This window comes from Seriola aureovittata, chromosome 2 (genome assembly GCF_021018895.1).
Source record: "Seriola aureovittata isolate HTS-2021-v1 ecotype China chromosome 2, ASM2101889v1, whole genome shotgun sequence".
NCBI classification, from domain to species: Eukaryota; Metazoa; Chordata; class Actinopteri; order Carangiformes; family Carangidae; genus Seriola; species Seriola aureovittata.
The window spans coordinates 14,972,560-15,094,455 of NC_079365.1; the positions used below are offsets into that span (position 1 = coordinate 14,972,560).

The 121,896-nt window shown below is 40.0% G+C and overlaps 3 protein-coding genes and 1 long non-coding RNA gene across 6 annotated transcripts; 1 reads left to right on the plus strand and 3 right to left on the minus strand.

Annotated features, from left to right (window-relative positions):
• Positions 1-6,658: 6,658 nt before the first annotated feature.
• LOC130161522 (PAK4-inhibitor inka2-like) lies at positions 6,659-9,679 on the minus strand. Its single transcript, XM_056364876.1, has 3 exons — positions 9,522-9,679; positions 9,390-9,423; positions 6,659-7,788 (listed from the first exon to the last, which is right to left on the minus strand). Exons 2-3 carry the CDS (start codon positions 9,405-9,407, stop codon positions 6,790-6,792), a joined length of 1,017 nt encoding a protein of 338 aa, XP_056220851.1. The 5' UTR covers positions 9,408-9,423; positions 9,522-9,679; the 3' UTR covers positions 6,659-6,789.
• Positions 9,680-14,284: 4,605 nt separating this feature from the next.
• LOC130180996 (guanine nucleotide-binding protein G(i) subunit alpha-2-like) lies at positions 14,285-74,178 on the minus strand. The gene is made up of 9 exons (XM_056394717.1): positions 73,342-74,178; positions 35,004-35,046; positions 25,087-25,228; positions 22,137-22,297; positions 18,585-18,713; positions 16,554-16,683; positions 16,211-16,364; positions 15,348-15,562; positions 14,285-15,208 (listed from the first exon to the last, which is right to left on the minus strand). Exons 1-8 carry the CDS (start codon positions 73,457-73,459, stop codon positions 15,372-15,374), a joined length of 1,068 nt encoding a protein of 355 aa, XP_056250692.1. The 5' UTR covers positions 73,460-74,178; the 3' UTR covers positions 14,285-15,208; positions 15,348-15,371.
• Positions 74,179-75,687: 1,509 nt separating this feature from the next.
• LOC130183763 (sodium-coupled neutral amino acid transporter 3-like) lies at positions 75,688-117,652 on the minus strand. Of its 2 annotated transcripts, XM_056399434.1 has the most exons (17): positions 116,998-117,652; positions 99,810-100,067; positions 98,615-98,647; positions 98,305-98,398; positions 98,062-98,177; positions 92,804-92,877; positions 92,495-92,587; positions 92,255-92,336; positions 85,815-85,897; positions 84,337-84,395; positions 83,764-83,913; positions 82,834-82,913; positions 82,213-82,313; positions 81,454-81,578; positions 81,173-81,317; positions 80,620-80,723; positions 75,688-79,087 (listed from the first exon to the last, which is right to left on the minus strand). In XM_056399434.1, exons 2-17 carry the CDS (start codon positions 99,944-99,946, stop codon positions 78,983-78,985), a joined length of 1,581 nt encoding a protein of 526 aa, XP_056255409.1. In that variant the 5' UTR covers positions 99,947-100,067; positions 116,998-117,652; the 3' UTR covers positions 75,688-78,982. The 2 variants fall into 2 exon arrangements, with proteins under 2 accessions (XP_056255409.1, XP_056255419.1); XM_056399444.1 differs by lacking the exon at positions 98,615-98,647 and having other exon boundaries at positions 116,998-117,650.
• LOC130183772 (uncharacterized) lies at positions 87,136-89,476 on the plus strand. Of its 2 annotated transcripts, XR_008829879.1 has the most exons (5): positions 87,136-87,619; positions 87,840-87,919; positions 88,187-88,308; positions 88,441-88,515; positions 88,811-89,476. It is a non-coding gene; the product is annotated as an uncharacterized LOC130183772 (long non-coding RNA). The 2 variants fall into 2 exon arrangements; XR_008829878.1 differs by lacking the exon at positions 87,840-87,919.
• Positions 117,653-121,896: the final 4,244 nt, after the last annotated feature.

Here is a 121,896-nt window from a genome sequence, read left to right on the forward strand (position 1 = left end):
CAGGATTTATGTCTCTTCTTTCCACTTCTTCTTATCTCTCCACACTTTGAGTTCACCCGACCACGAGCCAGGAAAGCCCGCTCTCCCACACTGCTCAAGTCTATGATGCTTCCTGTGTCTGCAAAATTTGGGCAAGAAAGAGGTTACCTTGCTTTTCCCATGCTTTGAAACGCCATTCACATGAAATACTGTCGGCCAAGAAAGATGGAGTATAGGTGAGGGCAAAAAAGGGCAACTTTCTATCAGTCATTTGACGCAGTTTTATAGAAGGTCACATACAGGGCACTCTGGGTAAAAAGGCTTCATTATGCCCTAAAATCAAAGGACCCTGTGCATATGTGTTGTTGTGCATTTCTGTATATAGGGCCATACATCACATGCCAGGGTTGAACTAATGTTTTTACCAAAAAAAAAAAAAAAAGTCTGGATTGTATCCAATCAACAATAGTTGAGTGTGAGAACAGTTTTGGAGACAGTGATTTTTTTTCACTAAAGATACAGCAACTGCTTTTTGGTTTCTGGGTTTCCCAGAGGAGATTCTGGTTTATTGACTGTATCCTTCTGTGTCTATTGTATCAAGGCAAACTGTGTGACAATGTTTGTGAATATTTGAGTGTGAATATTTGTGTTTAGCAGTGAAAGTGTGTGTTTGACTTAATCAGGCTGTTGGAAGTGAGGCCTTTCCAGTGTGACTATAAACACACACTGGGCCATGTGGTTGTTGAAGGACTCTGAATGGCCAAAGACACTCTCACACTTGCATCCTCAAACAGCAGAAGCATTATGTGGAGAGTTTGTCACCGTATGTGGCTTTGGTTTTCCACAGTCTTTGTTTGTCAAGCTTTCTTTGTGGTAGCTGTGACAGAGTGACAGAGAGCTCCATGAAGATTAAACTTTATCCTTAAATAAAAGCCTGTTGCATTGTCTCAAACAGTTGCCCCTTCCAAGTAGATCTTGTGGGTTCTTTCTTTTTTTAGACAGAGAGGGAAATTGCTGTTTTATGGGAGTGCTGGAAAACGAGGCTCTGCAAAAAATAGAAAAACCATTGATTGTCTCCAGAGAAGCTAATGTTTTTTCCGTTCCCTTTACTGCTGTGTTTTCTCTGTTTTTCCAAGGCACAGTGTGGAGACGTCACGTTGTCAGCGGGCTGCAGGCTCTGCAGAAGCTTGCGGTTGTTTCTGAGCCAAATGTGGGTGAATTGGGACATGAAGTGACACAGGTTCAGGCAGGTCCTGAGGTACAGCAGAGACAGAGTAAGAATAGATGGCAGAGAATACTTCTGCATTCCAGAAACGGCGGTTGTTTATTCAAGCTTAAAGATCTGCAGCACAGCAGAAGATTTCTCTTTCTACAGAAATTGAGAAACAGCTTCACTGGAAGAAAAAGCTTATGGAAACACTAATACTATCATGCAAATGGTGGATTGGTAACACAGGCAGCAATGCCATTATTATCATTACGATACATATAATCATTATTGATTTTTCTGCGGAGAGGAAAACCAAATTGATGCTGAAGCTTTGCTGCTTTTGCAGAAAGCCAATATGATGTTTTCTGCATTGGTGTTCTGCTTTTTTCTTGTAACAAATTACTGTATAAGCAAAGATTTAAAACCATTTTCTTCTTGTGTAGGAACATTTAGAAAAATAGAGCCAATATTGATAAAGTGTTAAAATACCAATTCATGACATCAGCACAAAACATTCTGCAATTTTAGCCTCTAATGAGGCAGTTTTATTTATGCGATGGGATTCTGGGTTTGCTTGTAAAGCTGTGTGTTGTACTGAGCAGAGGAAGTAGGGTCTGACCTAAGAGGCCCTGTTTGGCCATGAGAACCAAAGCAAAGTCTTCTGGGATATTTCGCCATCATGTCATCTCATCTGTTATGATTCCCATGAACCCCCTGTTCCGGTTTATAGTAAGCAGAAGAGGAAAGCAGCTGTGTGGCTTCTAAATAAAGTTTTTGTGATGATTCCCTGATTCCCTGTTCAAAGAATCTCCGGTCACAGCAAAGAAGAGGATATTCAGATGTTTAGGTGGATGTGAATTGCATGAAGCACACTATAAAAGGTCATTAACATTGTGAGGGGGTTCAAATAATGATAGATTTGTTATTATTATTGGTCTTGAGAGGTCCAAATTGTTTAAGAATAACTAAATAACTGAAGAAAGTGAAACTCAACTATTTTAATTCAGGAAATTTTACTGTGGGGGTCCACTGGCAGATGTTTCTATATTTCTAGGATATAAGTATCAGCACAGGAACACTTGTGAATTAATTACTCCGGAAATTATATTTTAATCCTGGCCAGGTTATAGTGGGGGAGTTGTGTGTGCTGACTGAGAGCAGGATCTCTGTATGAGAAGGGAAGGTCTGATATTAAATGTTATTTCTGGTTTTCTTTAGCTAATCATGTCATAGCCAACAAAAAAAAAGAAAGAAAGAAAACAAAAAAAGACATTAATCACATTCATGCTTTGCCAGACTGCAGGCTAAACACCCCCCACACTTCACTTCCTGCCCCACTCTCTGCTAGTGGATAGGTTTATAGGAATAGTCTGCGTGTGTGTGTGTCTGAATGTGTGTGTGTATGTCTCAGCAGTCATCAGAGGAGTCCCTCTCCAGTAAAGACAACATAAAGTGATAAGTTGATCCTCTCTATCTGTGATGTGCAGCAGACAGGCTTTAACCACTGTCTGCTTATGGGACAGATCTGGAAGCCGAATGCCGAAAGCTTTTAAGTCAACTATTTTAAACTCAACACAGCTCCATAGACATTTTGTCCTGAAAAAAACCTTTCCCAAATATCATTATAGAATTTAACTCTCCCATTGCCTTCAGGGCATATCTCAATATGATGCTTCACGTTTGGTTTCTGTGGAACACAGAGCTCTGAGTTACGTAAGCATCACAGTGAATCAGCACGATGAAATTCATCCAGAACCCAGAGTAAATCATGTATAGTCATTTTGTTATCTCATATCAATATCACCACCTTGCTTCCAACAAATTGTCCTATGATGTAATTTACCTCTAACTTTGCAGTGACTGTGTTTCGTAATGTGTAGAGTCACCTGCAGATCTATGTGATCAGGATCAGCAGCAAAGAACTTCTTCTCAACAAGATCAGAAGAAAAACACAAAGACTTGAAGCAAAAGCTTTTTTTTTTCTGACAGAAAAAAAGCATTTAGGCTTTCAAGATATTCGTCATTTTTCTATCATCAAAAACAAGCAATGACAAGTGCAGAAGGGGAGGTAATCATTGTCTCAGTGTGATTACTTGGCAGAACGCTACACATCTCACTGTCATCGATCCACCTCTGAGCGATGGAGCTCATTAACCTCTAGGCACAGTAACTCAGTTCCAATATTTTGCCTGAGCACTTGTTCCTCATTCATATTTATTCACATAAGTGCAGTGAAGTAATATGATGTTCATGAGGCCAGTGCGATGAGAATAAAAACATCACGTAAAACCTCATGTAGCAGTGAGGTAATTATGTGACATCTCAATAGCCCTACATTGAAAATTACAGGAAACAGTTAGTACAACGTTCAATAATCCTGAATATGACTTCCTGTGACAGTTAAAGCAAGGATTCATACGTAGAAGCTCTAATTAGCGCTTCAACACACAAGAATCACAGAAAGAGGACTTTCCCAAACTTAAGCACATGACCCATCTTCTACTTCTGTTTACAGAGGGGATAATTACAAGATGGGTGGCAGGAGTGGGGGATCCGTGAACATGAGTTCGTGCTCACAGTGGCAACCAGGACTATCAGCGTGGACAAGAAATAAAATCCCCAGCAACAGTTTTAATTAACAGGAGATTTGTTGTGTGTCCACGGTGTTAGAGTTGGCCACCCTGTAAGTTTGTTATGCCTCATCAGATCTGCTTTAGATCATCCTGTGTGCCAGAGTCAGGGATACTGTTTATGGCAACTGGTACTGAGAGAGTCTAACTCACTACATGCAGAGTGTGGGTGGCAGCCATCATTAATACTTTATAGTTTGAAAAGTAAGTGATTTTAAAAATATCCTGTACTGGTGGACAGACTGAGCGATCCTCCTGGAGCAGCCGTATCTCTGAGCCCGGTGACAGTATCCCTCTGAAGGCAGTTTAAGATTCATTAACGCTGCAGAGCTGACAGCCTCACAGAATAATGCAGCAGTGATTGGTGCCTCATTTTAACAATAATAACTCAGTTTTAACATTAAGATATATGTGCATTTTAAATATAAGGCATCTAGTGGCACCACAGGTAGACCATCATTCCTCATAAATGAAGATGCTTCTCAGGTAAAGATTCTGGAGGTCAGCTCTGAAGCACGTCCAGACCATTTTTAGACTTTTGTCATGTTGGTGAATAGAGCAGGTGAGCAAAGAGTGAAAGAAAAAGGAGGTGGAGAAGAAAGAAAAAGTCAAACCGAAATTATCTGTAGGTAGGAAACGAGTCATCAGAAAGTTTCCAGGGATTGCCATCTCCAAGGAAGTGAACCAGGAAGTCATCTGATAAAATCTGGAGTTTAAATGTTATGAAATAGTGTAGGTGGTCATGTGAAGTTGAAGTGATAAAAGACAGTACACATGGTCAGATATGGAGATTTCTATAATAACCTGTTTGATAAATTGAGCAACTGTGGGCTGCCTCCACCACAACCACAAGAGAGAAAGAAAGTAAACTGCTAGAAAATTCAACAGGTGCACAGTGGCCTATAGACACAGGTATGTACAGTGTACAGACGTGTTTGCCAGGATATTCATGTTGGCAAGAAAAGCCAGTTACATTTTCAGTCATGTCACACATCCCAACGTTTTTACAACATGGACTTACAGCACGGAGATATGTCTGATTCCTGGGGTCGACGGCCTATCACGTTTGGAGCTACCATGAACTGACTGACTGCAATTTTAACTCAGTGCAAAATACATGATTACCTCAGGGCGAACAGCATGTTGATGCTGTTTAGTCATTTCATGGCTCTTGGCTCCTGTTCCTCTGCAGCTGTTGCTCAAAGGCTTTATGGTTCAACAAGTTGCATGTGAACTGATCTGTTATTTGCCAGGAAACAACTTGCATTTCACATTTTCTCCCACTGGATCACAGCTAACCCAATATTTTATCATAAATTATCTTGTCTCTGGAAATATGGCAATAAGTTGTAGCCTCTGCAGTGAAACACAGCATGATGAGGATTTTTTTTTCAACACATCATTCTGCACCAATAAGTTGATGGTTGCATTCACTGAAACACTGTATTTTGCAATTGCATTTTTTTTTTGTCTTTTATAGCTGAGTATGGTTTTGTCATATCACAGTAGTGAGAAATTAATTTCCCACCATTAATCACGCTTTACTACACTCCATATTTGTGCTTACACACACACACACAGAATAGTAGACAATGATCCGGAGACTGTGTGTCGTGATAAGTTTGAATAATGTGTTGGATCCTTTGCTTCCTCTTTCCTCTCCTCTCATTCCTCAAATGATCCCAGTCAGCTGGGGAGGGTGATGTATTGATGCACTTATCCAGCTGCAAACCTCTGGGAACCATGCTTGCTCACCAGTGTGCCGCAGTGACATATACCTCTATGAGACCTAGATAAACAGGCTAAGACAAACGGCACCCAGTAAGAACCATCTCTCTTCTCTAGCCTCCCATGTCCTTGATATCAGACATGATTGGTGAGAGTGGCTGCAGCGGGGTGCATGGGAAATCCCTTTTGGGGAAAAGTCTTTATCTTTACAATGTCTGGTGCTATTTCTCCTCTGAATTGATGAACAAAGCGAATAGGCAAAGGTGAAGTGATCATTACCTTATCTTGGTGCATATGTCACTCCTTTGTATCAGTGTGTTTTTACTCCCCTCAGTGAGCGCACAACTAATAGCGCCATTAACTGATGTGTGTGGATGAGTTGGTACCACCTGTGAGGCTAGTCGACAGTAGGTTAAATGAGGCAAGGGTCTCTTAGTGAGGTGCTATGCTTCATAAAGCAAAGGCGGAGAGTAAACTTGTGCTCCATCTGCAACCAGCTGCTTCGCCTCACCTCACCCCTCTCTGCACGGACACATGGGGAATTACCTCATCAGGCACACAACGCTCTGTGTTGACACAGCCTCTGTTTCTGGCCTGTAAATAGCTTCGTTGTCCTGTTTAAAGCCTCTCCAAAGGAGGATTCCACTTTTTGTTGAGTAAGAGCAGAACTTTTTTTCTAGACCACCGAGTCCCTTGGTATCTAAGGAGTGTGCTTCAAAATGTCTACTAAAATGGACTTTAGCACCTCAAATGCCCTTATTAGTCCTGGAATGACAACAAGTCTGCACATCTCAGATATTATCGTGTTTTCAATTTATCTTTCTCATTATAAATCAATTACATTAAACCATGCATCCTCAAGCTCCATCATTTATGCCCGGAGTATTACATTTCTAATGAAAACAAATGAACACACATTCATTTGCTTTACTGCAGAGACAGTAAAAGCCTCCTTTGACTAATCCGGCAGCGAGGAGTCACTGTCTGACTGTAATGAGCTGTAATGAAACTCAGATGACTATGGCAGAGGCTTCGTTCAAATAAAAATTATATCAGTCTGCGTCACATGCAAGACATGAGAAATTACAAATAAGAGTTCGTACAGTTTAAATTATGGGAACATTTTTTATTTCCAATAGCTTAATCACAGCATATAAAAGGTGAAAAAAAGTGATATAAAAATAAAGTGACTCTGAAGATTGTCCATCTGTCTGTACATGGCTTTACATTGAAACTGGTGTGTCAGATGTAGCCAATAATGTCTTTGCAGATAATGGGCTGTCGGCTGCCTGACTTCATGAGGGCGGCGAAGTGGTAAAAGTCTGAGTCCAGCTCGTTAATGCCTGAGTGTGATTGGTGGAAAAACGGGACTTTGGGCTGCGATGCCACAACTGGGCAGGACAGACGTTTTGGAGCATTTGCTGTTCTGTTAGCGTGAGCAGAGTCTGTGGATCTCATCCTCACTCTGTCCTCTACACTCTTGGAAAACCCAGCTAGTTTCCTTCTCATGTTGACAAGGAACCCTCTTCCCAGTCTGCGTCTCGAGCTCGGCTTCAGGTCAGCGGGCTCAGGGCAATCTGGCAAGTCCATCCAGTTCTGTATGAGGTCTGCAAAGCTGTTGTCTCCCAGAACCAGAGGTTGGCGGTTGCGTCCCCTGGTCAGTAAAGAGTTTGTCCAGTCCTCTGGGTCGCTGACCTCAAATGATGTCCACCTCTCTAGACAGGCGTCAGAGGTGGATTTAGGTCGGATGCGTCCACTCGGTGCTCTGTTTGTACGGAGGCAGGCTGAGGAGGACACGCGCACATTCCTCGTCCTCCTAAGAACCACAGCTTCATCCTGCCATGACGCCTCAGAGTAGCCTGAGTCAAACTCCAGACTCTTCTGACTGCTGGGAGAGCCCAGGCCCAGTCTGAGGCTCAGGCCCAGTTGACTAGCTGAGTCGTCATCCTCCACCTCCTCCTCCTCCAGAGGACTCGCCAGGCAGCAGGCAGAGTCGTAGGTACTGGCTGTGCTGGCGTCAGATATCCGCAGACGTGTGCGCTGTTCTCTTTGCAGTGCTCGCTGCTGACATGCACGTGCCACTGCAGAGTGGCGCGCTAACTCTGGCAGTTGGGTGCTGATGGGGGCAAGGGGGCGTCTGGCTGCAGGGCAGGTCCTCCGCAGTTGTTTGAGGTCTTGCAGGGACCTCATCATGTACTGCATGTGCTCCCGTAAGCAGTCGCTTGAGTCGCGTAGGCAAAGCTGGGGAGACAAAAGGGAAAGAGTCAGACAAGAGTTGGTAGTAAATCACACACCATGGTGCATCAATGGATACGTGGGCAAATGCAGGTGACTGGAAAATTCAAAGCCTGTCGAATGAACTGTTGCTGAATGGTTCTAATAATAACAAGAGTTGACTAAATGCAGAGTGCCTCATGGGCACGTTCAGGCTTGCTCGCAGTGAGCGTCAACCAATGAGAGAACACCTTTTCTCTTATTGTAATCTTACAGGCCAGTCAACCTACTGTTCAAAGGTTTGTCAATAGATTTAAACACAATGCAAAATCATCTGTTCGTTAATTTATTTGACCACACCAACAACTTGAGTGAACGCCCTGTTTTCATTGACTCAGAAGTGATTCAACCGAACACCCAGACAGTTGTTATTACAGAGATCTGCATGGCTGCCTAACCTCAACTATTTATCTACATAGTGGGACAAAGTAAAAACATCTGCAGTGTGTCAAGGAAAACCTGGGGTCTTGTGGATAACGATTTAGTTACCGGGGTCCTGCCTCTTTAAGGGTGCAGCTCGCTTGCCTATGAAATTCACCAGTGACATACTATGGAATATAATACTCCTGTTTCCTCTCCGTCTCTCACTGGCTGATTCTGATTGGTCAGAATCAGCCAGTGAGAGACAGTGGCTCACTCTCAAACTCAAACTGGGCATAAGAGATCATGTGACAGTGTGTGTGTGTGTGTGTGAGAGAGTTTAAGAGTAGAGAGGAAGCAAAAAGAAAAAGAAAAGAAAGACGAGACTTCATATTCTTTGTTAACATGGACAGTGAGATGATTAACATATCCTATGCACTTTAGATGAAAGTAAGCTTTACTATATGAGTTTTGTTTGCTTCATTTCAATCATATTAACAGAGTTGGGAACAATGCTGTGACTTCTAGATGGTGCAAAAATCCTCAAGCCAAGTGTGATGCTGTATTTGAAAAAATAAGAGACGGAGCTGACAAAGAGGTGAGATTTATGTGGCCACATCCAACACGAGCCAACATAACAGCACACTTCTTTTCTCCGCTGATGCCACTACACTCACCTTTGAACCTGTATGACCTCTCTCCTCTGAGTCTATGCTGTCCATTAAAGTATTCGACCCTGCCGAGGGACCTTCTGCCCCCATTTTGTTTTCCTCATAACTCTGCTAGATGTTGCAAGAACTTGAGAAAGTACCCAAGAGGCACATGATCATGAACAAAGCAGGAAATGTGATTCATATATGAAAATATATAATGAGCACAAACTGTTCATAATTAGTGCATGCCTGCTTAACAGTTAGATATAACCATATGATGCATAAACGAACAGAATCAACTGTCATTATTTACTCCAGCAAATGTGTAAAACTCATGAATTCACTATATAGAGGCATCTGAGCATCACTGACGGTTCAGCCTTCTGCTGCAGTGATGCATTGACATCTGTTGCCTGCATATGTTGGAACTGCCGGACTAATCTTGCATACAGATCAACTACTACTCTTCACTTTGTTTGTAGAAACACACGAGCAAATAGTAGCCACAGTCTGAAATAAAGAGAAGAGATATAAGAGTCAAAAAAGTGAACTCACCATTTCTTTTCCTCTCATCTGTAAAATTCAGTCCCTGCAAGAAAAATTACACACCAGTTTTAAAACAAGATCACACAGACATAACGCCGCTGTAAGAGATCACAACAAAATATTAAAGCAGTCAACACTCACTTCTGATGTGTCAGCTTCCGTCCAAAGGAAATAATTCTGCCCATGAAGAAGAAAATGTCCCGGTTCGTGGTTGAGTTGTGTTTCGGGGCAGCGGTCTACACAGGCAGATGTGCTGAGTGAAGATCTCAGCCCTGTTGCGTTCGCCTCCTTTTACAGCTCCGCGGTCAGCAGCCACTTACAGCGACCTGAGTCTGAACGAGCCAATCAGAGCGCAGGAAACTCAGAGGGCTCATTTGCAAACCCAGCAGCAGCAGCAGCAGCAGCAGCAGCTCTGTGTGCAGCTGCAAGACTTGCAAAGAGCGCCTTATATAAATGATGATCTTAGACTTTATTAAAAAAAAAAAAAAAAAAATGTATATACAGCCAGTTTTTGACCAGCACAGGATAAAAATATATAATTTTTATAAGCTGTTTGTATTAAAGAAGGGAAATAAAGTGACTGCCAGGGTCAAACTTCTCATGTGAACATGCTCTTCCTCTCTTTCAGCTTCATAGCTCCACTGACATTCAGAGCTCAAGGAGGCTCTATATAGCCACTTCTTGAGTCTTTCTCCTATAAAATATTTGACTTCTGGTTTATTTCACTTCATGTCTTTTATAAAATTGAATGAAAACCCAAATTTTAAGATTACCAGCTTCTTGAGTTGGTTTTTTCTGCCTTGAAGCATAAGTCTTTATATCAGTGAATTTAAGGCATTTTTGCACATTAAATGAACAATTAAGTGATTGTTAAAACAGTTGATGATTAACTTTCGTTCCATCAACTAATCAATTGATATACTAATTGTATCATCTCTTGTCATGATGCCTTTGCGAAAATGCAGGCAAGATACGTCTCTTAACTACTAGCACTTCCAAACCTTTGCTCATCTTCCTCTAGCTGCTTCTAATTTCAGTAGTCTTGTCCTACTGTCTGCTCATCTGTAAATCACTGAACCAGAGTGTAAACAAAATGGCTAAATGTAAATGCAGTAATCTGCACTCTAATTGGGCATTGAGCCTGTAGCCCTGACATTCGTGGAGCACTCAGCTTTCCATTCACACCCTTCAGTGAATGGATGTTTATGCAAATGATGGGCTAGCAGGATTGTTCGTATGTTCATTATACAGCTGGGGACTAATCCAAATCTGATAGCCCCACTGTTCAAGTGCAGATTTATCTCCTCAGCAAGTTCAACATTAACATAGGGGTACTTCTGGCATGTCCTAACCTGCTTTACCAACAAGACCCAGTAACAAAGCTGTAATGTGAGCAACCTTAGACATTATGATAATATGATTAACTTGAGTCCCACAGTCCTGGGTGCATCTTTAAACACTTCAAATTTGACCCTCATTTGATTTTGAGCACAAAAAATAGTCCTGTGATTTTTTTGCCCTGTTGAATTCTCTGTATAATCCTTGCACATATTTTCACATAAAGCTTCAATATACAGCATAAGCTCCAGTACAGGTATTAGAGAAAGAAAATAGTAATTTGTCAGAGTGCAGTCTGCAGGTTCCTCAGTACTCCAGGCTTTCACTTGTACAGACATCGTGTTTCTAAAAAAAACAAACAAAAAAAACATTAAGGATGGTGCCTCCCAAAGCCTTCCACTCCAACATCCACCAGCCCATACACTCTACACTATGCATTAAGTAATTACACTGGGCTGCTAATGGAGTTGTGATTATTTCAATTTTCCACTCAGGCTGACCTTTATCCTGAGCATCTCCGCTTTTCCAAATGCCTAATGGATTTAATCATTGTACCAGTTTGTGAGCACAGTCCACGTCCATTAAGGTCATTGATGAACTGTTTGCTCGCCTTCTTCACAGTACTTGATTTTATAATCACAGTGATGTTTTAACATCAGTTTTCTCTGGACATCACAGTTATGAATACTGCAGTGGTGATGGTCAGTTTTGAAATAACAGATTTTGTGTTTGTATGTCACTATGACTCACAGAGTCTCACAGACACGGATCTTAGCCATGATTCATAGCTTCAGTGCATTCCCAATTAATTTAAGCCAAAGTTGTATCAGAAACACCAAACCTTCAGTGTGCAGAAAAACCTTTGAAAGCTTTAAAAAAAATCCTTTGAAGATTTGACCAAATTGAACTCAGCAGAACATAAGAGAACATCTTCTTTCACTGTTGAGTGCACAAAAACTAAAAAAAAGATATTTTGTGCCTCTGAGCAGCTGGATGAAAGAGCGGGACTGGTGGAGTCTTCATATGTAGAACTGCAGTGCCCTCTAGAGAAAGTACTGCTGACGGGTTGAGGAATGTACAGGATTATAGTGGTGTTTCTATTTTTTTTTTTTTACAGATATATTTATATAGTTATTTTTCTATATATGCTGTCATCAGTTTCTGTGACCCGTGTGTTATTATTATAATTGGCTGAAGAAGCATCACTGATTTTTAATGTACAGTTAAGAATAACTAAAAACACAGCTGGTTGTCAGCTGCTAAGGTTTATTCATAATAACACAACTGGTGGATATAAATCTCCTAAGGCTTTTATTTTTAACGCAAAACTGCCTCATGTTCTGGCTGCAGCAGCAAGACCTCTGTCATCAATGTATTTCTTCTCTTTAGTGGGTCAAACAGTGCACAAACACCACATCTACTTGGTGAGATTACAAAACTGTATGTCAGAAGTGAGGAAGTTGACTTTATCTCATTATAGACACACATGACATATATGTATAGTATATAGTGTATATATGTATAGTTTTTCATCCATGTTCTTTTCATTGTAATCTGTCACTGTTTTCTTTTACAGTATATTCATGCAGTAAACTGCAACATCATGTGCCTACACTTATTTATTCATGTCTTGGCTTCTTCCGAGGCTCAGGCCTTTTTATTTTTATTTATTTATTTTGACACTTGTGCCTTTATTTAAAGATAGACAGTAGAGTGGAGACAGAAAATTGTGAGAGAGGGGTAACAACACACAACACTGGTGAGTACAACGGCCAGCAGCTAAATGTACTTATTTAAGGAGATAATGAGAGAAAGAATAGATAAGTGATAAAATGTTGGAGCAAACTGTTAATAGATAACTAGATTTGTCTGTAGATAACATGAGATTTCTCTTTGAGAGGGTTGGATTATTCAGTGTACATTTGGTGTGGTAACAGTAGATCACACAGGTGTATGACGACATAAATGAACCACCAGTGAAAACCTTTACTTCAATTGACCAGTAACGTGACATGTCAGCTGATTTTGCACTTTTTACCATCAGTGATTTCGTGTTCAAAACTATGTATTTTTACTTGCAGAACCTCTGAGCTCTGCAGACATAGTCTGCACTGACACCCTTTCTGTAACATTTCACATTGTATGAATGCATAAAAATAATATAATGCTGCCAGTTTACCTGTATTATGTCTTTACAGCTCTATAGTTCACCATCCCTCTCTCTCAGTATGAGTTTTACTATTCTGGATGGCATCTGGAGAAGACTGGCAGGGTGAGTCTGGGGGTCAGTGCACTGGCAGACTGTCATAAAGCTGATACAAGCATCATTAATTAGCCCTCTTATCTGTGTGATGTGCATTAAACCGTGAACAACCTCTCACCTACTTTACATGCTCCTGCATCAGACCTACAGGTTGAATCATAACACTGGGTCTAGTAGAATGAGAGAATTTCCCATTTCTTTCTTTGTTGCTCGGCATGTCTAATGTACTGATGTTCTCCTTCTCTCTTTGTACCTCACCACCAGGTCGGTGAGAATCCGGTAACAGCTGCACTGACTTAAGTGACTGACAATTTGTCCCTCAGCCTCACTGACAGCAGCGTTTATTCAACAGACTCCACAGCAGCAATAGACAACTACAGGTACAGCAGCAGAAAAGATCCAGGTGTTTTGGGAAAATCAGTTGTTGCTTACCTTCCTAGCGTTGTGCTTTGGTCACAGTGTTTAAATTAACTGAGCTGAGTGAAGCTGACCAAGTAATTGAACAATCACTTGAGGTGCATGGCATGCACTTCGAGTGTCCACTTGATGGCGCTCCCAGCTCATCTACAAACTAGACTATGGATGGGAAGTTGTGGTTTAGGTTGACCTGTGTGCACCATGGGCATGAAACTGAATCATCACAAGAAAGATTTGAGCAATTCCTGATGGCTAAAGTCCAGCTATACTCGTTTGGCTCTGGTAAAATGTAAAACATTTCACAAAAGTCAGGAATATCAACAACAGAGTGGAGTGCTTGAACCTACAGTGAATATAAATGTATAAATGTTCCTGTGCAGGTTCCTACTGATCGGAAAAAATTGAATAGAAAAGCTTCACCTGAGTAGAGTTTGAGAGGAGGAGCATATCACACTGTACCTTAGCTGTGTGTAGGAACTTCCACTAAACCACAGGCAACTGACATCCAAGAGTTTTACTCTTTTTTTTTTAAATTTTATTTATTTATTTTTTTTTTTTTTTACTGCAATCCAATACTACAGCAGTTTGTTGGATAGATGTGTTGCCCCCTCCTGGTCGAGGATGTGATGGATGAAATCATCTACTCCAGCAAAATCTGCTCCCTCTCCAGCCTCCATGGTTGAAAGATCCACTGTTAGAACGTCTATTCTATCACTCCGATGGTCCAAAACTGTCAGACTCCTTTTCAGCACATTAATCCATTGTATTTATGTTTGCAATCTAATTCTCCTGTCATGTCACAACAGTGAAGCTGTCACAAATACTAAAACAATGTCACAATACAACATAGAAGTAACAAAACAGAGAGGAAAAACAATGTGCAAGATTCAGGTGATCTCTACTTTTATTTAAATTAAATCATATAGGACTTTTAAAGCATTTTAATATTTACCAAAAACACTAACCTTTTTCTGAATTAGATTTTCGTCTCTCATTAATAATCACTATATATTCATAGTTGCTAGGCAGAAGAACGGAAGAAAATATAGGCGCACAGTAGGTCAGACAGTACTGAAAGCATATCTAGGAATTGGTTGTAAACAGAAGTCAAGGCACAAACATACTGCAACAGACATGGTAAAGGTACTATAAAACGTGATAGAATGTTAGGTACACACATACTTTAAATATCAGTTAGAATTTAATTTCTGCCTGCATGTGAAGCCATTTTTTTTTCTTTTTTAACCTTTTAATATTTTTTTTTTTATTTTGTAGGAATGTTAGATAATTTGTGCAGATTACAGAGCTAATATTTGCCATGTTGAGTCATGCAGAACAATATGCGGTTTGGCTATGAATGATGAACTTATGTAAACATTATAAAAAAAGCACTTTCCTTAATCAATCATATTTTCTGTCCATGCCTGTGCTTCATCTCTTAAAAAACAAGCTTCATGTGATTAAAAGTTTAATAATTTGCACATCAGAATCTCTAAAAGTAAAATGAATGCATTTATATAAAAAAGTTTTCCTTTGCCTCCTCTAGGAATTGAAAATAAACATGAAATAATGAACAAAAATACAAAATAATTGTTGATATTTTTTTTTCCGTGGTCATAGCCCAAAGAGTTAACAATACGAGCAACTGAATCAGCAATCGTTGAAATTCTGCAGGGCTCGTTGAGTTTTCTGTCTCTTAGGTGTCTTTATAAAAAGCAGATCAAAGCAGAAATTGTGGTTGGCCAGTGCAGTCATTCATGATGTGTGTATATTCCCCCATCTTTATGGTCATCAGAACTGTTCAAGTAATCTAATGAAGCAAAAAAAAAAAAAAGAACAAAGAAAAGAAAAAAAGAAAAAACATACATCAGTCATTTCATACGGACTCTATATTTTGTGACTTGTTAGAACTAAATCACGCTTTAGTCAATTTCTCTAAAAAAACGCACCTTGACTCTTTCTCAGATGTGATTTTAGAAGAGGCCACAGTCCTTCAGGTTGTTCTTGATGATGACATCGGTGACAGCATCAAACACAAACTGCACGTTCTTGGTGTCGGTGGCGCAGGTGAAGTGGGTGTAGATTTCCTTGGTGTCCTTCTTCTTGTTCAGATCCTCGAATTTGGTCTGGATGTAAGCCTGGGCCTCCTCGTACTTGTTAGGGCCTGAGGAAGAAAATGGGCTTTAAACAATCGGCTGAAGTGGTGAGGCAGTTTCCTTTGTTTGTGATCCATATTGACTTATTTCAAAATTTCATGGAATCAAGTTCCATTTTCTTCATAATGTTGGATTCATTCTGCATCATTTTGCCCAGGCCCAGTTTCAGCCTCTTGTATATTTGAGCCATGGAGATCACTGAATGAAGCATTATTTTCTCTGAACAAAATTACCCAGCAATGTTAGAAAAACCCAGGATTGTTTAACAACACCCTAAAATCATTTTCAAAATCCTATGGATGAAAAAATATTCTGTTTGCTGCACAGTAAAAAAAATTTCAAACCTGTAACACAAGCTTAGCTCTGCGACTTCAATATAATGCTAATACAAAAGAGGCTCAAAGTGGGACTAGACTCTGCCTGGTTTTATGATTTTGTTTGAGGAGGAAAGAAGTGCAACTCGCAGCCTATTAATAGAATATTTTACTTGTTCAAAAAATTATCTTGAGGTTTAATTTGCGATTTCTAAGACTAACCTTTGCATTTTTATCAATCAAGTTGCTGTAAAAATAACATAAAATACAAACATAAAACACTGAAGCTTTACAAATCAGACAGCCCTGGCCAGGGTTTGTGTTGAGACGTTCATACTGTACCAGTGTACTCAGGGAAGCAGATGGTCAGAGGGCTGTGGGCGATCTTCTCCTCGAACAGATCCTTCTTGTTGAGGAAGAGGATGATGGACGTCTCTGTGAACCACTTGTTGTTGCAGATGGAGTCAAACAGCTTCATGCTCTCATGCATCCGGTTCTGGGTGGGACAGGCACAAATGTGGAGATAAAGAGATTATTAGAGAGCACAACTAGGACACATAAAGGAAATGAGTTCACTGAAACCCCAACCTCCCTCCCCATTTTGAATTATCCTGGGAATGGGCTCTGTTGTGAAATGAATGTGAAGCTATTGTTTTCAAATCGAAGGAGTAGGAGCTTTACTCACCATCTCCTCGTCCTCAGCCAGGACCAGGTCGTAAGCGCTCATGGCTACACAGAAGATGATGGCTGTGACTCCCTCGAAGCAGTGGATCCACTTCTTCCTCTCTGACCGCTGGCCGCCAACATCAAACATCCTGCACAGACACACACAGTGTAAACAAGCTGTTTTTATGAGAGCGGATGGGACTGTGCGCAGGAGGCACAACACTTTTTCAATGTGACAGACACGCCAAGCAGCTTTAAGGTCTTTTCTCCCTCTTTCCTGTGAATACTCATGTGCCTCTTCTTCTCTTCTGGGCGGGGTGTGCGCTGCACAGGCCTTGTCATTTTCTTTGGCATTTGTTAGCATTTTAGTACAGTGCAGTTGCTGTGGTAACAGACGGCCTTAAGACAGGTGGAGGTGTGGCAGCGGTAGGTTTTTCACTCAGATCCTGTATGTCTTATTCATAAAGATGGAGTTTACCTAGATGGATGAGAGGATGCTCATATGGTCAGAGCCAGATTGAACATTTTCGTCAACTAACATTGTGAAGAAGCGTTTCAGCTGGCAGATAAAGGTGGAGTTAAACCATCTGTAGCTTCTCAGAGTGACATTTTTTCACGACACTTCATTCTTCCTACTAAGCAGTTTTCACTTTGCAGAATTTTGTTCATTACAGACGAACCTTGACTCTCACAGAGAGCCAGCTTTGGGCTGAGTAAGCAGAGCTCATTATAACAGTGACACACTTTAGACTGTTTACCTCATCTCCCCCACTGCTTACATAAGCTCAATATGTCACAGCAGCACAGCTCTGAGGAGACTGCTGTAGGTAAACATATGCTGGTTGGATTTGGTTTATGTCTTCCACAAAGAAATAAAATATATCAAGACATAAATATGAGACTTAAATATTACACAGACACACAGCAGACACAGAAGCAGAGGCACACACACACCCCTTCATTTTGACTGCTTGGATAATGTAGTTAGTGAAGTCTGATCTGATTGATAGCATTTTTTGATATATATGTTTCACATTTTACAAACATTTTCCTCTGTTTTCAAAGCCTTGGTAGTGACTAATGTCTCCATCAGATATGTCTGTGTGTATGTGTGTGTGGCTGGAGCGATTTTATTTTAACAATGAAGAAATACCATTACCAGTAATACCATTACCAGTACCCATAAACACAATGAAAAAACATTTACATTGTAAAAAGAAGCCAACTTCTAAGAAACATGAAAGGAAACTGACATTCAAAGTAACCAACTAAAGGGGGTAATAATGACTTTGTATACCCTCATACATTTTTTTCCATTACTGATGTGTGTCATTCTGCTGTGATAACTATTCAGTTACAAAATAATACTACCCACACATATGCGTATTGTTTGTGAGATAACAGAAAAAAAAAATAGTTTATGCGTTTTCACTCATGGAGTCCCCATTGAAAAATTATGGGTAGGATGATCTGTTTCAGGTAAAGACAGCTAATAAGGTCAGTTGCTGAAATGAAACAAATTTCACAATAACTCCATTAATCATAAAACAAACGGCTTCTTTTCTGTGAATTTTATTTTGACTTTCCAAAAGAAGGAAATTGTGCGCTGGCAAACACATGCAACAACTTAAATAAAAACATAAATGACTCATATGTGCACATTTTTCCACAAGAAGTGCATTTTTGATTGCATTCACATAAAGTTTAAAGTCTGATATCTTCTGAAATGACAGTGATTCATAGAGAAAATCTTTGAAGACAAAATGCTTTTCTCTCTGATGCATTCATTAACATGCTCATTGTGTGAATCTTCACATGCAACATGTTCCAGTCAGAACTAGATGATGGTCTAAACAATTATAGCCCACTATGTGAAGCAGCTCCACTGCTTCTTTCTAATTCATATAAGTCTATTAGCAGAGGTGGTTGCTAATGCAGTGAAGGTGACCCACCTTGGCTATTACATATAGCAGATGCAGGTGAAATGAAATGTCAGCTGCACAAGTGTTTCACAAAATTGATTAAAAACTGTAATAAAGAGAAGTCTTACTTGAAGTGCAGGTCCTTGAAGGTGAAATGTGTCTCCACAATGCCTGTGGTCTTGACTCGAGTCCGCAGCACATCTTGCTGTGTGGGGATGTAATCTGGCTTGGCTATCCTCTCCAGGTCATTTAAGTAGCTGACAGGAAGACAAAAACATATTGCATAAACATAAAATTAAGACTGCTGTCCTCTACACTCACAAAGGGAAAGGATCCCAAGCTGTTGTCGTTAGGACGAGGTGTGAGGGAGGGTTGTTTCAGGTTAAAAGTCTCATCTGTTCCTTCACACAGACATGACAAAAACAGGAGAGCCTCATGACGGCCCTGTAACAGCACTGGCAGCACTGTGTCGTCTCAACAGTCAGGTTCAAATTTATAATCACATTACATGAGTAGTCAGTGTGCTGTCATAGAACAAAACAAGACTGACTCTATGACAGTAAACACAGCCACCCGTCGTTAAAGATAACCTCCTCACCTTTTTAAACACTTCACAAACCTCATTTAAAAAAATTTAAGGAGTCAGGAATAATTACGTAATGTTAACGCAAGTTATTACTCAGTCTATGTGTTGTAAGATCAGGCAACATTTACATCTACTGCCAGCTGCAACACGTAAAGCATGGCAAGGGACATCTGTAGTATTTAAACTTTCTTAGTGATCCTCCTAATAATTATAAAATTATGTTGTATGGTCAGTGATGTAAACACAGATTCCTGCTTTGCTGTTAGTTCAAATGCTAACACACAAAAGACAGTGAATTTAAATCAGCTTTAGGGACAGCAAACAATTCAGTTGTAAAATATTATTGTTAGATTGCTTCTATTTTACGATTTTTTCCTAGATTAAAAAGTAGAAGGATAGCTTTGATATACTTTAATCAATTTCAGTTTGACAATACTGTTTCCATATTTTGTATTGGTTTTAATCTATATAGAAGATTATAAGATGTGGTGTGTGTGTGTGTGTGTGTGTGTGTGTGTGTGTGTGTGTGTGTGTGTGTGTGTGTGTGTGTGTGTGTGTGTGTGTGTGTGTGCGTGCGTGCGTGCGCGAGTATGCAAACAACACAGAATAAAGCAATCTATCTTACTGACTTTCGGGCCAGCATGCCTAATGCCAGATAAAAGCACTAAATACAAGGCCACAATCAACTGCTACGCATATAATATTACACAAAAGATACAAAAGGCTAGAGGGCAACCATATTTTCTGTCGATCTTTAAACATAATATTCAACTGCGTAAAAAGACTATGTTGTATAATAAAGTGTTGGTGCTGGATGAAATCCTATACAAGCCACAGCCTGGGTGTAGACATTAGAGCCTTTGCACCAATACTTCATGCCACGTGTCACACAGAGAGGTTTAGGTTGCTTTTGTAGTCCACACATCTGATACTGTAATACCGCTTGATTTGGCCATTGGGTTTATAAGCCTTTGAGATTAACTGAATTTAGTCAGCTAACACTCTATCAAGAAAAGGTACTCAAGTGTAGTGCGACAGAGACTTGTCAGTTGCAAAATGATGGACATTTTAAGGGTAGAGAGAAACCACAGTAGACTTGTAGAGCCCAAATGCAGCAAATATAGTTGCACCCACAACAATTAAAGTGCAAGCTGAGACCGTTTCATTGTCATTCACGCAGACATGTGAAAAGGTTAGGCTTGTTTCCTCAAATAATGACAGATGGAGCCATTATTTTCAGAGTGTACAGTACACGTCCCTTTCTAATAAACCTAGAGAGTGAAAAGAGAGAGATCTCTGTTAATGTGAGCTGTGCCTTCCCTCTCTCTTTATCTTTACCTTCCCTTCTTTGGCTCTCAGCTTGTGCTCAGACATGGATTATTGTCTAGTAGCAGACTGATTTAGTCTCTCTTATAGGAACCGACTCACCCAGCGCTCTACAAAGCCTCCATGAAACACTGCAGGTCGTCTATTCTCCCAGCTTCTAAATGTGAATCCAGGTCCCCATGGCTTTAACAAGAGCAGTGAAGCACATACGCAGAAGTTATGATTACACTGGCCAACACAAATAGAGAACAACATTGCTCCCCTTGGAGGTTAAATACCACCTTGACTGCAAGGCAATCATTTGTGAAACACTTAACACTCCCCTGACAGTTTACTGCACAATCTGGAGGTGTCATAGTATTGTCAAAGGCTAGCCTGGTGTATTAAACAGAAATTAGTGCAGTGAATTCCTGCTGCTGCTTGCGGGCAGCTGGTGGTGGACCAGGCTGAGGCCGTTTTCTCTGGATTTCCATCCCAGAGCAGCAGTGCATCCCTAAGGGTCGGAGTGATAACCACCTCTCACCTCTTCCAAGCAGCCTCTCACAATTACCTCTGGCTCTTGCTGCTATTATACTGGTGCATTACAACAATACGGTCAACAAATGGAGCACTCAGAGATGAGGGTCATTGAGGCAATTAAGACCTGCAGAGAGAGGCTGAGGTCGGCTCTGTTGCTGCAGATTAGCAACACAACAGGTCTTAAAAGTAAAAGCCTCTGGTTAAACAAAACAGTAACGTCCTCTTTATTAATAACTGTGGCTGCTCTCTGTGGAATCTCAGTGGTTAATGTGATGATGCAGAGTAAATGTAGAAATGTGTTGACATATTAACAATGTGAAAAATAACAGGATAAATAGAATCCAGCACAGAGAAAACTGAGAGTAAAGTGTTGGTGAGACAGCAAGGATATTCTGGAGCTGGTTGTAGGTATATTAAAGCTAAACTTCAGCTCTAAACGCAGCTCAAGGGACACAATGGTTTTACAGTCCTTCCCCTCAAACTAATGTATAAACATAATCAAAAGACAAACCAAATTACTCCTGTACTAGGAAAATTAACATTAACTGCAACTCAATCATATGATAATGATGATTTAGTTTTAATCAATCAATGCAATGGGTCAAATTGTGTTTGAACAATGCATTTGTTAAAATTGCTTGCTGAATGCGTACTGTCATTTAAAGCTGTGTAGGATTTTCCTAGTGAAAACGCATAATCTTTTCAGCTTTACTCATGAAGTAAAACTGCAATAAATACACCTTTCACTACCTGTGCTGGCTGGAAATGTTTTCCACAAACAAGAGAGTAGAAGTGCAGTGACACTACTCTGCTGCAGTACATCTCCAGTTAGCAGGAAAAACATGGCTCTGAATAATATTTTAGCATGCTACTGTTAGTGTTGGACTGATGCATGTGTTTATGAATGTGTTTGGCTCCAAACTGACACTGTCAGTCCACTCAGAGCAGTCACTTGTTGAGCAGCAATGAATATCTTATCCAAAGTTATATCCCTATTTCATCGTCATTTTCCTTAAATACAACATTATCAGTGAGATTTGACAATGACTGCTGTCTTTATTTTCAATATTGACATCACATTGCACGTCACGTTCATCTCGCAAAGGTGATGTGTCATGTAATTTGAAATTACTTCAAACTGAAAGTCCAGTAACTATGTTTTCAGAGCCCAACTATGTGCAGTTTTATGTCGAGACACAATAGTCCACACCATAATCTTGATGTTAATTTGTGTTACTAAAGCACTCACTAGGCTGCAGAGTCGTTGAGCTGGTACTCTCGGGCCCGTGTGAAGCAGCTCTGGACGCCGCTGTCGGCCCACAGTCGTTGGATGACGTTGGACAGGTCCTCTGGCAGGATGCCCTGCTCCTCTGCTGCTGCTGACAGAGCAAACAGTTGGCGGGCATCATCCTGACAAGTAAAGAAACACACAGACACAGACACAGAGACACAGACACAGACACACACACAGAGTTAGACAGAGTATGTCTCTTAAAAAAAAGAAAGATTTCTTCACTAGGAAAAGCTGATGAGCACTGCAGGGCTTTATTTAGAATACAACATTTAGAAAATTTCCACAGGGCCGATATTGTATTTGCTTCTGACGATGCCCACTGACAGTTGCCCTGAATGTATGTGTAAAATACTAAGAATTCACAATTGTGGCAAAAGAACTGAAAAATACTTTGTTGATTGTGATTTAAATTAAAAAAATTTTTTTGAGATGTGACCAGCAGTGACAAAGAAAAAACAGTACAGAGATTCATGGAGCTGATAATATTCTGGATTAACTTGCTTTGCCAACATGAATCATATCAATCATGTTTGATAAGTGGTTGTCAGCACACTGCCATGCCAACATATTGTAGCCGGTATCCTGTGTGTGCATGTGGTAACTGGTGCTTTTAAAAACCATCTAGACCTACTCGACAAAGGAACTGCAAATAAGAATTACAACAACTGGAAAACTGATGGTTCCATGATTAAATGAAAAAACAGCATTTTCTTTCCATGTTATGTGGTCAGATGTTTCTGCAGCCCTACACAATTCATACAAGTCTAATTTGACACATATTAGAGCCAACTGTAAGGAGATATGCTCTCGTGACCAATTAGATTGCACAAGAGAGAAGTGAAGAAACAGAAGTAAATCAAAGTGTGAGAAATGTTACTTTAGTGTTAATTTAAGCTCACAGATGACTGTTGATGGAGCAAACATGGTGTGGTCAAGTTATGAGAAAGTTTCTTTAACGACAAGGACTGTCCTCTTATTCTATCCATTTCAAGATGACTGTTACACACATACCTGTACATACAAACAACTTAACCTATACAAAGCTAGAGTTGCAGCTATATGCACTAGCAGCATGAAAAGGGAATCCTACATAGATAATGTCACCTTCATTGCACAACTCTGACACTGGACAAGGGTTTACATAAACTTTTGATGTTAACCATTGAGAGCAGACTTCCGTGTATAAGTTAACCATTGTTCTACCCTCCAATCCATCTCAGCTGTAAGTGAAATCAGTTGATAATGAAGAAATTAGTGCAACATGACTCATCTAAACAAGTGCAATGTGCCTTACAAACAATGAAAGCAGATTGTTCCTTATGTACAAATGAAGAGAGCATACAAACCAGCTCAGCCACACATCGACCTAGGGGCATTGCTGAATATTGACTGCTTCCCTTCTGGCTGTGAGACAAATATTACCTTTTTAATTCAATTCTGTCAAATATTCCAGGATATACAACGCTCTCTGTAGGCCACTGCAGTGGGGGAAGGTGTGTCTCAAATAGACTAATTCATGAAACACTGCAATCTGTCCAACAGAACCTGTCATGCAGAGCTAGCTACCTTTGCCGAGCCAACCCTGACATACACCCGGCAGTTCAAGAGCTCTTTCCACATAAAACCATGTTTATACAACTCCTGTGGAATGCAGGTCACCTGGGAGACTGAAATTTGTAAAGACGACAAGTATCAAAAATGTGAAGACACTGCAAAATAGGGAATATTTTTCAAAAAAATCTGAATTTCATTTTTGAGATTGTGGAGCACACGTTTTATCACGTCACTTCACATGACAATGTTTTATTACTTATTGCAATTCAGCAAATTTGAGAGTGTGAGGATGATGTAGGTCAGATTTCCCTATGTATTATTTACACACTCGTAGAAACACGGAGATGAGTTAATAGTGAAGAAATATAAGATGAGCAGAAATGCAGTGTGTGGCTTTATGCTGAATTGTTGGATTGTGTAAAAGGCATACCAACACAGCTGTCTCCTCCTCTGCATTTCATTAAGTCAAATCTTCTCAAATTTACTTTGGTATGGATGCTGACAAGACTCCTCCAACATCTATTAACTAAGAATGCTAATTTAGAAATTATCTTTCAGATGATCTGTGAGAACAAAATATATGAATCACATCTGAAAGATGATGGGTCCGTGGACAAAAGGAGTGAATTTCTCTTCTCATGAGTAATGCAGAGTTTTTGTTTCTGTGATCTCATTATCTCCCTGGGTGGTGCCTTGACGAAAGACAGCTCTTTACAGTTTTTTGTTCTTTACAAACACACACGCAGGGACAAAAATACGCGACGCTGCAGGAGACCATCTTAAGCATCTGCTACCCAGAGTTGAAGTAGAATCTGTCACACTGCACCCGAGAGAAATTCATGAGCTGCATAAGCTCTGCTGCCTCAAATCGTCACAGCTAGATATGGGTGGTTGGGATGGAGGCAGAGTGGAGGCTCGGTGGTGATTAGTAGAGATGATATCACTCAGCCGCATACAGCTATATTACACTAACCTTTAATGGGTTTCCTGAAGGTGACTACCTTTAACAGCTTTCTATTCCGAAATGACAGGTTAGTTTCAAATTGCTTGAGGACAATATGAATCACACTAAAGCTCCTCAAACTGCATCTGTATTTAAAAGTATCTGCAGTTACGTTAGGCTAATATACTGCTCATATATCCACACGTAGAGCACTGTAAAACATAAAAACAGGTATACTTAGCATGGGCGGAGATGCTCTCTAGCTGGCTTGTCTTTTAAGTTTTGCAGTGGCTGATGTAAACAGTCACACAATCTTCTAAAACATTTATTTTTTTCCCCAAATTTAGTTTTTGCAGAGGTAAACGGTTTTGAATTACAGGGTTAATTTAATTACTGTCAGAGACCTACCGCTCTAGCAGTTTCTTCATAGTCAATCTTCAGGTTGGCCATGGCTTTGATGATGGCCATAATGGACTGGATTGTGTTGCTGTAGACAACTGCTCTGTACTGTTTACACTCATCTTCTGAGTATCCATCCTCATGGATAATCCTGAAAGCAGAACAGATGGAGAGAATGTGTTAAAAACAAAAAAAAACAAAACGATGCATAGTCTGCGCTGAAATCTCAACTTGCCAATAAAACATAATAGTCACCTCTGACAGAGAATTTACAGAATATGTGTGTTGGGTCTGAGCTCTATTAGTAACTGGAAATCATTAGTACTCGGCCTCACACGGGCGGCACCATTATGTTAACAGTACTCTACCTCATGAGCTGGACACCAAATGTGTTAGATTTCGGTTGTTTATCAATTTATTAGCTATCATAAATTAAGGAAATATTAATATTAAAAATATTAATATTAAATAATATCTTTAAAATGAATTAAAGTTCACGGGGCACCAGCCTAAACTAATAGGCAAAATAGCCAATATGGTTTTAGTCTCAATTTATTACCATTAATCTGGAACTCTGATTAACCATTAGCTTACTAACTATAACCAAATTACCAAATCAATAGTAAGTTACAGTTGAAGGATTGGAATTCTACCGAGTAGAGGTTGGCAATATTCACGCTTGTGCAACATTAAAGACACCAGTGGTTATACTTAAAAGGCATTTATTTACAATGGAGCAGAGTAAAGTACAATGTCTAATCTAGCATATACAGGTGTGTGTGTGTGTGTGTGTGTGTGTGTGTGTGTGTGTGTGTGTGTGTGTGTGTGTGTCTGTGGGGACACAGACAAAGGCAAGATGGCCGACTCAAAGTGGTCACTGTGACCACATGACCTGAACAAAGAAGACTACAAAGATGGCGGTAAACAAAGAAACTACTAAAATGGCCGCTGAGACCACCTAGTGTGTGTGAGAGGGGAGGTGTGAGTTTCTTTGTTAGCCTAGCTCATGTAATCTAAAGGTACCAGGTTAGAGGGGGAAGGTTAGCTTCATGCAGGTTCTAGGACTGAGACGTACTGCTATGTGTGTGAACATACGAGTACTCGATTAACTGTATGACTGACCACAACCTAAGCAAACATTACAACAACAAGACATCAATCAACAAGTACATTAACAAGTTAAGGCTTCTGCTGATTAGCTATGCTGTGCTGTGCTATGCTGTGCTGGGAGAGGTTAGGCCCAGTCCGTTAACGTTACCCGATCCTTGGAACAAGCAAAAAGGTCCTTTCCAGTGGTTTGTAAAATCCAGTGAGTTTGGGGGGTTTCCTGGTGGAATAAAGTCCTGTCTGGCTGTGTTGCTTGCTGGTATCTCCTTTGTTCTCCTCACAGAGTTAGCTGTTCCATGCTAACTCTGCTACGACTCCTGTTGCTTGGAAAATCAGCTGGCCTTGTGTTGTAGCCGCTGATTCTGAAGAGGATTTGGTTCACTCACAGTTAATCCGAAGCAGGTCGCTGTTGTGGAGGAGAAGAGTGTTTGCAGGCTGCTGGTTGCAGGCCGGCGAGAGAGCTAGTTTCTCAGGTAGCAGAGCTGACCTGGGCTGGGGCCTTGTTGCCCTTTGAAGAACCGAGAGGAGAGGGCTGGAGCTGCTCTCCAGAGCAAGCCAAGAAGGGAAGAGAGAGAGAAGGGGTCTAGAAGACTGGTTTTGTTTGTGACACCTTAGGGGGTCACATGTCACACGCTGGCCCACACTGGCTGGCCAGTGGGGTCCATGGGGGGAAGGGTCATCCCCAGGTGTGAACCGTGAGGAACTGTGGGGTGTGAATTCCTTTGTCCAGTGGAGCAAAGAAACATTTGGTCTATAGAATGACTGAGTCCCAACAGTCCCCCCTTTGTTGTCAGGATGCCACCTGACGTGTCATCCTGAGAGCATAATGTATAGTCCATTTGTCATTTCATTCAACAGGTAACATCCGGGCATTTGTCAGCACTATCTATCTTGGCTAAGCAAGAACAATCAGGTTACAAAGCAGAGTTCAGATAATAACCACAATGATCGAATAGTGTAAAACAACTAACATGTTTCCTAGTTACTCATGGTGTTAGTGAGGACAGGAAAGTCAGTGATGTTAGTTTGTTAAGGTGAGATATAGAGGGTGGCACCTAGAATGACAAGATTTGGAGTGTCTGGGTGAGTGTGCCATGTATATGCAGTGTCCTAAACTTGTATCTGATTTGATTCAGAATTTAGTTTGCTGCTGCTGCTGCTGACAAACCCATTGTGTCCATCTGGAAGAGTGTAGGGTACCCTGAGCCTACTTACTGTCAGTACTCAGTGCGGCGAACTCTGGAGCGCCGGAGCTTTAAGTTTTCCTTAACTTGTGGCACAAAGCTGTAGCACTTTGAGTAGCTGAAGGAAGAACATTCAGAGGCATTGTCACTGTCTGAGTTAACGTGGTCAGAGATGACGTGGTCATTGTCTGATCCATGTGTTGACTGGTCCTGTGTCTGAGCCAGAATTTCTGCGTAAGGCCGTCTCCTGCTCCTATTGTGGGAGTGCCTATCTCTACGCACTTGGTGGGCGTGGCGGTTACGCTCAGCACCCATATGTGGCCTTTTATCACCCCCCTTCGATCTGTTCTGAGGGTGATCTTTTGAGGTTACATGTCTGTGTGACGCTAAGGTGTTTGAGTTGCTAGGCTCAGTTGTTTTCCCCCTTGCCTTGGAATTGACCATGGTTTCCCAAGCCATTTTTGTCATTTTCTTTATTTCCTGCATGGTGGGCTTACCTTGATGCGTCATCAGTGTAACATGAGTGCGTACACAGGGATGGAGGTTTCGTAGGAACAAAGACTTGAAGGTGGAGTTCTCCTCTAAGCCTGGTGTGTTCCTACCCTGAAAATATGCATGCCTCAAACGTTGGTAAAAGTCATTGGGATGTTCATGGCGGGAGTGTTTGATTTGTGAGGCTGCAACCAAAGATTCTATCTCATCCGCAGCAGGAGAGAATTCTTCTGTCAGTGCTTGACAGAGCTCTTTGTAGTCATCTCTGACACTGGGAGGCAGTGATTGCATAAACTTGTGGACTGCTTTTGAGCTGGTCTTCCACACAAGTTTAGTTTTCTCCCTTTGGGTTGCATGGGGCAAATCAATTAAGTTGTGTTCTAACTCCCTAAAGTAGTTTTCAATATGTTGATCAGAGCTGTCTGGATCAAAATGTTCAATGTCCTTTGCTAATAACTCAAGCGCTTCGAGGCGGGGGCACTGTGAGGTCCCTACTGATGAAGGCGAGACTATGCTAGCTGGACTAGAGGAAGGAGCTGAACAGCAGTCATCACTCTTATGGAGGTGCAGAGAGGAGGCTGAACAGTCCGGAAAAGTTTTGGTCCTTCTGTTGGAGGGGTGAGCACAGGTGAAAGTGTTATGCATCAGTGGCTGATGGGAACATGAATATCCTCTACCGGATAAACTACCTGTCTCTTCAGTGTCAGTTTCAGGAAGATGGGAAGTCAGGTGGGTGTAACCTCTGTCTCTCAGTGGAGGTTGAGGAGCTGACTTCATTTCCCAGGACTTAGGGTCAGTTGGGAATTTGTCCCATCCTCTGAGTGGAGGCGGAGTTAACCTGTCATTAAGGGAAGAGTGTGAAGCAGAGAAACCAGAATCACAAGCACTGACCGATCGTGGTGGAGCAAAGCATTCTGATTTAACCCTTAACAATTCTTCCTTGTGTGAACAGAGGTCTACCTCTGCTGCATGCAGGTCTCCTAAGTAGCGCATGGCTTTCTTGTTAGCTTCCTTAACTTCCTGGAGGAGAAAAGCATTTTGAGCTCTAAGCGATTTTACCTCCTCCTCTAGGGCTGCTTGGCTCTGAAGTGAAATGCTGGTTTGCCTGTGGAAGTTCAACAGTACACATCTTAACAATGGGCCTTTGGATGCAGTCTGAGCATCACCTTTGTCACTGAGTAGCAAGTCTATTTCTTTACTGCACTCACTGGAATTTAACTTGCTGATAAATTCTAGGTAGCCAGGCTTCAGGCTCTGTGCTAGGGAAGAAATAAACTGCTCTACACAGGAGTTCTCCATTGTTGTGTCTGGGAAAGAGGGAGGTTAAACAAGTTTTTTTTTTTTCAGAAAAAACAAGAAGTCAATGTAGTTGGCTGTGGTGTTGCGCTGGCAGACACCTTGTAGTGTAGTTTGGTAGTACACTAGCCTAACTAAACAATGCAGTGGCCTACACTATGGGGGGTAGCTTCCTGTGGAGGAGGGGCAGCTACACTAGTGGGCATAAAGATTAAGGACAGTAAAGGCAAGTGCAGGTTTACTGTCTGCTTAAGAAATGTTTCAAAAAGCAATGACTGAGATGCAAGGCAGTAACAGTCCAAAGATTATCTCTTCAAGTTGACTCAGGCTGTAATGCAAGGCAGTAACAGCTAGGTGCAGAACTTGGGTTTCACAGGGCTGGTAGCACGCTGTGGCTCTATCTCAGGCTCTATTTCTTACTCAGGCTGAAATGCTTGGCAGTAACAGCCAGGTATAAGCTCTCTGTGTTACACAGGGCTGTCGGCACACAGTGTTTAATGTTAAAGGGAGCAGCAATTCTGACAGCTTTACTAGATAGCATTGAACACGTGGTATTCAAATGCTGGACTGAGGTTCTTACATTTCCTACAGAATAAACTCAACTGGAATTGTTAGCAACAATAGCAGGCTCTTGATACTAAGGCTTAAGTGTTAGCTATTAATAACTGGAGGCCGTCTAATATTACTTAAGGTAAAATTAGTAAACCAATTCTCACCACAGTGCACTTGTTTGTAAGTACACCTGGACGTTTACTCCTGTGGTGGACTAAAAAAATTTTTTCAACCTTTGCGGTTTTGGCCAAATTATGAATTTAATATTGCACAATTATGAATATTTGCCAACAGTACTCGGCCTCACACGGGGGCACCATTATGTTGGGTCTGAGCTCTATTAGTAACTGGAAATCATTAGTACTCGGCCTCACACGGGCGGCACCATTATGTTAACAGTACTCTACCTCATGAGCTGGACACCAAATGTGTTAGATTTCGGTTGTTTATCAATTTATTAGCTATCATAAATTAAGGAAATATTAATATTAAAAATATTAATATTAAATAATATCTTTAAAATGAATTAAAGTTCACGGGGCACCAGCCTAAACTAATAGGCAAAATAGCCAATATGGTTTTAGTCTCAATTTATTACCATTAATCTGGAACTCTGATTAACCATTAGCTTACTAACTATAACCAAATTACCAAATCAATAGTAAGTTACAGTTGAAGGATTGGAATTCTACCGAGTAGAGGTTGGCAATATTCACGCTTGTGCAACATTAAAGACACCAGTGGTTATACTTAAAAGGCATTTATTTACAATGGAGCAGAGTAAAGTACAATGTCTAATCTAGCATATACAGGTGTGTGTGTGTGTGTGTGTGTGTGTGTGTGTGTGTGTGTGTGTGTGTGTGTGTGTGTCTGTGGGGACACAGACAAAGGCAAGATGGCCGACTCAAAGTGGTCACTGTGACCACATGACCTGAACAAAGAAGACTACAAAGATGGCGGTAAACAAAGAAACTACTAAAATGGCCGCTGAGACCACCTAGTGTGTGTGAGAGGGGAGGTGTGAGTTTCTTTGTTAGCCTAGCTCATGTAATCTAAAGGTACCAGGTTAGAGGGGGAAGGTTAGCTTCATGCAGGTTCTAGGACTGAGACGTACTGCTATGTGTGTGAACATACGAGTACTCGATTAACTGTATGACTGACCACAACCTAAGCAAACATTACAACAACAAGACATCAATCAACAAGTACATTAACAAGTTAAGGCTTCTGCTGATTAGCTATGCTGTGCTGTGCTATGCTGTGCTGGGAGAGGTTAGGCCCAGTCCGTTAACGTTACCCGATCCTTGGAACAAGCAAAAAGGTCCTTTCCAGTGGTTTGTAAAATCCAGTGAGTTTGGGGGGTTTCCTGGTGGAATAAAGTCCTGTCTGGCTGTGTTGCTTGCTGGTATCTCCTTTGTTCTCCTCACAGAGTTAGCTGTTCCATGCTAACTCTGCTACGACTCCTGTTGCTTGGAAAATCAGCTGGCCTTGTGTTGTAGCCGCTGATTCTGAAGAGGATTTGGTTCACTCACAGTTAATCCGAAGCAGGTCGCTGTTGTGGAGGAGAAGAGTGTTTGCAGGCTGCTGGTTGCAGGCCGGCGAGAGAGCTAGTTTCTCAGGTAGCAGAGCTGACCTGGGCTGGGGCCTTGTTGCCCTTTGAAGAACCGAGAGGAGAGGGCTGGAGCTGCTCTCCAGAGCAAGCCAAGAAGGGAAGAGAGAGAGAAGGGGTCTAGAAGACTGGTTTTGTTTGTGACACCTTAGGGGGTCACATGTCACACGCTGGCCCACACTGGCTGGCCAGTGGGGTCCATGGGGGGGAAGGGTCATCCCCAGGTGTGAACCGTGAGGAACTGTGGGGTGTGAATTCCTTTGTCCAGTGGAGCAAAGAAACATTTGGTCTATAGAATGACTGAGTCCCAACATGTGTCTTGTGTATCTAGTCAAATAATTTCTCTGGTTGTTAAAACTGTCCATCTGTGATCACAAATCAGAACACTGCTGGGTTGAGGTGCTGGGAAAATTCAGGCGTTTTTGTATCTCTCAGCTAGAGGACACTAAAACAAATATTTACTTGCTTTTGGAGCAGTGGAGAGAGAAACGAAGAGAAAGAGGCATGTGGTTGAAAAACCATGGGGCTGAGACAGAAGCTGCTGGACTGAAAACCAAACAGAATCACCTCCCCTGGCCTCTTCACAACCCAGAGACCAGAGTCACACAGCCAGGATGCTCATTGGTAGTGTGATGTGCTGAATAGGACCTTATTAAAATGCAAGTGAGCCCACTGTGAAACACAGTGAGGCCCAGCCAAAAGGACCAATAACCCACACTCTCACCCCCTCATACAAACTATACTTTGAATATTTTAATAAAATAATTTCTGGTTGACCGGATTGTGACTTTTGCAAACTTTGTTTTAGAAAGTTCTAATCAGATTTGATCTAAACTTAACATTAGGCTGGCACATGTGGAAAAGGTAGAGCGGGACACCACGAGCCACCTAGCTCTTTGCATAACATGACCAGAAATTTGACATAACACAGATGAAATTTGAGGGACTACTCAACAGTAGTGCAGTTTTGCATAAAAATAAACTTTGTGTTGGTGAAGACAGTGAAGAACCAAAGAGAAGAATTTTGCTTCTAGACTTCACCATCTACACCTTGTTGAGTTCTAATAAGAAGAAAAAGGCAAAGAGCTTTTTATATGGCCAGATTAATCTTTGATCACATTTACCGAAGTCTATAGTAGTAGTACTGAGTAGTCAAACAACTGAACTGCAAAGTTGGTGATGGTAGTTATATCAGAATCAGAAAAACTTTAATGATCCCTGCAGAGAAATTGTTTTGTTACAATTGCTGAATGAGTAAGTAAAGTAAAAACTACTATTAAACTACAATAAAGCAGTGATAATAATAAATACACAGTAAGCGAAGAGAAAAATATGCAAGTGCAAATGCGCATAAAGTAAAAACTAATGTGTGTGTGAGGTACAAACACAGAGAGGACATATTTTATTATATGAAATTTGTGAGCTGCTTCCTTCTCATTTAAATATTTTATTACTGCTATGCTAAAAATAACTTGTAAGTCTAGTGTCAACGAGGAGTAATTTTCAATACAAGTCTAAAACTGGATTAAACTGAAATCCCATCATTAATGCTGTCATATCCTGTGGCTGTCACAGGACAGGAAGTTCATCCTCCTTTTTTGTCAAAACCTATTAGTCTAGAAGAACTTCAAAACTAGATTAGTTTCGTGTGACACTCACACACTTTTGTATTGTTATACATGAGTCAGAATTATGAATAGGAAAATCTCTCACATAGTATATGAAATCTATTATTTGTCCATTTTACAAAAGAAGAAGAGAGGGTTACATTCAAGGTCCATTACAGCAAGTTACGTTTGTTATCTAGTTTTAAGGATTTTAAAGTAGCTCAAACTATTCACTCCTTCTCCCATAAGAGCAAAGACACTGGTGTTGTGTTTTTTATGAACAGGTTGAATAGTTTGTTCATAATTGACATGTCATAGTAAGAAAACTACAGGCGTCAGTAACTGCTGCAGTCTGTTAAGATTAACCAGATCCAGCGCTCTGTAATGTCCTCTAAGGCAAGTCAAAATGTCTTTAGGCAGATTTATGAGTCTGTAAGGTAATGACATATCAACAGCAAAAGCATCAAACATATAGGTACTCACTGATGTGCACATGAGTGAATTGTAGAGAACTGCATCTGAGTAATATGTGAAATTGATGCAGTGATTCCAGCAACACTGAAGGATACAAGAAACCTAATAATGTTCATATTTATTCTTCTATTCATGCTGTGGAATTGCACATTTAGCACCAACTTCTGAACCCTTGTTTTAAAGACAAGTAGGGAGTGTCTAAGAGAGACTGGCAGGAGTGAAATTACACAGCCAGGAAATCAGCAGTTTCATTTATGCTTCAGTGCACAGTAATCAAAGCCCAGGCTATACAGAACACAACGAAAACAAGTGATTTTACTCCTCTCTCTTTCATGTTTTTTATCATATCTTTTGTGACTGTTTGTAAACCGACTCATTAGAAAATATTGCAACCTCACCAGTTGTCACTGACAATGCCAGCTCACGCACAAGTAAGCCACTTTTTAATCTAAGGCATATAGTCAAAATCTAGTGATGGGTGTAGGAAAAGTTCATGCTGTTGTTTCAGTGTAGAACGGCATTGTCAAGGATCTTCTGTACAGTCTGACTAAAATGATATTGGTCCTATGCTTTGTTATTACATTCAGCACAGCAGTAATGGTGGGTTGTCTTTACCAGGACAATTCTGAATTGCATAAATGTAAAAACAAGTCTGGAGGCATTTTCACAGAATTATCTGTAGCCAAGGTACCAAGATGGACCCTGGTACCTGTTGAGAGTGCTGCTCCTTCATAAGGCTGATGATAAATGTTCATGGTACATGAGGCTTTTTACAGTCAGTTGGTTCTGAGGCAAGGAGTGCCAACCTCACCATTCATTAGTCACCATATCAGCTCGATAGAAGTTTGCAATTATCAGAAGAGGAACATCCCTGTGTACAATATAAGCTTCAGTGTAGAGGAAGGTGTGCATGTGTGCGTGTCTGAAAGAGTAGAAAAGGATATTTTATGATAGAAACTTTCCCATCTAAATTTAGTGTTTATTTTAAACAAAAAAATCAGAACCAAAATTGTTTCCATCCAATATTAGAATTTGGGCGCATCAGGGTGCCATTAAACCAAGGTTGTGCATCACAATGATGCAACATGTAGGAAACACACTATTTATGTTTCATGTCTGTTTCACGTATTAATTTGAGAAGGGTTAAGTCTCCTCAATGCTCCACACAGATATGATTATTCTTATCTGTTCAGCGCAGCTGAAGCTTCAATGAACATTGAAGTTGACGATTCATTCAGTCATGTCACTAAAACTTCATCCTCACTGCATTTTGTCACATTTGTTTTATTGACAAATCAACTTTTCCAACTCAAACGAGTGTAAACTCCTTATATCTTAAGAAAGGACCAGAGCTAAGATTCAAACCCAGGAAAGATATTTTGTTGCTGGGTAACATCTGTGCTACACATTTGCTTTAATATCCACAAATTATTGTGCTGCTGTAATTCTTCCATTTATGTTTATGCAGTACATACTGATCCTCAAATAAATGTTGAAACACCATCTATGGTTAAATTTCCTTGAACATTTACTAGAGATGTTAAAAAATATATTATTTCGTCAGACATGTTGGGAGGAAAAGCAAAACAATTAGCAGTCACTCACTTCATCTGCTTCACAATGGTGCTCTTTCCCGACTCTCCAGCACCTGCAGAGAGAACAAAAACAGGCAGAGGTTAAAAATACGCTCCTGTTAGCTGAGAAATGTAAACATGCAGCCAGCGTGGCTGCCTCACATCTGGACCCTTGTCTTACTCCCTTCCTTTTTACCTTGCAGCCTTGGCAATAGCTCTGCAACAGATCTCATCTCTCAATTTCATTCTGGACCAGTCTACTGATCTCTCTCACTGCATATCTGCAGGGATTCTGCCTCTTTAGCTCGAGCCAGTTCTATCTGTAGTCTGAATTCAAATGGTAATAAAGCGATGTCTTAATTTCCCAGTGGAAACATCCCAGACACTCTCAACCTCTGAAGGAACAAAAACCACCTGTCATCTTATTCCCCTCTTTTTATTTCAAGACAAGTCACTTTATGATGGTTAGCATTTTAATGGAAATGTCTCGCACTGACAGGATATGGGCTTTTCTTATCCAGTGCTATGTTTATTCTAACTGCCTGAGGCGACCAGAAAGAGCTCATCTGCCACAAGGAATCTAACACTACACACACACAGAGACACACACACCCAGGGGTGCCCGTCAGTGCACTCTCCATTCGAACTCGCCCAGGGTGAAGCCTTTCTGGGATGACCCTTAAAATACACTACTACACAGCATGCTGCACGCACATGCACAGTGTAGCCCCTGGGTAGGAATAGGCCAAGATAGTTTCCACAGACAGCTGTCAGCTCCTACTCCTCCATGGTGTATGAGCTCAGACTGGCTAATCGAGCAGAACTTGAAATAAAGACTGTTTTAACAGACATCCAACAGATTTTGACAGCCTGAAGGTGTCATTAGGTGTGTATAAAGGCTGAATATATGGTCAAAAATATAATAAAACCAGTGTGCCTGGACACCAGGGTGAAAATGAAAATGGGACAATCTAAGATACAGGTTGATTCAGTGGAAATGGGCAGTGTGCTCAATATTAATGTAGTAATTATGATAGAATGTAGATAGAATACTTGAATTAATCATATGTGCCACACAAGCATTATTCTACTTGAGCTGGTTTTCACTACTATATTGGCTCAAAGCCAAAATGCCATCAAAACAGTCTTCTCTTAAACCTCCACACTCTGAGTCTGTATAATTATTTTAACTACCTCTTATGTTTAAGAACTATTAAGTAAATCAATAATTTATCATCAGGGCCAAGGTAGCAAGCCATGCCCCCCCCCCCCCCCCCCCCCTCCCCACACACACACACACACACACACACACACACCTGAAAGTAGTAAACATGCCCTTTGGAGTTTGTCCACTGAACCTGAAGCTGCTAACAGTTAGAAAAGAGCGGTGAGGTTTGGCACATACCTTGGTGCTATTGCTGCTTTGATTAACAAATAGGTAGCGGGTCTTTTTACTGTACAATACAAATATACTTTAGCTCCTGACAGACTCTGTGTACTCTCAGCTTTCAAGGATGTGCATGTGGAATCTGCCTGTAACAATTTTCCTGCAAAAGCAGACTGTTCCTCTTTACACAACAGTGAATTCAATGTGACCAAACAAAATTAACTCAACTCACAGTAACTTGGAGGTTAAACTTGGGTTTTATGTACACCTCAATGTGAACAATGTACTGCTGCTGCAGTTATCCTGAGTATTAGCGCTTCAGCAACAACAATGTACATACACATAGGAAGTCCTGCACTGCGCTATTTCACTTTAATATTTCATACTTGCCAGCTGGCAATAAAAGGCTGCCAACAACTGTACAAGCACATCTACTTTAATAAAGATGTTTGCAGAATCCCTACAGGACTGGACGTTCTTTGTTTCTGTTAACAAAACCTTAACTGAATGAAACACACACAGACATTTAGTATGACAGCTGGGACTGCTGAGGGATCATAGAGGATTCTTTTGTCATGGTCACTGATGTAATACAAGTGACAATCAGTCTCAAGATTGGGGCAATAAGCATATGTTGCTGGTGGTTCTGTGGGGAAAAGCTGTGGCAGGAACTCCGGGCCTAATGACAGTCAGACTGATACCACTGATCCTGTCGCTATTACACAACATACTTTGTCTGATCTGTGATCTAATACTGCATTATCGGCATATCTCCCTTTGGACCATGGAGGCTCAGGACTGCAGCTGCAGGAACAGACACACACACTGACCATTTTCACATGCCCTATTGATACTAGTATTTTCCAAAGATTGTTTGGAAAAAATTTTGTATGACTCAGCACTGAACAAGCAGAGCTTCCCTCTACAGTAAATTCTAACTGTTGGCCTTGGTGACTGAATAGACTATAGTCACCATCAGATCTCACACAATCCCTAAGTAGAACAAACCAATCGACAGACTTAGCTTCTTTGCTTTGTTTTTATGTGTTTCTGAAGAATAAACTGAAGATATAGTAAAAGACACGCTACTGCATTTAACTAAACTATTTGACAAACACACTGTGACTGCTTGTACAGAGCAGGAGATGACAAAAAGCTGCGTTTGCAGGAAAATAAATACTGTCCACTGCCTAGCAACTGGGCAACATGTTAGACAGTTGTGGTCATCTTTGACTCATGGTTGAAAATTAGGAGAAAAAATGGGCAGAGGTGGAAAAGAGAGGCCAATTCTGTCTCTAAGTCTGTATGTCGCTCACAATTACCTTACTCTCACGTAAAACATGTAGAAAAAGAACGAAATGAGGAAGAATCTCAGTGTGTGTGCATGCTTACATATCATCTTTCTGCATGCTTGTTGTGGGAGAAGGGAGTATTAGCATGAAGATATGTGGCACTAGGGAAAAGCAGCAGGGAATTTGTAAATCTCCCAGCAAGACTCAGGAAATTGCCTGATTACCGATGGGTTACAATGTGACTGGCAGACAGCAAGGGAGATGGGTGCCAGGGGGAACCAGTGCAAGGATTAACTGGGGTCCAGCTGCAGCAGGACAGAGTCGGGCGCCTGACCCATGATGGATAGACTGTATTCACAGGTGGTGAGTGTCATTATCAGTGACACAATCAGGTCAGTTGACAGTTACATTGAGTGAGTTAAGGTCTCCTTTTTTGGTTGCATTCCCTCTGCATATTTCAACAGCACATACAAACGGAAACATGAACAGCTTTAATCAAGTCCTAGATGGCCACAGACTAAAGCAAACCTCCGCTAATTGCAAAAAAGGAAAGAATACAGTGGTCCCTTTGGGTTCAGGTAGGATATCAAAAACAAAGTGTATTGTTGCCCTGGTGTACCTGTCGGTTTCATTAATTTAATTGTTAGAGAGCTCATAAAGGAAATTACTCTTGTTGTATTTATAGACAACATAGGACCCATTGATTCTGTGTTCGGTACTTCATTTGGACTCATATGAGTACGCCTGTAATTGGGTATCTATCCTTCTTTGGGGATGAGCAGATTAGATGCTTAGGGGCACTTGGGCATGGAAAACAATTATCATTATTATGCCAAGGGAATCTGTCTGTTCCCACTGTGCAAACAGGTGGTTTTAGGGTCGGGTACAATTATCTGGTATTGGTGTGAAGCTACAAGCTGAGAAAACTATAAATCCAGCAGTAAACCACATGTGTGAACATTACAGCCATGGACAACAGCTTGTCTTTCAATGCCACATTGCTTGCTGAACTCTAGCTTGCTAACACAGACAAATGACCTGCTTGAGTCTTCTACATTGTATCAGCAGTCTTTGAGCTACCTGAAACTGAATTTGTCTTGGTAGGTAAGTGTGATAAAATGGCACACTGCACTACCTGTCATTGCCCAAAGTGGAGGAATTTCTGAGGTGGCCCAGTTTTTTCTCTGTGCTTTATCAGACATAGATGACCTTGATGAGTGGTCTTTAGGTGTAATATGGTCTAGACTGGGCAGTAGCTACCAGCACTACGAAGCTTTCTTGTCAATCTTGGGATCACAAAATTGAAACAAAACCCAACAGAAGATCTGCTGATGGCTGGTTCAACAAGCCTGGAGATCAGGACCATCAATTTCAATAAGCACTAATTTTCTTTTTAACTGTGAAAACATAAGTCCTAATAAGGAATTTCAGTTTTCTTTTACAGAAATAGTATCTGAGAGAAGAACTGACAGAGATTTATCTACTCTCACATTTGACCAATGATGAAACTCAATGAGAGGAAGAAGTGTGCCAGCCAGCTTGTCTGTGAGAATTCCTGGCATGCTCGCTCCGTCTCTAGAGTTTGGTTATTCAGTGAAGCATGATGAAAATGACAAGTCCAGACATAAAAGGAAGAAAGTATAAAGGCTACTTCCCACTGCTCTGTGTCAAGACTGAGGATCAACAGCTTAAAACAATCATCATATTTCTTCATCTCCTTGCAGTGGCCACATATTGCATCAGCACCTTGCAACCACATCTTCATCAAATTTAAAATGTAACCGATTCAAATGCCGACCTCCAATGGCATTAAGGTTTTCACTGTGTGTGTGAATAAATGTGCATGTGTTTAGAGCAAGTGTGACCCATCCTGGTGGGACTGGGAGCAGGGCACAAAGGCGGCAGTGTGGGCCCCTGCTAGCTGAGAACACAGGCCTGCTGTTGATGTTTAGGCAAGATCCATTCCAATCAGCGCTACAGCTCACACAAGTTACTCACACTGCTCCGCCTCCTTTCAGTCAGTGTGACAACTGCCTTCGCCACCCACAGCAAATCGCTTTAGGGCCACTAGTGAGAGAAAATGCTTGACGGGACATGACTGAAGAAGTTAAATTTCACTGCTGATGAGAGAACATTTGTTGAACTGTGAAATGAGTTCAGACAATAAGCACTTAGAACCAAACAATATTGACAGGCCTCTCTGTGCTGATGAGCCTGACTAACTCAGTTTCACAGCATTAGCCCAATGATTATGTTATGAAAGGAGACCTCTGGAGGAAATTCATCGACAGTGATCTCAGAGGAAACTTTGAGGATGCTTTTAGGCAATATAACAATATCAAAGCCTGTACCTGACTGGAATTTTCATTAATGGGGAAGAAGTATTGAGAAAGACAAAATACATTTTGGTGTGAATTACAAAAACACACTTAAAGGTTAAATGTAAATATAATTGAAATAAGCATGTCCCATTTAGGCTTTTTCTCCCTTCCTAGCTGACACCAAAAGCTCAGTAACAGCTTAGCCTAATGAGAGTCACAATGGCCTTAAACTGAGTGTGGGCATAATAACCCAAAGACCAGTACAAGACAATATAATCCATTTTAACATTTTAAAGTCTCACAAAGGCATTTTTTCTCGCAAAGCTATTGTCCTGCATTGCAGTAACTGCCTACTGTAGGTGGTCATGATATTGTGTACACATTCTGTAGGAGTGGGCTGTTTGATACTACTCCCTCTGTATGTTCATGAACTCTTCTTTTAAAACAGGCTTTTACAAGCTGCTCACAATATCCAACATAGACTGCTTTTGAGTAATTACTGTGGTGCTGCGTTGCAATTGTGGTAGCCATTTGTATTGAACTCTTAGGCATGCAGACGATTTATTGAAAAATTAATAAAGCACTGGCTGTGATGTGTGAAAAATGAATGTAACATGCTTTAATGAGACAGTTATTCAAGTGATTCTTACGCTGCCCCTGAGAAAGCTACAAAGAGAAAGTTGAATGAAACATTGCAAAGAGCACAAGAATATTTTTTTTAATGCTCAGCCGTCTACTAAATCTATAATGGGATGGCCTCCTGGTCCTTCCTGTCCCCACTTTAGAGCAGATCTGTTAAATAAATCAATGTCTGACGCCTTGGTTACCCATGAATATCAAGTATGCACAGGCTAACTCTGAAGACAGTAGAGGCAAACACTGCATGTCATGAGGTTTCAAATCAATATCCACTTAGAGAAACTGAGACTTAATGCCATTTAGTCAACTTTAATGTGATTTTTCCTGCTTCCTTAGAGTGCTGGTAAATATTGGTTGCAGTGCACGCAAAGCTCGTCCCAATGTTAGACATCGCTTCTCACCCACTTGAGACTTCTCACAGTCTCTTTTCTCACCCTCAGCAGCTTGAGACTCAAGTATAACACAATGAATTCTCACAACCTCTCCGCTAATATAGAGGGGATAAGTGATGAGGCAGCTTGTGTCAATGCAAAGATGAGTAACTAAAGTGATAACGGAAGCCATGGGAATTGAGGGGAAACAAAAGGTAGAGAAGATGGGGACAGGGTTAGAGGGGAAAAAAACAACAATCAATGTGCTGAGCTGGCAACTCTAGCTGCAGCAGGATCCAGTGAGACAAGACAGCCTCACTATGCTGAACTTTCTGGCACACTATCTCTTACGCAACAAAATGGCCTTTATCACTTCTCCATCTCCCCATGGCTTAACTCTCTCTTTATTCTAAAATTTAAGTAATTTCGGCTTTCATCATTTCTCAAAGTCTTCCTCCAACTGCCTTTGGCCGCCTACACACCAACCGTGAGTGGCCCGATGCCGCCTGTTCTTCTCAGCTACATGTTGAGAAATGTGCCAATCCAGACTCAAGACCAGAGGCCCTCTTGAGAGACACATGTGCCACTTCCTATTCTCACATCCAATCAAGGAGGAAATGGAAGCAGCTTGCATGAACATGTGTACACTTGTGAATGCAAAAACATGTGCACACACATACACACAGATATATCTGTCTGTTTGAAAGACAGGGATGGAGAGATTCAGTCTCCTCCAACAGATGGTAACCATGCCTCGGGCAAAGAGCAAGTCTGGACAGCACAGTCACAACTGCTGCCAAAGCAGAGAGGGATAAGAGGCGAGAAGACCAAGTCTGCTTCCTCTATGTATATTGAGTGAATGTGAGGGTAGACTGACGAAGGTGGCAGGAAAAAAAAAAACTATTTATGCAAATTACTTTGACTAGTTACTGGTACAGCAACAATCAATAATCCATTAATCATTAAAAGTGTCTGAAAGGACCAGTTTGGTTGAACTAAGACCTCCAACATGTTAAGCTGCAACATGTTTAACGGTTTTACTGTAAACTCTCACTGGCTCTGATCATGGTTATAATTTATTAATCATTAACTTCACCGATTCTGGAATCATAAAAGGGAAAGGAAAACTTATATGTATTGCATTTAATTGTAGGACCATAAACATACAGAAAAGGAAACAGTGGAGCTTGAAGCATGTGGTAGTTGTGTGACTCCTGCAGAGTTTATTAGTCACAAGAGAACCTCATGGACAATATAACTCTCGAGCAATTAAGGTTATAAAGATTAACTGATGTATATGAGAAAACAAAGACAGGATGTGGACCAATTAAAAAGACATTCAAAAAAACAAACAAACAAAAGAAAAAGACAGACATGTTCAAACTAAATTTTGTGAAAAATTTGTTAAAAATCAACACAATTTTCAAGTAGGTACTCTATGTGAACTGCAGTGTATATCTATCATGTATTTGTATCAAATTAAAGGCCATTGATTTATTGAACAGTCATAGGGGTCAGACACAAATGCCTATTGGCAGTACACCATCTTCACTGAAAGCAAGGATGCTGCACAGACATCCTCCTTCCGTCAATAGAAGCTTGAAATGTAGTAGGCTGCTGAAAGAGGAAATGCAACTAAAAGACAGGGTAATAACACTTCAGATATGTTGAAATGTGTCTGAGAAACGTTCAATTGATAATGGAGCTCACAGGAACTCCATATTCTGTCAGACTTGAAAGTGTACGAGAGGTACAATGTTCTCACAGGCTACTGGGACCTCTGGAACAAAATGTCTCTGTCTCCTTACTCCCTTTGAGAGATGTGGTGAGCAAAGCACAAAGAAGAAAACAGCAGCTGGTTTTACGAGAGACTGACAACTCCCTGCTAACATTCTCGATACTTCTACCCCTCTGCTGTGCTATATTACCTTTCCAGACCTTGATAGTTGATCAAACAGCTAATTAAGTGCCACATTACATGACAAACCTCTAACTGTTTATCTGATAGTCCAAGATAAAGAAAATCTAATTTTCTCATTTCAGTTGCTCAGCTATAATGGCAAAAAATCCTTCACTGTGTTCCTTAGCAAGATATAATTGTGACGTGAAGAATTTCAGAGGTGTAAAGTTGGTGTCAGCAGTTTTGATGGGACTTAGATGAAAGCAGAAGAGAAATGTGACATAATTTTACACCACAAAACACTTGTGGTCAGTTTTTACCCTCTAAGGTACCTCCATGTCTTGCCTTTTTTCACCAATCTCTGTCTAAAAGCAACTTTCTCAACTCCCATGGCAACAGTTTCTCTCTTCAAGGTCTTTTATATGCATGCAAATGCGCGCACACACACACACACACACACACACACACACACACACACACACACACACACACACACACACACACACACACACACACACACACACACACAAGTAATTAGGAAATTATATGTTTCACTAATTGGATAGATGGGAAAGGGATGTAGAGCAGGTAATATCTCTAAACCACCTGCTTTCCAGCCCACAGGGAGAGAAGGCTGGGGCCAAGGTGAAGTGGAGAGGGGGTTAGAAAAACAGAAGTGGTAGGGTTTGAAAGACAATGTTGGGAGACTGAGAAGAGCGGGACAGCAAACGATTAATCGTAGCAGACAGGAGAGAGGATCAGCTGGGGCGAGTGAAAGGGGAACAGAGGAGAGGAGGAGGAAAGATCGAGAGAGGCAGCCTTTAGAGACCCTGATGACACACATGAGTGAAGTCCCACTGTGAGGGTGCCAACTTAACTGCTCCGTCCCTGGCCTTAACTGCCGATGATTGAAACAACCTTGACCTCCACTCAGAAGAAGACGAGTGTACAGAAATCTAACATGGAAGCTCCAGTCGATTTGGCACCAATTTGAATCAGCCAATATGTGTTACAAATGGCTCGATTGTGCTCCTTAAATTTGCTGATAAGGAAAAATAAGTAGGTGAGGCCTCTTCTGCTCTCATTTCTTCCATGGCTTTGATCCAAGTGTCTCCTGCCTCATTTCATTAGCTAGGAACTCTTGTAGTGAAACCATTTGACAGAGCAGTGAGCAGGAGTGACTATCAGGCACACTACAGCGCCAGGAGCAGTAATCACAGCCCACCAGATGGAGGGAATTCATAATTGATGCTGATTTTCGAACTGTTTGCAGGGATGAAGGAGCGTCAAACAGAAGGGTGCTGAAAGTCTGCAGCCCTCACAGCTTTTTGTAATGTACTGTAACATCTGGAGTGGACTTCCTCTGCCATGACGCTACTACAAAGCAAATGAGCAAGCCAATCTTTTTTTCCCCAATAGAGAATACCCTTCAAACACACTACTGCTAACAGGTTCTCCAAAGGTGCTTAACATACTGTAGTAGCTGGTATTCACTGATTAAAGTGAGTGCAAAAATGGGTGTATAACTTACTAACCAATGGAATTGGACAGCTGCAATACAGGACAAACCCAGCTGTTATATTGAACAAAATGTTCAAGGTTTTTGCATTTGACATCATGTATGTGAGAGCTGATACTGCTTAAGACTTTTGTGAGGTTAAATGACATAGAGACATGAGTGTCCATTTTTTATTTGTTTTCTCCATCTGCTTTCCTAACACAGCTGTACTGTCCTGGTAGCTGTGTGTAGTTTTTACTTATATCACACAGACATCTTTAGAAACAGCAAGAATTACTCGATTTACCTATTTTCTGGAAGCCATGATGCTTGTGTGTGTATGTGTGTCTCTTTGTCCAAGCATCCTCACTCTTTGATGCCTACTTTCTTATAATTTAATCAGAGTTTACAATGTTGCAGGCATCTGGTGAGGTCAGGCTTAGGATTGTGTTACATGACCTCTGACACAGTGCTGCTGCCCTAGCTAGGGACAAAGACCTGGGCTAGCATGAAGGGTCCTGAAAGACAATCCCTCTGCATACACACACACACATGCACACACACAAATTCCCGCAGTAACTACAGGCATATTCTCCATCATCTAAAGCACCCGGGTCAGGCACTGATTTAATACCTCATGCAGATGTTCAATCTGCTAAGATGAAGAGAAAATAGACAACATTTCTTTAGAAGGATAAAGCACACAAATATATCTTTGCTACTAAACAATGTGACATGTGCTTTTTACTACAGGCTCTGATTTATTTCCATTGTTTTATATCACATTCATCCTCCCTTTTAGTTTTTGTGTTGCGCGTGTGTGTACAAATCAACAAATATCTTGAATAGCTGGTATATTTCAAGCCCCTAGTCCAGCCGTTGGCCCTCACAATCATTCAGGTTCAGGTCCGCCTCCCTTAGAGACACCAGTGAATTCAGAGTGAGCATTTAAAAATTTGAAGCATTGAACGTGACAGCCCTGTGACAGCAATTCAGTTTTGCATAAGTTAGGATTTATGCCTTAGGTTTGATGCATTAACACCGAGAACTGGTGAACAGTCCTACCTCATACCGTACCGTTGTGTGTCACCCAGGAAGCCAAGCTCCACACTACACTACAGCCTCAGTCTCACTTCAAGCAGTGAAACAAAGCCAGGAACTCATCGTCTTTCACTGGCTTTAGCAATCCACAGTCACAATAAAAAACAACTTCATAGCATGAATTTCTTCTACTGATCCCTCACATTGGCATTTTATTGTAGGAAAACCCCTCTTCAACTGGCATACAGCGACACACAGTGTGGTGGTCCTGAGCTCACTGGAGACATCTGCTGCATCATGGGATATGGAAGACTAGGAAATGTACTGCTGATGCATTATACATATATCCATTACCAGCCCCCCTCCTGCACTAACCTTTGTACTAAGACACACATTCACATGTAGAGGCACACAGAGATGGAGGGAAAAGGGTTCAATGAATTATGGATTGCTGCATCAAAATATAAGCAATGAGCTGTGGGAGAAGCACGGTATAAACATTTGCTCAGTAACAAAAGCTAGACAGCGAGGCAACAGTAAAACTAGACGCTTCTTGAATATTGTTCCAATAGATGATCATATTTCAGGTGAAGAATTGGAGTTAAACCAGTTTTTAAAAAATGTAAAATAGAATAATAAATCCCAAAAATCAGAAGTCAAATCAAGCTGAGGTGAATATGTAACTATCTTTTTTGCAGTCCGTCTTGCCTTTTATAAAGCCTCCCAATGTGAAATCACTTTTTTTTTCTAAAGTTGAAATTAAAAACCAAATTTAAATGTGATTTATTCAAGCATATTTACGTAATAATTATTTGAGAATACTGAGCAGCATACTCAACAGCAAATAACTCTAAACAGGTCACAAACCAAATAAATTTTTCTCCACCAAAAGCAAGAACCCATGACAATCCAGAAAATTACCACTTTAGCGTCTTTAAAGGGCACAAAAACAATATTGTATTTTAAGAGTCCGACAAAAAGCATATTGCTCTGCCTCAACACACTTACAATGCATATTGTACACATACTGTATGGATAAGAAGGGGCACACACAGGCGGACACTCTTATACACACACTGAGGCCTTATCTATACTATGCCCTAATTTTCTATGTTTTGGCCATCCATCCAGGTTCTCCATAACTTTTCAAACTTTTCAAAAATGCTCTTCATCATTTTAAAATCTAAAAAGGGACAATCTTGTGCTGTAGTGTTGACCCGGCAAAACCTTTCTAAAATGCTGATGTCTGCTAACAGTTGCAGATGTGCACCTGTAATATTAATACAACTTTCAGTTGCCTCCAGCTTTCTTTAAGTTATTTAAAATGGCAAGAGTCAATCACTGTAATTATGTTAACAGTATCCTGTCAGACAAGTTCATAACCATAATACTGTGATTTATTGCTGCGATCAAATCCCCATTTTATACTTGTACAGATTCTGACAAATGAACCATATCAATTAAAATGTTTGACTACCGTGAAAACACAACATAAACAAGCATAGAAAGTAGGAGGTGAAAACTAAACTTGCTGAGACAGATCAGAGTCCTTACCAGATGACACTGTAGACATTCATTTGGCATTTCAGTCAAGACAGTGAACCTTTTGAAAAATAATGTGAAACCTCTGCTGTGGATACAAGTAATTTCGACATTTAGTCCCGAATTTTTAGCTTTATGCACCTTTGTTTGGACATGGCAGCCTAAGAAGCCACCAGCCTCCTAGTCTGGCCTGGCATAATTACTCCACACTGAAAGGTCATCGATCAAAGAGCAGACGAGGCAGCCAAGGCTGCCTGTGACGACTGGCCTTCTCACAGCCATAAAAATCAGAGGCTGCCCTGGCCTTGAAGCCTGCAGACATGAAAGGCGGGACCAGACCAATGCACCTGATATGGCCAGAGCAAACATCGTCTCTCAGCATTTCAACTCAAGTTTAAATTAGACGCTGTGACTTTGAATCCAGTTTTAACTTGAAGATAAAACCTGTTCTCTCTCAAGATTAGACTTTAAAGCCACATAGTAAATGAAGCAATTATAAAAAATATTTACACATTTTACAATTATATTTTAGTCTCATTACACTATGACATGAGCAAATCCCAGGACAAGGTGTTTGTCGAGTTAAGCATTTAGAATGAAGGCTCTGAAAATGTTTTTTACTCATCAAGCAAAACGATATCTAATATGTAAGTTGTAATTATGTAGATGAAAAGATGAAGAGAGGGTGAAATCAAATCTGAAATGATTTTGTAAATGAGATTTTAAAGGAGGGAAAAAAAGAAAGAGTCAAAAGAGGCTGCAATTAAGCACAGGAAACAGACAGGAAGTTTATTCCTTCTCTACATCACTATGGCAACCTCAACTTGCAAGATGAAAAAAAGGCACAGGAAATGAAAAGAGGAGGGGTGAGATGGGAGGTTTCTCAACGGTTCACCCAATTTCCCCAGCGCACACAGGCTGAAACTTGCTTTGCTGACACCTTTCACTGAATGAAAGAATTTAAGTTATCTTGTCACATCATGAAGGTGTATGTAAATGCTATTATTCGTCTCAACTTTCACACAGATCTGATTTTGAATATGCTGTACCAAAGAAAAGTTAATATATTTCAATCATGATTGAAGCTTTGTGTAGAGTGCTGCTGATATTTTAGGTTTTGACCGGGAGGCTAAATAGGCACATTACCAGTGCAGCAAAAAATTCTTAACCTACATTTGCAAAGTATTGTATTTTATAAATCTACAGTAATTTTGTCCAAACATTATTCCATGCGTTTTTCTGGTGTGGGTCCCGCATATGGAGATGCTCTTGGATGAAAGAGAGGTGGCAAACTTGAAAAAACCTGAAAATCTCTCATTCGCATACAGCCCTGAACTTACCAATGAGCAGCTGCCTCCTGTCCCCAGTGGAGGCGGCAACATATGAGCACTGAGAGCAGTGGAATAAATGTCTGCAAGCACCTTGAGACTGTACTGTATATGAACATGACAAAAGTTTAGTAAAAGTTCTGAATCAAACTAAAAGTTGGAGGAAATCAGGAAATGATGATAAAGAACTGTGGGTGTTAACAGAGATTACATCCAGCACATGATGCAAGATAAAAAAGTTATCCCTGTACTGGTTTCTGCTAAAGATGAGACTCACTGTGCAGTTTCAGGCACCAGAACGAAACCCTGACATGGTTCAGTCATACCTGAGTTTAGTCCAGTACAGGAGTTTAAAAAAAAAAAAAAAAATCAGAAATCTGCAAGTGAAGGTAAAGGACTTAATGGTTGTTAAAATGGATGTAACACAGGACTTCTCACGTTTGCGGATGACACCATCTTGGTTTGAGCCTCTTCACTGATAATGTGTTCTTGCACAGGAGAGGGACGGTCTGTTCTATGCTACCGTTGTAAGCAGGGAACTGGAACCACACATGCATGCAAGGATATTACATTGTTAACGTGACATTGGCCTCAATAAAACTACCAGCAAATGAAAATTTATACCTGATTTCTCACAAAACCCATCAGTGGTCCAAGAACAGACTTGAGTTGTCACTGGGCCATTAACTGTCAGCAACCCACTATCAAGACGCTGCATCACACCATGAAAGACGAGACAAAATAGCAGGGAAGATAGCTGGTGACACTGTCTGTACAGGCCCCCAACCAGTTTCGCTCCTCTGCAGATTCATTAAAGGTGCTTTGCTCTTTAAATCATTCAGATGTGGTAGGTGATAAGCAGTTGCACTTTACTTCTACCAGCTCTCTTTGACAATGTGACTGTGATATTTCTGTTTGAAATGTCAAACAGACACTTGCTATCATCTATAATTCGATCACACTTGCTTCCACATTCTGTGTCAAAAGTTGATTTCGAAACAAACAGTGCCATTTAACTTTCAAATAAAAGTGCATTGCTTGTATTTGAGGTTCATACTGCACAGTTTCTGGTGAGCTTTAATTCACAAGATCTCCAAACATTTCCTCTTCAATGGGAGGCTTTTACTGTGAAAAGTAGAGGATGAATTGAATTAGCATTGCTGTACTGTAGGCAAGAGAAAAAAACTGAAAGAAACGAGTTTGAACTTGCCTAAATATGTCTCACTTGCTAAAGACCACATGCATCTACAATAATGAAATATGAATGAGCAAAACACTGAAACTGTGTCAGCTCCAGGGGTGTTGCCCTGTTGATAAATTTAATTCTGTTGATATTTTTAAGATGGACCAACAATAAGTTGTTTACAACCATGTTACTAGGCTGAGAGGGGCAAAGATAAAATGGTAAGCAGAAGTTTACCTCATTGGTTCAGCAAAAAGTGTTTTTAGTAAGTATAAAGTCAAGTCAGTGTCGAGCAAAAACAACTTTGGTATAGTCCCAGTACCACAGATTCCTGGAGCTCGGCACTTTATTTCGCTGCTAAAGTTGCCTATGAGATTCCAGACAAGTTATCAGTTTAAATATTGTTAATGGTAGCCTTATGCTGCAATCACTGCCAGAAGAGGGGATATACAGCTGCAGTAAGCAGATCAAAATCAGATTAAAAACATGAAAAAGGACCAACATTGCCATGGTCATCAGAGGATTTAAAAGGTTTAATTTTTCTTCCACAAGGGCTGAGAGAACTGTTGATGGAGATAGGCCTCTAAAGCTTCCTGACATGTTGGCAAATTAACCTCCAATATTGACTTTCCTAGGTATCTATTAAAGCAGGGAGTTTCTTTGAATATTTTTGACATTTACACAACAGTTATGTAACTGCTAACCCAGACAGAGTGAGCACATCAATGTGGCTTTATTTGGCATGACTCTTAAATTCAAATTACGACTAGTATCCATAAAGAACATGATTGGCACTGCCTGTTTCTAAAAACCCAGACGTAGTAATTCTATTTTCAAATCAATGAGTCTTTACAGCAGCTTGAATTTCACTAAGGAGTATGCACTGGTAGTGAGCCATAAAAACCATGTGTACTAAAATATTAAACTTTAACAATCATGTCAACTTATCCGTGCACTAAACTGTGTATGTGATTTCTATTAGAGTATGTGTGTGTGTGTGTGTGTGTGTGTGTGTGTGTGTGTGTGCGTGTGCATACGCGCGTGTGACTGAGTGAGTACTCCACAAGAATACGGAGCACTACCACTCTCACAGAGAGCTCTTTGTGTGCACACATTGCCCCTGAACCAGCAAGTCTACCAAAGCCTCATTGCAGCTTTGTTTAGCTTGCTTTCCTTTTGTTTATTCCACTTCCTTTCAGGCTCCCCTCTCTGCAGCTGACCAGAGAGATGGCCCTGGACTCCGAAAGAGCGGGTGAAAGAGACTCAACTAGAGAAAGTGAGAGACCAACACACAGGCAAAGAGACAGACAGACAAATGCTCTGTCGGGAGACTCTGGTTTAGAATGGGACTGGGGTAACTGACATATTACAAGACATTCAATTACCAAATTTATGATTGAAATGGCACTGAACACCTATCATATAAAACAACAGTACTCCTGTCGTTTTGCACGTGGCAAACAACCTATTCAGTTCTTTGTCACTGGAAAAATTAAGAATATTAGCAAAGGGATTTCTTCGGAAGTCTTGTATGTAATCCATGAACTCTTTGCCAACAAGTACAAACATGTTTTTTTTGTCCACTCTTTGCTTAATTGTCTATTTTTGGCTCAGGGTTTGTGGCTCGATAGCTATCAGCAGGACATCAGCAGCATGTTGATTTCTTGACTTCAACATTAGCGTAACAGTTAATGACCAGACTCTACAGTGACAGCGGCCACTCATATTGTCTGTGGGACAAAATACGTAACCAGGATTTAAAATAGACAAAAGTTTTTGCACACATGCAGGTTCATGTTTTGTCGTTATGTAAAAAACAAATAAAAAATCTGTTGAGATACTCTGACTGCCATCTGATTAGGCCAGCCATAGCATAAATATTCATTTGTGCTTCTATCCCACCCTAATGACACACATGGAAATGTAGGTCTTAGTGAGCCAAGTGAATGTGTTCGGTCTCATTAGTATTTTAAAGTCTGCAAAGTTTGTGAAACTAGTGGGAAAACTAAAAGTTATCATCATAAATCCGATACCATAATTTATGTCACAGCTCTACATTATTATTACCCAGGGCAGAAATTTTCTTTTAAAAGAAACACATGCAGGCACACACAGTCACCTTCATTGCTGACAGTGACATCCTCCCAGCTGGTTATAGTGCCAAAACAGAGCCGTTTGCTTTCAAAACACACTCTGCTCCAGTGATAATCACCATAGTAACCACAGAGCTGAAACCCTATGCTAGCTGGACCTTTCCACACATTAACAATTACAGTTCACTGAGGCTGACATGCAGAAAACTGTCATCAAACATTGGGTCAAAGATGACCAGACAAAGCAGTTTAATTCATTAACACTGTTACACTGAGAGTAATACCCCAACAAAAACATTTACTTGACAACGCAGCCTGGCAACAGAAGCCTTTGGCTTCATCCAGGAGATGCCATGAGATAATGTGTTGTTGCTGAGTGCATATACAGTATCTGGTGTCCTTTTCCCCCATTTTTGACCCTTATTTATCCAGGGTAGATTCATTAAGCCTGAACCCTCCTTTGCAGCAACATTGCACTCCACGCTCACACTAGAAGCTGCACAATACAACCAGTCTGATCTACTGGCCACTGAACCTGTAGAGGAGTCAGAATTAAATGTCTTGCCCAAGGTCACCTCCATGGTGGTAATAAGTTAAATCCAATTGCTACTTCTTCCTTTCCCTGCCCAGATCTGTTACAAGTTTTCAGTCACAACCTCTCTTTAGGCCAGTGCTACTTTTATATAATTTACACTTACAAATTCAATATTCTTCATCCTTAAGGAGGACAAAAATATTGGTGTCTCACTGATTATGTGGAAGTTGATGTCAAAGGAAATAAAATAAACAGAAAAGACATCCTTGCAATGACTGAACATGCTAATACCTCTTTCTGACACTGTCTACAGGGAGTTGGAGAAAATTACAGAAGTTGCCAATGTAAAGGTCAAACTGGTAACACAGTGGCATGAGTGGCACAGTGCTTCGAGTCTTCACATTCCACCAAATCCCCAAGTAAACCTCTTATCATGTATGATTTTAAATATTTGATAACCCTAACCGCCATGAAACTCTGCGCAAAATTTCTGTCTAAGTGAGGAACCTCAGAACTGCGTTAAAAGATCATTTCAATTGAAGACAGATATCAGGAAAATATCATAATTTTGATTATGGGAACATTTTCAGGTTTGTCTGTACCATCCCAAAAAGATTTCCTTCATTATTCCCAGAGTTGTTTCTTTGATTATGACTGTTCTAATTTATGTTACTTCCTCCAAAGCTTTTCTTTCATCATGTTCCACCTTTGTCTCAATCACTCACATTAAATATGGTTTTGATTTTTGGTTCCTTTCTCTCAAGTGCATATAGTGTCAAGTGGTGTAATACTGTCATGCCAAAAGTTGATGCAACAGTTCTACTTGCTAATGCAAATACATCATAACTGTCAAGTGAGAAGGCAAGAGTCAAAATTACATTCTTATAATGAAATTCTACAGCCGTGTTCACTGGGCCTCTGAGGTTTATGGGCTCAGCACATGGTAGGCAGTGAACAAAGATATAGAGTGGACCACAGGTCCAGCTTTAGCCTCTTTTACACAGCCTGCACAAGGTGGGAAGATTTCGCTTTTTTCCACCTCACTGTTCTGTAGAAAAGGTAGAAACACAGAATGGGGGACATCTTTGTTCCACCTTTAAGCCTGCAGCAGAAGGAGGGCTGCCATGGCGGACAACACCTACACTGTTGTGTTGTATGTCACACCTGTGATTTCAGAATGCCGGCATGCTATCTAAATAAATGCCGGAAATATGCCGGCTTTGTTTGTTTCAGTGTAAACAAGCAAAGCCAGCATAATGGAGGGTTTTCTTAAAGACAATATAGTGGGATCTCAACAACTTCAGTGCAGAAGTAGGAAATATCTTAGCACCAAGTACACATACCCAAGTTAAAAATGTATTTAAATATATTAAGTCATCATATTTACCCCAAGCTAACTTAAATAAAGAAATAAAAACGCCATTTCCATAATCCTCTCAAGGGTTGTCATAAAACCATAATAGACAAGCCAACAAATGTGAAAATACATCTGTGTACGTGTGGGAGTGAAGAGCATTTTTAGTAATGCCAGTAACCACTCATAACGACATGCAATTTACTGTTGAGCATCTGCTGTGAAAATATTATATACAATAAATTTACAGTCAGTCATGTGCCTTACGTGGACTTTCTCTTCATTCTCACAGTGAAGCAGAAAAATAAAATGTACCAGCAAAAAAAAGAAAAAAAAAGAAAAAGAAAAAAGCTGAGTTTTGGGGTCCATTTGCTCACTTCCCATCTTAGGAGTTGGAGCTTATAAGGAGCACTTTCAGGAAGAAACTGGGGCAGAGTGAACCCATATGTCATACAGTTGCACATCCCAATATGGACACTTTGGCTGCCAAATAACGAGGTTCTGCTGATTCAAGAGCAGAAGAAGGATGATAAGTTATCTTTTTTTCACATGGTGTATTTTGTTTGTTGTTTGGTAGCAATTGTATTGAAATATGACAGAATATATATATATGCACTACATAGTTGCAAATAAACAATTTGTGCTTGTTTCTTTCTTCTCTCTGCTGGAAACTAACAGCAGACCTTACAGAAGAGGAAGGTGATGTTTCTCCTTTATTTCCAGGGAGTCAGTCCATCTTTCACTGTCTTCATGATGCATTTATCTTAGTAAATGAATAATAAAGTCACAAAATTTGTTGCACAATAGAATTAATTACTTGATGTGTATATAGTTGTGGATATCCAATATCCAATCCAGTAGTTAATGTCAGCGTAAACAGACTACAGCCAAACAGCTGAGTCATCCATTTCTCACTCCTTTAATACTCTTCTCTTTTCATGTAAAAGATCACGGTTTGATCCTCAGACGGATGTCGGGTTCCTATCCTCCCTCATGCTGCATGACTGATAGTATTGGCCCTTTTCTACTGCAAAGTAACCTTCAGGGAACCCTAAGAAAGTGTAAATGTCTGAGGAGACTAAAAGACAATGATATAAGGCTTCATGCAGACAACAGGCATTAGTGGCTGTGCTGACTGGCTAGTAAGACAAAACTGAATGAAGTAGTCTAATCATAATCAAGTACAAAATCAGAGGGAAGAGTGAGGCACCAATGGATTGTTTATTTTGGATTTTGGCAGCAGCAGCTCAGAGCAATAACTCATAGTGCTTCTGTGGTCTGACCCTGCTCACTTCCTGCTTTACAGGAAACACGCTGAACAGCCCCAGCCCTGCCCTTCCTGTTCCCTGTGCCTGTATTCAGACACACACACACGGCCTGCCCTGGTTGAAATACGCTTCTTCTTCTCTTTAAGGAAATTCAAACATCACCAACTCATCCGAGTTGCTTTTATGTCCATTAAGTGAACACCAAACTCCACTGCAACATTTTATCTTACAGTGTGTCTGGCATCTGCAAAATTAGCTTTAAAGCTATAGTTAGAAAAGCACTGGAAATGGAGACTTTACAGCTCATAACAAGCGCTGGTCCACCCTGCACTTCCCAGACTGCAAACCCAAACTACCTTTTCTTTGCTCCTGAACCACAACATGAACTCGGGCCAAAGAAAACGCTGAGACACAGAGCTTGGAAAACATCAGGATTAAACATGTGCCTGGGCTGAGCTGTGCTGTAATTGAGAAGTGACAATCTTAACAAAACAGTTCTCCTGTAAAGACGAGAAAAGTAGTATTTAGGGTGCACTGGAGAAAGCAGGGAGGCCCTCCCCCAGGCTGCTGCAGCCCAGAATCCTCTATTGTCTCGATGCCTCATTTCCCCACAGTCTTTAATCAAGCTGGAGTGGGAAGGCCATTTCCACCAAAGGCCTGGGCCTACCATAGAAATTGCTGAAGAATGGAGATCTACTAAGACAATGTGTCAATCTAAGAAAACAGAGGCAAATGGAACTTAAGTATGCACTGGTAGTATGGAGAGCTAAATTGAACCTACTTTTATCTCTTGAATCTGATCTGATATTTCTTTGTGTGTGGATGCACTAAGAGTTGCAGGCCTAAATGTGTGCAGTGTTTAATGACGGCAAAAAAAAGAGAAAAAAAAGAAAAAAAAAGCAGAAAAACAGGAAATCAACCTGCCGCAACTGGCAGCCTTTGTGGGCATGTTTGAGTCAATGCATGGTCCTCTGTCTCTGGCTCAGTCTGCTTTCAGGGCGGACTCCGAGAACAGTGATCAATAAGCAGATACACAGAAAAGCTCTGAATCACTGGCTATACACAGCATGTTTGACTTAAAACTAACAAACTACAAAAAAGTGCTTTAAAAGGATTTACTGTTCAACATTCAGTCTTACCAAACTCAGATCAATATAAAAAAAAAAAAATCACAACAAAAATCACAGGCTATTTCAGAAATGCAGCCTATGGTAATAAATGTCACAGGCACTGTAATTAAAAGGGCATGTAGGTATAATACAGAATAGAGAGACTTCTGATGAAGCCTCCTGCCCTGTTTTCAAACTCATCTTAGTACAGCTGTCTGCTCTCTTCAACTTAACTGGCACAGCTCAGCCACTGACTGACAGCAAAACATACAGCACAGCAATTTAACACTCCAACACTTTGTTATCACTTCTCCTCTCTCCTAAAGCTCCTTCCTTTACCGTCCTGTCCATCATTCCCTTCATTTCTATTCATGTTCAGTCAGGAGATGCCTAAATTTGTGACTTCCCTTCTCTTTTTCCATCTTTGTTTTTTTTTTTTCCACTCCCTGCAGCCCATTTGTCCCTTCTACCACATTTAAATAAAGGGATCCTCTGTCAGTCTCCAGAGGCTGCCAGGAATAAAGATTCAGGTCTCAATCAGCACACGACTAGGGAAAGCTGAGCCGCTAGCAGACCACCATTACTCAAGCAAAAATACATAACTGAGTGACAGCTTTCCAATCTCCACAAGCTTGCTGTAATAATAATTAAAAAAAACATGAATGAAGATATTTGCATAAAGGTCTGCCCACCATAATTTACACTGACTTGTGTTTATATTGCACAGTGTTATGGTGCACACAGACCAATGGTAAAAAGATCCCCTTGAAAGAATAAATGTGTAAAAAGAAAGCTAACTGTCACTGTGGGAAGCCATGCCAACCCACAGACACCAATGATGTAACCCACTGTGAACAAAAATAACATTATGACCTTTTCAAAAAAATTACCAATGATCATATTTATCACCTGCTCTCATTTTACTGCAGTGTTTTAAAATAAATGAGCCAGCTGTTAATGAGTACACAGCTTCAGAAACCTGTGGACTATATGTGGTTATAGCTGTGCCCATTTTTACCCATACCTTGTTTATATTCAGCTCATCTAGTCATGCACATTTTTCAGTGATTCTACAAATGTACAGTTGTCCATTTTAAACATCATACTAACCACACACATACTGATCCCAAAAAGGAAATGGCAAGGAAAAGGAAAGCAGTCTTTTTTTCCGGCATGTTAAGTCTGCATTTAACTATAAATCTGACTGTCACAGCTTCTTCATGGCTCCAGTTCAACACTCCAGTGGAGCTCCAGCCATGTCTGCTCATTCTTGGTTTAACAGAAATAGTTAACAGTGACCCCGGCCCCACCCTCCCTCTGTTCTCCTACTCAGTATTCCCTTGCTAAAAAGAGCCTCAGTGTGGGAGCGCACCAAACTGAGGCCCCACAGAAGACCACATAATTACAAATCACAATAAAGCCCTCAGTGCTGTGTCCCTGCCAGAGGCTCAGCTGCACTCTGGTCTGCTCCAACTTGAAGCCTTTGCTTACAGCTACAAGCCCACCCCCCCACCCCCACCCCTTCCTTAATCACTTTCTTTCAGTCTGGTAACCCATGCCCTTGCCCTCCATCACCCCTCTCTTTCTCTTGTCACTGCTGTAAATCTTTCTCTTTCTCCCCCAACTTCCTCACCCATCTCTCTCTGCAACAACTCACCTTAAAAAAATCCACACTCTGGTCATCACTTCTCTCTAGCAAAGAGACACATGAAGGGAAAAGAATCTGTTCAACTTATCATTAGAGATGGTCCAACGCAATTTTTTCCTTCCCGATACCTGAACTTGTGTATGAGTCAATAGTAAGCACCAATCTGATACCTTTGCATAAAAAAAAAAAAAAATAATAATTAAAAAAAAGATTTAACAGCTGTGTACTAATAAACCTGTGTGGATGTGATATGATTGCTATCACTGTTGTTTGGCACGGCTCAAGGTTAAACCCTTTGTAAAACATGAATAATATGACTGTCAATAATAATAAAAATAAATGTTGTACTAACACTAGTGCCACCCTCGAAATTAAAGCCTTGCATACTGTACAAACTGTTCACTACTACTGTACACTATTTAAGAGAATCAATTCATCTTCACTGCTCTAAAACAGTTGCCAGTGGCTGCACAGAGCAACTTTCTGTTAAGGCTACAGTTTTAGAGTGTACCTGGATAAAACAGGGTGAAACTATAAAGTTTATTAATAAATTATGCATTAACTGATCAGGGCATAGACTCACATACCCACTAATACTGATACAGTATTTTAGGCAGTATCAGAGAAATCTATATGCTTAACTTCATTAGGGTGGTTAACAATATAATTAAATTATTGTATTTTATGTTTTATGTTTCGGGTATAAGCAATGCTGCCACTAAATAGCAGTTCAAAGTTTTGTCTCATGACAAGGTACAATGTACAGAAAAGCAGAGCAGACAAAAAAAGTAGCAAAGAAAAAAAAGATTATGAGAAATAGTGCTTATGGCGATATTGGATATTATTGAATATTGGTCAAAGCCTAGTCCCTCTCACTGACCAATGAAATTCAGAATAGTAATCAAATACTCATCATACTGTTGTTTTCTCAGTGACATAAGTGTCAACACTGGCATCGGAAAGAAGACGAAAAAAAAAAAATCACTAAACATCCCAGGACACCATTGCAAACCAGCATTGTCCAGATCATTTGCTGAGATCTGCACTGTTAAGCAGTTTATTTATGCATGAAGTAGAACTCAGGTCTTGACTGAAGAAAATATCTGCAGTTATCAGTTTTTAATTGCGATAACTCCACCACAGTTAAATACGACCTCATACAAAAATACAAGTAAATAAGCTATGATATCAATGTACAGTGCCAGCCATACTAAAAAGGGCAAAACATTTCTGAGTGAACACCAAATACAAACACAAAAATTTGCTTTTATTAGCCAAGGATTGGTGCCAGAGCAATAAAGACCTAATACAGTCTAATACAGGGCTAAAGCTCCAGCTTTTAGCAAACAAAACTAAGCCAATCATTAGGCTGTATTCAAGTGAAAGGGGTAAATCTCTCCAGTGAGTTAAAAGGTAATTATAGTTCAATTATTCCTCCAGGGCATCAGTGGTGGTCTGACATTAGGGTCACCTTAAAAGAGTCACTTGTTTAAAACTGGCATGCTCATTAATGTGAGATAAAGGCAAGGGCAGGATAATCATTGCTCCAAATGATAAAGTGTAAATGACTTCAACCTCTATACTTGATGCACACAAACATCAATAAGAGAAGCTGAAGGGAAACACAAAGGAAAACTACAAATTTAAATATATGCCGAAATGTCCTGTAACTAAGTTCCAGAAAGAGGTTTGTCTCCTGAAGTTTGTTTCATTTCTTTGTTGATTCAACTGAATGTGAAAACACAATCCTACAACATGAACTTAAACAGGCAGCTAAAGTCAGTTTCTTTGACCGTCACCTGTACTACCTTGCCACTGATCAATATCATTATCTAGCCATTCTGTACCTGGCAGCTAAAGCTACAGGTCTTGCCCCAGAGGTTCAAAGGTTGAAGATGAAAGGACAGGGTCATAAAAAGGGCTTGTGCATCAGGCCATACAAGGCCTCAGAGCTATCTCAAATATTCCTGATTAATTAGCCATTGTAGCTGTTTATGTTGGCAGCTGGGAGAAGTGAGGAGTCATCAAGCACTGTTTCTATTGCTCATTTTCTCTCTCTTGCTCTTTTCAACGCAGCATTGAGCACTCGCCAAACGATGGACATACGCTCACTGTTATATCTCCTTGGATGATGTTATTATTTTCCTTTTGTCAGAATGTAATCACTGCGATTACACCGATACAAGTATCATTTGAACCACCATGATCTCCCCTGTCTGTGGGAAGGAATTCTTAATAATGTGGATGAGACCATCATATGCTCTACTTATTAGTTTTCCTAACCTCCGGCTCACTAACATTTGACAACTGCGCTAGGAATGGAAGGCACACAGCTCCTCGAGCCATTGGCACAGTTGTTGCAATTTGAGTTATTTAAGTGGAAAGTGCAAAAGAAGTGTAATACCCAGAGCTGACATTAAAATAGAATTTTAGGTGAGAATTGAGGTGCAGTTTGGTATTTATAAGGGATTTAAAGTCCAAAGCAAATAATCTAGTTATTGTATACAAATTCTTAAAATCCTATGAAAACAGTCTATGTGACTTGTTGCATGCTGGAATATCAGAAGTGTTTCAGTTGGCATGTTAACACAGTGTTTCACATTATTGGTGAGATCATTTCATGGAAACTAACTCTGTTTGAAGGGAACCAATAAACTAATTCCCCTGGGAATTTCCCACAGTTATGAACTCTTCAGTTTGGTTTTCAGCTGAAAATTGAACAGAACATAATACGCAGGGAAACAGGGGACAAATCCTTAGAATTATGTTGTTTTCACTATGAGCATTATAAGGTGCTTTCCTTCCCATACACACACACACAGTATATGCACACATACAAGCCCTACACACTACACCTACACTTCTGTGACCAGCTATAACGAAGATGAGCTGTGGTTCTGGCATCATGAGACTCACTACACAGTCAACACGTACGCGTGCACACACACACACGCAAGCCCGACACACACACATACAGCCAAACAATCACACACCTCGCAGCAGCAAAGTGAAAGCAGCTTTCAGGTTGCCAACAGGTCTGATTAAAACCTTCTAGGAGGACATAATCTCTGTCAATGTGAGAGTCACTGCAAGGCAGGAGCTGAGTCAGCGTTTTCTCCCCATTCCCTTACAAATGAAAACTCAGGTGATAAAACTTTTTTTAACTGCCTTTTTTCTCAAAGCCTCGCCCTATCTAACTCACTTCAAAATTAGCCATTCAAACGCAGGTGTTGCGTGTTCCTGCGGAAATAAATACTTCTGTTTCTGAGACACCAAAGATCATACAAGGTTTCAAAGGAAACCAATATTCCGTTCACAAAACAATTGTTGCCTGTAAGGAATAAGTGACTTTCCTGATTCTGGGCTTCTTTTCAAACATGTGTTTGAAGAAGCTTTTCCCCTACATTTACACACTGTATGTTATTTGTTGTTTTCATAGTCTTGTACAAGACATTAGAATATTCCGCAGCTTATTTTACTTTGGGTTTCTTGCAGAATGTTTTTTAAACAAACATTTTAACCATAAGTTTTTAATAGATATACTACTAACTGTTTTATTTGTACAATGTTTCCACATGCAGTGTCTTTGTTGGGGAGACACGCAGCAGCATGCTTTGACATGCAAAACTAATAAATCACCTTTTCATCACTCAAAGTGTCACAGCTACAGAGAGCATACTCTAAAAGGCTGTGCTATTAAGTGGTAAAATGTTCTACTGCTGTTGTCTGATCACTGTGCTTTTTTTAAACTCTCTGCCTAGTAATCATGGAAAAGTTTTTGAACTGATTTTCAAGTTGAATACTAGCTGGTGTGTCATATTCGTGGGCAGGTCAGCCTGCCTCCCACATGTCAAATTATATACCACACAAACGCCCTCCATAACATACACCCGTACACACAAGTTACAAGTGACAATACCCATGATGCACTGGCAGAATCTTTTTTTTTCTTTTTTTAGTGGAAAGGGGTCTCACCAACATTTCTTCATTGGGCCTTGCTGCTTAAGAGTTGTTTTTTTAATGGGGTGGAAAACAAAACAACACAGCAAAGTACAAACATATTTTATGGCTCCACAACATTCTTTCCAAAAATCTCTCTTAGCTTGAGGGGTGTGTTCAATGGTACCAGTGGTGACTGAGTATTATGTGTAAAAGATGAGTTATAACAGTCTGCAAGTATCACAACTAGCACTTTTCAAAACTCTTGTCATTGTAAGCAGAGACACTGTGCTATTGGCCAATTAAGGAGTGTGTGCAGCATATGTCATTTTCGTGCTTTCCTCCTTACTGTTAAGTCTGCCACCGTCATTGTGACATTCACACACTGACACATGAGTGTTATTCATACTGCTGTCCTTTTACAACACATAACAGTAAAAAAAAAAAAAAAAGGAGGAGGGTTGCTTCTTTTCTTTTTAGAAGTACATTTAGACTTGTTAAAGGGCTTCACTGTTGCATGTGTAAGACAGAGGTGCCTATAGTCTGAGGATCAGAACCCAGCAACTGACACAGGATGGGTGTGCTGGTTTCCTCAACCAGCTGAACAAAAAGACACAAACGTACTTCTCTTTTACATGCAGCCAGCTGAAAGAGGAAGTGACAGTGGGGAGGGGGGGAGGGAGTGTGTGTGCGTGGGGGGGGGGCAGTTGAAACAGGAAATGACATCAGTTCCATCTGCAACACTGTTAGCAACCACGATCAAAAATGGAGAGAGAGAGAGAGAGAGAGAGAGAGAGAGAGAGAGAGAGAGAGAAAGAGAGAGACTCTAATCTATTTGATATGGGACATAATCTGGGCATAAGTGTTTACTTTAGTATGTGTGAAGTACCACAAACAAACCTTATTAACTAATTTTAAAAATCCATCGATGAAAATGAGCTAAAAAGGGAGTGTGGTCTCAATGTCCTCTCCATGTGTGCCTTCCTTATTTCAACACCGTGAAATCACTTGCACCCATGGAGGATCATAATTTGTAGAATAGAGGGAAGCTCTGGGTGGTTTTGGAAGGTGAACACAGTGTTTTTGATGTACCAAGTAATTCGTCAAAAATAAATCCTATATTTCCTTCAAAGCCCATGTCTAATTTCTTGGCATAAATCGATTTCGCAGCACAAACACAAAATTTTTGTGCCATTAATATTGCAGGGGTCATTCAGCTGTGCGTGTGGCTGGAGCAATAAGAAAAATTAGATTTGGAAAGTACACCAGGCTCCACAGCACCAACAACTGCCTGTTCGTGTGCTCTGAAAAGGGCATAAATGTGATAGAAGGTGCAGCTACAGGGAGAGGTGCAACAATACACTGCTCCTTATCATTACATTCATTGTAAAAGGTTATAATGTTATGAGTGATCCAGTGAGCATATGACCAATATTGTGAAGCTGACATAGTTTAGACAAATATGTCCTTCCTTTTTGCAAACCCAAACCACATGGGTATGTGCAACAGTAGTTTCATCTAAAATATCTCCTGTTAACCACGTTGAGTTTGACTATTTACATTTTTTTTCTAAAATTTCAAAAACATCCACGAATCCCAAATTGACCTTACAACTGAAATAATATTAGATTAAAGTTAAGTTTAGGCTTCATAGAGAGAATATAACCAGAGAATACACATCTAGTTACAGACAAAAGGTCAGAGTAAGAAAAAAACCCATTTTAGCGATTCCAGTGAAATGTATGGATTATATTTGTCCAGTTGTCACATAGTGGAGAGCTACAGAGAGCATACTCTAAAAGGCTGTGCTATTAAGTGGTAAAATGTTCTACTGCTGTTGTCTGATCACTGTGCTTTTTTTAAACTCTCTGCCTAGTAATCATATATCCCTCATGGAAAAGTTTTTGAACTGATTTTCAAGTTGAATACTAGCTGGTGTGTCATATTCGTGGGCAGGTCAGCCTGCCTCCCACATGTCAAATTATATACCACACAAACGCCCTCCATAACATACACCCGTACACACAAGTTACAAGTGACAATACCCATGATGCACTGGCAGAATCTTTTTTTTTCTTTTTTTAGTGGAAAGGGGTCTCACCAACATTTCTTCATTGGGCCTTGCTGCTTAAGAGTTGTTTTTTTAATGGGGTGGAAAACAAAACAACACAGCAAAGTACAAACATATTTTATGGCTCCACAACATTCTTTCCAAAAATCTCTCTTAGCTTGAGGGGTGTGTTCAATGGTACCAGTGGTGACTGAGTATTATGTGTAAAAGATGAGTTATAACAGTCTGCAAGTATCACAACTAGCACTTTTCAAAACTCTTGTCATTGTAAGCAGAGACACTGTGCTATTGGCCAATTAAGGAGTGTGTGCAGCATATGTCATTTTCGTGCTTTCCTCCTTACTGTTAAGTCTGCCACCGTCATTGTGACATTCACACACTGACACATGAGTGTTATTCATACTGCTGTCCTTTTACAACACATAACAGTAAAAAAAAAAAAAAAAGGAGGAGGGTTGCTTCTTTTCTTTTTAGAAGTACATTTAGACTTGTTAAAGGGCTTCACTGTTGCATGTGTAAGACAGAGGTGCCTATAGTCTGAGGATCAGAACCCAGCAACTGACACAGGATGGGTGTGCTGGTTTCCTCAACCAGCTGAACAAAAAGACACAAACGTACTTCTCTTTTACATGCAGCCAGCTGAAAGAGGAAGTGACAGTGGGGAGGGGGGGAGGGAGTGTGTGTGCGTGGGGGGGGGCAGTTGAAACAGGAAATGACATCAGTTCCATCTGCAACACTGTTAGCAACCACGATCAAAAATGGAGAGAGAGAGAGAGAGAGAGAGAGAGAGAGAGAGAGAAAGAGAGAGACTCTAATCTATTTGATATGGGACATAATCTGGGCATAAGTGTTTACTTTAGTATGTGTGAAGTACCACAAACAAACCTTATTAACTAATTTTAAAAATCCATCGATGAAAATGAGCTAAAAAGGGAGTGTGGTCTCAATGTCCTCTCCATGTGTGCCTTCCTTATTTCAACACCGTGAAATCACTTGCACCCATGGAGGATCATAATTTGTAGAATAGAGGGAAGCTCTGGGTGGTTTTGGAAGGTGAACACAGTGTTTTTGATGTACCAAGTAATTCGTCAAAAATAAATCCTATATTTCCTTCAAAGCCCATGTCTAATTTCTTGGCATAAATCGATTTCGCAGCACAAACACAAAATTTTTGTGCCATTAATATTGCAGGGGTCATTCAGCTGTGCGTGTGGCTGGAGCAATAAGAAAAATTAGATTTGGAAAGTACACCAGGCTCCACAGCACCAACAACTGCCTGTTCGTGTGCTCTGAAAAGGGCATAAATGTGATAGAAGGTGCAGCTACAGGGAGAGGTGCAACAATACACTGCTCCTTATCATTACATTCATTGTAAAAGGTTATAATGTTATGAGTGATCCAGTGAGCATATGACCAATATTGTGAAGCTGACATAGTTTAGACAAATATGTCCTTCCTTTTTGCAAACCCAAACCACATGGGTATGTGCAACAGTAGTTTCATCTAAAATATCTCCTGTTAACCACGTTGAGTTTGACTATTTACATTTTTTTTCTAAAATTTCAAAAACATCCACGAATCCCAAATTGACCTTACAACTGAAATAATATTAGATTAAAGTTAAGTTTAGGCTTCATAGAGAGAATATAACCAGAGAATACACATCTAGTTACAGACAAAAGGTCAGAGTAAGAAAAAAACCCATTTTAGCGATTCCAGTGAAATGTATGGATTATATTTGTCCAGTTGTCACATAGTGGAGAGCTGAGGACAGGCAATACTACTGAAATAAATTGACCTTCCAGTTACAGTCTTGACAGCACAGCTGTCACAACATTATCACACTGAGCCCTCCGGGAAAAAAACATACCCTCACCCAGTGTGACATCTAAACTATTCCCACCATCTATCACCTTAACACGGGCCCCTGCTGCTCGTTATGTTAGGCACCTCACCTGATGCACTTTCTCCACAGCTCACAACTCAGAAGAACCCTAACAGAGGCAGGCAGCAGCTGAAAGCAGATAGTGTGATAGAACAAGTGAGCTCCCACGTAAATCTATCATCTGATACTGGAAAACTTTGGAGAAAAGTGAAGGACACAGAGGAAAGAGATCAAAAGCATTTTCATCCCATACTTCTAGGAGAGTGACAGCTCCCCTTTCCTCTGCCATCTCCTGTCTACATCACCATTTCACATCGCAGCAGCACACTGTCACTCAGTACAAAACACAGATAGTCATATCATCTGTTGACGACATTTTGCAAGATTAAATCTCTGATGTAGCTCACCTTCTCATCAGCTTTTTTCCTTTGTGCACTGCTTTTATTCATATTTCACCCAAAATTTCTGTAAAACTCAGAACACATTTGAACACAAACTGAAGGAGTGATGAAAAGATTGGGAGGGTCAAACCATGCTGTGCACTGTGACCATGGGCAGCAGTGATAGCTGTGGCTAAGGACATGCTTCCATTTTGTTAAATATGAACTGTGGCTCACCCTCAGCTTCCGCCCTTACATATTATCTCTTGAGCTCTTGTACTATGATTTTGTGCCACATTAAACTCATCCTCTTTCTTTTCTTTTCATTCCCACCTCACCACCCACCCAATTGCTGCCCACTTCCCTTCAACAGTAGTTAGGGTAGGGTGTATCAAAGAGTCACAGCCTCCACTGAAAACTAAATCTATTTTCTTTAGGTGCCTAACATTGCTGGTTTAAACATATATACAGACTCAAAGCTGAGAGTGCAAGATGGACCCCAGGGGAGCTCCAGACCTTCCAGTGCAGAAAAATGACAGGATGACCTGATGAGGATGGAGGGGAAGTGAAGTGAGCTCATTTCCTACAATGGCAATAAGAAGGAAATGGATTGTGGGAGGAGAGAGAGAGGGGATAATGGTTTACTGTATGTGTATTTAACGACATGGTCAGACAAAGAAAGCCCCCACCCCTGGCTCCCCACTCCCCAAAGGCCCTTGAAAATGTAAGCAATATAAGAGGGGAACTTTGACATTTCTGGTGATTCTATTGGGTTGAGGGGGGGCCTAGCAAAAATAAACAGCATTACAGGGAGCATTGTATGAGTTATACAGAATGATGTCAATCACATTTGGGCTGAAACTGGAACATACTATATACTACTCACTGATGGGTCAGTTGATTCAAATAACATTGGATATATATCAAAGTCAGTTCACCAATTACAAAAAAACAAGAACACAACACAGTATGTATGTATGTATATATATATATATATATATATATATATATATATATATATACACACACACACAGTGGCATCAAAAGGTAATTTTGACATTGTTTGTGTTTTCCTTTTGTACTTGGTAAACTGACTTGTGTGTATATATATATATATATATATATATATATATATATATATATATATATATATATATATATGTGTGTGTGTGTATAAATCCTCATTTACAAATTCCTCATCTTAGCTTATATCCTTCTCTGTCTCACTCAGACATTTTGCAACAGTTCCTGTGTCTGTGCAGGGCTGTCTGCAAGTCTGCAAGCTGTAGTATCTACTTCCCCTCCTACACATAATATCAGAGGTAAAGGGTGTTCACACTGATTTATGCTCATGATCTGGCCTTGTGTCTTCAACCTCTGTAGAAAGAGAGAGAGAGACCTGGGGGGGCGCACTCATAACACACACACACACACACACACACACACACACACACACACACACACACACACACACACACACACACACACACACACACACAGCCCCATACTACCTTTCCACTCTAAAATATTGATCTCTATGCTGCTGTAGTGTTTTTAATGAAGCAGCGGGAATAGTGTAAGAGTAAAGCAAAGATATTAGCTTGGTGAAAAGGTGGGGATTGAGGCAGTGGTGGAGGATATTCTAAGCTATCAGTATTTCCAGAGCAGAGAGGATAGTGCAGCCTGGTCCCTGTGGACTCACACTGAGACACACAGTCTGCAGGAGCAGGCTTTATCTTCAGAGCTCTCCCTGTAATTGCAGGATATTCAGACCGTTCACATACACACTCATAGATCTGCTATCCAGTGAGTCACACAGCTAATTGGGCAGCACTGTGGTGCAGACTGTTGAGTAAACAAGGTCAAGTCACCTAGAAACATAGGGCAGTAGCTTATTTGATAAATTTCATACAACTGGCACATTTTTGCCAATCATGCTTGTTGTAAATATCGGTTACAGCTGCTAAGTATCTGATGCTCAGATGAGACTTTTTGGGGAGCTGTGAAAGTGTAGAGCTGTGTGGAACAGGTTAGTATGACTTGGTTTCTCCAGAGAAATCGAGGTCTCTATGATCAGCCTACTGTAATTGCACCTGACACCCAATAAAAGTCTTGTGACGGACTTTAATAAGAGAGAGGAACTCAATGTCTATGCAGTGCTGACCACATGGGTTGACCAGCAGTAGAGCGTGTCACCTTGTGTCGTCATTAAACATGACTATCAACAGTAAATAGGTGACTGTACTGGAGACTTAAGTTTGGGCTACAATGTGCTGCTGAAACTTAACCCTTCCATTCAGCACAAGATGCACTATATCATATGAGAAATGTTCTGTATTATCAACAGAGGTAATTCTTCAGGCTCATTTCTGGATTTTGGTGTTTTTGGACAAATATGTTAAAAATATTTAACTCCTGCTAGGTGTACTTCTTCTCTGTTTTTCTGATCAAAAAGGAATTGGGATCTGACAGGATCATCTCTCAACCATTTTGCCCTCGAATCACCAACTGGGCAAAGCAATATTAACAGGATCAGAGATCAGATCAGAGAGAGGGCCGAGCTCTCTGCTTCTCTTACCATACTATCACAGTAGCTGTAGCTCAGGTTTCCCAGCTCAACTCGGCTAAGATTGATGGCTTTCACAAACGGTAGCAGTAGCTATGCTAGTTGATAGAGGCCCTCTCTGTCTCTGGTCAATACTGTGTCTGCAGTGCCACACTTTGAGAAAGTTACCTAATCAAAGCATTTAAGAGAAATGAAGGTAACTGTTTGTTCTCCAAGAGCCCACAGGAGGAAACTGCCTTTGAAGATGTGTGATAGAGGTTACAACCTAATTAAATTAGATGAGCTAAAATCTTACACTGATATGCTCTGTACTCTGAACAGTTTGTGTGTGTTTGTGTTTATATTCACAAGCTTATTCTGTTTTTTAAGGATACATCTTCCTTAATGTACCTCTGTCAAATGACTGCCTAAAAATATGATTAAAAAGAAGGAATTATGAATTACTTTACTGTCTGAGCCTTTAAAAGACCATTATTAGAAGATAGCCAATTATTTTCATACCAGAATTTTATCTGATGGGCACTGTGGTCAAACTTAGGGCTAGGTGATGTGACACTACAATACAAGATAAACACTTCCAGGAAAATCCATTTCTGACATGAACGGACAAGTTCTAATTTCACAACACTGTTATGTCCGTCATACTAAAGAGTCTAGGACAGGCAAGTTGGGCAAGATTTGAACAAAAACACATTGAGATTTTATTTCATGCGGATAGGATAACTTTGCAAAAATTGTAATTGGCACATTATAATGTTCACTATGCAACTTGCCACTGGTTTGAGCGTTAATGCCAAGGATTATAAAAATACCAGAGAAAAGTATTATTTCCCAGCAGGAAGTGATATCTGTCAGTGGACCTTAAGTGAAGCTGTTTATAAGCAACACTGTGTGGGTAGATTAGCAGAGGTGTTGACAATAGTCAACGGTGGCAGAAGTCAGATTGAACCAGAAAACTGTCTACCTGGCTCATCGACTGTCAATTGACACTTTTTGATCTTTTTGGAATTTGTATCGCAGTAGATATTAGATAGTACTCAGTGTTTTAAAAAATGTCATAATATAATATCCACTAAGTATATTTACCCTTTTTTTTTCTTTGGAGACCATATCCTCCAATAACTGTTCCTGTGTTCAATGGAAGTCCATTTCCTTACTGACCATGGCTTTAGCTAAGAGGGCAAATTAATGAGTGAGCATCCTTTAGCACACAGCAGAACTCAGATGTAAAAGAGGAAGAGAATATGACTGGTTTCATACCATGTGCTTTTTTCTTTTGTCTGTGGTTAAAAAAAAGTCAATGTTGGTTCATAATAATGACCACTGTTTGGAAAAAACTGTCAAGGTGACCTTAGAGTTATACAAGCTTCTCTTTACATTCTCTCTCCACACATAGATAATATATTCTTAGCCTGAAAACATTAACAGCACATTTCCCATCCCATGGCATGAGCGACGTAATGTGGCTGCCACCTTCATTTTAGGTTAACCATCTCATGCTTTGATCATGAATAAAACCAGCTGCAGGCAGAACAGTATGTCAGCCTTGCATTGTTACATGAGGCAGCCTCACTGCAGTAACCACGAGGAGCTATGTAATGGAATCCAAGCCAATTCAACACTGCAGCAACGACCAAGTCATAAAGAAGTGCAGTGCAGACTTTATATATCATGTCATAAAAAAACAACACGTCTACTATCCTCAATGGAAATGAATAACAGTGCTGCCATATAAGCCTCTCAAAATAGACCAAGCTGTTTCTCTTCTAAGAACATGATAAGCATTTTTTAGCCACAACCGGATAAAACTTGCATATATGTTTTTCAGTAAAACATCTATATAATTTTGTAAGAAGTAGATGTCCCTTTCTACTGTGCCCTAGGCTGCATGCATGCATGCATGCATGCATGCATTCAGTATGCCAACGTATTTACATAACAGAATTGCCTGTCAAGCATCTGAGCAAATGTGTTTATGTACAATTAATACTGAAGTGTGTTTGTGTGTGTGTGTGTGAGCGTGCGTGCGTGTTAACAGCAAATCATGCAGAGATATTTCCTACTACCAGACTGCTGTTCTCACAGTTTAAGGAAAGCATGCTGCCAAAAGGAACTTTCATTTGTGCTGAGCTGAAAAAAGAAAAGGTTGGTGAGCCAAATAACTGAGAAAATCAACTGAAGTGAGCAGCAAAATTTTTGTTGTCGACGAGGAGAAGATTAAATGTCAGTCAAAGACCAGAATCGGCAGAGAAGCCTGTGAATGAGTGCTTCCTGTTAATGAAAGCTTAAGCCTCAACAGTATGAAGTCCTCTCTGCTACATTAACTAATGGCTTTCTCTAGGGACAACTAACAAGACAAAACAATCTAATACAGCCTTCTTTTTGGTAAGGCGTAATTAGAGAAAAGCAGTTACCATGGAAATTCCTAATTGCATTTGTTAGTTTACACCAGGTAAGAGATGAAGCTTTGATTAAGCTTTTTGTGGTTAGACTTCCTCAGCTTGCTGAAGAAGCCAGTGATTCAGATTTAATTCAAATAGAGAGCCATCATTTCTGTCTCAGCCAGTAAGTAGAAACAAGGCTCTTCCTTCAGCCTGAACCCCACATCTCATCTCAGAGTCTCTTGAGTTTGTTTTGAAAGGACATGGGACTATAGTTCACAAGTTAGGCTTCATTGGACAGACAGGACAGACTGCTTACTGGTGTGTCATGAAGGAAGCAATGTGACTTTTCTCAGCTGTTCCAACAGATACTATGGTAGCAGATGTGAGTGCTGAAAAGCATACCTGGAGGTGTGATGTAGCACCTCCGGAAGGATGTCACACCTCTCTCACATATATTGCTGCTATGACTGCAAAATACTAAAATAATGCTATATGGTACCTTTTATTCAACAGATAGCCTCTTCCAATGCAATTAAACTGAAGCACTGTCATTAACTAAAATCTATTAAGCAGATAACAGGCTGGCACTGTAAGAGAGAACCAAAATCAGTGTCAAAATGAGTTTTGTGTAATCACGAAGGCACAATGAATGCACAACTGCATTTACCATTGAGTTGATTTAACACTGAAATGTAAATATCACTTTTCAGAGACTAGAAAACCATCACAAGACACTCCAGCTTTATATCCAGGTGCAGCCTTCACATGTGACATGTTTTTCAAATAGCACAAGTAAAGGGAAAACTCTTACTTGCATGAAGTAAGACTTAACGTGAACCTACGGTTCAGATTCAGACCTCTCCTATAATTCCTCTCAACCCTCACACACTGCACCGGATGGTAATTACTGATATGAAACCTCCCGTACAGAGCAGAGTATGCAATTAGCCTTCTAACCAGGGGCAGAACTTAACAACCAGCCGTCTCTTCAAAGACCAAGGAGAGAAAAAACACATTATGTGTTCCCGACCAATTTAAGCAGAATTTTCTGTTTTCCATCAGGAAAATCAGTGTTGTGATTCTGTCATCACCAAGCTGCTACTAAATCGATGGGCTTCACTTCACTACATTAAATTCCCCAAATTATTTCAGATTTAAACATGCTATAGAAAGGAAAAGGAGTATATTTGGCAGTGGTGCAAAATTAAACAAAAGAAAAAAATGCAACACTAACACTAACAAGTATTGATGGTTGTGTTTAGTTAAAGGCTCCATACAGGATCCTCTAAGATTATGTTCTTGGGTGTAAATTGCTCCAACACATCATACTAGAAAAAGTATCTCTAGTTCCTTGTTTCCTCTGTTCAAAAAGATCAATATCACTTTAAACCTGAGCATATGTTCAGAAAGGTGCCCTCAATAAAAATCACTGCATATCCTAACAAAATGACTCACTATTAGAAAATTGGATTGATTCCCTTGAGGCAATGACCGGAGCAACTTCTGGAGAGTAAATCAATGACGTGAAACATATCACTGGAATTTTGAAGTCATATGAATTACTGGTTAAGCAGGCGTTAAGAATTGCTGCTTCCTTTCTTTCTGTATCTCTAAGCTACATGTCAGGTAAGGTTTTGAAACTTAAAGGATCTCTGTTCCATAAAAAAGCAGCCATAAAAATAAAATGGTAGCTCCATCTAAAATGGATAAGAAGGTGGGAAGTAAACTTAACATGCAAGTTGTCAGTATGGCTTCAATATCAAGACTTTGATAAAAAAAAAAGTTAAACAGCAATGTGTCCTGTAATTGTATGTAGCAAAGCCTGGGAAAGAGTAATCATCTCTTGCTACCGAGCATTGCCTTGTATGTATGGATGTATGTATGTATGTATGTGTATGCATGTGTATGCATGTGAATGCTCTGGCCAGTGCTGGGAACAGTCAGGGCTGTTCACCCTCTATCCAAACAGCAGCCCACTCATTATTAACCAGACTCTGCCGTGTCTGACCCGTAAGTCCAGTCCTACTGGGAGGAAACCACTCCAAATGTAAGCATAAGACTGGCAATTTTGACTGTCCTGCCAAAGTAAATAAATAAAAAAATCTGGCGGGGGCATGTGCTCCATGGTGCTGTTTCAGCTCCAAACTTTCCAAAACATCCCAAATAAAGCCCATATGTTTATGTAAAAGCAGATCCAAGGATGAAGGCAAAGTACACAAGGACATGCTACTTTTTAAACATGTGAACTGGGGCAGTGGCAGGTGAAGTTCACAGGGCTGCTGCTGCACTCACACAAACACATGCATGTCTGGTGGCATTTACTGCTGCCACGTTTGTCTCTTCAGGAGGCGGGTGAAGGAAACACTCAGCCCAAACAATTCAGAGGTGTTGTTGGTGTAACAGTTGATGAGTGTGAAGGACAGTACCGAAGGCCTAGTTTTTAAGGGAAATACAAATGTTACTTTTAATAGAATTACCTAAAAAATATTGTACTTGCTCAGTGACTTTGTCTGTTATATTCCTGTGTCATATTGGTACAAATGTTCAAATCTTTCGCACTGTTACATAATTCGTTTGTGACCATTAAATATGGCACATTTGCAACACAGTGTCGGTGTTGTGACAGACAACTCACCCAGCAGCAGCAGTTTCACTTCTCTCGCCGCCTTCTCTCCATCTTCTCTCAGGTTTTTATCAATCATTTTAGACCTCTCGGCCGCGGCTTTATCTTCCTGACTAACTGTACAACCCATGGTTCCTAGTGCACGCTTCAGGTCTGCTGCTTAGTGGGAAAATATCACCTGGGGTAAAAAAAAAAATTTACGGCTGAGTCCCAAAACCCCTTATTAAAAAAACAAGGGTTGAAGTTGAGTAAGACGACTTCCCTTTTTTCTCAAGAGTGGAGACAAACGTGACGGAATCCGTTCATCCGCGAGACGGAACGACAATCATAAAAGCAAGATTTCTTTCTGCGAGGTGAACTTGGATATCTAATGTACGAAACTCCCAAAGACTCGCTGGTTGTTCAGTAAGTAATGTTGGTCAGCATCGGTGGTTTCTTGTGAGCGTGGAGAAGTTGTCCAGCGACCGAAAAAAACAGCTTAAGCAACTTTTTGAGGACGGTTGGCTTTTAGCTAATGCGGTATTTCCTACAACAGACCATCAGAGCAGGCTAAACACGAAAACGGGCCACGAAGTTCAGCAAAAAGAAACAGAAAAAGAAAACAAAAACAAAAAGTATTCCAGCTGTTGAAAACCGAGCACACGGGTTCCTGCTGCCAGTTAGGCTACCAGACACACTCACTACTTTTCAGAGGATATTTATCTTTGCTGTTTTATATGTTTTTTAAATTCCAATTGCCGTTACGCATTCTTTCCCCACGTTGAGATTTATCACGTTTGAAGCCACACCCGTAGCCGCCGTGAAGTTCTCCTCCACCCGACAAACAACGAAACAGCGCCGTCACCTCTGAACGCAACAGTGGCAGGGCCAACCTTCACAAGAGAAAAAAAACGCCCACTCCGAGTGCTTCATGGGAAATGTAGTCAAAGAGTCGTTTCCCACAAGAGTTACAGGAAATATCTGCATTGGAGTTCATAAGAATTACAGCCCCAAGTGGGAACAGCTGTATTTATCAAGAAGAGAGATTAGGGGTGTTTTAATTACACAATTTCTAACTAATGGCACCAAATACTGCTTCATACACTTCACTCTGAAACGACAAAATGCAACAGTGGTGGACGAAGTTTTCACATTGTTTAATTAGGTAAAAAGCCTACCACAGTGCAAAATACTCCATTACAAGTAAAGGTTCTGCATTGAAAATATTACTTGGTCACAATATTACTGTTTATTTTTGTTTCTTAAATTACAATTTTAAAATTATACCTACATGTCCTCCCCCAGTGAAAAATCCAGAATCTGTGAAAATGCAAATATTTTTCATTACAAAAGTTTGACTAGATCTCCTACATCACTGAAAGGCCAGTCTTTATGTACAGTGTCTAAGATGTGAAAGTTGCCTGTTGAACCAGGATTGGCATCCAGACTGGTTGTGATGCCACCTATGCTGGCAGGTACAGTCCTAATTTATTGATTGTTTGGTCTATAAAATGCTGTGAAGTACCAAATGCCCACCATGATTTCCATGAGCCCACAAAGACATTATAACATCAGAACAAGGTTCTGTTTTATTTTATCTTGGGCCAAAAACATTGAAAAACCATTAAATTGGATGTAGAAATGCCAAACTCAAGTAGTGGTCACTGTATTTTAAATGCTAGTAATCCAAATTGGTTTATAGAAATAACGGAGGGTAATAACAGCCACAGCAGCCAGAACATAAGGATTTAAATTATATGACAGTATGAATTCAGAACTGAGATGAAAATAGGCTCAATACAATCTAGAAGATTAAGGCTTAAAAAAATACTTAATAAAAACCCAACATTATGTTATATTAGCCTTCATGATGGTCCATAGCACCTATAGGCTCAATCCACAGCTCTATGGTGTCACCTAGTGGACTGTCTACTGACCCTCAAAAGAATTGACTGTGTTACTGAACTCTTCTCACTTTTTACACTTTTTACACACATGAAAATGACAAAAGTTGAATTTTCTTGCCCAAGAGAGACAATAAGCTATTTTGTTAATGGAAATAGAATTATGCATCTGTGAAACAGTAGATTCAAATCCATAAAACATAAAGCTACATATTATCAGTGTGTTTTACCACTGACAAATGTTTGCCTAAAATTTCAGGTTGTGCTGTGGTTGTTTAAAGCCAGTGACCCATTTAAAGCTGTTATTATTCTGCTTTTTCATGCACATAATCTAATGTTCCACTAAGGAATGAGAATGTAGGCGAACTACTGAAAAACCAACTAATGCCAACCTCCTGTTTCCAAGAACCTCTTTTAAACATCATATAAAGTTGTGTCCTGATTATCATGTCTGACAGATGATAACAGATGAAAGTCATGTTACCTCATTATCTTTATTGCAACATTGTTTACAGTACAATAACTGCCAGCAACATATTAAAATATATAGAGATACAAGAAAATAGACATGAATTGAAGGACAAAAAGGTTTAAAAGCACTTTGAAAATGATTACATTTATATTTTTAATTGGACTAAACCTTTAATTGCTATTTACATTATACAAACTAGATATGCATATAGAATATAAAGGGTATACATTTATATACATTATTTATAAATGCTGGCCGATGTCAAGATTTAATATGTTACTATTCAATCATACAATATATAAATCACACAAAGAGGGAGACTAACAACACTGAGGTCTAAATACAGGTCCTCAGAGATCATCTTGTATCAGCCACTAACACAGAGCTCAAGAGGTAGAGAGGGTCGTCCACTAGTCAGAAGGTTGGTGGTTCGATCCCCCCTGCTATTCCACACTGCATGGCAAGAAAAATTGCAAAGCGCTGAATGCATAGACAAAGCGCTGTGTGAATGGATGCTTGTAGTGTAGTGTAAACCGCTTTGAGTGGTTGACAAGACTAGAAAAGCGCTATATGAGTGCAGTCCATTACAATTTCATACACCATATCCCCTCACTTTGCTGCACTGTGTTTACTTGTTTTGAAGTGTTTTGTGTGCACCTTTATAAAACACTTTATGAAACTCACGTGATTTACCAAATGGCTTTATCATACATACAGCCAAAAATTATGGTCAAACTAGCAACAGGAATTTGGGGATAAATATAACCCATGCACTGGTTAAAATATCACCAGACACAAAGATATGCCCCAGTGGCTGATTCAGATGATTCCCTCTGCATAAAGATACATAAAGACAACCATATGCCTTGATAGAATCAAATAAAACCATTAAAAGAGGTTTGTTGTGTAACAAATTGACAGGACAATACTCAGTTACTCATACAGCACTCACTGTGGTCTGGAGTAAGATTTTATCTTTAAAAAAAATTATGAAACATAGGCAAGTACACCAGCTCACTAACAACTCCAAGTTAGTAGGTTAATGTCTGCCAACAAGCAGCAAGGAAGTCAGAAATGACCCAAACTATATCACTCATGATATACCACTGACTATAACAGACAGATATAATAATTAAAAAAAACATAAAAAACAATCATCAAGAGGTTTTGCATCTTGCATTTCATCACTGAATCAGATTCAACTGATACACTTGAATAAACAATAAACATGAAGTTTAAAACAACAGTTAATATATCAATGGTAGGAGACAAATACTTTAATTATACTTCTGATCAGAGTATAGGTCCAGGTTTAACAACACAAATGCACATAGCTACTATAGTTCAAATACAGTGGAGCCATGTTTTCATTTTTTAAACAACAGGGACACTTAAAAACCTTCAACAGAACACCCATATAATTTGTTTTTTTATCTACAAAACAGACCAGAGGAGGACACTAATGATCGCAGGGGCTCACAGGAAAGTTAAGTTTAACATTATTTCAAGTAATATTTGAGAAGACATCCATCTTATACCACCAATACATTTCTAATTTTCTTGTAATCTACATTAGATTGATTACTTTATCAAAGATTTAGTCATACAAAGGGATATGCCTTTAAATCACATCTAGCAAATGTGAGAATTTCTTACAAATAATTTGCTTGTGTTTCAACTTATTAATGGCTACTAGAAGTTGTGCTTATCAGAGGAAAGTGCTATTGCTAACCATCAACTTCAAGATTGTTAAAGAGACAGTAATCCCATGTCTGTCTTTTCTGTTAGGGATTGACCTTGTGCTGGATGCACAAATATTTACAGACACCAAACTGTGACAAACCACTTCATGAAGCGACCCTGTTGTTGTTTTATACATGTTTTGGTTATCTCTGATTACTTCCGGTAAATGTTCAGAAACAACACATCAAATCTTCCAGGTAAAAATCAATCCTGCTCGCTGATGAGGAACACTGAGCAGTAACTTCCCTCTCTTCATTTTATTTATCACTTTGATCTGATGACATCTTCAGTACCATTTCTCGCTGTCATGTACACAGTAATACTGAAAAAGACACAACATAGGCATTCTTTTATACTGCTTGTGATCTGAACAGCCAAGAACCATTTAAAAATGCTCCTGACCTGAAACCTGCCTCTCTGATACTGATTGCCTCAGTATAAGCATTAACTGAGGATCATCTCATCAGTCCATACTGCATTGTCTGAGGTTTTCATCAAGTAGAGGTTATTAATAAAAATATACATCTAGATCATATTGTGTAGGAATGTAATGATAAATGTGCTCACAACACTGTACCACATACTTTCAGTGGTTTTGCACCCTGCTCTGTCAGAGGCTAGGATTTCAACACCTCTAAACCTTAAAATAAACAGCAGCAGCACAAGTTAGTGGAGATGGAGCTAAAGGCTGCACACCTTAAAGGAATAGTTCAACATTTTTCCAGTCTTTATGGTAAGCTAAGTTAACTTGGCTGTAGCATCATATTTACTGTACGGATATAAGAGAGGTGACAATTGTCTCATCTAACTCTTGGAAAGAAAGCTAGTGGGCACATTTCCCAAAACATTGAACTACTCCTTTAATTTATCTATCAATCTGTGCAATAGCTTCAACCATCACTTTCCTCTGCAGGTGCACAGAATCGCAAAGTTGTAGTTATTCAAATAACTTAATAACAATAATAATAATAGTAATAATAATAGATAAAATAATAAAAGAATTGTCTATCATTCAATAAATTTCATTCAAAACATTTAAAAGGGAGGTGCCTCAGATTGTGTATTCTAATCTGAGTAGCAGTTAGCAGATCATAGATCATGTTAGGACAAGACAGGGACAGTGGTGGAGACTCACAAGGGACAGGTGTATAAAGACAGCAGCATCCTACTTTTTTTTTTTTTTTTTTTTTTTTACATCCATCTCACAAGGCACAGCCTCCAAGTCTCACCATCAATCTTTATGCACCTGGCCTCTCAATGAATTCACTGTCAACTTTCCAGGAAAGTCTACTGGCCTGGATGTGCAGTCACTGTTTGGCAGGATGTACAGTACAATGTAATGTCATTATAGTCAGAGCAAGCGCAGAGGGACAGAGAGCTGTCCTGAACTCTAGACTCCTCCTGTGTGGCCAATATTCTCTAATGGAAAATATAGGGCATCTTCAACATCAAACATGATCCAAAGTAAAAACAGTAACATTACAACACAGATCTAAATCAACAATATAAAACCTGAAAAAAAAAAAGAAAAGAAAAAAGAGAAGGAGAGTGGTGCCTAGTGACCACTGCTGGCTTTACTGGTGCCCGATGTCCAATCGATGATGATAAAGCTGAGACTCATTATCATGAACAGGAAGCCTATCCCAGCAAAACAGGCAGCCTGGAAGAGAAAGTAATGAGAGTGACAGAGAACAGGAGACAGAGAGGTCATGGTAGGAACATTAAATGGACCCATTATTTTCAGACAGTGTCATGAGCTTTACAATAACTTCCATAGTAAATCATTGAATATGTGAGTGAGTGAAGCCAGTAACTGTAACTATAACTGTAATGTGAGACACATTTTTCAGTGTTATTTTATCCATAGCGATAGCGCATAATAAGCCCACACATTACTGGATTTTTTAGGTTTATACCGATAACCAAATCTGATAATGACATATCAACATATCAACTAGTGTTAATATGACATTTTACATCTGAATAACAAACTCCAGTAAGCTCTCTTTGGTGGCACTGGTGTCAGATTTTATACATTTCCTCAAATATATCTTTGGCATTTTGGTATTGCAATTTCTTGTTATAGATCTGTAAACAAAAATGCCAATATTTATGTTTGTTTTTTTTTGTAATTTTTTATCTTAGATACCTTTAAACTGCAATCAACATCTGGCAACTCAAAATATCTGTCAGTGAAGTCAAAATCAGTACTTAGGTACAGTTGAATAAATGCAACACCATGCCATGCACCTAAAATGTCTCTATGTTTATAGTCCATATCAGTCCACAGAGTATCTACTGCACATTGATACTACTGTCACACGGTGAGGTCAAGTTTGGGTTTGTCCTGTCTCCATGTCTTGTCATTTCCTGTTTTATTTTGAAAGGTTAACTCTCCTCTCGTTTCAGGTCACTTGCCCTTCCTCATGTGTCACCTGTCTGAGTGTCTTCCCTGATTCCTGATTGTGTCCACCTGTTCCCCATTTGCCCTAATGTGTCTTATAGTCTGCGTCTCCCTTTGTCTTGTGCCAGAGTGTCTCGTCCTGTCGTGCACCCCAGCCTACTATCACAGTCCATGCCTTGCCTTTGTCGCTGCATTATCGTACTTATTCTTTACCTCCAAGTGAGCGATTTTTGTTTGTATTTTCATAGTCTAGAGTTTTCTGTTTGTCAAGATTGTAGCAGTTTTTGTAGCCTCCTTTTGGAGTGATTTTCTGTTTGTATTTTGATAGTATAGAGTTTTCTGTTTGTAGCAGTTTTAGTTGCCTCCTTTTAGAGTGATTTTCTGTTTGTATTTTGATAGTCTAGAGTTTTCTGTTTGTCAAGATTGTAGCAGTTTTTGTAGCCTCCTTGTAGAGTGATTTTCTGTTGGTTTATTCCTTTTGTTTTAGCAGTTTTGTCCCTCCATTTGGAGTGGTTTTTTGTTTATTAGATTTTTCTCTATAGCATAATTTTCATAGCTGTTTTTATTTCGTCCCTCTCTCTCTTGAGGTTGGAATAGATAAATAAAGTCTGCCAAATTGTTACTCTGCATCTGAGTTCTCTTTCAAGTCCAGGCCTGACAACTACATTTTTAACCACATCAGCTTTATGTAATCTCACCTAACCTAAAATAAACACAACTATACTGAACTTAATTTTCTGTGATTAACCTAATTTATCATTCTCATGTTATTCTCATGTGATGCTCACCAGGATTTTGGGCACTGAGCGCAGTGGCTCCTCTTCTTTGGGTACAATACGAATGTAGAAGACAGCAGGGAAGATGAAGATGAGACAAGGGGCAGATGTGGCACCTGGAAAGCAGACAAAAAAACAATAAAATTATTACTCTATAAATTCTAACTCCCATCATTTCTCATTAAGAGCTGCTGCTGGCAGCACTGTAGAAACGATGTGGAAAAAAGGGGAAAGGGCAAAAATTAATTAGTTCATATTTATTTTGTTTCACTACCAGAAATGAAAAATTGTCATATGAGGCTTTTGAATTTTAAAGTTTCAAGTGTGAATGACCCTGCTGACCCTGCTGATGAAGTACTGCTCATCACATCACACCAAAGTCCAAGAGTGAAAAATCTCAATCCCAATATCTAATTGCTGCCCTCAAAATCTTAATTATTGTATATGATAGTTACATATTCAGTGGTCTCTTGTCTTTAATATCAAATGTAAATATATAAGCATGCCTAATCCGCGGATGTCTAAATGTTGGTGCTTAATGTCATGGGGTTGGTTTTTAACCTACCAATGATCCCAAAGATGCCCAGGATGTTGGGGGCAAAGATGACCAGCAGGTTGATGAAAGTGAGCAGAATGAAGGCAATGGCAATGTGGCGAGGCCAGTTGAAGGTCTTGTTGGGAAACACCATCTGTTGAATTGCTCTCCGTACCTGTTCGTTACAAAAAAAAAGAGGTCATTTTCAATTGTTTCACTGTATTTTAAAACACTGTAGAGTTACTACATGAAGAAAAGAACTGCTGCCATAATTTGCCAGTGTTAACTATAGGTGTTAAAAGTGTACTTACAGGAAAGAGCACAATGGGTACAGTGAGTGTGACAGCAGTTAGCACAGCCACACGCACACACAGAATCAGAGTGTCATATGGGTCAATACGGCTGTAGGTGTGAAGCAGCTCTGCTTCCACTTCACCTGGAAGAGATGAAAACAGAGGAACATAGAGTAGGTCTAAGGATAATGAACTTCCCCCAAACCAACCAGCAAAACGTCACTTATATTAAAAACATTAATTACTTATAATATAAAAATAGGATACATGTAATATTGATTAATTGGATACATTTTTATAATCAGCAGTAATAGAAATAATGATATGCAATATGCTACTACATCTTATAAAACCTTTATAAATCATGATGGCTTTAACTGCAGTGCAAATGGTCATTGATGTCTAAAGTATGACCACTAGAGGGAGTAGGTGCATCATGATGCTTTTCAGCCAACAGGATTACTGCTCTGCTATACATACTGTAGTGATTCAGACATTATAACATGTTGATATGGAAACAACAAAAATTAACTCACGGATACTTAAATCAAGAAGCAAAATGAGGCAGTGTAGCATGGATAGATAGATAGATAGATAGCTAGATAGATAGATAGATAGATAGATAGATAGATAGATAGATAGATAGATAGATAGATAGATAGATAGATAGGTAGATAGGTAGATAGATAGGTAGATAGGTAGATAGGTAGATAGACAGATAGATCAAGACAGAGGAAGTATGAGAGACACTGCAATGGGAGGAGGACCATGCCTCACCATAGAAAGTTAGGTATCCAAAAAGAGCAGCCAGGAAGTACATGCTGTACATGACTGCAATGGAGATGTTGGCCACATGCTGCATCTTTTTCTTGGTGGCACTGAAATCAGAAGATATTGCCATGTGATGTCACACACACACACACACACACACACACACACACACACACACACACACACACACACACACACACACACACACACACACACACACACACGCACGCACACACACACACACACACACACACACAAACAAACACACATACATTCAAGATCAAGACATCCACTGTCAAGTGACAGACAGAAAGCACGTAGCCCAGTTATTAAAATACCATCTTAAGCTGTGGGGCTTGCGTTGCAGGGATATGCTTCAAAATAATCTTAGGAAATTAATCTCAGGAGAACAAGCAACAGTGGTTCAAAGCAGGATGATAAATTCAAACTAACAACATGCTAAATCATACAAGCAGTGCCAACTCATTTCAAAATAAAATGAAAGCAGTGCATGTGACTAGGTTATGATCAGCCAAGCACAAAGCAGACGTAGTTGCTTTCTTCTTCGTTATGCTACTGATTTCTTGTCACTGTACTTGTACTGAGTTTTCCATTAGAAGGACATACTTGCGCAGCTCTGTGTAGATGGGCAGAACTTCAGGGTGGCACACAAAGGCGAACGCCAGGATGGGGATGGTGTAGGCCGTCTGAAAATGAATCCCAACAGGTCACCATAGATACAGTAGCGCCATCCCAGACGTCTTACCACCAACCTCGCGCTTTACTGCCCATTACTCCCTCAGACACATCACAGAGAGCTAATTGTTTCCCTGTGATTAACTTGGGCCTGGCTGCGGACCAGCCTTAGCCTATTTAAGAATGCCTTACATGTAAGCTGCTAAGCAGCAGGAATTGGTCTTACTAGCCTTAGTTGGGAAAGACTCATACATCTTTAAGGGATGCTAATAAAGACTTGATAGGATTTTATAAAAATCAGGAACGACTAGACAGTATTTGCTAATTCTCTGGAAAGTAAAATTGTTTCAATAAAGTAAAGCAGTGTAATGTCACTATCAAACAAATTTAAGCAACTAACTGCGATTAAGAGTCTTTCCAGAGTTTTGTCCTGCTGTGAAGGTATGTACTGTGAGTAACAAATAAGGGTACTTAGAGAAATGTCAGGTCTTTCCCATTTCACTCATTACCTATCTCCTTGGCCCACAAAGGGCAAACTTAATGAACTTGCTATAAGTAAGAGAATGCCAAAGCAATTTTTCTTGTTCAGCTGACAGTAGCAGACAGCTCAGGGGTCGCTGTCCATCTTTGAGCCTTCCATTAATCACACACTTTTGTCTATCATTAACAGCTTGATGAAAGGCCTGATCTCTTCTTGGGTGCAACTCAGTGCTTCAAACCAAGTGTGATTTCCATGCTTGGATTGTGAACTGTCACTGGCAACATGCTGGAGATGACTATGACATAAGTAGGTGCCTGTCAGTGGCCATGGCAGTGGAAATTGACTTGTCTTTTCAGACTAAGTGACATGTGTGAACCTACTTGTGAGTTGAGGTTGGCCATTTTGGGAATACAGGCAGGGTTTTCCTCCCCACCAGGTTCCATAGCACTGATGTTCACAACACTTTTAGTAGTGCCATTAAATGCAAAGTCCACAAATGGACAAGGGGTATTGAACTTCTTGTAGATTACCTGTACAGTGAAGAGGAGAGAGGCATTAAGCAGAAACAAAGACAATGGGACACAGTTAGCATACAGACAGGTGGAAAATACAGCACTGAGAGAGCCAGAGAGAGAGGGAGAGAGAGAGAGTGATAGAGAGAGGAGAGCAATGCGTGGATTACAGCTCACACAGCCAAAACTAGGTCAGAGAAAGACAGAGAACCAATACAGCCTGGAACTGCTGCATGCAAACATAGTCCATGGCAATGAGTAGAGAGAGTGGGGAATACTAAAGAGGTGGTGGGAAGATGAAAAAATAAACATTTTTTTGCAAGCTGTTCCCAATGCATCTGAATATGCTGCCTTAATGCTTCTGGCAAAAGGCAAGAAACAGGACGCAAGACACATGATTTCCAACTAACATGTATGTATACCATGAGTCAGAGGACTTACTGAAATGAGGAAGAAAACCATGCAGCTCAGGGAGAAGCCACTGGTATATCCCAGGTATCCTAAAACACAAAAGCTTCATTAGCATTCCTCTTATCTGGGATTACATGGTCATGCTTAATCTCAAATATATTACACCAGAAATAGCATGTGTAAAATACCCATTTAAGGTATGTATAATATCTCCCCTATCTGCTTAGCTCTACTACTTAACTCTAATAACTAATCACTAGTGAGGTAAAGCAGCATTTTTCTTATGGAACTGTATCTGACTTCCACTATATGTTCATCAAGCCTTGTGGTGGACCAAACTGATTTAATGTGCTCCGAGTCGGAGCTCATTACCGACTGTGACGGCACCGACAGCCAATACGCCTCCTTTTCTCACTTCCAAACTGGCTTTCCCTGCCTTTTTCTTCCTTCCACTTGTTTTGTTTCATGCGCTTGCTCATTTGAAGAGACTGTGTAACACTCTCTGCATCACCTTGTCTGCATCAACCTTGTGAAAGACATTGGGTTTGTGTGTGTGTGAGCAGCATAAACCATGTACCAAGGGACATCTCAGGAGGACAACAGTGGAAATGGTCATGGAAGAAAAAGAAACCAAATCAAATCTTTGCAGTATCCAACTGAAAATGTCTAAATGTAAGGTATGACATCTGTTAAAATTTAGAAGGTGACTAGGAGCTCACTTGTTATTAAAGCAGAGGACTAAGGCTCGAGCCTTGATAGAGATGAACATCCCCTGCAGTATCCTCAAGCTAGTGACTATGAAAAACCTTGTGAACTCCACAGATCCTGTTCTGCCTGGAGCTGTGCAAAATGTTGGGAAAAAGCACGATGCTTCCTCACAGCAATCAATAATATATAACCTTTAATAAGCAATATTTCCAGCTTCTTTCTTATATTTTCACACCTGAGGGGTTTTCATCAATCTTTAAGTATCTTCCTTTTGATCGAATAATGATGCAGTTTTGTCAGCCTTATAAAACCTTTTGTTAAAGCATGACTGTGTGACATTTGAGAGAAGAAATAACATATTCCTCCTCCTAAATGAATATTTCAATTCTTTAGCAATTAAAGATACCATTGCTCAGTCCAATATACTCAGAGGTTTTGCTGTTACAGCCCTAACTCTAACCCATCAGGTCATGGTGGCTAATGTTAGCAAACTTAAAGTAAATATTGCTGTATTACAGACATTATTGAGCCACTTGGCTGATTTTATTACTTCTCTCCACTTGTCCTAATGTTACAATTGCTTTGCATTTTAGCTAAATGCTAAACAGTGGTTCAGCATTCAGTACATTATCCCATAACTGCCATTTGTAGCTGCACTGGCATCCGTTCAGCAAAAGCTACATAGTCTCGTTTTAACCTCATCCTGCAAAGTGTAACACAAAACAGAATTTATAAGGAAGCCCACACTGACACACAGATGAGTATCCCACTGTAAGTGTGACATGATATTACACACTCACCGAGCTGTTTCATGAGAGCCAGTGGCAATATTACTCCAATCGATACAATGATCACAAGGTAGTTTCCGTTCAGGTACCATTCACTGCAGAGAGACAGAGAGACACAGAGACAATTAAACGTATTGATTTTGAATTACTCGGCTTAAATGCTCCTCTCAGTCTCACTTCTGTTGAGCATTTACCCGATGTCAGATATTGATCATGAAGACACAGGAGAAAAGTGTGTGAAAAGCTAAAAAATTAGGTGTGCAAGAGATAAGGTTTACATGGTGGAAAAGGCAGAGGTACTGGTTGGGGATTATTTTATATCTCCATAACTAGGCCAAGCAAAGCGGAGGTAGTGTTATTCACAGTTTAATCTAATTTATCAATAAAAATTAAACTCAGTAGTTGCAAAATATCTAATATTTGTGAGTGAAATAAATACATTTGTTTGTTCTTAGAACACTAAGAACTATAACTGGCATTGAGGACACAGAAGTCATGTCCTTAGTACAAAACTTACAAATGGCAGTTTTTTAAAGCTGATTCTGGTCTTTCTAGAATCAATATCTTTAAATTTGACTTGGAAAAATGTGACTATCATGAAATACATTTAAATCTTAGCATTTGTTCACCAAAATGATAATGATGGAAACGTAAGGAAGGCTAAATTGCATTTAGACAATCATCTTTGAGATAAAAATAAATTATAACCAAAAAAAAATGAAATGCGATTATCAAAAGATTTTACAGACTTTTTGAATCTCCAGTCATTAGTTTCTTAGAGGAGTGGGGTTGTGATCGGCGAAACCAGAACCATATATTATAAAATCCTTGCTATCTCATTAAAATCATTGTCACAAAACTCTGTAAGAGTATGACCGACTAACTAACTGAAATGGTACTACCAGTGTATTTCATCAGTCATTCATGAAACCGTTCAGACGCCTAAATAACCAGATAGTAATGTTTGTTTTAGGGAAATTCTGAAAATGGAATATTTGAAAATTCAAGGCTCTTCATCACATTTATCTAAAAATCCAATATTACCATAGAGCAGTCATACCTCATGATTTGCAACATTGCCCACAATGGTCTAACACAACCAGCGATATTAAAGGGATAACTACCATGGTATGAATGAAAACATCTTACATTGTCTCATGGTACATATTGTAAACCCTATAAAACCTAAAAATAGTATTCTTCATTTGGAACACATGTTAAGAAATGTCATAACCTATGATGTACATTGTTTATACAATATTATACATAGTCAGTTTTTAAAATTTAATGTTAACTCAATCTTGCATCTTGTGCTACAGTCAGGGGTGGACTGGCCATCTGGCATACCGGGCATCGTCCCGGTGGGCCGTTGACCCAATGTGGGCCGGTCCGGTCCGCTATGTTATTTTGTTTTGTTTTTTTCCTCTAAATTCCCTCCAATTGGGCCGATTGGCTACAGAGGGCTAGCAGTGTGTTGCCAGCATCGACACATATTATTGGTCTATTGTTTGTCATTGTCAATCAATCATGGGCTGACAGGCTCAGAGAGCCCTGACAGTGCTGTCAATCACAACACAAACCAGGGTGGGCGGGACCTCATGGCATGGGCGGGAGTCGCGGGACGGGCTGCTGCTGAGCTGAAGATGGATAAGCGGAAGAAACGCCCGGGTGGCGCTGAAAAACTGCGACTTAAAAAGCTGAAGTCTCTGGAGGTGGAGGCTGCTAAATATTCTAAACTGACGGACCTATTTGGTGCCGGGGTCACCGGTCCAGCAGGTGCTGCTGCTCCGGGAGACGAGCGAGTGGAGACATATATGGTAAGTAACGTTAGCCTGGGGCTGGCTAGGCTACATTTTTGAGACATGTCCAAAACAAAGTAGAAAACGTTTTTACATTGAATGATGTGACCTAATTAACTGCATAGTCCTACTTGTGACAGCATATTAGCCCAGAGTTGAAGGGCTGTGAATGTTGGTAGTTGTGGTTGATTTTGTTTAAATATGCCGAATTGTGATATTATGGGTTATTATTTTTCAGATGATTTAGCTAAGAGCTGCTAACATCAGCAGTCTCTTGTTGCCATAGCAACAGTAAACATTCACATGGACCAATGAGCTGTAAGTAGAGATGCAGAATCAAGCTGTATTGTAAATACAGATGAGATACTTTGAATTTTAGCACAAATACAAGTAAACCTATAGGAAATAATTAGTTTAATTTGCAATATTTGCCAATGAATTTATTGTAATCTTTCAATTCATTAATTGTTTACTGAGGTGATAACTATTTCATAATTTGTGTGTAACTTTAATTTCTGTGTAAATGTGTTACTTTTACTGTAGTTTTCAAATGGCTGTGTATATATAAGTATATGTCTCTTTTAGGTTGACCACCCTATATATGAGAGCCTAAGGAGTTGTTTTCCCTCTGTCCCCTTTTGAGGACCTCCTTTGTCTCCTCCATCATTCACTGGGCCACTTTTGGGTTCCTGAGCTCATTTCATGTGGTGAGAGGAATGCAATATGTGTATGTTTAAAGGTTTATGTGAAGAAACATACTATATGTGTGATGAAATGACAATTGGTCATTCATAAATGTCTCTTTATATTCTCTGCTACCATTATCTCCTGTCAAATAGGTTTTCCTGACCTGCTGGAAGTTCTTCTATGATGCTTGAGTCATCCATCATATCTGAGAGCTTCGTCTTGACTTTGTGAGTTTATTATGCAACTTGTTTTGTCTCAGATTGAAACAAAAGGTTTGATTATGATTATTTCCTGGTTGAATATTTTCATATTGATGGTTTTAATTTCAAACATCTGCATATCCTTTAAGTTCAATTAACAGTTATGCAGGTAGGCCTTAGGGCTCTTTTGAGACTTAAGTCATCCTTCATGACAAATAAATTTGTTCACTAAGTGTCACTACGTCACAAAAAGTCTACATGGCTACATATACTTGTCAGTACACAGATACTGAGTACAAGTTCTGTTTGCTGTTTCTTGCAGGTCATGAATTTGGTGAGGAGCGAAGCTGGCTGGCTGCGGACGAGGAAGTAGGGCAATACATACTTGTGCACATACACGTATATGAGAATGCATATCTATTCAGACCTGTAACCCATGTCTTAGACTTTTTCACACAGCTATATATATATATTTTTTTCCAATTCTCTATTTATGGTTTCATAATGACTGAGTCACCGTTGAGTGAGTGAGTTTCAGCTCTAATGCTGCTACTGTCTGTAATATGTTTCTATTTAGATTATTTGTCAGGATATTTTTTTGTTATTATTGTCCGAGTCTGGTTTTAACTAATGCTGGGCTTACACCAAAAGATTTTCACAGTCACAGACTAAAAACTGAAAGGGTAGCATAAAGGTTCTTCCCGTTAGTCTCGTCCCACCCCTAGTCATGACATAACTTCTGTTATGATTTGACACTATAATGAATAAAGATTGATTGATTGATTGCTATAGCTGTCAATTTTAGTCCTTGAGTTCATAGTTAAGTGCTTTATTTGTTAACTGCTATCAAGGAGTATGACTCTCCTTTGTAGTATGCATGAGAGAAGATGCCGCGAGATTAGTGGACTTCTATGTAGTGTCCGCTGATAATGTAGTGGGCTGGTCTGGACAGAAAATGCCAGGGCTGAATTTTTGTCCCAGTCCACCCCTGGCTACAGTGACATGGTATCCACTGGCTGACACAGAATGAAGTGGACACTATTATTAAGCGCAAACATTGTGTATGACTAAGCACTGTGCACAGGCAGTGTGGTTATTTTCCACTGCCAAACTAAAAAACACCATTATGACAGTACAGAGGACATGAATTTGAAAAGTTAGGCACATGAAAAAACAGATTCCACTGACACGACAGACCACGTGTTACTATCTCATGTACTGCCACTATTAGGAAGCAAACCTCTGCGAGCTATTTTTAGATCAACAGTCGGGGTGATTAATTTGTCTTCCATCAGGTGGGAGACACTGCTGAGATACAACATCTGTTGCAACACACACTGTACATTCACACATCTCAAAAAAGAAGAGGCTCATCTATCCTGTTGTCATCTCGCCCTCTGGCCATCTGGAACAGGGACATAATCTCTCACTGATACACACACGCACACAAAGCTACAATATTTTGCCCAGGCATATACAAACACACAGGTGCACAATCACCAATAATCACAAACAGTGAAAAAAAATTTGATAAGCAAAACAAACAGCTACATACACACACACACACACAACCTCAGATGTGAGCTGACCAGTATCAGGTTTGTTAAAGGCAACACACATCCAGAGACAGAAACAGGTACACACTCAGGCAGAGGGTGGACAAAACAACTGGAACCCCACACCTATATGAGACAACAACATGTTGACAGTGTGTGCAAAAACAAAAAAAAAAACCCGAAAAGCAAAAACAAAAAATCATCATATTGTTATTATTACTCATTAGTTGTGATATGAGTCATGAGTATAGTGGGAATGATCATTTTTGCATTTCACTTTCACTGGAAAAAAAAAAAAAAAATTATAATACTAAAATTTTTACTGGGGCTTGTACCAAACAAGCATGTTCCCTCAGTTCTGGAGAACATTATTTGTAGGCTGGGGCATCTCTATAGCACCACAATGCTTCATTTATGGTCTGTTGTGACACATTTTACTTTTATCAAAAAATTACAGCTCCTGCCATTTGAATACTGCACTTGGGTGTATTGAAATATCGATAATATTTTGATGAATTATTCAGCCCTAAACAGCACCATCTGCTGCAGTCTCAAAAAGTTAATTTAAAGCCTCTGCCAGAGTTTATAAGGATAATCTAATTTTACTAATTTTCACAGAAAACAAGCAGTTGTTCTGAAGTTTAAACAGAATTGATTTTGTTCATATATGCAACCAAATGTCCTTGTGCTTCCTGCTGCCAGACCACCTATACCCATATACATTCAGTAACAGAAAGTGTAGGAAACTGATTATGGTCCATGAATAACATAAACAGTTAGTGTCAGCTCTGCAAATGGTCTTTTTATAATTTGATTTTCACCTGGATTTTTGTAAAAAATAAGGATCCATAGAGACAAGCAGTCAACAAATACTGATCATTATCAGCTGTAAGTCATTTTTATGTATAATTATAAGCTCTGTCGTTATATTATAATCACATTCTATTATACAGTAACATTTTTTGCAGAGCTATTGTATTCGGTTGCATCGGATTGTGAGGTGTCCCTGTTATTTTGCCCACCCCCTGTACAGTTTACCAATATAAACGCACACCCACTGACAGGATGAAATACCACAGGGAGAATCTAGTCTGTCATTTCAAATAAACAGTGATTGTTGACCATGGCCCACAGCATCAAGCATTACTACACAGAGAAAAAAGAGCTGACATGAGAAAACAATGTAGACATGTTGTCATAGTATATCATTTCTATATATAACGCTCTTTATATATACCGTATATAGTGGGACATATCAATCTAAACATCTATGAGCAAATGGGGGAAGCAGTGGTAGTCTTTATTTTCCATACTATAGGTTGAGTCCAGTGCAGTGCATGCACTCGTTTCTTTTGTTTGCTCTGTTGTGACATGGTTTCGAAGTAGTTGCATGTCATCACCCATCATCTCTGCACATTATAATAAGAGGGGACATTCCCTCAGTCACAAAAATGACTCTGCCCATTTACACACAGGCATACAACTATATATCATACAAATACTCCATTTTCTTCCCCTCCTCCCCTTCACCCAGTTCTCTCCAAACTAAAAAGTAGGTGAGGAGAGGCTCTAACTGGGATAAGGGTTGAGGGGTAAAGGGGGTAACATCACACTCGAACACTCATCCAAGGAAGTGAGTGTTGTTTGTCTCTGAGGCCACCTGCACTGGCCAGTGATATCCCATGGTTTACGTTTTCAGCCGTGGAGTCTAGCTGTTTCTCGGTGGCCGTGCTGCTCTCCTCCTTCGGGGTCACTATCACAGCTGTTCTCACGCCAGCTGCTCAGCACATGAGGAGCAGCACCAGGCCCGCCAACTGGCACAGCCTGACAGGATTCTTCTGTCGAGGATAAAATCTTGAAGCCCCATAGAGAAGTGATGAGATATCACACTGCTTTTTTTTAACACGAGTAGATTACTTTTTAATCTTTACACTGGCTTTTATTTCATGTTTGATTTTTTTTTTTTCCAATCCTGCAGCATTTCATGCAGTCACAAAACACGACTACACTTGTGAAAATGAGATTTGTGTTCACAGACCAGAACTATAGGATATGGATTTTAATGCCTTTTTTTTTTTTTACCAGAGATTAGATGAAATTCTTCCCTTATGACATGTCAGTATGTGTCCCATAGATCTGAAGTCACATGTTTTAGTACATAATGTACATAATGTGAGTGAAAAATGTTGTGTGACAGAATAACCACTCACCCTGCAGGCTTATCCACCTTCAGAAAAGCCTGGATCACCAGAGGAAACTCATACTTGACTATGTAGAGGTAACTGGACATGGCTGTAGAGGGGAGATATATGCACACACAAATGTGCTATTACTAACATACACACATAATCCCAAGCAAGACATCACAGAATACTATGATCCCAGAGACATCATAGAATATTTAAAAAAATGTGTGTATGCGTAAGACAGATGGCAGTGTGTGACCTCACCTCCAATGTTCTGCAGTGTGATGGCAATACCTGCCGCCATCTTCCCTGGGGTCCCAAAGGCCCTGTAACCAAGCTGCTCATACGCACGGATACCTGGGCCACAAATAACAAATAAAAGTATATGTAGTTAAATCCACTAGAACAACATCTGGGACTGTAAACAGACTGCTAATCTAATTAAGTATACACATGACAACTTGTTGTGCAGCAGGTCAACAGTACTGGAGGTTCACACTTTGTGATATTACCATCTGACACTGAAGAGTAATTTGGAGGTTTGCTTATCAGATTATGAAGGTGTATACGTACCCACAATACCAGATGACTTTAGCAGTAAATGGATGGAATATGATGAGAGGCCTGCCACCACTGTTAGAAGTACCCTGAAACAAACAAAACAAACAACATGTATTATAACCACACTGTACATTACTCTGAGAGCTATTTATACAGCTGCAGCATAGAGGTACATTTCCTGGATGTTGGAAGAGCAGAATCCCTGTGGTTCCTCTTCACATTGGATTGTTACTCCAGCTGAGCCACATAGACTGCCCTATCAGCCCTTCTGCCCTCTGCCACAGTAAGTAAGCACAAGCTCCAGATGGACTGTTTCAAAAGAAACATTTCCAATTCAATGCTGAGATTGACACATTGAGGTAATATCCTTTGTAGACATTAATCTTGTTCCTGTTTGTTCCTCAGTTGTGGAATAATCTACTTCAGTCACAGCAACAGCCGTTACCTCCATTTTTCAGTAATAGACTCTCCACTGTCTCCACTGACGCATAATCAGAGATTTTACATGTTGTTCCTCATCATGTATCAGGCTGCAGTGATTAGCTTCTATCTTTCCCATTTAATCACTGTTGGATTTGTCTGTTGGGTTCCTGGAGTAATTAATTTGGAGTGGATAAGTAATCCAGTCCCAAAATCTTATTCTACTGTCGTTCTCATTTAAATGATTCTTAATCACGTGAGAGTATTAATTAGGTCTATTTTTTCAAACATATCCAACCATCCAGAGTGGTCTGTGCTCAGAAACCCAGTGCCAGAGGAAACACATGATGCCTTTTTATGTGTGGATGAGGGATTTTTGTATCAATTTAACATAACATTGAGAGGTCAAGAAGAGCTTTGAAATGTATTGAAACCTGTCAAGTCTAAAAAAGTTCTTGTACAGCTGCTTGAGTGTGGACAGCATTTCACATTTTAGAACACTGGTCTCTTTAGTTAAAGAAAGAAAAGGGTTTTGCAGGAAAGCTTGTTTATAGTTCTCAAGTGAGGCATCAAAAATGTATTGGCACTAGTATTGAACCCCTGCATACAAGCTGGCCAACAACGTCATTTGACATTGATATTGGGTTGAATGTAGGCTGCGAATTTGAGTGACCAAAATTCAGTGTCAGGACAATGTCTACTGACAACATCAACTTGACATTGTGGAATACTGACGACAACTGATGTTGATGTTTTGTTGGTTTTAAGCTGTGTTGTCATGTAACCAAAATCCAACGTCTTCCAAATGTTACATGCCAACGCCATCTTGATATGTAAAATACCGACATTCTTGTCGTGAGCAAAACCAACATCTGCTAAACGTCAAAATGTCAAGCAGTCAACATTGGAAAATGACACTCAGCCCTTTCAAGACAGTGACCGCTTACTATGATTTCTCAACTGTATCTGCAACCCTGCATAAATATGTTTGTTAAACATGAGTACACTGCTGGTGATGCAGAAATATTTTAATCAATGACCCCATTTCAAAACTGGTCATTTCAAAACTTATTGGTCAGCAATCTTTTACTAGGATTTATTTTTTACTTTTAAGGGAAATGTTTGAGAAATGTCATAATTTTAAGAATTTTTCTTAGAATTCTATTTCAGGGCGAATCCTGGGCCTGAGGAAGTTTTGTGAATGGACCCTGATCGACTGACTTCCCCTAACCAGTCCACCTCATTCCAACTATTTTCTATTTTCTCTCTTCTGTTGTTACTGTTGGCGACATTAACTTTCTCTCTTTCTCTCACACACGCACTCTCCATTCCTCTCTCCTTTTGGAACCGCCAGGCAGCATGTCTTTCACCTCGACTTCAACTCTTGGCCATTTAACAGGTTTTTTTTTTTTTTTGTTTGTTTGGCTTTTCTTGAAACCATGTGGAAGAATGCTGGGCTGACTTGCGGTGGAGGATTTAGTCAGTCAAGTGGCAGTGGGAGGACAGATCTGCTGACAGTCGGACAGACTGGCACACTTGGGTCACTGTAGCTCTGCTCACAGCTTTCCACCCCGCTGCATTCCTACCCGGGCCAGGGCCACTGACCCGCTGAAGCCCCTCCAACAAAAATCGGTGTGATATAAAACATCAGGCCACAAGTGAAACGGAAACAAAGGACATTCCAAAACACGTACTGGATATAATAAATTATCTTGTACATTCAATAACATTAAGTGCATGAGGCACATTGTGGCTCAGAATAAAAAACTGATTGGATACAGGATGTACTATAGACCATAACGCGCCTATTGTTCAGATAATCCCTAACAATAAGCCAAAGGCAACACTCTTGACTTCCTTTTGATAATATATTTATATTTTTAGTTATATAATTATAGCTATCAATCAATAGTCATAACTGTTGACATATGATGAGTGAACTGATGCATCCGGTCTCACATCAGTCTGAAGTGGAAATATAAAATGCCTGATAATCCTTCAAGGTACAGTTTACACAACATGTATGCAGCAATGGAGAGAATGATAACAACCTATATAGGAAAAATATGGTGCAAGAGGCCCATTTTTGTTTTGCTATTGGTATTTATTTGGCCTTTGTTTACCTTCCTGCATTTCAGCTAGCATGGTCGCTTCTTTTTTAGGTCTTCTGTACCCTTTAGGAACAGGACCTGAGGTTCAGAATGACACAGTACACTGGTAGGAAAAAAAAGATGTAATGTATTTTGAGGCGATCACCAGCCTGGAGTCCAATGTGGAACACAGAGAAATTGCCAGTAATCCTTTGCCAAATATGTCACTGACCCAGCCTGTATTTCTCAGTAGCTACTCTATTGTTTGATACAAGATCAGGCAGATATGCACACAAAGACACAGCCTTTCATCTATTATAGGATGGATAAATACACGCTATCTGCTCCATTTGGTCACGTACTATTAATTTGAACGTGATTACATGTATTCATCACAGTGAAATGTAGATTAATCAGCTTCACAGTTCACTTCACCTCCCATCTCGCCTGTCTAAGTGTCAGAGACAGTGGCGTATAGTGACACAGGGTTCAGGCGGTCCAGACAACAGACAGCTTGTAAAACCACAGTCACATAACTCAGCTCAAATTAAGGAGCTTTCTCTAACACGAGGGAAAATCCTCCAGACATGACTGCCTTGGAGAGGCGTTCAAATAACGTTGCTGAATAATATCTTAGGGCCAGGATAGCTGTTAGACATTAAAAGTAGCTTCCCATTTCTCCCAGATCAATTTGAATCATGAATGCTAACATGAATATGCCATTATTTTTCTGTTGTAGAGTTTCTGTGAAACCTGTGACCCACAAAGGGAAGAGAGCATGTAGTTTTTCATTATAGCTACAAATCCACTTGAAACAAGTCATAGCAACAATACAAATATCCAAAACATTGTTTCACCTTTCACTGCAACTCTATTGTAATTTTATTCAAGAATGCTTAGCTAAATAAACTGCATTGCCTGGAGTGGTGGGGGGTTGAGTGGGGAGGGCGGCTCACAGCAATGCCCTTTAATCTATTCTCACAAAAAACCTTAGCTTCAGCACCAGCCACCTTGCAATCTAGCACCATCAGGAACAATGTGTCAAAACAGCACAAGGAAGACGAGGGAGTGAAAGTGTTGATGTTGCCAGTGATATCTGGTGATACTTCCCTCTAACAGGCCTGATTCATTTTCAGAGAAATACAAGAAAGCAGATCTTACAGATGGAAACCTCATGAAAGAAGGGGGAATTTTAACACAGTGACACATGCATCTAAGACCTAAGTGAGCATGTAAAGCTTTGACAGCCTATCAGTATCATCCTCTAGGCTTATTTGCTGCACTTTTTAAAAAAAGTTAGAGTTATATTGTACCACAGAAGACCATTGTGTCTTCAGTTGTTGTTGTCTGAGGATGTCTTGTCTAGTGGACAAGAGATTCAGATGGGATAAATCCAAGACAGATCGTATGGTCAACAAAACTGCCTATGATGATGTCAACAAAGTCCATGACACGCCAACAATAAAATGGTAATGCCAGAGAAATGTTATGAATTTCTTGAAAGCAAGCTATTACCCAGTCTACAAGCTTTAAAGAATAAACATGATATATATTTCGTATTATCATTATTGTCAACAGCATAAAAAGAAAAAAACCCACAATGAATAGATCCTATTGAGAAGTATTGTCTGCGTAGCTAAAGACTTATTAAGCTTATTACTCTGTGCCTCTGTTGCTACTGCTACAGCAATACTTCATCTTGACACTGTAAGTACACCAGATATGTTTTAATCAACCGTAATATTTACTCTAATGTGGGCATGCTTCCTTAAGACCACACAGAGCCCAGCTGTTTTAGGAAATTACTATATATGTGTGACCTGTTTTTAAATATTTTCATCTTCTGTGGGAACCAATGAGCTTGGGCCTGAAAATATAGTGCCAGAAATGATTTACAGATGGACTAAAACATTTCTGGCTTTGGTCTTCTCACAGGATTTGTTGGCAGTAAGAAAAATAAAGAATATTAAAGTAAAAATGCAGATGTCTTCATGCTTGTTTGAACTACATTTTAAAGTGACTGGTTTAACAAGAACCAGTCTATTGGGTTAAGTAAAGACCTCGGTAAATCATGTTATAGAAGGGCAGTGCCAGAAACAAGGCTAGAATATCTCTCCCCCCACAGGGTGTTATACAAAGTGTCTTGACTGTTCTGGTATTCTCCACTGTTATCATTCAGTTCTTACAAGCAGTCAAGGTTTAACTCTCTGCAGCTTAAAGGTCAAAAGACCTTCAGTGCAGCTAAATCAGATAGAAAAAAGCATGGATGAAAATATACATAATCAACCTAGAAGCTGCAGTTGACAGTGACGTCATTATCTTGACAGACAATGCTGCTGCTGCGGAGGCTTTAAATGTTAAGCCTGTCATATATACAGCACATACACCCACTGGTTCAAGGCAGAGAATCAACCACACAGAAGAACATGTGGATATTTGTGATTGCAGTTGTACTCATTTACAGCACAAGTAAATGATTTCCAGTATGCTATTAATCTGAGCCTTTATTATCAAACAAATGCGCCCTGTGTCATCGGTGTCTGTGTCATAAACAGGGTCTGCTGCCTGGTTAATACAAGCCAATTACAAAACAATTAGGTGCTATTTTTGTGTGACGCAGGCCTCGAATGGAAAGACCTCAGCAGGAAGAAAATGAGTCATACAACATCTGTGAGCTGTAATTCTGCTCTACTGCTTCCAATCTGCAATCATGAAGTTACAAATGTAGCAAATCCCATGTACAGTGTATGAATAACTTACAAAAACAGGACGACCCCTGTGTTGGCCATGGCATATGCCAAACCTAGGATTCCACTTCCCATGATTGCATTGCCCAGGTTGAAGACTGACATCCCAAACGAGGTTTTTCCTTCAAACTACAAGCGATGCAAGACAGAGGAGAAGAATGAAAATGTTAAATCATCTGATAGTGCTTGAAGGTAGTGCATATAATTATAAATATAGGACTGAGAATAGCCTGTGGGTTGTGTTGTTTGACCTTACATCTGTAAAACGTGTTGTCTTCTTGTCCTCCACGCCTGATAAGAACTCCTGGCTCTCTGGGAGGTTGGCCCCAGCATTCTCAGTTCTGTGAGGACTAACAAGGAGAAACACTGTTATAAGAACATGAAGTAACTTACACAACTAACACTCAAGATTCACCACAAGCACTGCCATGTCTTTGTTACAGAGCAGGCTCCGGTTTAGGACAAGTTTCTTTTCTATGAAACTGTGCTCATTCCCACACTAGACACAACTGAAACAGATAGCACACACTGAATCTGAAACACATTAATTATTGTAACATACATACCTAGCATTCTGGGCACTATTGGGTACAGTTTCCCTACAAGCAGTGTAGAGAGAGGCCATCCATCACCCAACGAGAGCACAAAGTGGAAAAAACAACACCCTAGGTCATAATATAATAAGGCAAATAATACAGTGAAGGGACCATTTATAAATTATCATTTGTATCCTGGAGAGAGACATTTTAATTAAACCATCTATTACAGAGAACAAGGGTACAAAAAAAAAACCTACTAGACAGCCAGTTACATGATAATTAGGCATTGAGCTTACTCTGTTATCCCGCGCAAATCATAGTGTATAATGAGTGAGCAGGTAGGAGGTAAAAGTTTATCTCAAAGGCACTCCACCAGGCAGTTAATGGACATACAGTATGAGTTGTTATAAGGATTGTGCAACCCTGCAATTATGGGACAAACATTATAGTGACAAGGCTGAACTGCCACCCCAGGCAGCAGGGTGACATAATCAGTCTCACCACAACAACACACAATTAGCTGCTATGTTTTATCTCTCTCCCTAATGTATTGTGACCATTGAGGCCTCTCATTCAGGTAAAATTTTACTCATCCCTCTAGCTGATGTGTGTAGAATTACAGCTAAATATACTACATCATATCTTCCCTCTGTAAGTGAGGCTCAGGTCCCTCTCGTGCTGATGAAAGCAACCTTTTGATTAGTAGAGAAACAGGCAAGTAACTCAAAGACACCAATTGTGAGAGACCTTCAGTAAGTGGCAGGTTAAGATGGAAGCACTCAGTGAATAAAATCACCTTGCTTTAACGGTGGTAACAGGCATAAAGTAGAGGACAGGATGTTCATATTGACAGGTTGTTTATCACTGATTTGTCCTTTACCTTTTGTATTTAGTACCAAAGAATAGATTCCATGATGCCATGTTCACTGGAGTAGCAATCAAACCAAAATGACCACTACATAGCCACAAATTAATATGATCACTGCATGTATTCACAAATATTACAAATGACATTTGGAGAAATACATGAAAATGTTTTTAATGTGTGACCAGGTAGTCATATTAGTCTGGTTCCAGACCTCTAAATCACTGCTCATATCGCACATCTTTTTCAGCAAAACTAAAATAAAGTGACAATTCATACATTTACAACTCTAAAAATGCATTTAAAAAGTATTATTAACAAAAAAATGTAGACTGCATTAAGTAGGAGTATACTCACTTTTCACCGTCCTCTGCCGGTGGTGTTTTGGCCGACGCCGTTATCTCTTCACCGGGCTCATGGCCTTTCCCATTAGGAATAGCGTTCCCCTCAGCAGGGGTGGTTTCCACAGTCTCGGCTGGTTTATCTTCACTCATATCTGCTTGTGTGCCTTGGTGTGTATGTAATGATCTATCTGTTCAGATGTGTTAATGTTTGAGGCTGTGTGAATGTTTGGAAAGTGCTATGCAAGTGAGGTTTCTATTCTCCTCCTTGGATCTGTGGAAGTAAAAATATTGGTAGTTAGCATAAAATTTTGCAATGAAACAGGCTGTCCTTATCTATATCCTTTATTTTTTACAGCATGTCACTGACAGTGCAGGTAAAAAATAGGAACAATGCGCTCTTATCAACCACTAAGGGATGCTTTTTTTTATTGTAAAGCAGGTAATACAGAGCCAGACAGGAAAAAAGGGAGATAGATAAGGGTATTACATGTAACTAATGTCCGTGGCTGGAACTGAACCAGAAACGCTGCTTTCATGTGGTATTTTAAATGATTCTCCTCATCATTAAATACTCTCACATTAAAACTGTACAATTCCTTCTGCGCTACGAGGACGACCACCTCCTTGCCCGACCTTCAAGAGCATTTTTTCGTTTTATTCATTTGTTTATTAGTGTACCTGGTACCAGAACACCATAGGCCTACGATCAATCATCAAATTTGTGGTTGTATCGTCTGATCTGTGGCCTTTGTCTTTCACAGGTGAAGAGAGGTGCAGAGCCGTCAACTGATTCCCACCTGGCGGTGAGTTGGATCAGATGGCGGGGGAGGGGGCCAGACAGACCTGGTAAATCCTAATGATTCGTGAGGGTGAACTAGAAACCTCTGGTTGAGTCCTTGCAATGGTCCTAGCATTGTGTTAATTCCTAGTTTCCAACAATAAGAGACACGTAGGAAGAAAAAGAAGGCCACACTGAGGGCATTCAACTGAGTCCGTATCTTTGTTCAGGTCCAGCAGGTACATGATTGAAACTAGATAAAACACCAGCACAAAATTCCTTGTACACCTATTGACTTAAGGGTCTAAATTACATAATTTGTGGCTTTGGGACAATTGACAAATGAAGATTCTGTCCCATTCAAAATGTATCACAAAACTTTGGGGATTTAGATTAAAATTCTGTATGAAAATTCTTTTGCGATGCTGGAAATTTGAGTGGATGATACCAACAAGTTCGAAGTGACTGTGTGACCAACAATCATTTTCACTTGTAGCCTAAAGAAAAAAAAAACAACTCTCACTATGTCACAAAATATAGAGTTGGCCATGAATAGATATTTTGGCAAATGCCTTGAATAATTGACACATCAACTGAAAGGTCTATGTCTAGAGCTGTGACACACTGGGCTCTGGATCAGGCCTCTATTTCCTGGGTATCCTGTTGTGATGTCTTAGATGACCAGCTGAGTTGTACAGCCCAAAAAGGCTCCTGTGACATGCGTCTCCTGGATTCTGTTGACTACAGCCCCCCTATCTGACTGGTCCTGAATGATCTCCTTTGCTCTGCTGCATAAACAGCAGTGTAGGCTATAATGGAGAGCACATTGGGGGCCATAGAGGAGGAACACACACAAATAGCTGAACCCCCAGCATGCTGATAAAAAGAGAAGAACCAGCTAGGACCAGCTACGAACCAGTTCAAACCGTCTTTGTGCCTCCATTTTTCTGCTTGTCACTTTTCTCTTGGTTTCCTTTTTTATTGAAGAGGGTTCAACATAGCAACAATGCTCAGGGTTTTCTGTACTACCATTCCTGGCAACCACTCAGCTGTTCTTGTTCCCTCAGGCTTCTTCCGCTCCAAAGCCTGCCCTTTTAAATGTAGCTTTTCGTAATATTATTTTAACACATCAAACGTAGTGTGAGGTGAATAAGCCCTGGTCTTCATCTAGCCGCCCCCTGAACCTGTCTTCCCAACCACGTTGCTGTGAGCTTCACTGCACAGCCAGGCCTCTCGATGTCTCTGGCTAAAGCCGGGCAACGTGGTTGGGCAGCAAAGCACACTGCACAATGGCACATGTTGTGCGGTTTCCTGGGAACGGCATGGAGAACAGTGGTACTATTGTGCCAGGCATCATTATACTGCCGGGGCCCCCTTGGCTGTAGTTCGCCAGGCCACTCGAGAGGCTGAAAAGGTATTTCACTGGGCTCTAATTGAAAAGACGCCACCTTGAATTCAGCAAATGCCAGTATCCTGTATTCATGCACAGTTGTAGCAGAGTTGCTGACGGTAGCAATGGCAGAGGCAGGGCCCCTCTCGTGGGACAAATCACCGCACAGAACCACACTGCCACTCAGATAGTCTACAAATCACAAGGAGGATGAGGGGGGGGAACCATTCAAGGACAACACACGATAGGCTATCCGGCTACAGGAGTGCCTCTTCAATGGCCTTGAACAGTGTAGCTTGAAACAGCAGACCTGATTGGACAGTTGTGGCTCCTACAATTATTATGTTCAATAACAAAGGCAATACATTACAGCCTTGAAAATAGTTGAGTGAAAACACACTCGTTCAGTCAGAACCTCTTACTTCTAGAAAACCCATCCTCCAAGTTTAAAGCAAATGAAGGAGAACCAGATGTAGCTTAAACACCGCAGGGAAAATGTTCCCTTTAAAGTAGGACAAGGTTTTGCCAGCAGGAACACTGATTCTGACATCAGGTATTATTTGCTAAATAAAGTACATGTTCTGAAATAATATATATTTTGTTAAATCCATAAATGTCATGGTCAAGGTATAAGGCTTTCAGGGGTCAAATCCAGTATGGGAGTATTTAATGGAGGATTATTGAAAGTCACAACTTTCACGCCGACGTGTTATTTATGTAACAGGATTGTCAAATTATAATGGATATAAGCAATTGTGTTTACACAAATTCAAATTAATATCTTTCCTTAGGTCATGGTATCACTATTGGCTAGATTATAATGAAATTTGTCAAGTGACTTGCCACTACCAATAGTTAGAACGAAGAAAATGAGAGAAAATGAGGACCAGCACAAGAACAATTGAGTTCATCCCCACAGGCAGAAACCCCACCGTTACCATAGCATCATTGTGGTATGAAACAGTGGCAGGGCTGTGTGTCCATAAGAAAATGTTCTAGCAAAGCACGGGCAGGAAAACTGAAACGCTCTGTAGTCTGTAGACACTATGTCATCGGAAACCACACGTGCATCTGTCTGCATGAGCAGTTACAGTTTACTCATATTTCAAAACGTATTTAATTCCCCCCAACAAAAAATTATGACACTTGAGAGATTCAGTTTAATTACAGCACAAAATTTTAAATATCTCCACATAAAGAAAGCGGTATTTGCTTGGTGTGTTTATTTTCCTAAAGGAACCGAGCAACATTACAGTCCATAGACAGGCTAACATGTTGAGCATTATTATTGCTCTACAGTCTAAACGTCTCAGTAGTGCCCTCTGTTATGTAATAATTCCAGTCAACCAATAGCGGACACTACAACTGCTACTACTACTACTGTGAGAATTTAAGCACAGCTTTACAAAACGTTTCCGCAAAAAAATAAAGCAATAGATTGGAGGCATGGAAAAAAGGATTAGCTTTAGAAATCCGTTGCTTTTCCACCGATATCCAAACTTCCGAATCCTAAGCAAGAGTTAAAGCCACATTGTGATGCTCTTGGTGGGAGTAAATGAGTCTTTTCACAGCAACAGCAGAGGCTATGTTTATTCAAGCTCTCATCCAAAACATCACCTCAGTTTGCCAACACACAGCGAGTGCATGCGCCCCGGCTCTGATGTAAGCAACTCTGCTGAGAGACGTCATGCCACAAGGAGGCAAGCAGAGCAAGGCCGTTTCACTGATTGTTATTCCTAAACTGAAACCTGAACAAAATAACGTTGTGCATGCTGATTCACCCTCACTTATTGCTATGCATGCGTGTATTTGGGTTTGTAGTTCAGTGTTTTTTCTGGGCGCGTCTGCAGTTTATGCACGGAGTAATCTGAAACTTTAATACTGCCTCTTCTGCCTCTACTTGATGACATTCTCATAGGCCTCTGGTCGTGTAATCTTTCTTAATCTCCAGTGCAATTAATAAAAAAAACATGTGGACAGTCATTAAATGAATCTTACTCTTTTTTTTTCCTACATCCAGGTCCAAGAATGCAATAAAAGAGCTAAAAGCCTGAATACTCCTCAGATGAATTTTCCTTAAAATCATCTGCAGCATCATCACGTCTATGCAGGTCATTTGAAAGACAGCAAAGCCATCTCACCACAGAAATTCTGAAAAATTATAATTCATTATAATTAATAAAGACATGCTTACTAAAGGATTTTTATGGTGCCATAGCTGCCAAACCTGCGTGTTTTTCATAGTTGCTGTAGTGGAAAAATGACAGCATCTAAAGCAGTTTATTCACCCTCCCTTTCTGTCTGTGAACAGGAAGAGATTTCCTGCAGATTAAGGGATTACACATCCCCACAATTTCACTGATGAGCAGCTAATAGATCTATCAGCAAACATTTTATTGTAAAATAGTGGGTTGAGACTTGGGACCTCTGACAGTCAGGAAGATAGCGTAGATCAGATTAGGAGCCATCTCGCTCAAGCAGGAAATCAGGATCAAACCACTCAGGTCACTCCATACACTCTCGCTCCTGTATAAAAATAGCTGCAGAGGAGTGAATAGCCTCACTGTAACCCCACGTCATGTCACACACAAAGCTGTGTTTAAGTGCTGCAATTGCCACTGAACACAGCAGCTGCCTGAAATAAGCAGTAAACACCAAGAGAACGCATCCAGCAACCATCTGTCTGTATTCTGGTTCTTCACACAAGGGTGAGCATGCACATAAACACACTTGATAACACACACACACACACACACACACACACACACACACACACACACACACACACACACACACACACACACACACACAGACACACAGACATATGAGGTGTAATAATGGGAAAACATCATGCTGTTGTTGAATGAATGAAACGTCCCAAACAGCTACAGGCAGAAAATATCATTATCATCATTAGCAAAATCTGTAACTGAGACCAGTGTACAGTTACACTTGCTGTAGAACTTCACTAATATCTTATATTATTTATCTAGCAGATTTATATGCGTTAAAGAGTTTAACAGATGGATGGACTGGGAAACACAATAATGAATGTATGACAGGATGAGTATCTGAGGATATTGTATTTTTTATACACAATACCAAACTGATGGCAAAATCTGAATTTCTCAGAAAGAATTCTGAAGTAATTAAAACTAATGGCTGTTACACAAACGTGTAGATATCCAGGAGGTGTTTCTATGTTGAGAATTGCGCTTTAAGTCCCTGCAGCAGCATGTCCCAGACCAATCTGCTGTTATCAGTCCTCACATAAACCTTTCGGTACTGAACAAGCCAACACCCCAAAATGAGAAAGTAGCGGCATGTTAGTGGGATTAGTAACTATAATGTATTGTAATCCCTTACGCTGCTTCTTAGTGAAAATGACTAAATAATGCTTTATTGCCTAGCAGTGAGTGAGAACGAAAGAGATTAATGAAAAGTCCTGTACTCACACATGTGTGTGTTACTATGAGTGTGTGGAATCTTCAAAAGAAATGGGAATTGAGTACATGAGGGAAAAATACAGGATACAGTAAGTTCTATGTCGTAAGTATTCTGCAAATCACAGATTAGTGATGTCTCATCAGGCTCTGCTGACTGGTTTTGAGAGTTTTTATTTCTGTTAGACATTTATCTTTCAATGGGGAAAAAATAACATTTTCCACAATGCAACATTCGGAATTGAGGAATATTCTCCTTTAACTGTGTTCAAGTCTCTCTCACTAGATGCCACTTGGCCCACAGGCCTCTGTGCCCCGTTTCTCTTTCCTTATAGAATGATCCTGCCATCTCCCTCCTTCTCTTTCTGTCCCTCACTCTAGACACCCCACCTCCCCTCTGCTGCAGACCCTGAGTACCACTGTGATTAGCCAGCAGGGAGAATAAGAGATTAACTTCTGACTAAGAGATTTGTATGTCAGCTTCTTAGATGCTCCTCATCTCCAGAGATTCCTATACGCTGCGGTGAGATGAACACGTCAGAGACTAAAATGATGCAGGATTGTGGTCCCTGCTTAGCAGTGTATTTAAACATCCACTATCAGGTGGAAGGTATTATCTCACATCAAGTCAAGTGTTTCAGACAGAGTCTCTAGTAAGGATTATTCTGAGTGCTCAAAGCAAAAAAAAAAAGATTGCAATAATTTGCCCTCGAACCTTCTCAGATGATTCAGTAACCTACAACTCTGTATAAGTCGATGGGTGCTGACATGTGTAAGTACTGTATGGATTGGGGAATGGTGCATGGCACACTGTAAATGAAATAATCATCTGGCTCCGCATAAACATTCCCACATAACGCCTTATGATGTGCAGTCCATCTATAGTCAGTCACATACATGTTTAATGTCAGCCTTATTTCAAATAACACCCAAATAATGCAAAATCATTGACAGTCTCTTATTATTTACTTATGATAAACTATTTGAGAGCAGTAGAGAAAGTGCAAAAAGTACTTAAGAGGGGTGTTATCTTGTTTTGTAAAACTGGAATTACAACTTTATGACTTAAAACACATTGAAGACAATTGTTCTATGGTTAGTCAGTCATACCAAACTGGTTGATTGGTTTCCATTGTGCTACATCCAGCTCTAATGAAAAAGGCGGGTTGCGGCAATTTTTCCAGGGCTAAGGTTAAACAGTGAAACAGTGAAGAGAGCCAGCTAGACGCTTTACTAGCCTTTAAATATCATCACTAAAATTGATTTCTACATTAAAGGAGCTATTTTCAAATGTTTTTATTGCTACATAGCAAACATTAGCATTAATTGCTGTTTACTTACCAGATTTGCCTAGACTTTCAGCCATCTTTGAATTTACAATATAAGAGGTTATAATAAACCCTCTAAGCAGCGCAAGTTTTTCAAGGCAGACTGGACGCTACAGTGACTCTGCATTATAAGTGACAAAACGGTCCGACTGGGCTGGAGCTAGCTGGTTAGCATGATAACTTGAGTAGAGGAAAAGAAGTGATAGAAATAGAAGTAAAACAAGAGGGTTACTTTCCACCACTGGTGACAGCTCTCGACGAGTAAAGGAATGAAGTTTGATGCTGAATTCTGAACTTTTCTTCAAGACTGGTCAGTAAATAGTTGTTAATGTGTTGGCTATGTAGCAATAGCAAAACATACAAATAGCTCCTTTAAGGGAATGGGAATGGGTCATGTTCTTAGTTTAACATCCCAGCTGACTGAACCAGCCTGGTACACTGCCACATTTTGAGACACAAACTTGACCCTATATATTACTTTATTTTATCCATTATAGATCATTATCCACAGAAATGAGAAGCATCTGATTCGCACAATCAGAGACAAAAATAAGGTGCATTTGAAAATAATCAAACCCGAATCCGACCCACCGACAGTCTACTCAACAAAACAGCTTGAACACTAACATTGTCAGAACTGATTGGGTTTGCCTACAGACAAAATCCAAAAACTATTTTTGTTTTCCAGCATACTGCCACTTTAGGACTACTTAAAATTTGACTCAGTTTTGTGTACACTGAAAGAGGCCAAGTGTCCAACACGTTATCTCTTGACCTGATTGACATGCTATAGATTTGGGAAATGGGTTTCTGCCCACAGAGTGACTGCACGAGTCAGGCATGAGGCAGTGTGGATTGTTTTTAGTTTTTTGCGACACACTTACATTGGAGCACCAGTGTGATGACTCACCGAAAATGTGACTTATTAATAGAATCACCCATGACTTTCTGTCACTCTGGCTCAACTCTAATACTGGACATCACATAGACAGGAAGGGACAGAAGAGCAAAAACATAACCTAACCATACATAAAGTGCTCCCAATGAGCGTTAAAAATGCAGGCATGGCAAGTGATGTGATATAAGCTAGTTTGGGGAATGTTTAAGGGGACAAAACAAGAGGTGAATGGTAATTTCAAAAAGTAACCAATATGATATTTGGGGTCAGATTTACATACATGAAAATGCAGAGTGCTGAGCCTTTACTTAAAAATGCGCATAATTATCATTTAAATTAACAAAATGAGACCAAGTTGCATGTCTTTAATATGGAGTAAGAAACTTGGGCTGTTATATTTTTTTTAATTCATGCAACTAGAATATTTAAACAAGCTTCCAAGGAATGAAAAAGAGATGGAATGACATTGTAAAAGTACATAGTAAATAGTAAAACACAACAAAAAAAAAGCGATCCAAAGCAAAAGGTGGAATAGATGATGTTGATACAGGCAGAGAAAATGGCTCAGAGGAGGTTCTGGTAGCAGCCACTGACAAGGCTGATGTGTCCTTTGACTCCCAAAGTAACTCAATCAAAATGTACATTGCAAATCAGAAGAGTTAAATCACTACAGTCCATTAGCCAAGTTCATTGTTGTTTTTAAATACACCTGTGTTTTTCTCTTTAAAGATGTAGATTTTAAATTGAGATATTTCCATTTAAAAGCGGTCCTTGCACAGTGCGTTAAGGTTATCAAATCTGGCAGAATCTGTCATCAAGCAGACTTCCTCCTGTTGTTTGCACACTCCTCCATTAAGCAAGTCTGCATTTGTCTTGGATGACAATTTGATGTCAAATTGCGACTCCAGGCTGCTGTGCATGTCTGATGCACAATACTACACACAGACTTTTCCAGGTACAGTATGCACCTATAATTAGGGACTAAAAGCATGGTAAATTAAAGTCACTTGTTGACTCAACTCCGGTATCATGGTGGGATTTCAGAGAAGACCTAAAAACTGTTTTACCTGAAACAGAAACAGCCAATCAAAACTGAGAAATTTAGAACAGGGTAGTCAGTCAAGGTATCGCCAGTGTGGACACAAATACTGTTTACAGCAAGGATGCACAGTTCGATGATGCTCTTGTGATGGGCTGCTTCAAATAGTTGGGAGGTTAATAAGATTCTGTACAGCCCCACATCTGTTGTGTATTTAGAACAAATTATTCACTCGATTTGAAAGCGATCCCAGCCCTGTGGCTCCCTGGCTCATAAGCTGCCTTCATCACCTCTGTGCAGAACACAGTGACACTGTGCTAAGCTGTTTAATAGGCAAAACTGCAAATGAACTGTTAACAAGTAGTTTACTGTATAACATGTATTACATACAGAACACTGGTGTACCACTTGTACAACAAAGTGTTTTATTAAAGATGCCAGACTGTGTGTTGTCGCTTACAGAAGGTAATCATGACAGTGGACTGAAAAGTCAGAGTCAGAAAGTTGCATAATTAAAGTTAGAATTTATTCATTTAATAAAAATCCAAACTGCTGAGATAGAGATGCAATAGTAGCCCTTTCACTCTATCCGATTTAGGCTAAAGCAGCATGTTATGCTACCATATTTGACAAACAACTGTGAAGACTGTGTATTATGTATTGATTGGCCAGCATGTCACTGAGGCAATCAAAGCCATGTGCCACTTCCGTTTGCTTGCAAAGCAGCCACTTTTCCTGGATGAAAATATCAAATTCAGTTTAATTTGGAGTATCTTGCCAATTCAATAGTGATACTGCAGGAGGACCAGGACAAAACAGTAACTGGTTTACACTTTCCTTCCTTGTCATCTACTGTTGAGGTATCTTTGAGGAACCAACCAAACCACTGTGGAACCACAGTGTGGCTGTATGAATTAGACTGTGGCTATGCTGATAAAAGTGTGTGCAGCCTCTAAACACCGACTATCTCCAATCCCGCTGGGTTGTAGTTGCAAAAGAATGATCTTGCTTTTAGCCAATCAGTGTGTCTGATCAGATCAGGCAGGTTAGGAAGCTGAAGATAATAAAAGATCTCTGGTGGAAATGTAATTTTTTTTATTGCTGACAGACAAGGATCACTATATTTAAAAGCAAAGAAGAGGCACCAGTACACACCACACACCTCACACACACCTCACACGCACAAGCCAATAGACACTTGCATCCCTACACTCTCATTTAAAAAAAAGAAAAGAAAAAGGATATTATTAGGGTTAAAGTTCCAAACTGTAATATCCCGTCCAATCGATGGTGATAATGTGACATAAGAGAAGTCATTAAGATATCAACATGGTAGGCTGAAATTAGCAAAAAGTTAAACATGCCATCAGAGCTGAGGAACCCAATGTGAGTTCCTTTTGCAAGGTGGAGATTGATAAAAAATAAATAAATAAATGAGTGATATACTATGGTGGCTGTGTATATGTCAGCTTCTTTTGATGTCTTGCCCTCTTGTGGCCAAAAATTCATTGACGCACTTTTAAGGGGACATTCTACAAAAGTACATCTCTCACTTTAAAGTTTGCAGCTCCTTAATGGAGATCAGCAGCTGCAGTCAGCTTGGATTCACAGCAAATACAATGAATTCCAATGGTGACAAAAAAACATAAAAACGTCCATAGAAGCTATAGCCAGACTGATACACGATTTTTTTAGGCCAATATTGATATTGATATTTGAGAGTTAAGGAAAAAAAACGATATTTCAACCACTTATTAGCTTCCTTGTAATATGTAACACAAATTAACCTTTTAGATAATGTCTGAACTTTAAACTGCACCCAAAAAATATAATGGGAAGGACATTTTACAGTTGAAAAGTTGACTTATTAATACACTCTGGTGGACAAACTATAGAGTGGTGACTGCATTCTAAACTAGTACATCATGAAATACAGAACTTTTGGTACCAGTGTTGTGGAAATTAAGGTATTTCTTTAAACACGTTGTAAATGAGAAACCCAGTTTTTACTTAGTTGGGGTACACGATGAAACAAAATGTTTCATTGTGCTATCAGGCTCTTTTAATGCAAATCCATTCAAATCAAATTTAACTAAGATGTAGCATGACTCTTTCCTGGTATACAATGTGTATATCAGACTGTTCAATAATGGCAAAAATACAAGTTATACGTCCATGACTCTGGAAAGACATTTAAGACCTAGCTTTAATAGGGCTGCAACTAACTATTATATAACACATTAGAAAACAGTAAAAATGCACAAGGCAATCTCATCTCTTCCAGTGAGTCAGCTGTGGTTAGTTTGCACTGTAGCTCCAAAAGCATGTTGTCTATGGACTGAACATACAGGACAGCACTGACACGACTGAGGACAGAGCCTCTATGAAGAAACCGTATGCCAGTTGTATATTACTTTGAACAATAGTACAGGATGCAAGGCAATCAGCTAAGCGGCCGCCCATCCAGAAAGTCCTCCCTCAACACCGCACTGTTCAATGCCAGCTCTGTCTTCTCTCAATCATGTGCCCAAAACAAAGTACCATCCTGTCCTGGCATCTACCACCAGACTCTCTCCTGTTTCCTCCTCATCACATGGGGGGAGAGAAAAAGAAAGAGACTGCATCATTGGTGCAAATGCATTCATTCGGTGGGAAGTACAACTTGACGCAGTGTGTGACCACCATGGTGGATGTTGCTTTGACTCTATCACATGCCACAGCATCATAGAAGCCCAAATCTCAATCCACTGACAGAGAACTCCTGAGCAGAACAGGCAACCACTGTAAGAAGATCAGTGTAAGATTTAGGTGTCAAATCCCGTACAACAGCCCATCGATGGATAATGAGCAAAATTGCAGCTCTCGATGATGTATTCAGACTTTGGGGTTTCTGAGGTGGCCTTTCTTCTATCTGTCTGGCTGAAGTGTCTTTTGCAATTCTATCAAGCACTATGAGCACCAAGAGACACTCATACCAACCCCATACTCTGACTTTCATATGAGGAGGGCAAGTGAAAAAAATGCCCTTTGGCAGTAGTTACCAACCTTGAGGTCTAGAATACAAATAAAACAAAATCCTGCCTCACATAATTATGGCTTCTTTTCTGTGGTCTTTGTTTTTTTCTCATTAAATACTGTAAACTTTATATAATTCCTCCTCAAGCTGTAAAACGTTTTTATTGAACTGCTCACAACTATTAACAGTATTTAAAGATGGACGTAGCCTCCTTGACGTCACCCATAGGTTTCTTAAGAGCAGTTTTGTAAATCATAGTGGGCTGCTCATTCTCAAACCAGCACACACTCAATTATGCAGAACTTTAAGCCTTAATAAAATTTAAAAGGGTGAGTTACATAAAACATTCACCCCCTAAAGTTGGTCATGAAGGGGGACATTAGACCAAAACCATTTTTTGTACAAGGCTATAAACATGTTTATTTTTGCTGTAAAGTTGGGCATTTTAACATGAGAGTCTATGGGGTTCGACTCACTCTGGGAGCCAGCCTCTAGTGGCCATTTTTGAAGCTGCAGTTTTTGGCTCTTCTGTGTTGGCTTCATTTTTCAGCCCTGGAGGTTGCTGCTTGCTCACAACTCATAGATATGCATCCTGTGCTTCCAAGTTGACATTGCTTTGTATTACAAAGAAAAAATAGTGGATATTTCTGGCTAAACTGCAACAGCATGGACTTACTTACTGACTGACTGACTGACTAACCAAGTTGTCATAATTCCATTGTTGGTCAGCTGAATGTCATGTGACTGAGGAAGAGATTTCCATTGGTCGCTGCTCTTTAAAAATGAATTGACACAAACAGGTTCTATTAGGGGGCGTTTACAGCCTGCAGTGTCATCGACTGAGACCACCTCTTGAGGTGCACTTCAAGTCTGTGTTGCGGTTCGTTTAACCTGTGCATTGTGAACACAAAGCACTCCAGGTTTGCTTCGCATTTGCCATTGTATAACAAATCACATGCTGTTGCACTGAGACGCATGAAAAATCATATAGATGCAAGCATGACCGCTGGTAAAAACAGCAAGATGGGTGGACGAAGATTAGTTTGGTTCGAGGAAATAACTACTGTACTTCTCCAGATATACAAAATTAACACATCAAATGGCAACTGTGTACTACCTCCCCCTTCTCTCTCTCTCTCTCTCTCTCTCGCTCACACACACACTCACACATACACACTCTTTCTCTCATAATAAAGAAGTGCAGCCACCTTGTTCCAGGTGAAAGCTACCCATAATCCAAAGCAGTAAAGGTCTGATATCTGTAGTGTGAACAGAACAGGACTGGGGCTCCATCAGAGTTGAAGTGGACCATAATGAGAGCTGAGTCCTCTTTCAAATGAACTCACAATGTAAAAAGAGTCTCTTTTCTGTTGGTTCACTTTAACAGGACTGAGTTTGGTTAATTTAAAAAAGATTATATGTGAAAATACCCCAATATTCTGTTGCTTCTAACTTTCCCTTTGAGTCATTATTTTACAATTAAATATAGCCAAAATGACAGCACAGCCATTGTTGTTACGTGAATGGTGATTTTGTCAGACGACACCATGGTTATAACGTCAGGATTTTAGCAGTGCAGAGCAGCAGCTTGGAAGTTAACATGTAGTCTTAATGGTCCAAGTTTCAGTCACTATTTCATACTTGTTCCCTTGTCTGACAATGGGAACAGAAAAACATGTAAAAAAGCTTTATTGGAAATTCATCTCTATCATAATACTGTATGTGTGAGCACAGAGAGTAGGAGGGAGACAAACAGAAATAGGCTGAAATTGACTGACACTAGGCAAAATCCAAATAGCCTACGAGGTGGTCCAGACATGTGCTAGGTTTTGACCTAGTCTTGTTATACATGCAGTCAGACCCAGATAATATAGGGCATGGATTTCAGCCAATATAAAGTTTCAATTAAACAGGCAGCTGTTCCCATAAGACATGGATTTGAGCCTCTTCTCCATCTACTGCTGATTACTGGACAGGATAGTGTCAAGGGTATAATACAGTGCCGTTATTATAATATATACTGAGGGTGGATGCATTACCCCATATTCCAATATGCTCAAAATGTGTCCCCCAATATTTCAACATAAAAACAGAAATAGAAAATTGCTATACTACAACAAATAACCATGCACCACTGTCTGTAATCATAATCACAACTTAACAGATTGGCATCATTATTACTGCTGGTTGTATTATTATGGAGTGCCGTATCCCAGGAGAAGCCGTTGCTTGACTGCTGGGGGTAGGTAAAATCAGTGTCAAACAATTTACAGTGCAAAACTCGAATCTAATATGATATGTAATATTTTTGGTAAGTGTTGTAAAAATTATATTTTTCTGAGTGGTTATTGTCTTGCAATGTTATGCTCAATTCACATTAGAACGTTAGCTAGCTAGCATACGTTCCATGCACTTGCTAGCAGTGCATGAATAGGATTCGTTAATGTTGCCATCAGTTGTTCATGGGACACTTATTATTGCAACACCAATATAACCAATAATAACACTTCACTTCGGCCAGGACATGCATGAAAAGATAACTTTAACGTCAGTACAACATTTTGCACTGGAATTGGTACTGTTCAAATAATATTTTGTCAAAACTTGTGCATAATTGCATAGAGCACAAATGTTTTTGGTGTAAATCAGCCAATTTACAAGTGCTAATCAATCAACAATTACTAACATTAGTTATCATAGCTAAGTTACATGGAAAGTTAACTAGTCACACATTCACCCAGTGACCAATGACCAACAATGACCTAACGGGCATTTTCAACTCATGTTTATGTCTTCATTATGGTATATATTTGTCAGAAAGCACATCTGAAGTTTGAGTAAAGTGTCAATCATTTACTCTGCATGTGTAATTTTGACCCCCCCCCCCCAATGTTAAACAGGCAGCTGTTTCCATAAGTGTAATTTTGTCCCCCAAATACTTCATGGTTACAGCCCTGGTATAATAATTTACTCCTACTTAGAGCCCACCTGACCAACAGGCTGGCATTTATCCCAAGTAGTTTGACCTTATGCAAGCTGCAGTTCATCTATGATATCCATCAGTACATCCTCAAATAGCACGAGTTGTTCATTAAGCCAGTCTGCACTTAGAAAGTGTAGAAATACTGCAATATGAATAGCAAAGACATAAGCACATGTTTGCCCTCAAAGTGATACAGTATATACCTTATGTCTAGAAAGTACCAGACTGAAGTCAGTATTGTACTGTATGTAAACACACGGTTGAGAGCTAAAGCTACAGTACATGTGCACAAAACACATCACATCATTATCCAATCCTTTTCAGCCTTTATATTTCGTTCACTCTGCAAATACAGCATTGTCTTTTTGTACCTAGAGAGAGAAAAGGGTTTAGTCAATGGTTCTCAAATTGGGGGGTAGGCCCCCCCTGGGGAGGCAAAGAGCCAATGCAAGCGAGCGTGGATGACCAGGGGAAAAGTATGAGTGAAACTAAGTTGAATAAGTATGAGTTATGTAGGGAAAACAAACCAACAAGAGTTAATTGATGCTATCATGCTGACCTTTTTTTCACTATAATTCAACATGGATCCTTTTTATTAGTTATCTCCCCCAAAATCAAATCCCTGCAATACTTTAATGCCAGACAGGCTCATGTCCCTTCATAGTTTCATTCCATCGACAAAGACACAGCAGGGTGCTCCTTTATTCTCACACTGAACTATGTTGCACCCTAAGACTGAACAAACTTGTTACGTTTTTTTTTCATTCCTGCAAAGGTAAACCAATAATGCAGCTGGATGAGAATATATATTTTACGAAGACACAGAGCTTTAATCTAATTTGACAGGAACTTAGTGCATTTCTGTGTTTATGTCTGATCCAATAGTGAAGAAGAGAAGAGACAGGAGAAGCCAATGACAAGCCATAGAGAGGGGCAGTCAATTCTAACAGCAGAGGCCAAGCGGGCCATACATGAGCTCTCGTCTGCTCCAGCCTGTCAAGTCCAGCAGTCACAGTCTCACCTGCTGCCCACAAGCCTTGAGGTGACTCATCGTTGGAAGAGAGAATGACTGGGGACTTTGTCTGCTGCAGGTGACTCCAAAAACTACACTGTTGTTAGAGTGTTATCCAGTTTATGAGTTTTTTGCACCTAGCCTAGCAGGATGGATAAATACATTTGTTAAATGTGATTCTATGGATGCATATGGACTGTTACAGTGTGCCTTTGTGAGAAATCTGGTTAAGTATGTGCATGTTAGAAAAGGCAGTAAATCATACCAAAAGTAATGCAGATGCTTTACCCCTTTCAGTTAGCATCTAATCAAAAGCTTGAATATATCCCTCAGAATAGGCAAGATCACCGAACAGGAAGACCAGATGGCACCTGTAGCCGAGCTGTGACGTGGTGTGAGCCAGCTGTGAATGCTCCGCCTGCACGACTTAAAAATATGACAGGCAATCCAAAAATTAAGCTGTGTAGAGAATCTGCAAAATCCATGCATGGTAGCCACTGAATGTTTCAAACAGGCTTTACAATGCCATTCCTAGCCCTCAAAAATAGAGACCTGCTCGGGGTAGAGTTGGTTTGGGTTTATAGTATACAGTGGCCATTTGAAAAAATTAAATGAAAAAAAACACACATTAAGCAGCAGTGGTGCACTGAGAAGGGTGTAGGAGTCAACAGGGTCATGGAGGAGCTTCTAGCAAGTCCCTCCAATGGTCAAGCTTGATCTTACTAAGCCACTACACTTGATCATGGTAGAGAGGAGGGTGACAACTGGGATAACTGTTTTAATCAGAGGCTTCACTCAGTTATCCTCTCGGGTACAGAGTAAAGATTTATCCAGTTGTGCACAAAATCATTCCTGCAGATTTTCACATAAGCCCGAAGAAAGAAAGTACTTAACAAAAGGAGGCTGTGTAATCCAAAGTAGGGGGCACTGAATCTCAATAGTAGGGTAACAAGCTACATATGAGGACCAAGCGTGACACGTTTGTAATGTCATCTCTCTCTACAGCTGGACCAAGGACCTTGCATGTCGCTTAAATGACACAACCACGCGATATCTCGACTGCCTTTTACCTTACATTTAGCTAACTCAAGATTGGTAAACGTTACACACGGACTTGGCAAGCAGACTGATGCTGCACATAGGCTACACGTACAAAGAGCGTCGTTGTGTTTTTTATTAAAATTAATTATACTATTTAGCTCCATGTATCTATAAAATATTATATAGCAAGACATATAGGCTACAAGAAAAATAATGAGTTTAAATGCGTTACAAGGATTACACATGAAGGTTATAACGTTTTCAGTGCCTTACCAGAGAAGTACCAGTGTCCTCCTCCAACTCCAGATAGCTCCACACAGACCTTGCCTCCGCTCAGTGCTCGGCTGCCGTGTCGTCTCGTCCTGCCTCTGCCCCGCTACGTCCGTCCGCCTTCCTTCCAAACGGCGTTAATGTCATGTGTTTCCCTGTGAACTGTCCTCGTAATCTTCTCAAAAGTGGGATGTTAAGAGTTCCCGGGTTCCGCCTACCGCACCTCACGGACGGCGACTCCAATCAAATCATTGTTGTGTGTTCTGCTGCGAAGCCCGAGCTCGCCGCGCAGGGACACGAGAGCCCTCTTCTTTGGCACGCGCCTTTTTTAATCGTTTTGGAAATGATGACTGGCGTTAGATTGATATCATAACCCGGTTAAAAGGTCGTTTCCGCTGCGGGCAATGTAACTGCCATTTCACACGGTGATGGTGTTGGGGTATATTTCATGTTCATGGATTTATCGTCGTGCTTGAGCGCGCATTATCAGACAATGAGGCAGTGAATGACCGCGAGGAGACCACTCAAACACACGCCGTGCATGCTTTTCTTCTTCTTTTTTTTATTCCCCTTAGAATGGTTCCAAAAATAGACCTAATATAACTAACGCGGACCTTTAAGAAAAAGCAATACAGCCGAAGTGTTTTTTCATAACACGCAATCAACAACGTAAACAGCTGCCAGAGCCATGTGCCACCAAAGCCCACTGTTGCTTACGCACATGGATACGCAAGCTTCATTTCTAGGTCATCAGCGGCAGCGCGTTTTGATGTCACAGCGCTCCGGGGATCGTTTCTTTTCTCTCTCTTCTAGCTCGTGTGCGCCGAGGAAGACACATACCTGCAGTAGAATTACCTGTGCGCATTCATGGGGGTGACAAATAGAGCCAAACACACATTTTCCATAGCTCATTTTTGTAGGCCCAACACACACACAACTATAAACTTTACCTGTATTTGCAGTTCTATTTATTATGTATCTTCCCCCCATTTATTTGAAATTGGGAGCTGATAGATTCAGTTCTCTCCCACAAATACAAGGCTCTTAACCAGCAACCACAGTTTCCTTTAAAGCTGTCACAGCAAACCTGACCTTGTGGAAAGCAGGGGACATTTAACCATCTGGGACAGATAAGCTCAGCATCTTCTCTTGAGGTTGACCCAGTGGGGAATGGCTACCCATAGAGGAAAGGGCTAGAGATGCTGAGAAACAGGCTTGTGCATCCCAGAGGTCAGCAGAGGAGCTCAACAGATGTATGCTATAGTTCATAGAATCTCAAGTGCATGAAGGCATGTGCTTTAATCTGCAGTTTAATTCCAGAATACTGTCCCCTGGTTTTCCTCTATTCACAAATAACATGTTGGTGTGCTAATTTAAGCGCTGTCAACTAATGAAGAGGAGAGGGTAAACGCAAAGGACATCTGGCAACTGGTTCTGGAGGCACAGCATTTTCATTCAGCTGTATGAACTCCCCCTGTTCTTCTTTTAATGGTGTGTATGAGCCAAGCCTTGCCTCATCTGTCAGTTTAAAAAGGTGATGCATGTGCAGCGCTCCAGAGGACTTTCTGACTACAAAGAGCAGTGCACTGCAAGGTGTATCCATAGAAACTGGGTGTAGCAAAGGTCTGCAGCACAAGTTAGATGACCACCGAGCAGAGATACTAAATCACTCACAAAGTGTGGTAGCAATTAATGTATTTTAGCTCATGAATCACATGCTAGGGTATAGGTCTACAGACTGGGCCAGTACATGAGCTAATTCATTCAAGTAACTGCACTGAAATTGGTGACACTCTAAAAACAGTGGAGGAAAAAATGAAATACACAACATGTTAACATGTTAACCATATTTGTTTTAGCGTGACAGCATGCTAACCTTTGCTAAATAGCACCAAAAACAACTGGTGGGAATGTCTTGATTTTTATTTAAACCCAAGTATTGGACAAAGAAATTTTACCAGATGATGGTGCTAGCTGAAAAGGTCAGGAGATGATTACTATTCATACCTTGGGCACCATGAATGTATGTAAAAAGAATTCATGGCAATCTATCCAGTAGTTTTTGAGTTATTTTAGTGTCTAGACCGTACTGGCAGACCGACTGACAGACCGACTGTCAGACCTACATTTCATCCCCAGGGCTGTGCCACAGTCATCCCTAACAACATGCACTCATCATTTTGGATACAAAGAAAAGGTAAAATAAAACTAACTTTGGCTGTCTGCATTCTTTCTGTTTTTGTATGGAGATGACACGTGAACTTTTGTATTGCTGCCAGGTATACATCATTTATTTGAATCAATCAGAAACATGAGTAGTTTGTCTTTCAGTTAGTTGACAGGATGACATAAATTATTAATGTTCATAAAGATCATGATGATTTTACCCTATGAAAGTAACATCCAATATATCATCTACTGACAGAAAGAAAGAGTAGCTTTTTAAAATTTCTGCTTTAAAAATATTCTCTCAACTTGGCTACCACATAGATTACCATCACACTCCTTTGAAATGCTCATTACATCACAATCTTTTTGTTCCAACACTGAAGATGAATTGTTTAAAGTTAGTTTGGTTTCAACTTCAAGTTTCATCCATCCATCCATCTTTCTGCAGTCTTTCAGGTTTAAATAACATTTTTTAGAAGAATCGTGTTCACAAAAACTCAACGATGATTTGTTGGTCTAAAGCAGTTTCATTTTTTGCTTGCTCTCAAAAGAATATAGTGGTGCACATTCATGGAAAAAAGCGGTAAGTCATCTTTGTACAAACTGCAATACACACACTATTGAACCTAAGGTATTATATCAACAAAGCAGTACAGCCCTGTGAACAGCTTTGAATGGATTTCTGGAAACAATGGGAGCCTGTGACTTCTGGGAGGTCAGGGCAAACCTGCATAACAGTATAATAGCTTATAACTTTGGTAACTCTGGTAAATATTTAAGTGGATTTACACTTTTCAAAAGGTAGATCTAAAAGAAATAAAACAACCCAATTATTTTTAGACTGCACGGATATCCTTTTATCCATTTATCATCCTGCACCAAAAGAAAAACTGCCTGTGTAATCTTCCCTTGATTGCTTTGAATCAAATTTGGAACAATCTTGTTTTTTTGAAGAAGGGTCTTTTCCAAGTAGCTTCCCTCACATGTATGGAGCTTGATTTGTGGCCTCCTGTCCATCCTCCGCAGCCCCACAGCCCCCACCATGCACATAATTAGGAGAAAGAGGAAGAAAAGATCTCATCACAGACCACTAAGCCCATTCAGTTTATTTTGCTGAGCCCTGTTGGAAGATGCTGCAATCAAACTCAATTAAGGTCAATCTCCCTGTGCATTCTTCATTTGGGGAAGAAATGCAGTCACTGTGTGATTATCCAAAGCACAGCATGGCCAACTCATGACCATGGAAATTATGTGGTTATGGAGTTACCTGAGAGCCGGTTTGAGTGAGATGGTGCTTTATGTAGGACTATAGGCAGCTTGGTGAAGGTTTATTAATGCCTTGTGAATAGAGTGTGGGGGTGACTCATACTCATGCTGTGTGAACATCAGCTAACACTGACGACACTTGACATGGTGCCTTGGGGGCTATATGCATGAGTCAGTTTGTAGGTGTTAGAGAAGATTACACGCCAGCTCAGTTGATAAGGTTTGTTTACATGAATAAAACAAGTAAATCATAAGGGAGAGAATAATATGATCCACATCATACCGTATACAGTATGTCAGCAGCCTTTTCACCAGATTTTGCAAATTTTCTATTCTACAACATTAGCACTGGTTTCACTTCATGAATATTTGTTTGGTTTGTGATGCACCATTTTTTTTAAAAAATGTAATTAGTCAAACTGAGCCTAAAATCCACCCCACCAGTGCATTTTCATGCAGAATTACAGATATTAAAACATTTACTGAGACATTGTGTTTATTTCCAATAATAGAGGCTTGTCTTGGAGATGGACCTGTTGTCATGTGAGCATCAGTAGAGACTTTTAGGACTTTTCATGTCACCATTTAGTTAAGCATTGAAGTTATTTTTTGTTAGACAATCCCAACTCAAGAGATGATCATTTGACATGAAAACTGATTTAATTAGCTGATATCATCACTTAGGAAACATTGTCCTGTTTCATATTATAGAATATTTTAAATGAACTTCAGCAACACAAGCAGGCAATAAGACACATTTGTTGAAAAAAGACGACATTCTGTCAGTGACTGTAAATGTTACATAATGCTACAGTAAGCTGGAGTAGTCAGGGAGTTTCTGAAGCATTTATCGAGAGGAGACATCTGTCATACCAGGGGAATGCTGTTTGTTATTCTCTCCAGACTTCAATCAAAGTTCACAAAGTGTCTCCTCTCCTACTCACATAAACACATAATTGGGCCACCTGCCCATGCTTCTCTTTTGCCATCAAAGAAGCACACACACACACACACACACACACACACACACACACACACACTGCTCTGTAGGATACAGAGAAGTCCTGAGCATTATTCCTCTCTGCAGGAGGAATTCCCTGAAGGAGAAGTCTTGCCATTACAGAGGGAGCTGACACACAGAGGCCCAAAGAGGGAAGGGAGTAACGGAGTAAAGAAAAATAGGCAGCAAAGATGAAGAGAAACCACATTCTGGGATCAAAGTTTCAAAAATACCTCTGATTTAGTTTGCAATGTAAATAATTTGTCCCTTATGTGGATCAAAATATTTAACAATCGCCAAAATTGTTTCAGATGAAATTCTTTTGAGGCTGGAAAATGTACCTCTTCTGCTTTCATTTTCCTTTGGCTACCAAGAAGTTTGTTAAAATATACAAAATTGCTTTTGTATGATATGCTCTGAACCTCAACTTGAACTTAAGTTGTAGTTGGAAATTTCAATTTAATGTG

Bases quoted from the DNA above. Each gene is read 5' to 3' on its own strand.
- LOC130180996 (XM_056394717.1), bottom strand. From the start codon at position 73,459: ATGGGTTGTACAGTTAGTCAGGAAGATAAAGCCGCGGCCGAGAGGTCT. The intron at 35,047-73,341 runs GTGAGTTGTCTG...TTCTCTCTGCAG, and splicing joins AGTGAAACTGCTGCTGCTGG to GTGCTGGAGAGTCGGGAAAG. The intron at 16,684-18,584 runs GTAAGACTTCTC...GTGTCTGTGCAG, and splicing joins TTCAAGGACCTGCACTTCAA to GATGTTTGATGTTGGCGGCC.
- LOC130183763 (XM_056399434.1), bottom strand. From the start codon at position 99,946: ATGAGTGAAGATAAACCAGCCGAGACTGTGGAAACCACCCCTGCTGAG. The intron at 98,648-99,809 runs GTGAGTATACTC...CACTGCTTGTAG, and splicing joins CCGGCAGAGGACGGTGAAAA to GGAAACTGTACCCAATAGTG. The intron at 80,724-81,172 runs GTAGGTTAAAAA...TCTGCTTTCCAG, and splicing joins GGGCATCTTTGGGATCATTG to GTGCCACATCTGCCCCTTGT.